Here is a 144,179-nt window from a genome sequence, read left to right as displayed (position 1 = left end):
AAACTGACCCAGGTAAATGGTAAATGGGAGAGAGAGGTGAACAGCCAGGTTCTCAGACCCTTCAGCCTAGTCCTCCTAAATTGGGGGTGGGGCTGGGTCACAGCACTGCCACCACTAACAGTGAGAGACGAGTGTTTGCAACTTCTATACTCAAGGGTGCCTCTTGAGAACCGCTCTTCAACTGGTCTTCCAAAAAAGAACCGTTACTCTGTCTCCAAGGAAGACAGTCCAATTTTACATTTTCTCCAAGGAATTTCCTAACCCTTGTCCACACACAGAAAGCACCAGAGCCTTTCTATTGGAACTATATTTGGGCCAAATCCTGTAGGAGGAGATTAAAAACAAACAAACAAAGCGTTTCCACTAGCAGATGTGAGAAGTGGCCCTTTTTTTGAAGGTAAGCATTTCCAAGTGACAGGAAATCTGTGAAGGAGCCAGAACCGTGACAGGTGGTGAGGGCAAGTAGGAGACAGTCACACTTCTACTTATGAAAAATGACTCCAAAGAAAGTCACTTTACGCCTGGGCCTAGTGGGTGATGCTGTGATAGCACCATTTAAACCAGCTAGAGTCGCCTACAGCTGGCAAATGAGGGAGATTTGCCTCCAAAATTTACATATTTATTCAGTGCTGTTAACTCTTGGGCACCCAAGAAAGGATCCTAAGTACGCTGGACTGGAAATCAGGATTCTGGATTCAAGAACCAGCTCTGCTGGTAAGAAGCTGGAGCTTACCCTCACCTTTATATACAAGAAGGAAGGACTGTAGACTGTCTGAGGGCCCTTTCAAGTTTAATTCAGTGTAATTGAATCCAACTGAACAAACATTTATTCCACACCCACACTGTGCCAGGCATTATCCTGGCTTGGAGGTGTAAAGTCTTGACCTCTGCCCTAGAGAAACTCAAAGTCTGCCAGGAGGGGAGTGTGTATAAACAAATAATCCAGGTAGTCTGTGATACGGGTGCTGCAAAAAGCAGCACAGGACAGGCAGGAGCCGTCCTTTTATTTGTCTTATCTGCATGTAGCTGCTTTACAAGGTTGTGTTAGTTTCCACTGTACAGTGAAGTGAATCAGCTATACATATACATATATTCCCTCCCCCTTGGACCTCCCTGCCATCCCACTCCCCCGCCACGCCCCCACCCTCCCAACCCCCCACCCCCATCTAGGTCATCACAGAGCACCGAGCTGAGCTCCTGTGCTGTACAGCAGGTTCCCCCTATCTATTTTACACAGGGGAGTGTATATATGTCAGTCCTAATCTCCCAATTCGTCCCACCCTCCCCGTCCCCCCCGCATCCACACGTCCGTCCTCTACGTCTGCGTCTCTATTCCTGCCCTGCACGTAGGTTCATCTGTACCATTTTTCTAGATTCCACATATATGCGTTAATTGGGGGCCTAGGAAGGTTCATGAAGTTACTGACGTCTAAGCTGGGTTTCAAGGGATTAAGAGGCTCTTATTGAATGGGGGGAGAAGGCGAGGTGTCTGGTCATCGGCTCCTAGATACCTTCTAACCTGGAGTAAAGTGGAGGTCAGATTTCTGTAAGCTCCGGGGAGCAATTGGTTGGTTCATCGGGTGATGCGGTGCTCAGCCTCAGGAGAGTCCAAGATGATGCCGCTGGGAGTCGCCCTAAGCTCACTGGGCCAAGTGGGTATCTTCTAGGGCAGGGCTGTTCCAACAGTCTTCCTTAGAGCCTTGGGGTTCAGAGGTGGGGGGGGCGTGACAAGAGGAGTGAGCAGGGCCTCAAGCCCAGCCTCCACCTTTCCAGGGGTCACCTATGTAAGATTTCACTTTCGGGGGTTCTGCTGCTTAAATGTTTTTGGAAACCAGCGCTCTCAGGCCTGAGTGGCTGTCCGTCCACAGTGATTTCCTTGTAGAAAGCCTTGAACACCAGAACCATCACAAGGTCCACTCTGGGTCTCTCCCCGTCTCTGGCAGCTTCTTCTTAGTTGTCTTGGCAGATCCCCGACTCCTCCTTTTCTAAAAGACCATGAGATAGTGGAATTCCTCTGGGCTCAGCTTCGGTTTGAGCTTCCTCTGGGAGGAGGGACTCACCACCCCACAAGGGAATTTCATGGAACACCACAAATTTGTCTACTGTTGGCCGAGGATGCCCACTTCTCCAGCTCACCCAGGCTCCAAAGCCACCAATCCCAATGCCCTTCTCAACATCACCATTCAATGCCTCAGACTAAATACGGCTAAGACTTGCGTTATAATTGCCCCATCTGCAGCCCCGGTTCTACTCGCTCCCCCCAACTCCTAATCTCAGTAAATAGCCCCACTATAAATGCACTGCTCAAGCATACCTTTAGGAATCATTCTTGACTACCCCTTCTTCTTCACTCCCAACGTTCAATTAACCAGCAATTCTTGTTCATTCCATCTTCTAAAGGTCTCTCAAGTGTACTCACCTCTCACATCCCCACTGTCAGCATCCTAGTTCAGGCCACCACTGACTTTCATTTGGACCACTGTAGAAACCCCGATGATACCCCCGCTTCCCATCTGGACTCCTTATGTTCAGTTCCCCACACAGCTGCTGGGATATTTCAAGAATACAATCTGATCATAAGAATCCCCTGCTAAAAGCCTTTTAATGTCTTCCTTCCAGTCCCAAATCCTTCGTGTGACTTAAAAAGCTGTGAATGACTGGGCACTGCTCCAGCCCCAACTCATGAAATCCTTCCTTTCCTCTCTCTGCTCCAACATGCAGGACTTTTCTTAGGTCCTAGGATGAAACCTGCTCTCTCTCCCTGTCTCCCTCCCACTTCCCGTGTGCTATTCCTGCAATAGGCACTCTGTTCTGGCCCCTCTGCCCAGCCCTCTCCTACCTGACCTTTGCATCTCAGCTTAAACTTCCTTCCTCAGTGAAGTCTGCAGTGTCCATATAGGGCTTGCCTAGAGTGCTAAGAATCTATCTTTTGCAGCACTTTACACACTATATTTACAATCATTTGTTTATCGTCTGTCTTCCAAAGAGTCATGTTTCCTTCAGTGCTCTATAACCTGTACTCACCATGGTGCCTGGCACATGGTAGGTGCTCAATATATATATATTTTTTTTTTAATTTTTTTGCGGTACGCGGGCCTCTCACCGCTGTGGCCCCTCCCGCTGCGGAGCACAGGCTCCGGACGCGCAGGCTCAGTGGCCATGGCTCACGGGCCCAGCCACTCCGCAGCATGCGGGATCCTCCCGGACCAGGGCACGAACCCACGTCCCCTGCATCAGCAGGCGGACTCTCAACCACTGCGCCACCAGGGAAGCCCTCAATATATATTTTTAAAAAATATTTTGTGAAACCACTTGTATTGATATATCTCCTCCTTCTTCAGTGTAAGCACACCGTGCCCTCAGAGCCCCACTCCCCATCCTCTAGCTGTCCCCTCTCCCTTAACTCATGGTCTGCTTCCCATCATCAGGCCCTTCTGTCCTATTTGCAAACCTGGCTTCACAGGATCCCTCACACATTGTGTGAGATGACTGCAACCTGGAAACCAACTTTATTGTCTACTGAGTCATGTCTACTATGTCAGAGTTCACCCACTACTGTTATTTCTACCAAAAATCATCATCAAAACTCTAGAGAACTCTGTCTGGAGTCCAGTATCCAGGTTAGTAGAAAAAAAAAAAGAAATATTTGTTTAAAACAGTCCTCTGCTTTCAATTCTGTTACTTTTTCAGGTATATATATACTATGGGGGATGTGCTGGTTACATGATGATTCAGCTTAGCTGGGACTTACAGTGCTTATCTCAGAAGGTTGGTGGTCAGCGGTGGGGATAGTTAGGCAGAGCAAGCCCCTTAGAAGTGTAAGGTTTATAAAGTTTCAAGCACAGAGAAAGGGGAAACCTCCCTTTCCAAAGTCCAAAGCTTCCCTCCCGCTGCAGTGCAACCTCTTACTGGCACAGGCAACGTGACCAGGAGCCAAGCGGCAATGACAGAGGCTGATTGGTTCAGCAAAACCTGTTTCAAAGCAATTAAAAAGATAATGTCATCTCCTGGAGAGGCTACAAACCAAAGGCCAGGGCTGCTTTCTCCTTTTTTAATTGATCTGGGCTGTCAACTACTTCATTAGCAACCCGATCAGGTTCTAATTAGCACCCTCATTAAGTGCTTTTAAATTGGGACCTGGGAGGGTGTGAGCAGGGAAGGGAAGGGAAGGGCCAGTTGGATAGAACCACCTGCAAGAAATGGACATGGGTTTCTGGACCTGAGGCAGTGACACAAACTTTATTCTTGCAGGTGGATTTCCACAGGGGGGAGTCCTGTGAACATTTTATTTCTGAAGAGAGTGGGTCAACCCCTTTTTTAGAAAGTCTAGGCGGTAAAGCAGGAAGACCTACTTGCTTAAGAACAACATGGAAAAATAATTGGGAAATGTTTCACGGGCAGGAATAAAGGGAGAAAGCAAAATTGATGCTTTGGACTCCTGGTCTGTGCTCATATGTTCTCTAAGATGGCTTTTTTTTTATTTTTTATTTTTTATTTTTTTGCGGTACGTGGGCCTCTCACTGCTGTGGCCTCTCCCGTTGTGGAGCACAGGCTCCGGACGCGCAGGCCCAGCGGCCATGGCTCACGGGCCCAGCCGCTCCGCGGCATGTGGGATCTTCCCAGACCAGGGCACGAACCCGTGTCCCCTGCATCGGCAGATGGACTCTCAACCACTGAGCCGCCAGGGAAGCCCAGATGGCTTTCTTTGACCTTAGGAATCCCTTGGACTCTAGGCAACCAAGAAGAATCTTGGAAAGACCTCTCAAACCTAAGATTCATGGAAACCCAGCATCATTCCTTGCAACACTGCAATGAGGCAGGCATAGATTCTAAAACACACACTCCACTTTAAAAGTACTTAACTTTTGAGATGTTTGTTGTGAGACGGTGGCGGTTGTTTATCAGCTAATATGTTCCTTTCAACTGCCAATGTCAAGAGTTCTTCTGGCCATGCTCAGCCTAACAGACTGTGGGACAGCAGCCAGGTCAGGGGCCCACAAAAGACCAACATAAAGGCTTGGGAATTTTATTCTTCAAAACCACAAATATCAAATTTCAACTGCTTAAAAAAACTTCTTTAAATCAAGCACAGTTGAAAGGAAACATCTTTCTTTCTTTCCTAAACTCTCTTCTTCAAAATAATTTCTCCTTTTTTTCCTGTCTTTGCAGCAATCGTAACAGGGCATCAAATAAGAAATCGTTTGGTGTGGCTCCTCATCTAAGCAAGAATTTTTCACACACGTGTGATGAAAGGATTTCACTGGTTGGCCAATGCAACGCCTTATCTTAGGACCCAGATGTTATAAAGCCACCACCTCCGGAATTTCCTAAGTTCAGAAAGTAGATTGAAAGCAGGTTTGGCTCCAGTGGATTGAACCATAGATAGTATGAGAATGAACAGAACTGAGGCTCTCCCAAAGGCTCTTCTGACCTAAGAGAGGCGTGTGCATGGTGTGTGTGTGTGTGTGTGTGTATGAAGGGAATGGGCGCTGGACTAGAGAGAGATGGGATAAGAACTCATCATAAGACTCTCATTGGTTTAGTTTGTGCTATAAACAAATCAAGGTCACTACTGAAGAATATCTCGTTTAGCCATAACCACATAGCACTGTCCCTACATTTCACATGGTGATGACAGAAACCGAAGTTGACTAAAAACCTTAAAATCATGACATCAGGCTTCCTTACTCCTAAACCAGTTAGCCTTTGGTGGTGGTGGAGGGGGTCTGTTAGGGTCAGACCATCCCGAGTGTGGCCTGAGGAAAGGGCTTTGTCTGAGCCCCTGTTTCCTTCTCTGGAAAATGGGGTAAGACTCTCTCCTTACAGAATTTTTCTGGATACTGAATGAGAGAACACTTCTGGTGCTGAGTACAGGGTAATGACTAAGAAATGTTCGTTTCCACCTCCCCTCTCTCCTCGCCTTTTCCAGTGGTATATCTCCTCTCCCAGTGCCCCCTTCCTCTTTCATCCTCTCCTCATAGAACCACACTTTTTAACTCTAACCTTTGAAGTCAAAATGTTTTCATTGATTTAGCTGTAGATGAAGTGAATCCAAACACAGGCCATCAGTAGGATTCCTTGCATGTAATTTTCATGGGTTTATGCTTTCCTAGAAGTCTTGTAATTCATATGTAAACAATTGAGGTTTAAAGCACTCATCAAAACAGTCTAAAACTGAAGCCCTGAGAACAATGGCTCATTGTCCTTATTATTTCAGGACTTTCGCAGAATCCCTTTACCCTTCTCTTGTCATACAACTTCAAATGGCAGTTACTCTTCTCTCCACCTCCACTTGCCTGCTCTGTACTATCAGCCTTGACAAATAGCACCTATAAAAAACAGGCGGGTGCCCTTACTCAAGGGCATACATTGAAACCCAAATCACTAATGTAATTCACCAGCTTTGACAGACTGAATTTTGGAGCAGCCCAAATGGGAAATGCTCTGGTTACTCATGCAAATGACAGGTCTGCCCATCCTCCTTAAAAACTGCATCACTTCAAAACTACACGCAGCCCACTTCAAGGGCTATTCACTGCACTGGAGGGCTTGCAGGCCACTTTCTGGCAGAGTAGAGGAGACTGGAGGGAGAGAACATGGAAAAAGAAGGGAAGAGGGAGTGGGGAAGGGACAGACCCTAAACAGCCAGATGAAGAGGCAGGAGGAGGAAGAGAAGCCAGAAAAGCAAACAGAGGACAAATGTTAAGAAAAGTAGGTGAGCAAGGACGGTGTGATTTCAAGGAAGCCAAGGGAGTGGGGGAAATGAAGGAGTTTTCAGCAGTGTCTGCTACTGAAACCGAGCAGGACCCTGTGGGGCCCTCCCAGATACAAATGTTACCAAACCAAACTTGGGTCCACTTGCCCACGTGGTAAAGCCAATCTACGGACACTGGGTTGTGGTGAAGGAAACTACAGCATTTATTATAAGGCGCTGATACAAGAAGAACAGGTGGCTTGTGCTCAAAACTCCCCAACTCCCTGAAGGGTTTCAGCAAAGCATTTTTAAAGTCCAGGTGAGGGAACAGGTGGCAGGGTATGTGACCAGCTTGTGCTCAATTCTCTGACTGGTTGATAGTGAGGTAACAGGGCAGTGTCACAGGGATTGACATTATCAATTCTTAGGCTCCAGGAGGCCTGGGGGCTACATGCTCATGGTCATCAAGTAGTTAACATCTTTCATTTGGTGGGGGGTTTTCACTTCTGTAAACCAACTCAGGAAATGTGCATCAGATACTATTATCTAGGTACTTCAGAGAGGAGCTAAAGCAGAGGATACGGGGGAGGGGTCTGTCCTAGGAAGGCCCCATAGGGTCCTACTCAGTTACACAAATCCTTTCCATGTCCCCTGTTTCTTGTTTCTAGGAAAAGGTTTCAGCCTCCTAGACCTTCCCTGAGTACCAAAGGGCAAATTCAAATAGTTGCTAATCAGGGAAAGGAGGGAATGCAGAAACAAAGGAGGAGCACTCAAGAAACAATAGTGCAGAGATTAAATCAGGGGCCTGGTTCCTCCTCAAGGGATATACATAACAATATCTTTGAGGTCTTCTGTGGGAACGAAGGGTCCCATCCAGGTGGAGAATGGTAACTTCAGGCTGAGCACCAGATTCCTGGAATACCACCCTGTTACCTCACCACCAACCAATCAGAAGAAAGTCACACACCCTGCAGCCCTCACCCCAAATTTTGCCTGTAAAAACTTCTCCCTGAAAACCACCGGGGAATTCAGTGTTTCTGAGCACGAGCCACCCGTTCTCCTTGCTTGGACCTGCAGTAAACCTTTCTCTCTCCAAACGCTTATGTTTCCGTTTGTTTGGCCTCACTGTGTGTCAGGCATACAAATTTGCGTCCAGGGACACTACTACTGATGCCCAAAATTTACTAGCCTCTATTCTAAATACAAGGCCTGTTATCTCAATTGCCGCAGTGGATGACATAGATATACCATTATTATGCTTGGATTACAAATAACGAAACTGAGGTTCTGAGAAAGTTAATCAATCTACAAGATCACACCTCTGTAAATGAGACAGGAGGGAAGGGGGCAGGGCACAACCTTTAAAAGAATGACGTCAAGGATAAGACAAATACCGGTTAGAACCTACTAGGCACAAGGTGGCAGAAGATTTGACTTCCAGTAGACCTTGAGCCTCATTATACTCCTACTGTCATACATGAGCATATGCTGAATGTCACACCCACCAGAGCCATGACAGTTTCTTCCCAGGCCAACCATGAAAGGCTAAAAAGTGGGTGGTGGCCCAATTCCTGGAAATCCCCACCCCTTCCCCAAAGTAGTTGGAATAATCCTCTCACTTATTAGCCTATAAAATTACCCAGCCCATGAAAACTAACCACTCCCACACCAGCTCTCACCTTTTAAGATGGGCTGCATTCTGACTATGGAAGGTGTATCTCTCTAAATAAACCTGCTTTCACTTTACTACAGCTCACTCTTAAATTCTTTCCTGTGCAAAGCCAAGGACACTCACTTGGAGGCCCATCCCAAGGGCTCACCTGAGACCTGGCACATGGCCGTCCTCTCACGCCCCATTTTCCTGCAGCATAAGTGCTGGAGTGTAAGAGTCTAACCCAGGCCACATGGCTCACAAGCCATTCTTGTCTCCTGTTAGCAGGATGCAGGTTTACACTTTCAAGGCTGGGGCTCTAGAATCTGGACATTTCCACTGAATGTACTCCCACTGAAGGCTAGATTCCCTGATAAATAGACCCTGAGACAGAGATTTATACAAGAAAGTTTCCTGGAGAGTGTGTTCCAGATCACACCTTCAGAAGAGTAAAGGCCACAGGAGTGGGCAGAAGGAGAAACAGAACCACAGTGCAGTTGCCACTAAAGCCTCAGCGGATCCCACTGGGAACCTGGAGCTGGGGTGGCCCTGCAGAGCTGTGCTGCCCTGAGGCAAGTGGGCGGTGGAGGGGATCAGCCAGCAACACTGCCAGCAGCTGGAGGAATGAGTGCTTCAGTCCTGGAAGGGACTGGGGGTCCTGGGCCATTCACCACAGGATCTAAAAGGAAGGGGTGGCTCCCTAACAGGGCAGTTGCTAGGGGCTTGGTCACATGCTGGGGTTTGCCTCCCGGCTGAGTCCTTTGTTGGATGTATAATCTTTGTAATTTGCTGAACGTCTCTGCATCTCCACGTCTTTGGCTATAAAATAAAGATAGGCAAGCCTATTTTAGAGGATTGTTGAAGAAGTACACGAGATAGTCCCTGTGGCTAAATCCACGTATTCTCCCCAGTTTTGTAGGGGAGAAGGAACACAGGGAAGGAAAGCAGAGCTCGAAAAGGGCTGCTACAAATTCACATTGGGGCTTCCCTGGTGGCGCAGTGGTTGAGAGTCCGCCTGCCGATGCAGGGGACGCGGGTTCGTGCCCCGGTCCGGGAGGATCCCACATGCTGCGGAGCGGCTGGGCCCGTGAGCCATGGCCGCTGAGCCTGCGCGTCCGGAGCCTGTGCTCCGCAACGGGAGAGGCCACAGCAGTGAGAGGCCCGCGTACCGGAATAAATAAATAAATAAATAAAAATAGAAGTTTAAAAAGAAATGCACATTGGACAGACTCATGATAGGCAACTGAGGGAGACACCAGGTTTCGGCCGTACCACCATATCCTTTTGAGGATGGTGTCATAAAAAATAACTGCTTCCTCTCTGTTGGAATCCCTTCCTGCACCGGCAGGCAGAACACAGAAGGGTGGGGGTGACTCTGGCAGTTCCTAGAGTCAACCTACTCTGACATTCCAAAGTCCGGGAAAGCTGGCCTGACAAACACGGCCAGAAAGAGACAGAACGCCATACAGGACAGAACGGTGGTCTCGGCAAGTATCCGACGCCATGACGTTTTCTCTTGTTGGAATGACAATGGGCAGAAAGCCCTCACCCCGTTTTTTTTGTTTTGTTTTGTTTTTTCACCATGCCATGAGGCTTGTGGGATCTTAGTTCCCCGACCAGGGATTGAACCCAGGGCCTCGGCAGTGAAAGCACCAAGTCCTAACCTCTGGACAGCCAGGGAATTCGCGCCAAAGGTTTCTTAAAGAAAAAAGCAGAACAACCCTCACCAGGCTACGATCCACAATTGTTGGAGAATATGAGCACCTACCAATGGTCAAGGCACTCCTAACACGTGAAAGATACGATATTTCCATCACCACACCCAAACGAATACTGGTCTCAATCTATGTCCTCAAGATGATATCAGTTTAGGGAGGGTGGGGCTGGGAGGGGAAGGAGGATTTAAGGTAGCACATATGCGCCACATTGGAGAGGAAGAGGGAAAGGAAAAAAACATCATTTAGTGAGCAGCCAGGAGCTGCTAGATATTCAAACTTCAGTTCATTCCATCTTAGCAACAGCCCTACAAGGGGGTACTGGCATCATCCTTATTTCTCAGGTTAGAAAACCGAGGTGCGGAAAGATTAAGTATTTCCCCAAGCTTACCGTGCTAAGTGATTTAATGGGGTAATTGGGGTTTGCACTCAAGGCCCTCCTCTGCCTCCACTCCCTCCATCTCCCGTGGAGATGCTCTACGGGAGGGCAGAATGCCACTCCGGTCGATGGCCGCGGCTGCCTAGGACAGCCGCAGGTCCTGACACCTTCTTACCGCCCCCATGTCCCCCAACAGGCCAGCCAGGAGTGCTTCCTGCAGGGAGGCACGCACTGCCACAGCTCAACATCACACGGGGGACTGCAGCGGGACCATGGCCACCAACTTCAAGGATGCCCTCTGGCCCAGTTCCGGGCAGCTGGACCACCCTCCTCCCCAAGGGGGTCGGGGTTTCTCAGGCTGCTGAGGAGCTCAGCAACTCCATGAGATGGATGGCCAGGAATTGAAACTGTAAACTCAAGCAAGCACTCTGCTGCTCCTGGGCGTGCCGGGTCATCAAGCCTATTGAAGTGTGACACATTTCTCTCATGTTTTCTCAAGAAAGACCTGGGTTCTAACCCTACATTTTACCACTTGTTAGCTGTCTGACCTTCGGTAAATGATGGGAGCTCTTTGAGCCTCAGTCGTCATCTGTAAAATGGGGTGATGACCATTCCCTGCGAGCTTGTCACATGGCAGTGCTTCCCTCCGCAGGAAGTGGGGACACTGAGATTATTAGGTGGTATGTTGACAGGGCATTAAAGAACAGGGAATCACAAGTGAGAATGTTATTCTGTTCCCAGTTCTTTCTGAGTTGTTCCAGTTATGGCCAGAAGAAATACCTGTTCGGATCTAGTTTGTCTTAAAGGCCTCTTAACACTTGCTAATCTCCCCTTTTAACAGAGAACAGGCCTCAGGTCCAGAGGATTATCCAGCTGGAACTGGACAACAGGGCTTTGTTTTAATTGTATCTATCTTCCTGATCATCCTCTATTCATTGGAAATGATACTGGCTATTTACAGGAGTGACAAATTTTCTTTTGAAATACACTTATTTAAGAAATAATGTGAGTCAATTTTAAAGAAAATTAAGTAATATAATGGTATAGGTGGTATACAGAAATGGCAAAAATTGTGAAGATAGGACACAAATGACTAAATTTTGGAGAACGCTGTTAAAAAGACTACAGAATGCATGCCAATTGCCTTGCACGCTCCTACCATACACTGGGTACTCAATAGATATTAGCTGTCGTATTATAATTTTTTATTATTAGCCTTGGAGTTTAATTGCATAGTACACTGCCAAAATACCCAGGAGCTCCTTTTTTTTTTTTTCACAGTGCTCTGGCATGAACATAGCATCCTTTCTAATAAAGGAGGAGAGGAAGAAAGGGAAATAGATTCAAATGATTTGAATTCATGGCTCAGTTCCACCATGAACCAGGTGTATAATCTTGGATAAGTCAAGTAACCTGTCCAAGTTCAACCTCTCCATGATAATAGCTAGCCTTTTTTAAGCACTATTACAAGCCAAGCCATTGCGTTAAGGGCTTTACATCAACAATCCTGCTTAAGCCTCACAATAACCCTATGGAGGGGGGATTATTGTCTTCATTCTACAAATGGGGAAATAAAACTCAGAGACGTCATTTGAGTTACTTCAGGACACACAGCTGGTGACTGGCTGCACCAGCATTCAAACCCGGGTCTTTCTGACTCCATCCCTGCCTCCCAGAATTGATAAGAGGATTAAAAGACTTAGCAAAGAGCCATGGTAATGCCTTCTGCATCACAGAAGGCATTTGATAAATGGCTCTGCCTCAACAGATTTACAACATTCCTGGCCAAGGCACCAAAGGAATGTTCTTTTCTCAAACTGGGTTCAAGAGATGCGCAGGAGGAAAGAAGGAACCAGCTGCTGCTTAGGAAGAGTTAAGTCAGTGAACATCCGGCTTCTTAGCACTTGCGCTGCCCTGGTGCTCTGCCTTGAAGGAAGACAGCTAATGAGGATGAGCAGGGCTGGGTGTACAGCAGCACATCTACTCCTGCCAACAACGTTTTCACTTCAGATGCTCAGGGCTGACAAAGAGCGCACTGTGGGGAAGAATTACCCACCTCCAACCCAGCACAAGGACGAACTTGCTAAGGGCTGTGTGCAGTGCTGGGAGGCTGGAAGAGGCTGGGAGGCACAGCAGAGGCCAGGAGAGAGCTTCAGTCAGAGCCCCACTTCCCCGAAGAGCAAAGACAAATGGAAACGCGGTGCGATTAGGAGGGAGAGTGAGAGTGGTGCAATTCACGGTGGTCTACACCCACCAAGGCATCCACAGAAGTAGAGAACTTCCCTGATTTAAAGGAAAAGTAAGGTTTTGTGTACTTGTACTGAATAATTGATTACATCATTATTTATGAGGTTAAATGTGTATTTTTTAAAAATCATCGTAAAAAAGAGTGCCTTAAAACTACCATATGATGGTGATGATTTTTCAATTTTCCTGAAAACTAAGCTCTGAAAGGGAGGAAGGACATAGTTCATTGGAGGGAGCACCCAACTGAAGTGAACGGGCTGTTGAAATGGGTGAGGGAGGGCAAGGATGGGAGGCAGCAGGCCCAGGGTTTTGGTAGGGAAGGTGAGAGCAGCTTGGTGGGGACAGGAGGAGAGAGAGAACTGGCTGCCTGGAGGCTCTGTGTCAGAGAGACAGGAAAACGTCCCCTCCACAGAAGCATTTAGGAAATGGCCCCATTAATTTTTGACAGGCATGAGCTGATAAACGTTGATTGTACTGGCTTGTGTGTGTATTATGCAAATGAACCCAAAGGGGACAGATAATGCTTCAGGGTCACCATCTGTCCTATTCTAGTACCTGACATTTTGAAAAGGGTTAAGAAATGGCTGACTTAGTCTTTCAAATACCTGAGTGGGAGTCAGAGGTTTTGAACGCCACTGCTTCAGATCTGACTCACTGTGGGTAACATTGCATTAATTTCCTATTTACAGAAACCACTTTCCAACACATGATAGATCCTATTCATTCAATTTACCACCTACATATCTGTCAGATGGTACTGATGTCCAGAGGCTTAGCAAATACTAGTCTTCCACACACATTTGGAAAAGCTATGCCCTTTCAGTTATGGTCTGAAAACGGTAGCATTGAATGGTCTCGATCACATTAAATTAATAGATGGGTCATTAATTGTTAAAAAACCAAAAACTTCAAAATGCTGGAGGAAAAAAATCCTGTATCAAAGTAGGTCAATCCATCAGATGACAATCTGACCACGAGGTAGTCCCATACCAGCTCTTTTGGTGTTCTGAGATCAATGCCAATGTGGGGAGGGGTGTTCCCCATACCAATGAGAAATTTGTAGATACCAGCAGGGTGTTGGAGAATTCAACTCAATTCTGACACTACCCAGAAAAAGCATCAGATCCCACGGGTTCAGGACTCAGTCCTATAAGACTGTCACCCCACCCCCAACTTCAGACGCCAGTTGCAAGCCCAGAATATTACCCGTGCTTCTGACCAACTGGCTACAGATTGGAGGTTCCAACCACCTCTTCCTTGGACTTCAATTAGTTTGCTAGAGTGGCTCGAAAAACAGAGAAACATCTTACTTATTAGATCACTGGTTTATTATCAAAGACTATAACTCAGGAACAGCTAGATGGAAGAGATGCATAGGGCAAAGTGTGGAGAAAGGGCACAGAGTTTCCATGCCCTCTCCAGGCGCGCCACTCTCCCCAGATCTCAAGCGTTCGGCTCTCCAGTGTTCTCCAAAGAACACTGTCCTTTGGGGTTTTTGTGGCGCTTTCATTGAGTCATGATTGATTGAATCAATGGCCACTGGTAATTGATTCATCTTTCAGCCCCTCTCCCCTCCTGGAGTGCAGTGGATGGGATTGAAAATTCCAACCCTCTAATCATATATTTGGGTCTTCTGGGAATCAGCCTCCCAACATTAGGTGGGGGTCAAAGGTCCCTTCATTAACATAACAAAAGACACCTCTAAGCTCTCATCACTTAGGAAATTCCAAAAGTTTTAGTTGCTCTATGCCAGAAAGACCAAATATATATTCTCATTATAAACCACAACATCACACCAGCCCTCTCAGCCAAGGTCACAACAAAAAGACTCATCACCCTTGTTCTCAAATACATATGTAATGCTCTCTTGGTTCTGTGGGGTTTTCAGAAAGTTGAAAACTCAGTGACCCAGCCATCTCTCAAGGGATTACACCAGAAGACAGAAGATGGTTTAGAAGCTGCATTTCCTTCGCCTAAGAGACTACACAGTAGAAGAAATGACTACGCAAAAGCTAAATAAACAGATTCCTTCTCTAGTTCCACTTTCCTCAAGCTCTGCCATCTTAAATTGAATGAATACAGACTATAGTTTTTCTTATCTAGCCAATACTTATTGAAAAAATTCAACAGAGCTTTGCTGCACTTTGTACTAACATGCCTCTAGTCCTATAACAGAATGAAGCTTTTTTAATATATATACATTTATTTATTTATTTTTGGCTGCACGCAGGCTTTCTCTATTTTCAGCGAGCAGGAGCTACTCTTGGTTACAGTGCTCAGGCTTCTCATTGCGGTGGCTTCTCTTGTTGCAGACCATGGGCTCTAGGCTCACGGGCTTCAGTAGTTGTGGCTCACAGGCTCAGTAGTTGCAGCGCACGGGCTTAGTTGCTCCGCAGCATGTAGGATCTTCCAGGACCAGGGATCAAACCCGTGTCCCCTGCATTGGCAGGTGAATTCTTAACCACTGCTACACCAGGGAAGCCCTTTCTTTTTTTTTTTTTTTGACAAGCCAACATTTAGAGGATACAAGATACATTGAAGACAATATTTACACATCTGCCAAGGGTTGTCTGTCTCTTTAAAAAGGCATTTACAGTAGTACTATTTTCCTCCTTTTTTCCTTCATTTATTGTTGTTGTGATATTACTTGTGCAATAGATAAAAATCAGAAGAAAACCAAAAAAGAATCCAGTCTTTTTTTAACGCATTTTTTTTATAACAACAAATTCAGGAAGAATTACATCACCATTAACCTAGCTAGATTAACGATCCTGCCAAGTTAGCAGCCTTCCCTCCCAAACACACCAATGCAACAGCTAACAAGGTGAAAAAAGAAGGGTCTTCTTAAATGGTAGAATGTGACCGATTTACGGACAATGAGATGAGTGTATGACCTCCTACACACCTTTTATCCATCATAAATCCTTCTTCCCCTTCTGATTTACTCCTACAGAGACAATTCAGTTGCTCTATGGGGACCTTCGGCAAGCAGAGCATTGTAAGAGGTGCAGTGATGGTTGCAAAGAACTGAATGGCAAAGTTCAATGTTCTCAGGCCACTGCAGGAAACAGAATGATGAACAACCCCCAGCAGTGGTCTCTCTCTGCTCCACTCTAGTCTCTACATTGCCAGGCTGACCTTCCCTCCTGTTATGGACATTTATTGACGTGGGGTGCAGCCTGCGAGTATCCCGCTTCCAGCAACTGTCCTGTTTTCGTTTGGAAATTTGCTCCTCCCCTGTTCTCATTCAATGTGGTGCTGGGGAGGGAACTTCCCTTTACCCTTCTAGGTTCTTCTGGCTGGTCCGAGAATTAAACTGACGTGAGACAGACTAATGGGAGAAAATCAAACAAAAGTTTAATAATATGTATACATGGGAGAGACCCAGGAGAACTGAGTAACTCACCAAAATGGCTGAAACCCTCACCTCAAAACCATCTTCAGCTAAAGACAAAAGAGGATGTTGGAGGTGGTAGTTTGGGACCTCAAAGGGGAAGGAAATGGACACGGAGTGGAAAAGCACGTGTTTGGTAAATAAATGTTTGCTGGGCCATGCAGAGACAATGGGACACAGAGAGGGGATTATAACAGACTTTGCTAGGTTCTTCCCTGTCTCCACACCTCGTTCATACTTCAGTGATCTATGGTGATGCTCCCTTCCTGGAACAGGTCCTCTATCTACATCCTTTAGGCAGTTAGGGAAAGGTCAGAGTTTCTTCTTGGGTCTTTTGGACACTGATTGCTTTCCGCTCAAAATAATCTGCATGCCAAAGAGACATTTTGGGTGGCAGATTTTGCTGATTTCACCATGAGCTAGAAAAGGAGGGCTGTGAATTTGAACTAGGCCTAAGCCACTTGGCACACTGCATTCCTCTAGTAACAAATATTGGTCCTGAGAGGTGCACAGGAAATAAACCAGTCTATCCCAGCTATGTAGCTGCAATCCCAGGATTGTTATTAGAGCCACAGGAAATCTAGAAAAGCTCATCATCTCTTTTTCGTAGATTTCAGCGGTGAAAGACATGATCCTGGAGCTGCTGCATCCATCCTATCACCGTGAGGGAAAGTCTGGCAGAGAAAGGAGACGCTCTCCATCCCAAAGGATGCAGAGCAGCGAGATTCAGGAAGAAACCAGTTACATCATTTGAGCTGTTGGATCAAGCTCTGCCTGTTTGGGATGGGTTTCTCTTGCTGGCAACTAAGAGTACACAAAGATACATTTCCCATGCCACAGATTTGAAAATGTTACCACTCAGGCTCAAAAACTATCAATGGCTTCCTATTGTCTATAGAGTAGAGTTTAAATTCCTTAGCCTGGCATGCAGATCTGTCTACAAGATGGCCTCAATTTACTTCTCCACCTTTATTTCAAATTGCTACCTTATACAAAACTCTTCTTCTGTCAAACTGGTACACAATTTGTCTCCTGAATATTCAGAACTCATAGAAAAGAGTCTTCTGTTTTTCTTTAAGAAATAACTCATCTCACCCACCCCAGGTTCCAGTGATTTTTTTTTTTTCAGACTTTCATCACACTCATCGTCTTAAGCTTTTCTTTGGTACCTGACATAAGCTATCTTACTGCTTGCATTTTCTCAGCCGTTATTCATTAGGCATCTGTGTACGCTAGGCACAGTGTTAGGTGTTGAGGCAATGTGGCGTCTGTCCTCAAGGAGCTTGCAGACTAATGGGCAAATCAATAACCAAATACTCATGCAAATTAGTACTATATAATTACAATTAAGGTAAGTAGAACCAAAAAAAAAGTCATGGTTTTATAAGGAGACATAATAAGAGAACCTCACCTAAATAGTGGGGGGCAGGGAAGGCTTCCCTAAAAAAGTGACCATCAATGCACAAGGAGAAGGTTGGTATGGCTGGAAGGAGGCAACTGGGTGGTCAGTGGTAGGAGCTGGGGTTACAGAATCAGCAGAGGCAAAGTCTGTGGCCTGTCAGAGGGCTTGGGAATGACTTGAAACCTCAGTCTGTCAGCAAACGTATTGGGGGATTTTAGGCAGAGAAATGGTCCAACCAGCTCTGTACTTAAAAATGTCACTCTTGGGGCTTCCCTTGTGGCGCAGTGGTTGAGAGTCCGCCTGCCGATGCAGGGGACACGGGTTCGTGCCCCGGTCCGGGAAGATCCCACATGCCGCGGAGCGGCTGGGCCCGTGAGCCATGGCCGCTGAGCCTGCGCATCCGGAGCCTGTGCTCCACAACGGGAGGGGCCACAGCGGTGAGAGGCCCGCGTACCACAAAAAAAAAAAAAAAAAAAAAAACGATCACTCTTGTCACATGGAAAATGGATTAGAGGGAGGAGTTGAGAGACAGCCGTTACAACTCCTTCCCTCTAACCCATTTTCCACGTGACAAGAGTGGGCAGATGACAGTGGCTTGAACTTTGGTGTTAGTCAGCAGAGATAGAATTGGGGGGATTCCAATTATATTTTGAAGGTAGAATGTGTATGATTTAGTGATTTATTGGATGTGGGCAGGGATATATGAGAGACAAGATATCCCAAGGATGATTCCTGGGTCCCTGGCTTTGGTCACTCAATGAAGATGGGGAACACTGGAAGGAGAGCAGGTCTGGAGGAGAAGGAGGCCTGTTACAGATAAATTTCACTTGAAGTAGTTGTGGAATAAGTACATTAGTTAAGTAGACAGTTGGATATATGGGTTTGAAGTTTAAAAGAAAAGTCTAGACTCTAGGTATAAATTTAGAAGTCTCTGGCACATAGCAGGTATTTAAAGCCATGGAGGTGAATGAGTTCACCCAAGGAGCATACAAAGTGAAAAGATGACCTGGACCATACCCTAGAGAACTCCAATTTTCAGAAGCTGTGTTGTTGGGATAGAGGTGAGACAGATAAGAAATAAATATCCCTAGTTCCCAGAATGACTGAAACTCCTTGAGAACGGGAACCCTGCCTCATCTCCTATTTCTTTGAAGAGACAGTGCTTTGAACTTAATAGGTGTTAAAGAAATACTCATTGTGGATTAGACCAAATAGTGGGCAGAACATTGGGCTGAGAATCTCAAGACGTGTATCCTAAAATTTTATGATTCTAGGTGAAAGAAGAAAACTTTAGTCCACACTCATAATTTAACTGGATGTGACAGACCCCCATTCATTTAACTAGTATTAAGTAGAACCTATAGATACAAACATTGTACAGGGCTTAAGGAGAGAAGGGTACTTCCCATCTTAATAATTATCTTATTTAATTCTCACTACATGCCTATGAGTAACAGTCCTGCAGAAGACAGCTTTTATGCGTGATAGCTGAAGAAATCGAGGTTCCCAAGTTTTCAGTCACATAGCCAATAAGCAGCGGGACCAGAATTCAAACTCAAGTCTGTTCATCTCCAAATCTATGCTTTTTCATCTGCTGTACATTGTCCCGGAATCCCTGCTCAATAGCTCACAATTTACAGTGAAAGTTAATAACAATGCAAAGTGTTAGTAAATGTCAAGATCAGACCAGAGGACTATGAATGCTACAGTTTGAAGAAAGGGAACATCAATGTGATACAGATGGTTAGGTACAGGTGTGATAGCTGTACCTTGAAATAAAAATAAGAGAGCTTAAGAGTCAGGAATGCACATTCATGGGACAGGGCAGCAAATCCCCAAGCCACAGCACTAACACGAGAAGCAAAATTAAGCTTCAGAAATTCTCCTTTTATGTGCCTCACACAGATCCTTTGAGAATATGTTCCCAGGATCAGGGGTGTGTCTGTGATGAGGGATATTGGACCAGGAGCAGATAAAGCACTTAAATTCTGTTTCACGATAACTAAGGGCCTGGGAAAGCATGTAACTTTGGCTCTAAACAGCGTTCATGGAAAGATATGCCAACCACAAGTGAAGTAGACACAACACTGGCTTTAATAAAATAATGGAGGTTGTCTGTGAAACCCCCATTTAGTCGTAATTTAACTCTACTTGTATGAGATCCCCCACTACATTCTTCCCCGTCAATCCTACAAGTTCCTTGAGAGCAGGGCACATTTCAAAACCATTTTCTCATGTCTTGAGGGCTTGGCACAATGCCTTGCTTGTCTAAGCTAGTTGTTGTATCAGCATGTTTTAAACTAGTAGAAAATAAATATTATACTACATACAAATGGAACACTGAGTCATGTGAATGAAAAAAGGAAGCAAAGAGGATGCCAAGGGTGTCTCTCCTACTTGTGAGTTTTTATCAACCAAGAGGGGAAAGGCAATCGGCAACCAAAAGTTTCAACATCAACAATTTTCAACATCAACAATTTTCAACCTCCCAAATCAATTAGGAGATTGAAATATATTCTGAGCATGCCAGAGAATTATACTTAGAGCAGTTACAAATTACCAACTCACTTTAATCCCTTTGAAGTAGTAAAGATACATTGCATAAGAAGGGCAAAATCACAGTCATCTGTTTGCGGGGAGCCAACCCTCTTCTCGACTCTTGCAGTGACTTAATTGGATCCGTTTGCAAGAAATCTGGCCAGGGAAAGTGGGGTGACCTGAGGCCAGGAAGCAGCAAAGCTTGACTTCTTTCTTCATAAAAACGAACAACAAACATAAATGCGAGTTCCTAAGAGCTCACATTTATATCATGCTTAAAAGCATGCCAACTGCTTTCACTTTCATCATCTCATTTGATTTCCCCACAATAATCTTGTTATTAAGTAGCACTTAGCACAGTGCCTTGTAAAAGCGTAATCAGTATTCACTGAAAGATGGCCGGGTGGGAACTGTTCATCCCATTTCAGCGATGAGGAACCCAGATTTAGAGAAGAAAAAGTAAGCTAAGCTCTCCCCGGGGCTCTCAGAGGGGATAGGGCTCAGCTTGCCTATCTGTTAAAGGTGCGCATGCGCTGGGATGATTCCCTCTCTAAGGGCCGGTCCATTGCACGTCTGAGAAGTTCTACTCGGGCACCTGCGGGTCGCAGGGCGTTGGCCCTTCCAGTACCAGGGCCCTCGCGGGTTTCGCGCTTTCCAGGCCAGCTCTGGGTCCCTCCGCTCCCCCCTCCTCCCCACCCAAGCCCTGCGGAACCTCGCGGCCACCAACTCCCCTTGCCCAGCCGGAAGGCCTTGTCCGCGGGTGGGGGGATGACGACCGCTCCCACAGCCGTCGGGACTCGCCCCGGCTGCCCTAAGCTGCTGCTGACCCCGGCTGAGTTCTGACTACACCGCAGCGCCTGCGTAAGAGGAACCTCTATTCCAGCCCGGATGGGAATCCAAGCCCCGGACTTCTGTTCCGGAGCCAAACTCTCCCGGCCGCCCTCTATATCGAGGAAGAGCAACCTCCATATCGGAGAGACCTTTAGATTACTATTCCATACCGCTAGTTAGAAAAAGGAAGTTAAACTCTCAGCAAAATGGTAGCTCCTGGGAAGGCAGGTTAAGAGACAGACTGCCTGTTCAAATCGCGACTCCACCACTTACTACCTAGGTGACCTTGGTCCTCAGTTTCCTCATCAGTAAACTCAATGGGTTGATCGATGTTAATCACCTACACTAGAACAGTGTCTGGCACGTAGCATGCCTTATATAAATGTAAAGTTTTGCTAGCCCAAATATTTTGCTGGACAAACAGGTTATCAATACTACCCTTGAAGTAGCCTTTTTGATATTGTTAACATACGATTAGGAGATTTGCGCCCCCTTCTCTTGATTGCCAAGAAGTCTTCTCTCCTTTACCTGAATATTTCAACATCCCTCCTAATCTGCTAATCCAAGGCATTTTTCCAAAGGAAGAGTGTCTTAAGTTGTATATAAAAGAAAGCCTGTAATGTATTGAGACACTTAAGTGGAGTTGTCACTTCACATTTGGCTAATTATGGCTCTCCCTATATTTCCTTCCTTTGTACAGATTTTTCAATAAGCAAAAAAGCCTGACTTTGACTTCCGAGTTCGTGGTCTTCCTTTCCTTACCTGTAGTAGGTTGCAAAGATCCTCCCATCCCTGTGTGCATTCTCCTTTGCAATACGTGTTTGCTGCATTTCCCATCAAGATATGGGGTCCACTTCTCTACCCCCTTGAATCTGGGCTGACTTTGGGACATGTTTTGGCTAATAGAACGCAACAGAAGTCTCACTGTGGAAGTTCTGAGCCTAGTTGTCACTTCGACTCCTTTCTTGCTGTTAGGGTGACCAACCATCCTGATTTTCCCAGGCCTCAGGAGTTTCTTGGGATATGGGATTTTCATTGCTAAAAACATGATAGTCCCAGGCGAAGCAGAATGGCTGGCCACCCCACTTGCTTCCCTGAGACTGTCATCATCCTTGAGCATGAAAACTCCCGAGGAGAGAGTGGCCCAGTCAACATCCAGCACCACCAGGATCTGGCTCTTCCAGCCCTAGTCCAGCTGCCAGGTAGTCGCAGCTCCATGCGTTAAATCAGATGATACCAGCAGGACCACCCAGCTGAACCTATCCCAAGTTGCTGTCCTACAGCGCTGTGAGCAAATGCAATCGTTGTTGTTTTCAGCCATCTAAAGTTGAAGTGACTTGTTTTGCAGCAACAGATAGATGATCAATACCATAACCACTTAACTGTAGGGCATTATGCTAAAAAGCTAAGGAATAGACTCCAACTCTGAGGAGTGGCCCTCTCCCACCGCATGTCCATTCCTTTAGCCACTCAGAGCCTATTGACTGAATGCTTCCTATGTACCAGGAACTGTAACATGTGCTTGTGTCGGGTAATGAACAAAACAGATAGGTACCCTGCCCTCAATCATCTCGACCGGTTTGGGATACAGATACTAAATGAATAAGTATAAATTACAGGGTGCTTTGAAAAGGACCTAATTGGAGCGGAGGAGTATAAAAAAGCAAGGCCCCTTTAAAAAGAAGGGGCATTTATACTCAGTTCCGAAGAGTTATCCAGGTCAAATTGTGTTGAAATGTGTTCAGGGCAGAGGGGGCAGCCAGTGAAAAGGCTCTGGATCAGGAAGGCCCTTGACAAGGTAGGGAAAGTAGCTGGGGTTCAGGAGCCAGGGAGGAAGAGGAAGGAAATGAAACTGGAGATGCAGGCAGAAGTCCAGTCCTGCGGAGCTTTATAGGCACAGCGAAATTAAAGCACACCCACCTGCGTCCAGATCTTCAAAACATGTCCAGCCCCACCTGCCTTCCCTTGAAGACATCTCATAAGGCAACCATGCTATATGGAAAGACTGATAAACTAGAAGACAGAATGGTAAATTCATTTCAGCAAATAATTAAATCTCACCAAACCATCTGTAAAAGGAAATAATAATTCATATCCACTACTATGTCTATTTTAGAGATGAGAGGAGAATTAACTGGGTTAGTAAGTGAAGGGGCTTTATAAAATGAAAAGTGTTTTATAAATATAAGGGCTATGATATTGAGGTGCTGGTACACCTAAGTCTCATGTTTTTGGTCACCTAATTGTGTTTGTCCCCCCCATTCCAGTAAAAATCATAGATGACTTAACCACCCTTTTTTTCTGCCCATGGATTCTCCCCATCCTATGAAAGAAAGCTTTGTCCCACTTTCTTACTGAACCAACAGATACATAACACGCTAACTTCTGGGTTGTACTTTTTTGAGGGTTCTTCAGCATTAACTCTTTCAGCACCTGATCATACATTTGTTCAACAAATATTTTGTATGCCTCTACACCTGTGTCAGGCAGAATCCTACGCACTGAGGATACAGTCATGCCCAAGACAAAATCCCTGCCCTCTATTGGAAGAGACACATACCAAAACAAAATAGTTCTGTAACTATAAAGTCAGCTAGTGATAAATGCCACAAGGGAACAAAAAGCTCAGTGTGGAAATACAGAGTGATGGGTGAAGGAAGGGACCTCCCATTTCAAACAGCACTATTGTAAGTGAGCTAATTGCCAAGGAAGAAAAATTGTCGTCATCGTCCAAAGTTCAGGAGATGCCAGGGAGCTGTTCTTTCAGCACCTCTCTCATTAGCTGAACGTTATTCCCCTCCGACACTGGACATTGACTGTGGGGTATTGCTCTGGCAGAGTGAGAGGAGACAAAGATAAATAAATCATGGTCCCTTTCCCCAGGGAGATTTTATCTGGGAACATCATAAAAACGCACAATACTACAGCACATTAATTTTACTTAGTGCCATGTGAGAGCAAGAAGGTGTGTAGTATATGTTTCCTCACTAGGGCTCTTCTACTGCACCTGGTCACCTTTATCTCTCTATAAGGTTACCTTAGGCCTCTGCACCCCAGAAACTCTATTTATTTCAGTGTCTCAAGTATTCATGTCCTTCCTGCCTCAGGACCTTTGCTCATACCTCAGCCTGGAATGAGCTTCCTCCTTCACCCACTTAGCTTTCACTGAGATGTCATTTCTCATCCTGCCATAGCCTGCTCAGAATAAGTCAGTGTACCAGTTAGCTATAAACAACAATGCTGCTTCACAAATACCCACAAAAATTTTACAGTGATAAATATTTCTTGAACTCACACATGTGTAGGTTAGCTAGAGGTCAGCCGACCTTGGTTGGGATTGGCTGGGTAATTCTGCTGATCTCAGCTGGGCTCTCTCACTCATCTTCAGGACTCAGGGGTCAGTAATCTAGGCTCCACTTAGCTAGGGCAGCTCAGCTGGGGTGGCTCTGCTCCATGTGTCTCTCAGCCTCCTCATGGGACCAGCAGGCTAGCTGAGGCCTCTTCTCAAAGTGATGGCAGGGGCACAAGAGGGCAAGTGGGAACACACCAAGACCTGTCAAGATCTATACTTGCAATTAGCTCACTGTCACCTCCACTGTATCCTACTGGCCAAAGCAAGTCAGATGGCCAAGCCAAAGTCAGTGGGGGCATGGAAATATACTCTGCTGTTATGGAAGAAACCACAAGGTTGAAAACAAATAGAGAGGTAAAACACTTGAGCCCATGATGCAATTTGCCATAATCAGGTTCCCCTTCACATCCTCTCCAGGTACCCTCAACTTCTTCATGGAACTTGCCACACAAATAAAGACATATATTGTAACATGTAAAATCGTGTTACAATATATGCATTTATGTGTTTGATGCTTTATTCTCCTACTAGAAAATAAAGTCCACAAGGGCACAGAACAAGTAAGGACTGTTCATTTCTCTATCTAACACCATGCCTAATACAGTAGGTGCTCAATGAGTATTTGCTGACTGAATGCATGAGAGTGGCAGAAACATTAGTGGGACGTGTTCACAAGGAGGAGAAACCATTTCTAAGTGTATTGAGTATGGGGAAAAGACAGTCTCTTCAGCAAGTGATGCTGGGAAAGTTGGACAGCTGCATGGAAATCAATGAAGTTAGACACACCCTCATACCATACACAAAAATAAACTCAAAATGGCTTAAAAACTTAAACATAAGACATGAAATCATAAAAGTCCTAGAAGAGATCATAGGCAAAACATTCTCTGACATAAATCATACCAATGTTTTCTTAGGTCAGTCTCCCAAGGCAATAGAAATAAAAACAAAAATAAACAAATGGGATCTAATCAAACTTACAAGCTTTTGCACAGCAAAGGAAATCATAAACAAAACAAAAAGACAACCTACAGAATGGGAAAAAATATTTGCAAATAATGTGACCAACAAGGGCTTAATTTCCAAAATATACAAACAACTCAATAACAACAACAACAACAAAAAACCCGATTCCCTGGTGGAGCAGTGGTTAAGAATCCGCCTGCCAATGCAGGGGGCACGGGTTTGAGCCCTGGTCCGGGAAGATCCCACATTCCACAGAGCAACTAAGCCCGTACGCCACAACTACTGAGCCCACATGCCACAACTACTGAAGTCCGCAAGCCTAGAGCCCGTGCTTCACAACAAGAGAAGCCACCGCAATGAGAAGCCCGCGCACCACAACGAAGAGTAGCCCCCGGTCACCTCAACTAGAGAAAGCCCGCGCACAGCAATGAAGACAAATGCAGCCAAAAATAAACAAAAAAACAATCGAAAAATGGGCAGGAGACCTAAATAGACATTCTTCCAAATAAGACATACAGATGGCCAATAGGCACATGAAAATATGCTCAACATCGCTAATTATTAGAGAAATGCAAATCAAAACTACAATGAGGTTACCACTTCACACTGGTCAGAATGGCCATCATTAAAAAGTCTACAAATAACAAATACTGGAGAGAATTTGGAGAAAAGGGAACCCTCCTACACTGTTAGTAGGAATACAAGTCAGTGCAGTCACTATAGAGAACAGTATGGAGGTTCTTCAGAAAACTAAAAATAGAATTACCATATGATCCAGCAATCCCACTCCTGGGCATATATCCAGACAAAACTATAATTTGAAAAGATACATGCACCCCTGTATTCATAGAAGCACTATTCACAATATCCAAAATGTGGAAACAGCTTAAATGTCCATCAACAGATGAGTGGATAAAGAAGATGTGGTACATGTATACAAATGAATACTACTCAGCCATAAAAAAGAACGAAATAATGACATTTGCAGCAACATGGATGCAACTAAAGGTGATCATACTAAGTGAAGTAAGTCAGAAAGAGAAAGACAACTATTGATACCATATGATATCACTTCTATGTGGAATCTAAAAAAATGACACAAATGAACCTATCTACGAAACAGAAACGACTCATAGATATAGAGAATAGACTTGTGTTTGCCAAGGGGGAAGCAGGTGGGGGAGGGATGGACTAGAAGTTTGGTGTCAGCAGATGCAAACTATTACATATAGAATGGATAAACAACAAGGTCCTACTGTATAGGACAGGAAACTATATTCAATATCCTGAGATATACCATAATGGAAAAGAATATAAAAGAGAATATATATGTATGTATAACTGAATCACTTTGTTGTACAGCAGAAATTAATACAAGATTGTAAATCAACTATACTTCAATAAAACAAACAAAAATTAAGTGTATTGAGAAAGGCAAGCTTCTTGGAGGAAGTCTTAACTATGAGTTAAGAAATAAATTACTCTCTGGCCCACTTCTGCTCCCTCTGACTGGTTTTGAAAAAAAGACTGGACTTTAAATATATTCACTCCAAACAGCAGAAAGCTTGTTACTTCCCCACTGCACTCCCTCTCTGGGTGGTGGCGAGGCCTTTGGGAGGTTTCAGATGTAGAGCTGAGAATGCCTGGACTGAAGCCATGAAACCTCTGGGTTCCAGCACTAGGCTTCCCATTCACACACTCTCCATTTGCCTCTTTGCTGTTAACGTCCCAATCCTGCAATCCTTCCATGTGGTGAGCAAATTGATTTTGTCACATACACACAAAAAAAGTCCATTGGAGGACTTTCAGTACCCAAATTCCTCCAACAGCTTCCCATTTTCCTTAGGACAATGTCTGAAGCCCAGGCTTGGCCAACAGCATCCTCAGATGACAACTTTGCCTCCCTCTTCAGCCCCATCTCTTGGTCTGTGCCCTGTCTTTCACTACTTAAGCTCCAGCAGTATTGTTACCCTCAATTTCTAGAAAACACCAATCCATTTTCTGCCTAGGACTTTGTGCACATAGCCTCCTCTGCCTAGAACATCCTGGTCCATACTCCCCGACACCCCTGCACAGCAATCGCCCCACAACTGGGCACACCCCGTTTTGTCTTCCATTTATTACATCTTCTGGAGAGTCTTGCCTGACACGTCTATAAAACTGGTCTCTCCCTCCTTCGTTTCTGCCTCTCAGACTTCTTTTGTAGCACATGAAATACTGTTTGAGAGTATTTGTTTATGCCATGGTGGTTAAGATTGTGCATTTCAAATCCCAGCTGTGCTACTTGCTTGTATTAAGTAACAGCCCCTCCGTCACAAGGTGTGAATTAAATAGGTTAAAAGCACTTGCAACATTGCTGGCACAGAATCAAGTGATCTTTCGGTGTTGACAATTGTTTTCTTTTCTCTTCTTCCTCCCTTCTCAAAATGCTTTCTTTCTTGCCTTGGATGCTAGGAAGCTCTGAGAAAACGATAGTGATAGTTCAAATATCTATAATTTCTTCCTTTAGAGTGCTTTTTGTCCAGTTAGGAGGACAGACATTAAATCAATAATTTCACAGCTAAGCAGAGAACTACAACGTTGATGGGCACTGTGAATAAGGAGTGTAGGTGCTATGAAGGCATATATCTTGGAGAAATTAAACTACCTGAGGGCTGGTATGGGGCGTGGTAGGCAGAACAATGGGGTTTCAAAGATGTCCATGTCCTAATCTCCGGAACCTGCGAATACGTTACCATACGTGGCAAAAGGGGCTTTACAGATGTGACTAAGTTAGAAATCTTGAGATGGGGAGATTGTTCTGGATTATCCAGATGGGCCCCGTGGAATCCCAAGGGTTCTTATAGGTGAAGAAGGGAGGTAGGAGTCCGAGTCAGAGTGATGCAGCATGAGAAAGACTGGATTGTCCGTTGCTGGCTTTGAAGATGGAAGAAGGAGCCACGAGCTAAGGAATGGTGGTGGCCTCTAGAAGCTGGAAAAGGCAAAGAAGTGGATTCCCTCCTAGAGCCTCCAGAAGGAATGCAGTTCAGCCGACACCTTGATTTTAGCCAGTGAGACCTATTGTGGACTTCTGACCTCCAGAACTGTAAGGTAATAAATTTATATTGTTTTAAGCCACTGAGTTTGTAGTCATTTGTCATAGAAGCCATAGGAAACTAATACAGGTGGTCAGCTTAACACATTTTTGGAAGAAAGGGAAGAAGGGAGAGAGGGAGGAGAGAAGGGAAAAGGTTAAACTGAGGGAGATTGAACCAGTTAAAGGAGATGGTCTCTAGGGTCTATTACAGCTTAACAGCCTCCAATGCTGTTGGTGGGAAGAAAAGCATTAGAAGTCGATATTTACTAAGGGGTCATCTCAGCCACTTTGCTATTACTTACACTGCTTTATTACAAATCATCTTTAGCCTTCATTTTAAAACACTCAAAATCAAACACACTGCTGGCCGCAGAGCTCTTGCAAACACATGCAATGGAGATCCCCAGACACACAATGGAAACATTTTAAATGTAGATTAATATTTTAATATGAGCCTGACTCCAGCAGATTAATCCCCCATGCTGTGGAGCAGACGGTGGGGGAAACTGGGATTGCTTTGGTGGGACAGTGCAGTCATCTCTGTACGCAGAGGCGGTACAGGGTCCTGCCTGCCTGACGGTGGTTAAAACAGGATGGAGCCAGGAGGAACTTTGTTCCTGGGCAGGCCGGTGAAGGAGGGGATAAAGCCCAAATACAGAGATGGCTGCAGTGTGACAGAATGTCCTGGAAAATGGCCCACCCTTATGAGGCTTGTTCCATCTAATTTGAAAAATTCCTCTCCAGTAATCTGTATGAATAAAAAAAACCACATGGCTTCTAGTTTTATCTCCTCAGCCAGTTATTAATGAATCTTTTTAAAAGTTCAACACTAAATGGATACCAAAAACCCTAGTTTCATTCATTTTGCTCTGAAAGACATGTAATAATTTTAAAGTTTTCTAACATGACACATTTTCCTTACACTTTTGTTTAAATGTTATTTGATTTTAGGTTCTCTTATTAAATACGCTTAGTACACCCCTTAAAAATAAAATGAAACTTCACTTCAATGCAAACATGTCCCTCCAGTTCTCTCTCTCTCTGCATTAGCAGAAGTTGTTCTCTGGTTGAAAACACCCCATTGCTTACAGTTTTTCACATTTGCTCTGCCAGGAATGTTCCACCCCATGCAGGGGAATCAGATGGCAACTACTCTGCCTCCTTTCAGGTATCAGCTTTCAAGTCTCCTCCTCTGAGAAGCCGTCCTGGACCCGTCTGACCTGGCCCAGTCATTCTGTCACGTACTGTGTCTGTCTTTCCAGCATCTGTCGCTGTTGGAATAATTCTGTTTACTGATTTATATGTGATCTATCTCTCTCTTGCTTCCTTTCCCACCACCCCACCAGAATGTCAGCCCCTTGAAAGCAGGGACCTCATCCCGTCCTCACTGCCTTCAACAAGTCTCATTCCTGCCCAATAATTACATTCTCATGTCTCAACCACCAAGATATGAGATGAACTGTGTCCCCCCAGAAAACTCATATGTTGAAGCCCTACCCCCCCATACTTCAGAATGTAACCGTATTTGGAGATAGGGTCTTAAAGGGGTGATTAAATTAAAATGAGGTCATTAGAGTGGGCCCTAATCAGTATGACTGATGTCCTTATAAGAAGAGGAGATTTGGACACAGGTACACACAGAGGGAAGACCACGCAGGACACAGGGAGAAGACAGCCATCCAGAAGCCAGGGAGAGAGGCCTGCAGATCCTTCCCTCTCGGCCGTCGGAAGGGCCCTGCCAGTACCCAGATCTCACCCTGATCTTCTAGCCTCCAGAATTGTGAGAAAATAAATTTCGATCGTTGAGTCACCCAGTCTGTGCTACTTTGTTACAGTGGCCATAGGACACTAATCCACAGCACACAGAAAGAGAACCAGGAACTTGCGAGAAAACACTGGTTGGAGTGTCTGTGACAAGTTCCTCTTTACCAGTTAAGGTGTCATCAGGAAATACACAGCACACGCCCACTGAGTTATCAGAGGTGAATTTAAGAAAAGGACTCTTTGTAGAGATGTGGGCGGGTTGGAGGGAACAGCATAAGGGAGAGTGTGGTATGCTGGGGCCAGAACCTGTAGGCTGCCAGGGAGAAGGCAGGGAGCAGTTAGCTGGAACCCAAAGAGAGAGAACGTTCTATGGAGACAGTTGCCTGAATCAAACCTGTGGCCTTTGGAGACCAGCCAGCTAGCTGTGAAACTGCCTGGAGAGGACAGGAAAAAATATCTCTACTTTACCGTCTTCCCTCCCTAACCAGCCCAGGCTCAAAAATGACAGAACTCACAGATGCAGTCCATGTGGTCTAGGCTTCCGGGGCAGAAAGCAAGGTGGAGGGCGGGTCTGCAGGGCCAAAAGGAAGATTCCAGCACCCTCTTTCCCCTCTTGTTGCTGAAACCTTCCTCTTCTACATGTTAACTCCTGCAGAGAAATGAAGCAAAGCCACTTTTATCTTCACCTCCTGCAGGCTAGGAATGTCATTTCTTTCTTTCTTTTAATTTTATTTTACTGAAGTGTAGTTAATGTACAATGTTGTGTTAACATCTGCTGTACAGCAAAGTGATTCAGTTATACAAGGAATGTCATTTCTAAACAAGGTTTTCAATATTGGATTCCATGGCAGACCCCCAAATGAGTCCATACATTGAGTTTTCCCCCCTGCTTTCTTGAGAACTTGTTCTGAGATAGGCAGCACAGTCTCAGTCCCTGCATCACACGGAGTTGAGCCCCTAAATATTTATGCTACAGACTTCTTGGTTCCCCCACTATGAAGATTGTCCTCCCCAATCTTTCTCAGGCAAGATTCCTCTTCTACAAGTTTGGTGTAAGATGCTTCAAAAATACTCATTTATCGGGGCTTCCCTGGTGGCGCGGTGGTTGGGAGTCTGCCTGCCGATGCAGGGGACGTGGGTTCATGCCCTGGTCTGGGAGGATCCCACGTGCCGCGGAGTGGCTGGGCCCGTGAGCCAGGGCCCGTGAGCCATGGCCTCTGAGCCTGCATGTCCGGAGCCTGTGCTCCGCAACGGGAGAGGCCACAACAGTGAGAGGCCCGTGTACTGCAAAAAAAAAAAAATTCATTTATCAATGCCCAGGAAGACTCAGAAATAGGAAGAGTGGGTGGCTAGCATTTGCTGAACACTAGCTTAATCCTTGCAAGAATTATGAAGTGGTATTATTGTCCCTGCTTTACAGGTGAAGAAAATAGACTCATAGGAGTAACTCATGCAAGGTCATCCAGCCAGCAAGTCAGCAGAGCTGGGATCAGAATTCTAGGATGTGTCAACCTAGGTTCTGTGTCCTTCCTACTATACCAGATGCTTTCCAATCAAATGAAATGGCTCCAAAAAGGAGCTAAGAGGTGAGATAAGAAGCTCAGAATAACAATAATGCCAGACACATATTGAGTATTTCCCATCTGCCCCCAGTGCTCTAATTCATGTGAATTATCCCATTAAATCCTCAAAACCACCCTAACAAGGTTTGTGCTGTTGTCTCCATGTTGAAGATGGACCTTTGAGGAGCTGAATGACTTGTCCCAGGTGAGTCATGGTTCACCATCCAAACCCCAGGAGACCCAATTCTGGAGGCCAAGCCCTTCATGAAAATTATGACTACAAAGAATGGAATTAGATGCACAAGAATTTAGGAGATGGTTGGAGAAAGGAGGACCCCCCTGTGCATGGAAAATGCAGCCTGCACAGGGAATCTTGCTGCTTTGCACAGAGTCAAGAGTGGGAGGGGAAAGTGCGGCAACAACTGCTCGGGGAACCACCCAGAAAGAATCTGTTTTCTCAGTTTTCAGGAAGACTAAAGGAGATTAACTCAGGTTACTCACCCTCAGCACTACTGACACTTGGGGCAGGATAATTTTTTGTTGTCAGGGTGTGTCTTGTGCTCTGTAGGATGTTGAGAAGCACCCCTGGTCTCTCCCCTCTAGATGCCAGGAGCAATGCACCTGCCCAGCTTTTGCAACCAAAAATGTCTCCAGGCTTTTCAGATTCTGTCTGGGGAGTAAAATCACACAGAGCCCAGTTGAGAACCATTATTATAGCTCAGAATGAGGGTGAAGAGTTGGAGGGAAACTCAAGGTAGAAACTCTGTCTGGAACACCCAAAAGTAAAACCTGTAAGTGGAAGGGCTGACCACCAGAAACAAGGCAGAACCCGGGACAAGGAAAGCCACCAAGAAGGGTTATAGTTTGATGGAAGGGGTATGGGCTTTGGCATTGGATGGGCAGGATTCAAGTCCCGGTGTGTCATTTATTACTCATTACAATAAAAAACAAATTACTTCACCTCGCAGAGTTCCAGTCTCCCGGGCTGTCACAGGTACATAAAAATATCTACCACACGGGGTCATCTCAGGGATCAGATGATGTGTTCCCTTATGTGATTGGGGTTCAAAAAGTGTTAGTTTCCCCTTTTCCCTCATTCCTAAAACCAGCAAAGCCAAATTCGGCATGTGGGCGGTGTGACGGCTATACTTCCTGAATACATCTCACTGCCATGAAGTCCTTTCTTGCCCTCTAAACAGCTGGTCAAGCATGTGTCACCAGCACAGGAGAGCCTATCTCAGAGGCTAAAGGTGGAGGGGCTTTCCAGGAAGAAAAAATAACACTTGCACAGAGGGAAGGGCAAAGAGAAGTAACGGACTATGGAATAAGTGAGCATGGCAAGTTGTCTGGTGGGGGAGGGGTGCGCTCTAAAGCCTGCAGAGTATAGTAATCCCAAGAGCTGAGGCTGAAAGACAGATTGGAATCCAATTTTGAATGGCCAGGCTCTCACTGTTTAACTGTTAAACTCCTACTCATCCTTCAAGACCCATCCCAAAGAATGAAAAATAGAGCTAGTTATATGTGGGTCTGAAGCATTCAGAATGGAGTCATCCCAAGAGCTGGGGCTAACAGGGAGTTTGAGACCAGCTTTTGAAAGTCAGGTGCTCATGTTATTTCAGTGACAAACTATCATCCCACTGTCATCTCTCCCAAATGGCAAAATGTCATCTTCTTTGTGATACTTACTGCAGCTTTCCCAGGTAATCTACTTATTCTCTCTTGTCTATGCTCCCACCACTCTTCAAAAATCTATACATTGTACTGTAAAGGGTTGTATTTGTGCCTGGTTCCTCTACCGGGAGATATGGCCCATGGTGGGAGGGGGCCGTGTTGTTCATCTTGATATTCTGTGTGCCTAACACAGAGCCTATGCGACAGATATTGCCAGGGACCTACTCAATATCCATTCTTCCCATCTTTCTTTCTAACAGAATCCTGACTGGGCAACATGCTTATTTAAAAACATTCACCTCCCCAGGCTTTTTTGAAGCTCAGGTGCCACGTGACCTGGTTTGAACAAATGAGATCCAAGTTGAATTCTATAGGGTGGGTTTCTGGAAAAGCCATTGCTTTCCTGATAATGGGTCCCAGATGGCCCTTGGCCTTTGGCCCTTCATTTTCCACCACCCTCACCCCATCTTACCACCTGGAAACTTGGACTCCACACCTCGAGGTGGAGCAACCATCTTGTGACCAGGAGGATGAAAAAGAAAATCACACTGGGGATAGCTTAACAAGAGTCCGGAAGAATCTTGAGTCATCAAGGACTTCCTTGAACAGCTGTGAGAGCCTGGGACCTCCCTCTTCTGGACTGATTGTCGGATATAAAAACCAAAGCCCAGTTTGGTTAATCTACTGGATAGGATTCTGCTACATGCAGCTAAATGCAATCCTAAAGGCTACATCCTGGCACAGGCTTAGTGAATTCTGATGGTCCAACTGAATGGCCAGCTCTGTCCCTACTCCACTGGACCAATAATGATGCATGAGGGGTGCACAACTGTGATGGAATCCTTTTTTGTCTTGCGTTCAAAATTCTCAAAGATCCCCAATATCTTCATATGGCGAGGATCCCAGGCCTTTCTCCTCTGGAGCACCCTCCTTTCTTAGAAGAGGCTAATTTTGGAGAACATCCCCAACTAGTTGATGTAAACTTAGGGGAAATCTGTCAGACTGTGGTGTGCGTATAAACATTGACTTTGGGACTGGACCATTTTTTTTTTCTTTCTTTCAACACTTATTGAGCAACTGGTCTGCCACTGTGGGAGGTACTATGCTGAGAACTGGGGATCTGGGGGAGATTGAGCAAAACAACCCCCCTTCAAGGAGCTTACAGTCTAGCGGGAGAGACAGAGCCTCATCAAATAACAGCACTGGTGAATACTTAATTATTAAGGGAGATAAGTAGCATTAGAGAATGCTGGTGCATAGTAAAAAGATCTGTTCTATCCTGTCTTGGTGTTCACGGAAGACTTCCTGGAAGAGGTGACATTTAGGCTAACATCACAGGTGACCTGGATTCAAATTCCATTCTACCATTTACTAGTTAACATATCTTGGGCAAATCATTAAACACTTCTAGGCTTCTGTTTCCACAATGAAAACACAGGATTCATAATATTTCCCACTTATATTTGGTAGGCTTAAATGAAATAATGTTCATAGTGCCTGGCTCATAGGATGCACTTCTCAGGAAGTTGCTGTTGTAATTTTGTTTTAGTCCAAGCCCCCGGGCTGTTCCTGTCTGGGTCCAGGGTGCTCAGCACCAGTGCTCATGGTAGATCAGATGCTGTTGATCTCCGCCAGTTCAAACCTGTGAGGATTCAATTCAGGAAATCATGTGCTGGGGGGAGGATGAGAACAAGGCTCAGGCCAAGGTGAAGGATAATTAAGTCCCCGGGGCCAACCCCAGCAAGGTCTCCATCTCCAGTCTCCTTTCCTTAGCCCCTTCCTTGGGGTCCCCAGTTACCGCAAGGCTTGATGCCAATCTGGGCAGAGGAATGGGGGCGGGATAGTAAAGACCACCCCCGGTGGAACCCAGGGGAGATTCAGACATACTGGGCTATGAGGAGGCCACGAAGAGGAAGATCACCTCCTCAAGCTTCAGCGTCACTTCCTCGGTACTCCTACCTGAGGGCTGTGGGGCAGGGCCACACATGCCGGAGAAACTCAGGTAAATCCACCTTCCTACTTTGAGCCTCAGTTGCCTCATCTACAAAATAGGTAATTAGGTGAAATTAGTGGTTCTCAAATTTTGCCACTTGTCAGAATCATCCGGGAGAGATTTAAAAAACCCAGATACCCAGCTGCACCCCAAACCAGCTCAACTGGAACCTTTGGGTGGGACTCAGCATTTTTCAAGCTCCCCGGGGATTCTCAGATGGAGGCAGGTCGAGACACAGGGGGCTAGATAGGTTCTTCCAGCTCTGAAGGTGGGACGCTCCTTCCAGCTGTGTAACAGAGAAGTGACTCAAAAGTCTTGTGCCTTGGGCTTCCCTGGTGACGCAGCGGTTGGGAGTCCGCCTGCCGATGCAGGGGACACAGGTTCGTGCCCCGGCCTGGGAAGATCCCACATGCTGCGGAGCAGCTGGGCCTGTGAGCCATGGCCACTGAGCCTGCACGTCTGGAGCCTGTACTCCGCAACGGGAGAGGCCACAACAGTGAGAGGCCCGCGTACAACCAAAAAAAAAAAAAAAAAGTCTTGTGCCTTCATCTCTTCATCAGTAAAGGGTAATAACAGCATATCCTTCGTGGAGGTGTTATGAGGACTAAAAGGATTAATTTCTATAAAGCGCTGACAGTGGTGATTGGGCACCTTGTAAAGCCTCCAGTAGCGGGAGCTGGTGGTCGTGGTGGCCACTCTTGTTCTTGACCCTGCTGTGATCATGATGGAGGAAGAGGGAAGGGGGAGGAAGAAGGGACTCTGTGTCTGTCCCCTCTCCCCACCGTGCCCATGACACAGCAACAGAGGGAAAACACATTCAACTCTCACATCCTGAGGGACCCAGGAGGCAGGAGGCATTGGCATTTGAGGTTGCCCCATGAGTAGGACAAAGGATGGTTGAACACAGAGAGCCACTCAGCTGGGGCCTTGGTGTTGCCCTGCTCGGCATTTTTGGAGGACTTCTAGAAGGGATCTTAGACATCATCTAGTCCAAACTTCTCATTTAATCAATAAAGACTCTGAGGCACAGAGAGGTTAAGTAATTCACCCAAGGTCACACACAGCCTTGGGCCTAGCCAGGCCTCAAATCCAAGTGTTTTGTTTTTTTTCATTTTTCCATTCATGTCCTGAGTGGGACCCTTGCTGGTACAGAAAACAACACCAATGATGGCTAGCGTTTACGGGGTGCTGACCACATGTGTGGGCTTCTTCCAAGAGTGTCACGTGCTTTCACTTATTTAACCCTCCGTGTATAGTAGGTGCTCTCTGGCCTTATTCTTGAATGAATGCTAGTTATCTTTGGCCAGTGAACTTCAGGCATGGGTCCAGGTGAAAGAAACAGAGCAGGAAATCAAACAGAAGCTCCTGTGATGGTATCTGACCTTTCTGACCACGCCATGGAAACTGCTGTTGCAGAGGCCTGGTGCCTCGGTCAGTGACAGCCTCTTGTTGGGGTTTATTTTTCCTCCCCAAGCTCTTTGAGTGCTGGAACTGTTTCCTAAGCTGCTGGGTCCTCCAAACACCCAGCACAGGCCGAGAGCCTGGCAGCAGATGCTCCATGAGCTCCTGTGGACTGATTCATTGGCTGATACTGTGTGGCTGAACGAGTAGATGCTTTCAGAGCAGCTGCTGCCAGGGGAAAATTCCAAGTGCAAAATATTATTATTAATTATCACGATTGCTCATTCGGCTGCAGGCACTGTGTCTGCTTAGAAGAAAGAGATAAGGCATCCCTGCCAAAGTAAAAAGACTGATTAATGCTGGTGGATTTTGTCCTCAGAGAGGAGGCTATAGAGGGTTATGATTTTCTTCTTCATTTTGCTGGTCACTCAGCCTCATCTGGAAAGGGGGATAATAATTGTTCCTACCTCGTAGGGGTGTTGTGAGAACTAAATGAGGTAATACACATAAAGCACGCAGCATAGCGTCAGGCACAATTATGCCAATAAATATTGGCTCTTATTACTGTCCACTGACTGCTAGCTCCTTGAGATCAGAGGTCATGACTACTGAACTCTGGACCTCACTATCAAATATGGTGTCTGCACATACCGTGTAAGAATCACTGTATAAGACAATATTCCTATTTTCCCCCACAGGAACCTGAGACTCCCAGAAGTTATTTGAGCTACCCAAGGCCACAGAGTTCTTAAGAACCAGAGCCAGTCTTTGGTCTGACTCCAAAGCTGCATCTTCTGCATCCACGTTCTAAATTTTAGCGAGCATCAGTGTTACCTGGAGGGCTAGCTGTAACATCCCCCAAGTTTCTGACTAAGCAGATGTGGGATGGGGCACAAGAATGTGTATTTCTAACAAGTGTCCAGTGATGGTCAGGGGACCACTCTTGGAGAACCACCGGTCTGCACTCTTGGCCTCCTTACCAGTGTTCTTCTCCTCTGTGACCGCCTCTGACTTCAATCTCCCACGAACAGTCTGCACAATCCAGTTCCAATCTGCCTTTTTTTTTTTTTTTGCGGTACGCGGGCCTCTCACTGTTGTGACCTCTCCCGTTGCGGAGCACAGGCTCCGGACGCGCAGGCTCAGCGGCCATGGCTCACGGGCCCAGCCGCTCCGCGGCATGTGGGATCCTCCCGGACCGGGGCACGAACCCGTGTCCCCTGCATCGGCAGGCGGACTCTCAACCACTGCGCCACCAGGGAAGCCCCCAGTTCCAATCTGAACCCATCACACTATCTCATATTCCGATGGGATCCAGAAGGTTGTCTGAGCTTCCCCATAGGACTGGAAGCTCCTAGTGGGCAAGAACCTTGAATCTCATTGCCACCATCCCCTTAAACACCCTTTATCATCTTTCCCTCCCTCCTCCACCCTCACCCCTTCGGGCAACTTTGCTGTATACGCTTCCATGCCTGTCTGTGCTCAGACAAACATATACAACACACATGTAGTTTTTTTTTCCATTTTTTTAAACAAAAATGAGTTCATAATACATTATTATGTATTGTTAACACATAATAATTCCTCTGCTTTCTTGTCTTCTCTCTTATTCTTTCTTTCTTTTAATTTTATCTTTCTGAATAAAATGACCTCCCCACTGTTGATGAGTCCTCCAGAGGGAGCACTACCTAAACTCTCTGATGGCTCTCCCCGCCCCCTCACAAGCCCTCCCCACTGAGTGACCTGGCCCATAGTGAGTCTGGGATAAGGAACTTGGCAAGAAGAGCCCAGCACCTTCCTTCCTCCCCACTCCCTCTTGGGAATGAGCTGCCCATCGGGAGCCAAGTTCTGCTTGGTTCTTCCAGTCCCCGCCATGGCCCAAAGCTGCCTACAGCCAGGTGGGCGAGTCTGCTTATTCTGGGTGCAACAGAAGGCAGCCCACTTCACTGCAGATAGAGCCATGTTCTCCAATAGCAGCTTTATCTTTAGTAAGGTGATGTTTGGGGACTCCATCTGCCTTTCTCTTGTCCTTCATTCTCACTTGGATTAGAATGTGGGTGGGGACACAAGGGCACCGTTTATTAGCTCCTCTTGGCACACAGCACTGGTGATACATCTTAGACCTCAAGATCTGGCCCATTTTACATGGCTGATTCTGTTAGGATGCTTTTGGTGGCAAACAACAGACGTTCCAACTAAAAGTAGCTTGAACAATAAGGGGGCTGTTCTCTCACATGGGAAGAATTCTGCAGGCAGATCTCTTTGCCAACCTCCAACCTTGGATTCATTCCCTTCCTCAAATGGTGGTCTGGTTCTGGGGCACCTTTCCCATCATGATGTGTTCCCCTATGGTGGAAAGGATGTGAGAAGTTAGACCACTGAGTTGCAATGTCTTTCATGCTGTTTTTCCTTCTATGAGTCCTCAGGCAAGTGACCTAAACTCTCGGACCCTCAGTCTCGTCTTCTGTGAAATGAGGGTAACAAGATCTTCCTTCTAAGAGTCCAGTAGGGATGAAATTAAAGCATGGAGAGTGCCCAGCACAGTCTTGGACACATAGCAGGACTCAATACCTGGTAGTTCTTGTCCCATTTCCTCCCCTACAACCTTCTCAGGTAAGGAGAGAAACCTGAATCAGTTCTTAGAAATACTTCAATTTCTGCCTTAGCGCTGTGTGTATGTTGCTCTCTATAAGCGGGAATATGCTTCATTTACATCTGCTTTCACCCAGGTCCCAGGCAAGGACCGGAGTTCCTCTTGAGCCAGTTAGCCATTCTCTTACCTATTTCCCCTCTAACAAGAGATCTTCTTGGGGCTAAAAGTGCTGTTCCCAGGCACCAAAGAGTGTTTTTCTCCCTCGAGGCCACCTGCCAACAAACACATAACAGGCACCCAACAGATACCCTATTAGGGCTTCCGTAACAAAGTACCACATCCGGAGTGGTTTAAACAACAGAAATTTATTGTCTCACAGTTCTGGAGGTGAGAAGTCCAAGACTAAGTGTCAGCGGGGCCGCCCCCCCCACCTTGGAAGACACTAGGGAAGGGTCTGTCCCAAGCATCTCTCCAAGCGTCTGGTAGCTCCTTAGCTTGTGGAAGTAGAATGCCCAGCTTCGCATGGAGTCCTCCCCACTAAGTGTCTTTGTGTCTAAATCTCCCCTTTGTGTAAGGACGCTGGTCCTATGGGATTAAAGGCCCACTCTATTCTGATATGACTGCATCTTAACCATCTTAACCAATCTGCAACGACCCTATTTCCACACCAGATCACGTTCTGAAGAACCAGGGGTTAGGACTTCAACATATGAATTTGGGGGGATATAATTCAGTCCATAACATACCCTTTGCTTCAGCAATCGTACCCCCCAAACACATTCCATTCTTTTCCTTCTCCGTGGTCTTGTTCATGCGTTCCCTGAACCTGAGACGCCCCTTCTCTTCCACCTCTGTGGCCCTACTCAGACCGCCTCCTCCAGGCAGCATTTCTTCATCCCTCCGATTAGAAATAGTCCTTTCCTCCTATGTCCTCTCATACATTCTCTTTTTACTCTCATTATGGCACTTTTCAAAGTGGGTCCCACACTTGATTTAGCTGTGTGATAGTGCATCTTCAGATCCCAGATGGGCCACTCTTCAGCTGGGCGATCTGGGATCTCCCACATCCAGAGTGGTCCCTGGACCAGCTGCACCAGCATCACCTGGGGCCTGTTAGAAATGCAGAATCTCAGCCCCACCTCAGGCCTTCTGGATCAGAATAATCCAGAGTTGAACAGGATCATAGCTGTTTTATATGCACACTAATGCATGAAAAGCACTGTTCTAGCACTAGGAATTTATTGGAGCCTCAGTTCTCTCACCTGTAAAATGGGCAGAGTAATAGTATCTGCCTCATAGGGCTTCTGGGGAATAATTGAGTAAATGTGTAGACAACACTTAACCCAGTGGCTGGACCAGGGTAAGTACTAAATAATTGTAGTGGTAACCATTACTAACATTAACATAAGAGTATAAACTCTTAAAGAGCAAAGATCAAGATTAAATAAAGGGACACACATAAAGATCTTAGAATAACCATGCTGTATGATCCAGCAATTCCACTCCTGGGACAAAACTATCATTCGAAAAGATACATGCACCCCTATGTTTATAGCAGCACTATTCACAATAGCCAAGACATGGAAACAACCTAAATGTCCATTGACAGTTGAATGGATAAAGAAGATGTGGCATATATATACAGTGGAATACTACTCAGCCATAAAAAGAAATGAAATAATGCCATTTGCAGCAACATGGGTGCAACTAGAGATTATCATAGCAAGTGAAGTAAGTCAGAAAGAGAAAGATAAATACCATATGATATCACTTATATGTGGAATCTAAAATATGATACAAATGAATTTATCTATGAAACAGAAACAGACTCATAGACATAGAGAACAGACTTGTGGTTGCCAAGAGGGAGTGGGGTGGGGGAGGGATGGAGTGGGAGTTCGGTATTAGCAGATGCAAACTATTGTATATAGAATGGATAAACGACAAGATCCTACTGTATAGCACAGGGAACTATATTCAATACCCTGTGATAAACCATAATGGAAAAGAATATGAAAAAGAATGTATATGTATGTATAACTGAGTCACTTGGCTGTACAGAAGAAATTAACACATTGTAAATCAACTATACTTCAATAAAAATAAAATAGAAATAAAAGAATAACCATGCTAAGCACTCAGTAAGTGATGGCTATTGTCATTGCTGTTGTCGCTAATCTTTATGGCCCACCCCTACTGTTCCTACTCACCCACCTTGGGCCAGTGCCCTGCTCAAATGCTGCTCAACAGTGTTTATTAAGAGGAATCCAGTGGCCGAGTTAACAGGCCTGTATGGAGAGGGAACCCTGAGCCTTATCAGTCCTAATTGCGTTCACTTGCCGGTGCCAAAGCCCTCCCCCCAGGCTGCTGTCACTCAGCCAGCTGCCCCTTGCCCCAGTTCCACTCCCAGCCAAGAGCCCTGGACACATATACACAGTAGTTTCCTGTCCTCAGTCACCTTGTGCAGGATCCACAGCAGAGAGAGACAGACAGAGAGGGGAGGGAAAGGAGCTGGAATTGTCATTGATGGGGGATTGAAGTCATGGAGTGGATTTTTGGAACATGAGACACTGAGTTCCTGCTGGGAGAGGAAGGGATGAGAGTGTCAGGGTCATCTGCCATGTTCTGGAAACACTCTTCGACCCTTTCACATTCCTAACCTTATTTACTCCTTATAAGAACCCATAAGAAGTCATTATTTTTATTCCCATTTTGTAGATGAGGAAACAGAGGCCCAGAGAGATTGAAGGTCACCAGGCTGGTTAGTTACAGAATTGAGATTCCCATACAGGTCTCTCTGATTCCAAACCCGCTACCCTGAGACAGATGGGAGAGAAAGCAGAATGGGAAGACATATAAAACCCATCCTGCTTCCTAGTTTTTTTTGTTTTTTATTTTTCCAGAACAGAACAAATCTTGGCACTGAGAAGAGTGTATTTGAGCTGGGCAGAATCTTGGAGAGGATTCCATCCAGGCTTCCCCTGATCACTTCCTCCCACAGGTAAACACACTGAGGTCTGAGGATTAGTGGGGCTTTGTATAGACAGGTAAAGACCCGTGTATTTATAGAGCCCTGTGCTAGGTGCCCTTGCAGGGCATCCTGTCTCTCCTCTCAGCAGCTGCATGAGTTACCAGGCCATTACAATCCCTATCTGTTGCCATTCCAAATCTTTTGGGAAATTAGATGGGGAACACATTTTTCCAAAATATTTTATCACTCCTATTTTACAGATAAGGAAATTGAGGCTCAGAGCGGGAGGAATTACCTAAAGTCTCAAAGCCAGTGAATGGCAGAGCCAGGATTTAAACCCAGCCCTGTCTGATCCCCAACTCATGGTTCCTGCCAATGCCTGACTTGAGAGAGGAAATTTAGCAAGGAATCAGCTCCGAGGCAGAAGAAGAAGAGACGGAGGCCACCCTCCTTTGTCCCTGTGGCCACAGCACAGCTCGTCTCCGGGAGGTGGGGGACAAGAGTTCATGTTCCCAAGGCATAGCAGGCACCACACTTATGGCATCAGGAGGCAGACAGAGATCCAGTCCTCAAAGCCCTGCTTAAAGGGAGCTTCAGACACCTCCTCACCATTGCCCGAGGCAGAATATTCTACAGGGATTTCTTTTTTTTTTTTAACATCTTTATTGGACTATAACTGCTTTACAATGGTGTGTTAGTTGCAGCTGTATAGCAAAGTGATCAGCTATATGGATACATATATCCCCATATCCCCTCCCTCTTGCGTCTCCCTCCCACCCTCCCTATCCCACCCCTCTAGGTGGACACAAAGCACCGAGCTGATCTCCCTGTGCTATGCAGCTACTTCCCACTAGCTATCTATTTTACATTTGGTAGTATATATATGTCAATACTACTCTCTCACTTAGTCCCAGCTTACCCTTCCCCCTCCCCATGTCCTCAGGTCCATTCTCTACATCTGTGTCTTTATTCCTCTCCTGCTCCTAGGTTCTTCAGAACCTTTTTTTTTTTTTTTTAGATTCCATATATGTGTTAGCATACGGTATTTGATTTTCTCTTTCTGACTTACTTCACTCTGTATGACAGTCTCTAGGTCCACCCACCTCACTGCAAATAACTCAATTTCATTCCTTTTTATGGCTGAGTAATATTCCATTGTATATATGTGCCACATCTTCTTTATCCATTCATCTGTCGATGGACACTTTGGTTGCTTCCATGTCCTGGCTGTTGTAAATAGAGCTGCAATGAACATTGTGGTATATGATTCTTTTTGACTTATGCTTTTCTCGGGGTATATGCCCAGTAGTGGGATTGCTGGGTTGTATGGTAGTTCTACTTTTAGTTTTTAAGGAACCTCCATACTGGTCTCCATAGTGGCTGTATTAACAGTGCAAGAGGGTTCCCTTTTCTCCACACCCTCTCCAGCATTTGTTGTTTGTAGATTTTCTGATGAAGCCTATTCTGACCAGTGTGAGGTGATATCTCACTGTAGTTTTGATTTGCATTTCTCTAGTGATTAGTGATGTTGAGCATCCTTTCATGTGTTCGTTGGCGATCTGTATATCTTCTTTGGAGAAATGTCTGTTTAGGTCTTCTGCCCATTTTTGGACTGGGTTGTTTGTTTTTTTGATATTGAGCTGCATGAGCTGCTTGTATATTTTGGAGATTAATCCTTTGTCCATTGATTCATTTGCAAATATTTTCTCCCATTCTGAGAGTTGTCTTTTCATCTTGTTTATGGTTTCCTTTGCTGTGCAAAAGCTTTTAAGTTTCATTAGGTTCCATTTGTTTATTTTTGGTTTTATTTCCATTTCTCTAGGAGGTGGGTCAAAAAGGATCTTGCTGTGATTTATGTCATAGAGTGTTCTGCCTATGTTTTCCTCTAAGAGTTTGATAGTGTCTGGCCTTACATTTAGGTCTTTAATCCATTTTGAGTTTATTTTTGTGTGTGGTGTTAGGGAGTGTTCTAATTTCATTTTTTTACATGTAGCTGTCCAGTTTTCCCAGCACCACTTATTGAAGAGGCTGTCTTTTCTCCATTGTATAATCTTGCCTCCTTTATCAAAGACAAGGTGGCCATAGGTGCATGGGCTTATCTCTGGGCTTTCTATCCTGTTCCATTGATCTATATTTCTGTTTTTGTTCCAGTGCCATACTGTCTTGATTACTGTAGCTTTGTAGTATAGTCTAAAGTCAGGAGCCTGATTCCTCCAGTTGCGTTTTTCTTTCTCAAGATTGCTTTAGCTATTCGGGGTCTTTTGTGTTTCCATACAAATTGTGAAATTTTTTGTTCTAGTTCTGTGGAAAATGCCATTGGTAGTTTGATAGGGATGGCATTGAATCTGTAGATTGCTTTAGGTAGTAGAGTCATTTTCACAATGTTGCTTCTTCCAATCCAAGAACATGGTATATCTCTCCATCTGTTTGTATCATCTTTAATTTCTTTCATCAGTGTCTTATAGTTTTCTGCATACGGGTCTTTTGTCTCCTTAGGTAGGTTTACTCCTAGGTATTTTATTCTTTTTGTTGCAGTGGTAAATGGGAGTGTTTCCTTAATTTCTCTTTCAGAGTTTTCATCATTAGTGTATAGGAATGCAAGAGATTTCTGTGCATTAATTTTGTATCCTGCTACTTTACCAAATTCATTGGTTAGCTCTAGTAGTTTTCTGGTAGCATCTTTAGGATTCTCTGTGTATAGCATCATGTCATCTGCAAACAGTGACAGTTTTACTTCTTCTCTTCCAGTTTGGATTCCTTTTATTTCTTTTTCTTCTCTGATTGCTGTGGCTAAAACTTCCAAAACTATGTTGAATAATAGTGGTGAGAGTGGGCAACCTTGTTCCTGATCTTAGTGGAATGGTTTCAGTTTTTCACCATTGAGAATGATGCTGGCTCTGGGTTTGTCACATACGGCCTTTATTATGTTGAGGTAAATTCCCTCTATGCCTACTTTCTGGAGGGTTTTTAATCAGAAATGGGTGTTGAATTTTGTCCAAAGCTTTTTCTGCATCTATTGAGATGATCATATGGTTTTTATCCTTCAGTTTGTTAATATGGTGTATCACACTGATTGATTAGCATATATTGAAGAATCCTTGCATTCCTGGGATAAACCCCACTTGATCATGGTGTATGATCCCTTTAATGTGCTGTTGGATTCTCTACAGGGATTTCTGACTGTCCTGGGCCCAGATCCAGCCCAGCACGGCCTTGCTTCCCACTGCCCTGCCAACCTCACCAGCCACATGCATCTTCCTGATGCCTCCTTTGTAAGCACCGTGTCCAAAGCTGCGTTTGTTTGATGATTGCCACATCCTTTTACCATCTGTCCTACTATTTACTTAATATTTTTTTAAGTGACTAATTTTTAATTTGGTCTCATCCTAAAGAATAATAGCCACAAAATTGCAGCCATAGGGTGCTCACTATTCATGTTGATGTCCATAGAAATACACAACTATTAAAAATAAAATTTGCTTATTTGTGTACCATTTGAAACTGTCTAGTGTTCCAGCAGTGACATGTGTACCAAATTCCAGAAAACCCTGACCCATCTGTACTTAATTCATTCTCTCAACAACCTTTAAGTGGTAGGGTTATCATTTCTCTCCATTTGACAAATAAGGAAACTGAGTATCAGAGCCACTCACCCAAGGTCACACAGCCAGCGAGTTGGGGAATCCAGGTCCCCTGGTTACTGATACCCACCTCTCCCCACTTCCCTGAAAAACACAGTTGCCCAGTTTCTTCTTCATCAATGCTTCCCTGAGTCTCCAGCAGTGACTTTGGGCCTATGCTCTGCTGGGGGCTGCCATCAGGAGGGTTGCCAGTGGCCTTCCATTTTTTCCTGTGCTTGAAGATCTATTTCTTTGCAGGGTTTGATGCTGTCATACAGAGTCCAGGAATCTTCCCCTATAACAGTGGCCTCTGAGTCAACCTAGAAGGGACAAAGACAAGAGATCCAGAGCAAGCTGGGAAATTCGCTTAACCCTTTTGTGATCAAGACACAGCAAGGGAGAAAGCCGCACAGTGCCTGCAAGTTGTCTTAATGGAGCGCATTCTAACTGCCCTTCCCCAAAGGACAGCTGGAGGAGAGGCTTTTCCTGAGTCAAAGGTTCTTGACGCCACCATGGCAAACTGCGCCATGTCAGATTTCAGCTTCCAAGACTGATGTTGGGGATCTTTGATTGCGTGGAACAGAGATCCACGGGCTCACTTAAGCAGTGAAGTTCATTGGAGAGATGTGGGGAAGCTTCCAGATCAAAGGAAAAACTGAAACACACAAACCACATCTCAGAAAGAACAGGAAACCAAGAATCCAGGGGACAGGAAACCCAAGCATAATCCCTGCCAGACCCCTGTGGGTGAGTCGTGCTCTCCCTGCCACTGTCTTCACATGACTCCTCTTTAGACTCAAATTCTGGGAGCAATCCTGGGTCCTGGGTCCACCTCTTGGCTGGGTGATGGGCAGGACACCTTGATTGACAGTCCAACCAATCCTGCCCACGGTAGAGGAGACGGAGCTCACAAAATGAGCTTCAGAGCTTACTTATAATAAAAAGGAAGGATGGTGCTGAAGGGCAAAACACAGGCATCCCATGTCATCAGCCACATAGTCTTTAGAAGATGTTGAGGGGTCCATCATTTTCACACTCAAAACAATTCTAAGTCCCTATGAGGGCTGTAAAATGAAGTAGTTCCAGTAGTTCCAGAATGGATGTCCTCAAATAACTAGCTGGACTGAAAAAGGGGTGAAAAGGAACTTTCCTGGGGATGTCTTGGCCTTCAAATGGTTCTGCCTCCAGATAAGTGTCACGTCGTTTGGTGAGGACCAGAGGACTGGGGAGAATTCTGAAGTTTCCTACTCACTCATCCTCAAAGCCTCTGTGATGCTCGCTTCCAAATATGGACACATGATCCCTCCTATCTGCATACCCTTTTGCAGATGTGGCTTTGCCACTCCTCCTACTGAGACATGAAATCTATTTCTCCCTCCCCCTAGAATCTGAACTGGCCATGTGACTTGGTTTGACTAATAAATAAAATGCAGTGGATGTGATGTTGGGTGACCTCCCCATCTAAATCTTAAGAGGCGTTGCAGTTTTTGCTTTTGTACCCAGTACCTGGTACCTCTTATGGATTGAATTGTATCCCGTCAAAATTGGTATGTTGAAGCCCTAACCCCCACTGTCCAGCCCAGGACTTAAATGCCACCTCTATGCTGACAGCTACAAAACGCATCTTGAACCTGCCCACTTCTCTCCAGCCCCATTGCCATCACCTTAATTCAAGTCAACCCCATCTCTTGCTTAGTGTATTTGTTAGCTATTTGTATGATAATACTACATAACAAACACCCCCCCACCCAAAGTCTCAGTGGCTTGCCACGACATTTCTTTTTCTTGCTAGTAGGTTTATGGGTCATTTAGGGTAGTACTTCTTTAGGCTATAGGTCAGGATCTAATCTTTCTCTCTAGGTATCCTTATTCTTCATGGACCAGTAGCTACCCAGGGCATCTTCCTCTCATGGTGAGGAAGAAACCCTGCTTGTGTTACATCAGCTAACATTCTATTAGTTAAAGCAAGTCATATAGTTAAAGCCAAAGACAATGGGGCAGAAAATTATGTTCCTCCCACAGAAGAGAAGCCATGGCAAGGACCAGGAAGGGAGGAAGAATTGGAGGCAAATAATACAGTCTACCACACCTAAGCCACTCATAGTATGCACTCTATAATGGACATCCTCCCCAAACCATTGGAAGAACCATCTTTCAAAAGAACATGCTGATCAAGTTTCTCTTCTGCTTACAATCCATTGGTGGCTTCCCATTGCTCATACAGAATGGGAAAGGTGGGCCCCAATCCAAAATGATTGGTATCCTTATTAGAACAGAAAATTTAGAGGGAAAAAACATGTAAAGACACAGGGAGAAGACAGCCATCTACAAGCCAAAGAGAGGTCACAGAAGAAACCAACCCTGCCGTCACTTTGATCTTGGATTTCTAGCCTCCAGAATTGTGAGAAAATTAATTACTGCTCTTTAAGCCACCCAACCTATGGTATTTTGTTATGGCAGCCTGAATAAACTAATATGTTCACGGTACTTTCCTTCATAGCACAAATCACAATGGTAGTGACATATTATGTTATAATTTCTTTTTGTTTTTTCTTTTCCTTTATGGTTTATTACAGGATATTGAATATGGTTCCCTGTGTTATACAGCAGGACCTTGTTGTTTATCTATTCTATGTATAATATTTTGCATCTGCTAGTCCCAAACTCCCAATCCATCCCTCCCCCACCCCTCTCCCCCTTAGCAAACATAAGTTTGTTTTCTATGTCTGTGAGTCTGTTTCTGTTTCATAGATAAGCTCATTTGTGTCATATTTTAGATTCCACATATAAATGATAACATATGGTATTTGTCTTTCTCTTTCTGACTTACTTCACTTAGTATGATAATCTCTAGGTCCATCTGTGTAACTGCAAATGGCATTATTTCATTCTTTTTATGGTTGAGTAATATTCCATTGTATATATGTACCATATCTTCTTTCTCCATTCATCTGTCGATGGACATTTAGGTTGTTTCCATGTCTTGGCTATTGTAAATAGTGCTGCTGTGAACATTGGGGTTCATGTTTCTTTTTGAGTTATAGTTTTGTCCGGATATATGCTCGATCATATGGCAACTTTATTTTTAGTTTTCTGAGGAGCTTCCATACTGTTCTCATAGTGGCTGCACCAATTTACATTCCCACCAACAGTGTAGGTGGGTTCCCTTCTCCACGTTATGGTGTAATTTCTGATGTGCCTGTCCCTCCCACTAGACTATAAACCATACAGCCATACAGGGACCACACCCTCTTATCTGTAGCTCCACCCCAGCACCTAGCATGGTGTTTGGTATATAGTAAGCACTCAAAAAATGATGTGCATGAATGAATGAACCAACGAGGCTCATCTCAGGTGACAAAGCAAGGAGAGAGGTGGGAGACGGACACAGTGCAGATCCCCTGACTTCCCTTGCCACATCAACTCCTTCCTCCTTCCTTACAACCCTCCAGATGTAGAGCTGTTCCACTGTGAGACTTGCATCTGATTTACTCCCGAGTGACCATCACATAGCCATCACCATGGCAACACCCAGCGATGCCTGTCTGCCAGACAAAGTCTCTTCCACCAGGAAAGGGCAAACGGACACCCAGGATGGGAAGGAGTCACTTGGGAGGTACAAGCATCAGCTCTCACAGCCCTGCATTACCCTACAGCAGGGTAGCTGCCCCTAGGGAGGGCAGACAGGACCGCCTTCCCTGCCACTGAAGAACTCTTTATCTTTGAGACAGGCCAGCCAGCCGGAAAAAAAATTATGTAGGTGGAGGCCAAGTTTAGCGCAGGCCTGTCTGGATGGTTTACCTGCAGAATCTGCCCTTCATCTCAAAAACACCTACACAATGACCGAAGTTATTGCTCTCCTGTCTGTCCATCACTCCTTCCCTTCCTGATTCTTACTTTCCCTCCTACCCACCATCCTCCCTATACCCCACTTTCTGTCTTTTTTTTTTTTTTTTGTCAGTTTGGTCTGAGAACCTCTGTGTGTTAGTTCCTGTCTTAGACAGATGTGGCCTGTTCACTGGTGTCCAGAGGGGTCTTTCCTTTATAGATAAAGGAATTAAGCCCCATCCTTGCCCTTTTGGAGGAGCTCTGAAGCTGTGGCTTGGGAGTGGGGGCATTGAAGAAGAGAGACACATTGCTGGTATCATGAGTGAGATCTTGGGATGTGATTCTTGCAGCAACAGGGTTATAAGTGACAGCTGGGTATAGTTGAAATATTACTAGTAATCCTCCAAGTATTTAAGGGTCAAATGGGATTTTGTGGGTCAGACTGGAAATCCAACCACCATCTTACCTAAACAAATGGATTCCAAATTCTCAACTTTTAGATACTATCTTCATGTAAGCTGAGAGCTTTATCTAGTGGACTCTCATTTCTCCTATCTGTCATGCTCAGACCTTAATCCCCCAAAGCAAAGGGATCATAAACTTAGAACACATCACAACATTGTACAGTGCTTACCCTTCAGGCAGGGCTACCTGACCGTGAAACAATATAGTCAATACAGTCATGTATCAGAGGGACCTGGGCTCCTGGCCCAGCAGTCCACTGCCTGGCTGTCTGATCTTGGGCCAAGTGCCCTCCCTCAATGAGCCTCAATGTTTTCGTCTTTAACATGGGGACAATACCCGCTACATTCCAGGATCATTGTGGGGAGTGGTAACCTCGCCTACAAAGAGACTGGCATACAGAAGGCACAGAATAATGCCAGCTGTTATAGGAGCTTCTGCGGGAAGGCAGAGCTTGCCTTACAGCCACTCCACTGGCAGAAATGTCAACAGGAAGGGCAAGCTGTTGAGAGATGCCTCCTAAGCTGATGCTGACAGAGAAGCTGTGAGAATCTGCCTCTAGAAAAGTCTCAGCAAGCTGCCCGAGCAGGGGAAATCCAACTATGACAACGTTGCCCGGACTCTGCAAGATGTTTCCTCATTGTCGACGTTCCTGAGGGAGAAGCCACAGCTGAGGTGATTCCTTTCTCATTGATTTGCAGCATCTTCCCCAGACTTTAGTGGAGGTGGAAAAAGTAAGGATTTTCTGGGCGGGACTTCAGGCTGCCAACCTTTGACAGTCACTGGGTCCTTCCAGAAATCAGATTTTCTAACTGGTCTCTGCATTGTTACTGATAGCTTTGGTGGGCAGGAAACAGCACTAGCCTGTGGGTTCCTGCAGGGCCAGGCCTTTTTGATCTGCACAGTCCCAGCACACACTAGGGCATGGCACATAGTAGGTGCTAATAAATGTTTGTTGGTTGGATGGGTGGATGGATGGTTGGACGGATGCTTATATGAAGTACAGTGAACTGAAGTAAAAATTGCCTCCTTCCCACCACGGCATTCCAGAAGCACGTGAAGATCCTGGGCTGGGAGAACAGTGGGGTTCAGGCTATGGGAAAAGCTAGGAGGACCACAAAAGTGGTTAAGCCCTTAATGACCTTGAGACCCAGGTAAATCACTCCTTGTAGATGTGCAAGGCGTAGTCCAGCCTCTCTTCTTGTAGATGAGCGTGTGGGCCTCAGTTTTCTCTCCACGGGAGGGCATAACCATAGCACCTCACTTTCAGGGTTCTTAGAAAGTTTTTGCTGAGATAATGCTAGCTAAGCTGTTTGCATAGAGCCAGACACATATGCACGTGCACTAAATGTGTTCATGTCATTTACAACATAAACATTTATAACCATAAATGTTTGTAACATATAAATGTTTATAACATACAAACACAAGTATTAATATCATTGTCTGAGACAAAGGGACCTCAAGCAAGGAGCAGATACAGAAGGAGCAGGAGATTTACGTCGTTTCGTTGTATCATTTCCTCATTCCTTCCCTTTCCAGGTGCAATGAACCCCCAGAGGCCAAATGATGCCTCCCCTGCCCCTCCATCCCAGGCCGTGGTGTAAAGAGAGCGGATTTTCAGAGCAAACAGACCCCAACTCTGGCCCTTATTTGCAGTATAACTGTGGGCGAGTTCTTTCCCTTCTTTGAGACTTAGTTTTCTCATCTTTAAAATGTAAATAGCAATATTTTCTTTACATGGCAATTGTCACCAGGATTAAATGAATTTATGTACTTTTGAAAGCCTGATCTGGGTGATGCCCCAAAAGATATCCATCCTCTCCTTTACCTAAAGAGGCAGCATAAAAATAAATCAGGATTTGGCCCAAGACATGGGAAAGATATCGGGCCAGGGCCATCAAGGAAGACTCTACCGGGTTCTCCTGAAGGACGAGGCAGAGTTGCCAAGAACTGGAAGGAGGAAATGGCATTCCAGGCAGAGAGTCTGCCTGGGGATGAAAGTCACCCTAATGTTCCAGAAGCTGAGGGGAGACTTGGGAGGGGAGGGAATATTCCTGCAATGAGAGAGCCCCACGTTTCAGGCTGAGGGAAGGAAGACACAGAGAACCACCATGGAATCAATGGAGGGCATGATCGGGCTGGGAGTTCTGAATGGGAATTTTGCCAGCCATTGCGAGGTGGATAACAGATGGGAAAGAGCAGAGGCCAAGGGTCCAATTAGGGGCTGGTTAGAGCTGTGTGAAAGAGATGAAGATGCCTGAGCCAAGGTGGTGGCAGTGGGGGGGAGACGGGGAACAGGTTTGAAAAATAGCTTCAAAATATTTATTGAGCACTTTTTTCACCACCTCTGATCTCTCCATGTCCGCTTCACTCGGCAGCTGTGGGAGCATTTCAAAATGCATCTGATCACATCACCCCCTGCTTTAAAGCTTTCTGATGGCTTATTGCCCTTGAGGTTAAAACCAGATTCCTTAGCAGTGTCTGCAAGGCCCTGCGGGGTCTGGTCCTCATCCTGTCCCATAAGTCACCCCCACGGAGCCTTGGCATGTACTGTGCCTTCTGCCTCTCCTCCCCCTCCTCCCCTCCTCCCCCTCCTCCCCCCCCTCCTGCCTGTCCTCCCCCCTCCCCCTCCCCCTCCTCCCCCTCCTCCTCCCCCTCTTCAAGGTAACACCTGTTTACTCAGATCTCAACTCAAGTAGACTTCCTGACCTCCCTGATTAGGTCAAATTCCCCTATGTCAGGCAAGCACCATGTCACTCTCTTGGTGGCATGTGTCAAAATTGTCCTTTTACACTCATGAGTAGCTCCCTCTTCCACTAAAATGTAAGCCCCGCGAGGGTCAGCCCTGTGTTTGTTTTCACTCCCTCCTTGCATCTCCAGGGCTTGTAGCAGAGTGTGCTCAATAAACATGGGTTGAACAAATAAGCGAACGAATGAGCCTGCGCTGTATGCCAGGCACCATACTGGGCTCTTACGGAGACACCCACAGGCAGGAACTTTTCAGGAGCAGAGGACCAGCCCCTAGGAGGGAGATGTCCTTCTGAATCCCTGTCCCTGCTTCCTGCTCCCTCCTCTCCAGTGTTCACAGCACCAGAGCATCTCAGAGGTCGGCATCCCCTTGGCAACGTGGTCACCAGCCTGGCATGATCTAATGCTTAGCTGGACCTCTCCAGCCGGGCCCAGCCTCAGAGAGGCTAAGGCGGACACCATGGCAACAGCCTAGCTCCCAGGAGACCCAGGACTGCTCCTGGAGATGCCAAATCAGGCTTCTCTGCTCTCTGGGGACTAAGCCCAGGGTCCAGCCTCAAAGGGACAAAGTCTTCGAGGGCAAAAAACCACCTTCAAACTTGCCAGGAGTGCGTCATTGCAATCAATTGCCTCTGAGAGCCCAGTGGAGCCGGGGATCAATTAGTCCGATCTATAGGCCTGACCACATGTCTACAGTGACTGTCCCCGAGGTCAAGCCTCCTCCGTGGGGAAGGGGAGTCACAGTTAAAGCAGGTTATGGAACATTCTCGTGCAGGTGGGGGAGAGGCAGCATGGTGCCGAGGAGAAAGGCCGGTATCCTGGGTTCAAATCTCGGCTCTGCCTCCTAATTCCCTTCACTCCTCTTGAGGCCCTGTGTCCTCACTTACAAAACGGGGATCATAATAAAGGCTTATCTTGCACGGCTGTTGTGAGGACCAGATCTGCTGATAGATGAAAATTCCCTGGAACACAGAGAGTGCACACTTAAATCATAGCTGTTTTCATTCTCATCACTGTGGGTAATGTAAACAGGGCGCTGTTAAGACGTGTGATGTGTTCTCAGGTGGATACTTAGTAAATTGGATTGGCAGCCTGTTGAGAGTGAACTGCCAAGGTCCTGGTTCTGCTATCGGAGCTGAGACCAAGCTGGGGGCGGGGACAGCTGGGCCCGCGCCAGGCACCGCGGGGAGCCCTTGGTCTACCTGATCTCATCTGTCTTCACAACCACCTGTGGGGCAGGTGTCATTGCTGTCACTTTCAGAAGAGGATTTCTGGGTCCAGAGAGCTATGGAATTTGTCCAAGTTCCATCAGGGAATGAGTTTGTAGATTCTCACAAATGACGCTGAGAAGTTACAGCAGCAGCCGCTAGCACAGGTGCCACAGAAAAGCACCGTGGGCATCTCTGCTTGCAAGGCGCAAGCCCAGCCTCTCCCCGCCGCCCTTCCCATCCCAAACAGAAATGCCCCTGGAGAAAAGGGAAGCCTCCCGCACTGTTGGTGGGAATGTAAGCTGGTGCAGCCACTGTGGAGAACAGTATGGAAGGTCGTCAAAAAACTAAAAATAGAACTACCGTATGATCCAGCAATCCCACTCCTGGGCATATATCCCGACAAAGCTATCATTCGAAAAGATACATGCACCCCAATGTTCATAGCAACACCATTCACAGTAGCCAGGACCTAGAAACAGCTTAAATGTCCATCAACAGATGAATGGATTAAGCGGGTTTGGTATATATAAACAACGGAATGTTAGTCATAAAAAAAGAACGAAATCATGCCATTTGCAGCTACGTGGATGGGCCTAGAGATTATCATACTACATGAAGGAAGTCAGAAAGAGAAAGACAAATACCATATGAGATCACGTATATGTGAAACCTAAAATATGACACAAATGAACTTATCTACGAAACAGAAACAGACTCGCAGACATAGAGAGCAGACTTGTGGTTGCCAAGAGGGAGGGAGGCGTGGGGGAGGGATGGACTGGGAGTTTGAGATGGGCAGATGCAAACTATTTTATGTAGAATGAATAACAACAAGGCCTACTGTATAGCACAGGGAACTATATTCGATATCCTGAGATAAACTATAATGGAAAGGAATATGAAAAAGAATATATATATATACGTATTGATACATGCATAACTGAATCACTTGGCTGTATGGCAGAAATTAACACAACATTGTAAATCAACTATACTCCAATAAAATTAATTAAAAAGAAAAAGAAATGCTCCTTGATGAGGAGGCAGATTTGAAATAGTATTTATCTGGACCAAGTTCCTGGCCAGACCCTGGGTGCCTCTGCCACCGTGGGCTCTTCCCTCTGATTCCGTGGCAGGGATTTAGGCACTGGAGTGGGCAAGCACTCACCTTGGGGGTGTCTGGGGCATCCAGGAGTTAAGTGAAGGGGCATGCCTTGGTTCTGAAGCATCATGGCCTCCTTTTTCACCTTGAAAAGCAGGTTCAGCACAGGCCAGAAACTTCCTGCAGAAGCCGGTTTGAGGTCATGCTTTTTGCTTATGTTACGCTGACCATTTAATACCCGAGAAAGGGAGGAACAAGGCGCAAGCTGTGAGAGATGATTCTGTTCATGGCTTTTCCCCAGAACTAAGTCATATTGTTTCACGAAGGCCCTCAGCCTCTATCAGAGCCTCCTTTCAAAGGGCGTGCTCAGCCTGACTCCCTGCTGGAGGATGCAACCCTGGCAGGAATGCAGATGCACTTAATAAATCCAGATGCAACTGAATTGATCGCTGACAGCGAGGAGCCATCAGGAAGGTGAGCAACCAACAAGCGGCACTAACAGAAATATACGAAACCCACAGGCATGGGGCTCCACCCACTAGGTAGGACCTCAGAACCCCACACAGTCCCTTCCTTTAAGTGTTTCTGAAAGTCTTGGGGGAAAGAGTAGTCCTGTACACTCCATGCTAGGCAATTTGTGGTCACCTGCTGAGGGCTCGGTGCAGTTCTTGTGGGTGCTCTAATTACCACATCCTCTAGGGCACTACGGTCCAGTGCTCTCCACGCTGAAGCCTCAAGATGCCAAAATATCCCTCTTTCCCCCTCTGTCCTCACTGTGTCAGAGCCATGCTGGGGTCCACGCCAAATGGGGAGAATTTGTTCATGCAAGGGCCATTTATTGAGCATCTGCTATGTGCCAGGAGAGTCACTGGGGAATAAATGTGACATGACAGTTGTTCTTTGTGGAGTTTGTGGTCTAGTAGCTGATGATAAACAAACACATGAACAATTGTGAGGAGAGCTACTAAGGAAATCAACAGGATGCTGTTCAATTATATAAACTCATAGGACATTGTACTTGGGGTCAAGCAGTCAGGGAGGAGTTCTCTGAAGAGGTGACATTTATACTGAGATCTAAGAGTCATCCTGCCCAAAGTGAGGGACACAGCATTCCAGGCGGAGGGAGCAGTATAGGGCGAGACCCTGAGGAACTGAGAAGGGGGGAACTGGCTGGAACACTGGCTGGAGAGAGGGGTCAGGGGTGAGATTAGAGAGAGAGGCTGGGCCAGTTCATTCAAGACCAAAGTGAGAAGTTTAGATTTTATTTTGAGCAGGATGTAATCCCCAGAGTGTTTTAAGTGAGGCAGGGATGTAAGTTAATTTATATTTTTTAAAGGTCATTCTGTTGGGCAAAGCAAGAGGGGAAGCAGAGACAGCAGTGAGGAGACTGCAGCAGAGTTGGGGTAGGGGGGGAGGTGGGGGAGGGGGTTGGGGGAGGGTCTGGGAGGGGGCTGATGAGAGGTGGATAGATTTGAGAGATATTTTGGAGGGAGAATCAACCAGCTTGCTGATGGGCTGACCATGGATATCTTGATTATTTTTTACTATAAAAATACAAACGCTTCGTTTCAGTACTTTTCTCCACCAGGCACTTTACCAATTTTTTCCACCTCTGGCCCAGGGCATTGACCCCCCAAAGCTTCCTGCAGAGTCTTCCTTCCCCAAGCAGAGGTTGCAACTACCTAAATGCCCTGCATTAGCTTCAGCTCAGCCAGGAGCCCCTCGCCACCCTAATGAACATGTAGAAATTCATCCACAGTACAAACAGCAAGAAACCAGGCATTGCAGACCCTTTCTAGACTGTTTAGAGGAAACCAAGGCCCAGAGAGGCTCAGAGACTTACTCCAGATCACACAGCTAACATGTAGTGAGTTTTAAAACCCCAAATGTAATTCTATTGCCATTGGATCATATATAGTAATTCCAAGAAGCATTACCTAAGACAGACCCTTAAAGAATTTGCTTCAGTAAATAGCCCAGAATTAATTTATTCAATAAACCCACTGAGCTTCTATTATCTATTATGAGCATTGGTTGTCTGTCATCTATCACATGGCCAGCACCCAGCCAGCCTCTGAAGTTATGAAGATTAATCAGATAAAGCCCTCTACCCTTGCAACGCTTTTGGTTTTGTGGACAGAGCGGGTGTTTGGTGGGAGGATGGTAAGGGTATCTCCAAAGTAAAGGCCGGCAATGCAATGAGACAACTGCAGGAGCAAAGACACATACATGCTACAGGAAAGCAAAAACAAATGGAGTGTAAACCCACCAAGCATATAGCAGATGCTTCTAAAGGGCTTGTTCTCCAGCTCTTTAAATGTTTTCCACCAAGTGTACTTAGCTTATTAATTTGGACCACCCACCAGGGCGGGCTCTGTGAGGCTAAGGTAAATGTCAACCCTGCTCATCTGACTGGCCCTAGATTCCAAACTGGTCCTGCAGCTCTGCGTTCTGTGCACTCAAGGCTGTGTTTGCTTCTGAATGGTCTCCCGTAACAAAAGCTCGCTCCTTGAAGAAAGAGATCACGTCTCGGGCTTTCTCTGCATTTTCTCCTTTCAGTCTTCAATAATGACGTAGCAGGGCTTCCCTGGTGGCGCAGTGGTTGAGAGTCCGTCTGCCGATGCAGGGGACGCGGGTTCGTGCCCCGGTCCGGGAAGATCCCACATGCCACGGATCGGCTGGGTCCGTGAGCCACGGCTGCTGAGCCTGCGTGTCCGGAGCCTGTGCTCCGCAATGGGAGAGGCCACAACAGTGAGAGGCCCGCGTACTGCAAAAAAAAAAAAAAAATGACGTAGCAAATGCTTAATTTGTGCTAGATTGTAGGTGGAGGGGGGCAGAGAGCAATGACAATGACAGGCATGCTCCCTGCTGTCATGGAACTTGCAACTGGCCATCAACCATCTCTCAGCCCACAGAGGGTCCTGTTGGGTTGTACTAAGTGCTACCTATAGCTTTATGACTCCTAAATCTTGCCTTCAGCTGAGTGTTATCTGAGCTCCAAACTCATATATTCAACTATAAACTCTACCTGGATACACAATTTGCCCTAAAACCATTATATCCAAAACAGAATCTGGATTCCCACCAATGCCACCTCCAACCTGGTCCTCCCCGCACCTTTCCTACCTCTGTGAACGGCACATCACCCATCTGGTTGCACAAACCCATAACCTGGGAAGCACCCTTGATTCTTCCCTTTCCCTTGGCCGCTACACCCAGTCCATCCACTGTTCTCCATCACCACCGTCACCACCACCGCTGCCATCTTTGACTGCTGTTACCACCATAGTTTCCCACTGACCTCCTCCCAGCTTCGAATCCATTCGCTACACAGTGGCCAGGTTGATCTCATAAAATGTAAACAGAAGCATATCTCTCCCCTTCTTTTAGCCTTGAAAGGATGGTCCATTGGTCTCAGAGTAAAATTCCAACTCTACAGTGACCTGCACTGGTCCTTGTCACCTCCCACCTACCCTCTCCTCTGCATAGGTCCCTCTAACTTTGATCCAGCCCATCTTCTCTCTTCCTTGGGTCCACAACACCCCTTCCCAACCTCTGTGCTTGCTGCTCTATCTCTGACTACTTCTCCCTGACCCCATTCTTTCAATACCTGGATCCCCCCCTCATCCTTCAGGCTTCAGCTCAGATATCACCTCCTCAGAGAAGCCTCCCCTGACTTCCCAATCCAACACACCAGCCCCCACCCTAGTGACTCTGTATTGCATCACTCAAATCCTCCCCTTTATAGCACCAAATTTTTTGTGGCCTCATGGATGTAGAATGTGGGATTCATGATGGTAGGGCTGTTGTCCGTCTTCAGTAGGCAGACCCCGTGTCTAGCAGAGGAGACACTCAAATATTTGTTGAATCCAAATAGAACAACAACAAAAAGCTTCCCAGGGCTGTTCTGAGGATTATGTGAAACTGTGTGAAAGCCCCTGGCACAGAGCCAGGTTCACTGCAGGCGTCCACGTGCTCACCCAGCAGTCCCAGGCTAGCCTGCAGATTTCAGGGATGAAAAATACATTATCCTCCTCCCCCGGGGAGAAAAAAGGCGTGAGAGGCGAGAGGGCAAGAAACATAGGCAAGTGCTCCTGACTATACTTGAAAGAATTTATTTTCTTAGTTTGCCTCCTTTCCCTCTTTGCAATGTGTCTATTTTTAAAGAGCTGGAAGAGTGCTACAAGATGATCGCTTCTGAGATTCAGCCCTTCTTTGTCGCCTGAGCAGCCCTCTTTCACCTCTTTCCAATGGCTCTCAAGAAGCCACCTGTTCTTAGCCGCCTGCATCTGCCCTGCCCCCGCCTCTTCTTGCCGCACTGAACTGTACGGGGTGGGGGGGGGGGGCCCTGGCTAGACCGGCTGTGTTCCTGCCCCCAGGCTGGCTTTGAAGCCAGCATCTGTCCCTGCTGTTTGTTTGTACCAAGGCACCACGTATGGTAACAGATCATGAATAAGAAAGAGGCCCCTGATGGCAGAGCAGCCATCTCCCACCAGCACTGACCCCTCCAGCAGCCATCTGCAAGCTCCAGGCGGCCCCTCTCCCAGAGGGACAGCAGGGCGCAGGCGACATGCACCAGAGACGGAGGCAGAACCCACTTGAGCTCAGCAAGCAGGGATCAAGCCCCTCCCTGTGTCAGGAAAGATGTCTGGGTTCCAGCCCTGGCTCTGCTGCTATCCCAGGAGAAGTGAGCAAGTCCCTTCACTTTTCTGACCACCCATTTCCTCATCTGTAAAGTGGGTATAGTAACAACCGAAATGGGTATCTAGGATTCATATTCTTGATAAAAGGCTTACCCATTAATGGTTTCATTTTATTTCACTTGTTTGGTGAAACAAATATTTACTGGGTACCCACTCTGTGCCAGGCACCATGCTAGGCATGGCAAAAATACTTGCCCAAAGAGATAAGATATCAACCTTCCTCAGGCTTGCATGGTAGGGGAGGAGGACATTCACCCAGTGATCCCACAACAAAATGTTAAGTTACAGTCATGACAGGTTCTATAAAGTACACAAAAGACAGGTACTTGGGGCATGAGAGCCTGTAATTGGGGAGCGTGACCTTGAGGGTCCCATTGGAAGTAATGCTTGAACTGACATCTGAAGAAGTAGAGGTGTTGACTAGGAGAGGAGGGAAGAGTGTTCTGGGGAAAGGGAACAGCTTAGACAAAACGTGGGTCAGGAGGTAGCCCAGAGATCGTGAGGGCCTGCAAGGAATCCAGTGTTTCTGGGGGTGCAGAGTGGAAATGAAATGGGAAAAGTCAGCAGGGACCAGACCTGGTGCTCCCTGTTGTCGGAGGTACAGAGGAATTGTGTCTTCATCCTGAGAGCAGTGGGAAACTTTTGCCGGTTTCATCAGGGTGTCATGAGATGGAGTTTGATGCTTTGCAAGGTTCACTGCTGCATGGGGAACAGATTGCAGGGGCCTGAGGGGAAGCAGGGGCCTGGAGGCCGTCGCAGGCGTCCCGGAGGAAGAGGAGGGTGTTTTGGTAATGATGGTGGCAGCAGAGCTGACGAGAACGTCCTGGTAGCTGGCTGCACAGGTAGGGTCGGGTAGGGAGGGGTGGGGGTGAAGATGGATAGGGCTGCAATTCACAGGGAGAGACAGGAATTACCATCTCCACTCTAGAGATGAGATAATGAAGCCTCAGAAAGGGGAAGGGGACCACTTCCACTTCCAAGCTCACAGCCAGTCTTCCAATTCAGAGGTTCTATCCCCAGGGGAACAGTGTCAGTTATCATTATTTAGGCAAGTACCAAGTGGCTGAGTGAAGACTAGTCCCCAAGGCCAGGGTTGGCCTCTTTCCCAAGGTTCTTGCTCCCAAAGGTGAGGCGGGCAGCCTCCGGGCTGACCCAGTCCTGCCCTCAGCAAATGCCGGATCTTCAGCCAAACCCAAGGAGGTCAGCAGGGGTGGGAAGGAGACCAAGCTCGAGGGCCAGCTGGAGACAGGACCCAGGTCAGGTGGATATGATGAGCTCTGGAGGCCTGCAGACCTGGGTGCAAGTCCCGTCCTTGCTGCCTTCTAGCTATGCGCCCCCTGACGCTGCCAAAGTCTTCCCGACATCTGACCCGAACTAAGAAGTATTCCACCAAGGCTGTGAGCCCTTGTAACCCAGGCTGGGCTCACCGGAGACACAGCTGCCCTGTCTCTCCAAGGACGTCCTCTGATGGGGCAGATTCTTGTGGGCATCAGGGACAGAAGGAGGGCAGGACATCAGGCAGAGGCAGACGGAGGGGTCTGCTGAGTGGGGAGGACTTTTTGATCAAGACATTGTTTGAACTTCCCAATGCATGGTGATAATAAAACACAAACTGATTTTAATCCATTTTATTATTTTTAAACTCTCTACAGACAATGTAACTCTTCTTGCCTGAACTCAGAGGAGATGGTTCCCCACCACCCCTGCCCCTGTGATGCCAGATGCCAAGGCCCCCTCTCCTACCTCCACCTTCTCTGGAGAGCAGAGGAGAAGCTTACCTTGACTCCTTGGGACACAGACATGATAGGGCCATTTATTCACTTATTCAACAAATATTTATGAAGCCCTGCTACCTGTCAGGATCAGCGTTAGATGATGGAAATACAGGTATCTGTTAGACATGATACTGCCCTTGAGAGAGGCTTATTCGTTCATTTCCCCATTCACTCGTTCATCCAGTATGATATTAATTGAACACCTACTGTGCCCAGCATGGGAACTGTGGCCCATCAGTCAGGTTATCTAACTGGGATGGTTAGACTTTCTCAAGGAGATGCCTTCAAGGTGCTTCGGCTCTCCTTTGCAGGACAAGTGGAAGATAGCTAGATCAAGAAGGGGAAAGGCATCTTCCAGATGGAGGATCAACCCTGGTAAAACCCCAGAGCTATGAAACAACTTGAGGTCCAGGGAGCCATGAATACTTCTACATGGCTGGAAGAAGCGTCCACCTGCGGCGCCAGGCAGGAACAGGGCCAGAGAAAGGGCAGAGGCAGATCATAAAGGGCCTTGAATGCTAAGTCAAGACGGGGAACTTTTTACTAAAAGCCATGAGAGAGTCACTGAAGTGTCTTAGGCTGGGTAGAGAAAGGGGGTAACAGGTAGGGACAACCGTCATCGGATATCACAGAGATGTGGCTGCAGTGGGGGCACGGAGGGGAACACAGGGCGCTCAAGACAGGGCGCTCAAGACAGGGCGCTCAAGACAGGGCGCTCAAGACAGGGCGCTCAAGACAGGGAGCCCAGGTAGGAAGCTGTTCGGAGGCCCGCACGGAGGATGCAGGGGGATGGAGAGGAGGGGCGTGTCCAAAGACATCAGGAAGGTGAAATCTGTGAGACGTGGCTTGTCAATTAGTTATTGTCAGAAAATGCTGCGGACCCAACCACTCCAGATAATGTCTTAAAGCAACATGGGTCCCAGATCAGCTAAGAGTTGACTGATCCAGCCCAGGCTCGGCCTGGCTTGGCTGGACTTGAGCGTGTATCTGTTGTTGGCTGATATCAGCTGGGCCTGCTCAGGGCAGTTTGGTCCTGCTCCGTGAGTCCCTCCTCTTTCTCCTGGCACCAGTGGGCGTGCTCTTCTCATGGCAAGGAGGGCAGAGGCACAAGAGCACAAGGCTAACCAGCCAGGAACTTTACAAGCCTTTAGTTAGGTGATACCCATCAACATTCCATCGGGTAAGTCACAGGGTGGAGCCCGAGGTGACGCGGTGGGAGCTATATTCCACCTTTCTGGAGGAAGAACTGCCGAGTCACATGGCACAGGGCATGGACTCAGGGAGGGGTGAAGAGCTGGGGTGTCATTCAAGCTATTTCTTGCACCACATCAGGGCTGGGAGGAGAGGAAGGGAGTTCATGAGTTTCTTGCCAAGAATGGGGTACATATCAACCCAACTACCTCCAAAGTTTGGATCTGTTCCACTCTGGACCCCAAAGCCCAATCAGGAATTAAGCCAGGGACAGGGGTCGTCTCAGATGCAATGTCTATGCAGCCCGCCCACTCTGCACTGAATGTTCTAGGGAAAGAACCGAACCCTCAGCACCATACCCCACCCAGACCTTCCCGGATCTTTCTGCCAGCGCTGGCCTGGGCTCCCCAGCTTGCCTCCTGGAAGACTAGCTTCCCTTCTCACTCAGACTGTGTTGATTACACATTCTGGAGTCTTGTTTTCCTCCGTGTGGGCAGAAACAGTTGCACAACTGCTTCAATCCTGCTAACAGAGGTGTGGGTGGGAAAAGAGATGTGTGTGTTGGGGGCAGATGGAATCTACTGCTTCCATTCTTGGTCTCACTGAGATCTCCTCTCCCCCTCTGCACACACGTCCTCCTCTCTGGCTGACCCTCTAGACCATCTACCTGATTTCTCCAACTGCACAACAAATGAGAAGAAGATTTAATCTCCCCCAGGGGTAACCCTGAAGGAAGGAAGCAGAAGTGGCCTGTACCTGGCTGGCCCGAGTGGGTGACCTGGGGGATGTCATTTCCCTTTTCTGGATCTTAGTTTTCACACCTATAAAACAGTAACATTGGTCTAGTGGACACTTAATGTTGAACAAACACTCATACAATGCTTACTAAGTGCCCTGCTATCTTAAGTGCTTTGCAAGTATTTACTCATTTAATTATCATAACAACACTTCAAGTCACCTCTATCTTATGGCGGGGAGACTGAGGCACAGAGAGGTTAAGTAATTTCCCCAAGGGCACACAGCCAGGGAATGACAATGTCAGGGCTTCAAGCCAGGCAATCCAGCCCCAGAGTCCACATTTAACCACCATATTACACTGCCACTTGCTTTACTCTCCTCTCCAAATTTCTGGAAGTCCAGAAAACTTGCCTCTTGGAGTCATGCCTGTCCCACGTCCCTCTTTATTTCCTTTTAAATAGGTTTTATGGGCTGCATTGTGTCCCGCCCCCCACCAACCAAAATATAATTCAACTCCTAACTCCTTGTATGTGGACATGACCTTTTTGGAATAGAGTCTTTGCAAATAAAATCAAGTTTAGATGAGGTCATACTGGATTAGAGTGGGCCCTAATCAGTGACTGGTGTTTTTACAGGAGAAAGGAGGGGGAGATTTGGAGACAGACACATCGAGACACAGAGATACCCAGCTGTGTGGAAACGGAGTTAGAGATTGGAGAGATGCAACTACAAACATAGGAACGCCGAGGATCATAGCCACCCCCAGAATCTGGAAGGGGCGGGAAGGATTCTCCCCTAGAGCCTTCAGAGGGATCATGGCCCTGTGGAGACCTTGACTTCAGACTTCTTGCCTCCAGAATTGTGAGAGAATAGATGTCTTTTCTTTTAAGTCACCCAGTTTGTGGTCGTTTGTTACAGCAAGCCCTGGGAAACCAATACAATGGGTAAGGAAGTCTTGAAGGTTCCAAGCAGAGACAGCTCCGGAGAGTAACTCCAAGCTGGAAGGCTTCTCTACCTTCCCAGGTCGTGTCCCAGATCCTCTGTCTCCTGCCACCTCTTATGTAGCCACTCAACCTGGCTGACCTTGATTCCTGGAGAACTTTGGTCCTGAAATGCAAGTCCAGGCTGGGGAAGGCTGAGGAGAAAGGGTAACCAGTGGATATGGAAACTGAATGGTGCGGGGACAGAGATTCTGTACTTCGTGGAGGCTGAGAATTGGGTTTTGGGAACCTTGGGGGTGCGGAGGCTTGGAATTCTCAGTGGCCCTGCCCCTTAAGCCCAAGTCCCTTACCTCCAGGAAACTGGTACTCTCTGAGCTGAAAAGTGGCTCAAAGCCACTACAGGCGCCAGTGACGTCACCTCTCCACCTCAGTCTCCCAGCTGGTCTAGAGCAAGGCTGATTCTGCCCACTGCACCGGTGATGGTGAGGATGAAATAAGACAGTGCTTGTGGAAAGGCTTTAGAGGACGGTTGAGTGGGACAAAAGCTGCTTGGGAACCCTTGTGCCTCTTCCCACCTGACCAAGTTCCTGGACCCTTGAGTCTCATCATTCCCTTCTTTAAGCCCTGGACCCAAAGCCTAGCTCTTCGTGGGTGATCATAGTTTCAGACTGAAGTGAATGATGCCTTGTACCTTGGTTAGTCTCCATTTTGACGAAGGCAGCATTCCATCCCCCGTCATCACTTCTACTGGTGACTGACCTCACACCCCAGCAGGCATTCAGAGGTGATCCAGGCAAAGTGACCAACTCGGAGAAGTTCGTTTGCCCACAAGCTAGCTCCCCTTCCTCTCCACCCCTCTTGCATTCCCTCTGCCCAGCAGTACCCCACCCCCCCTCCCACACACACACACAATCCCTCCCTCCAGACGGTTCTCCAAAATTCTCTTGCTGGGATTTCCCTCTCAGCTGTCTGACGCCTGCAGTGATGTCTACCGGGGTTTCAGGCAGACATTTAATGAAGGTCTGGTGGGACTTAAAGCCCTCAAGGATCCTAAGATATGACTCCCTAATGGTGGAATCATTGATTCTCAGACTCCTGGCTGAGATCACGTGTCATCTGTTACCCTGGCAGGGAGCTCCTGCACCCAACACGGTGTCTCTGCTCCCTTCACAACTTTCTATCTCACGGCATCCACCCACCGCCCCCATCCCACTCTCAGATGCCACCCTACTTAGGCAGTGAGTCCAGAAAAAGGATGGGTCATCTGCCCTGGATGTAACCTGATGTGTGGTGAAAGAGGCAGGGTGGAAAGGTGGAGTCAGAGAGACCTGGCCTCGAATTTTGACTCTTCTACTTGCTATGTGGTCTTGGGCAAATTACTTCACCCCTCTGAGCTCATTTTTTTTAGTTTTTATTTTATATTGGAGTGTAGTTGATTTACAATGTTGTGTTAGTTTCAGGTGTACAGCAGAGTGATTCAGTTATACATATGGGTATATCTATTCGTTTTCAAATTCTTTTCCCATTTAGATTATTTTAGAATATTGAGCAAAGGTCCCTGTGCCATACAGTAGGTTCTCGTTGGCTATCTATTTTAAGTATAGTAGTGTGTATATGTCAATCATTTTGAAATGAGGAGCATAGCAACTTCCTCCCAGAGTTTGGTGTAGAATAAGAGCTGCACCTCTTCCGGGCCTTGCTTGCAAGTGTCCGGCACACAGGGATAGCTACAAAAGGCCAGTGGGGTGTGATGGAAAGTTCCCAGGCATTGGCATCTGACAGGCAGGCATTTGAATCCCTACTCTGTCATCTCCTAACTGTGTGGCCTTGGGTAAATCACTCCACCTCTCTGATTGCAGTTTCTCTATAAAACTGGAATTAAGCCCCTGTTCCTGGGTGTGGCCCTGTTCTCAGGCAGAAGGGCCCAGGACCCAAGCGGGCCCTGTCCAGTGCTGACTCTCCTGGTGGCAGCCCTGTTCCCCAGGGAGGGGCTGCCACAGGCATGTCTGTCATCGCTGGCCAGGCCCTTTCCATCAGCCCCAGTAGGAATTAGCAGAGGCTGCTAAGTGGCCTCCTGCTTTCCCCTGTGCTCTGGAGAATGGGGGGAGGGAAAGGGTGAGGGGGGAGCAGCGCCAGCCGTGTGTGCGTCGGGTGATTGTCATGGTTACGCTCTGACAAAACAAATGGCTCTGCTTCCTGCAGGCCATCTAAACAGCCATTGCAATGTGGGCATCACCCAGCCGGCTGCTGGGGCCTCGGACGCTGGGCTTGGCACTGGAGCCCTGCCCTGGGCGCCCCCTCCAGCAGCTCTGGGCACAGGGAGGCAGCTGCTGGGGCTGTGGACAGAGGGAGCGTTTGCCCAGACAGTGTCCTTTCTGGGGCAAGGTAAGGGCTGGTCCAGCTTGTGTGAGGGTGCGGACCCGGCAGCTGGGATGTCCCGAGTGTGTGTGTGAGTGTGTGTGTATGAGCATGTGCATACATCTGCATGTGTACGTTGTGTGTTTGCACTAGTGGGATGGGGGATCCGCCAGACACAGGGTTCAGGATGCTCCAGCAACATAAGTGAGAGATCACACGACCACATGTTGCTGCCCAGATTTCCCCTTTCCCCTCTCTCTCTGTCTCTCTGTCTCTGTCTCTGTCTCTCTCTCTCTCTCTTTCTCCCCCCCCTTTCTCCCCACCTCCCAACTCCTTCCCCTCTCTCTCCCTCTTTCTAGAGCTCTCTCTCTCTCTGTGTCTTTTTTCTGTGTGTGAATCTCTCTGTATCTTCGGCTCCCTGTGTGTCTCTGCCCCCTCCCCCCTTCCCTGACACCTGTTTCACCATCTCCCTGTCCCCCATAGTCTCCTGTCTGTCCTCCGGGGCCCCGGGGCCATCAGGAGCTCTTCGGGCCGTCCTCCCCTGGCTGCCGGGCTCGTGCCCGCTGCCCTCCGGGTGCCGGGCGTGTGACTGTCCCCAAAGCCAGCCGCTAGCTGATCGTGCGCCCTTCTCAGGGCCCCACACCCCCGGCTCCTGCCAGGTAAGCGGAGCTGCAGGAGGGAGAAGGGGTCGGGGGCGGGTGAGAGGCGGGCAGGCTGGGGATGCGGGTGGGGGGACTGGCACCCGCGCGCAGCGGTGGCGTCTGCAAACACGTCAAGCCCGGGCTGGAAGTCCCGTCATAACATCTCCCGCAGCAGCGCCAACAGTCCCAGCCGGGGGCACCCTCCGCAACGCCCGCCCAGCAGAGGCGCAGACCGGGGCTTGGCGGGGCCTGGGGGGAGTGGACGAATCTCCCCCTTCCCCACCTCCCCTCCTAGAGCCGCAGGCACCTTCCTGTCTCTGTTCCTACCGCCCGGTCTTCCTTTCTTCTTTGAAGAAGACTTAAGAGCAGGCAGAGCGCCCTTCCTCTCCTCCTCTGCTGGCATAGAAACCTGTTCCCTGCGTTCGCCTGACCTGGGATCTGGGCAGAGGCTCGGAGGGCCCTGGATGAATCCCACCTTCCTGCTCAGGGGTGGAGGGCAGAGGGCACAAAAGCTCCCTCCGTTAGCTGGAATTGGGGGGGGGCTTGGGGGCAGGGGACCTGAGCGCCGGGGGGTGTGGTGACCGTGGGATGTGTGCTCCAGAAGATACCAGCACTGTGTGTCCCTGGAGGGTGTGAAGGGTAGGGAGTGAGCCTCAGGCGTTGGTAAGTGCATGGGTAAATGTGCTGACGTGTGTAGGGGTACATGGATGGGGTGTCCTGTGTCTGCTGGTGTGCCAAGATCAAAGAGCGTGGGCCATGCGTGTGTGTGCACGCCCACACATGTACACATGCCGGCAGCTGTGGATGGAACTTGACCCAGAGGTTGGCGGCCAGGATCCCCGAGGCCTGACATGTTGGCCGCGTGCAGTACCTGTCACCCAGCCTTGGTTAGCTTCCCTCCCCAGGGACGGTGGTCCTGCCGTTTCCAGTCCAGCTCCCCACCCCAGGTGATGATCCAGGGCCCCAGGGAGGTGGGCACTGTGTCCTGATGGGTGGCCTGCAGACCCCACTGCTTTTCTGACATGAGACGGGCCAAGGGTCCTGGGCTGGGAGGGGGGACTGGGGTGCAGAGCATCCTCTCCAGCCTTAGGTAACTTAGGGTCGTAGGAGACCAGCCCCAAATCCGGGCTAGTTAAAGCTCTAAGAGACTCCAGTCACTGGCCATTCGTTTGCTACCTGGTGAATGCGCTGCTAGTAAAGTGGTCCTGGGCCCAGAGGGAAGCACAGCTTTTCCCTCGCTGAGCTGGGCTTGTTCGCTGGCTGCCTCTCTCTACCACACATATGATGCTGATTGCGGTTCTGGGGGAGGCCGCTCCACGGGGAAAATGGACACTCCTGGGGGAATGGGGACAGCGGAAGAGGCACCCGGGTGCTCCAGGTCAGCTCTCCTTCAGGACCCTCGCCTTGGGCCCGTGCTCAGATTCAAATTGTCCTCTCTGCTGGGTGAGTGGGTCTCTCTTAGCACGCCCTGGCCCATTCCCTCCAACTACATAACCAGTGGCCAAGCTGACAGGTTTCTTGTGGTCTCATACATGTTCCCAGTCCAGCCAGACTGGGAAGGGGGCTTGGGTCATGCCAAGCAGAGTGTCACCATAAACAAGAAGTCAACAGACTTCCCTTGAGGCATGGGGAACAGTCCAGTGGGATCAGTGGACAGAATGTGGCCCCAGGTCAGCAGGAGTGCACAAATCTTTTCATGCGTGTGTGCCCATCGGGCACTGCCTGGTGAAAATCCAGCTGGAACCCTTCCCTAACCTGTGCTGTCTGGGGTTACTCACCCAGTAGAACGGCTGACCCATGAAACCCTCTGGAAGAGGGGTCTTGGGCTAGGGGTGTTCAGTGTGGAGCTGAGAAGGCTTCCTGGAGGAAGTGATGTTACAGTGGGGACCCGGAAGAAGCGGTGGAGGGATGTGGACACATGGATGGATAAAAGGAGCAGAGGAGCTTTCATACTTGGCCAGAGGTGTGAGTACAGGCAGGGTCGGGAGGGGCAGGAGGTCTTGGTCAGCTGGTATCAAGTAAGTCGGTTGGCATGAACTAAACAACCTAAGGTGGAAAGAGGGAAAGGAATAAAAATCACTCATCACTGGGTGCCCACCTTATGCCAGGCTCTGTGCTGGGCATTGCGGTCTCAAGTGGGGAGAGCAAGATTAATCAATTGCCCAAGATGATATAAAAGAGCTCCCATGACAAGAGCTCTTTGATTTGAGGTCTCTTCAAGCAGCCACGAGGAGAATGCCTAGGGGCCTTACAAGAACCCGAAGCCCAGAGGTGAGGGCCAGGCGGACAGAGGCAGCTGGGAGACATCCACTCACACACTGGAGCAGGGCAGGGGTCAACTACTTTGGGAGGGAACAGAGAGCAGAGGAGAAGCCCTGAGATTGGACCTTGAGGAATTTTTGCCTCCAATGGCCAGTCACTTGCCTCACTTTAGCCCTGGCCCTAAGGGATGAGTCTCCAAAAGAAACAGAGAAGAGGCAGCTGGAGGGAGGGGACCAGTACTGAGCGTCCTCCCTGCCTTGTGAAGTCCCCTTACGAGGCACCTTCCCTATGGTATTTTATTTCATCTCCACTTTACAGATGATGAAACTGAGTCTTGGAGAGCTCAAAGAGCTCAGTTGAAGGTCACATAGCAAATGACAGAGTCATTTCACCAGAAATGAAGTGAGAGATGTGGGCAGGTCCAGCAGACAGTTTCTGAGTTATGTGCTACGTCCTGGGTGCCCTGAGAGGAAGTGACATGAGAAGGGCCTCGTGCCATCCTTTAGAAGAGATGTTAGGACCACCCCACAGATGGTGATCATCATAGCAGGATGTGACTGAGTGAGGCTGTGTCCTAGGGGACTCAGAGGAGGAAGCAGTCACACCCAGATAAAGGGATGAGGAAAGGCTTCAGGGAAGAGGTGGGACTTGACAGGACCAGGAGGATAAGTAGGTTTAGAAACACATAGATGGCAAAAAGGTGCTCTGGGTTGAGAGGAGAGCATAGCCAGGGCATGGAATAGGGGAAGGGAGAGCAAATATTCTGTTTTTTCAGGAGCATAGGGTGAGAGTGGAGGAGTGATATGGGACCAGGTTTCAGAGGTGGCTTGCGGGTGACCATCAGGGAGGCTGGATTTGATATGCGGTTGGCCTTCAGTTAAGGCTGTGGACAGTGTGGAGCAGAGAGCACAGGGATCAGGTTTGAACCTCAGGGGGACAAATGGACAAACCCGAGGAGCTGAAATCTCACTGCCCAAATCCTCACCAGGATCCAGGGGGATCCCAGTCCCTAGTTTGAAAACCCTTTGCTGGATTCTTCTCCCTTTTCCTACAACCACACTAGGGATCTAACTGTTGGACCCAGGACACTGGGTAAGTGGTTCTTTCAGTGAGTGCCACTCTGGAGATAGTGAAAGACACAGGGTCAGCACGGGCAGCAGGAGGGCATGCTCCCAGCACGGCCGCGAAGGGGGCCGTGGGTGAGGGATCGGTCTACCTGCTTTGCTTGTACGGACCTCATGCAGGAATCTGAGTAATCACTATCTGAGACCCCACAGATGTGAGGCTGTAAGTTAAAAAAAGAGTCACCATGTTAGACGAACCTTAATGAACTGACCACTTAAAAAGTAGTCCCGGGGCTTCCCTGGTGGCGCAGTGGTTGAGAGTCCGCCTGCCGATGCAGGGGACACGGGTTCGTGCCCCGGTCCGGGAAGATCCCATATGCCGCGGAGCGGCTGGGTCTGTGAGCCATGGACGCTGAACCTGCGCGTCGGAGCTTGTGCTCCACAGCGGGAGAGGCCACAACAGTGAGGGTACAGTAAAAAAATAAAAAATAGTCCCTATATGAACAGCTCTCCTTGCTCAATGCCAGCACCAATCCCTGCCCATCACTTAACATCCATGTCCATCAGGTCCTCTTTGGTAGCTGGGTGGGGTCAGCAGTTGACCATACGATGCCGATGGACTGCACGGTGAAATTGCAATCCTGTTAAAGTTGTGGATTTTGATGACACCAATCAAAGGGGACAATGGAGGACTCTTCTAATCCCACACAAAGTCATCGACAAACAAGAACCTGGCAGAGGTAGGCCAGTTAATAACACAAGGAGAGAAAACTGGCCACAATGAGTTCATGATAGGAAACTTAATCATTATGCCGTGACAGTGAAATATGAAATGAAAAAACGTCATGTCATGCTAGCATATAATGTTCAAAAATATTACCAACCCCAGCCCAATCAATACTTGCTTTGTTCTTTGTTCATTGAAAATTTGCGCATGTGGTTGTACTTACAATCTTACTTTGATAGTGTTAGTTTTTATTTTCATATTTTTAGTTTCATTTCTTACAATAAAATCCCAGCTGAAAACTTTTCTCCACTCACCATTTCCTATGAAATTTTCTACTCTGTCTTTTTTTTTTTTTTTTGTGATACGCGGGCCTCTCACTGTTGTGGCCTCTCCCGTTATGGAGCACAGGCTCCGGACGCGCAGGCTCAGCGGCCATGGCTCACGGGCCCAGCCGCTCCGCGGCATGTGGGATCTTCCCGGACCGGGGCATGAACCCGTGTCCCCTGCATTGGCAGGCGGACTCTCAACCACTGCGCCACCAGGGAAACCCTCTACCCTGTGTTAAGTGGATTCACTTGGCCCCTTTCTGCTCCAATTGTTGTGGAAATATGGAGACCTTATGTGGTCAGTGTTTAATATTTGTAAAGTTTATGAATGAATGAACGAATGAATGAACGAGTGAGTGAATGCCATGCACTTAGCTTTTCAAGTCTCTTGCTTCTGCATTGCCCGCCTCACCTTAGGTCATTCCTTCATTTACTCAGCATTTAATTAGCTCCTGTTGATTGCCAGGCACTAGGCATACAACTGTCTACAAAATAGACAAAAATCTCTGCCTTCATGGAGCTTCTGTTCTAGTGGACTCACTGGCAAATCTCCCCTTCCCCCACCTCCTACTCCCTTCCCAATAGTGCGGCTACTGTCCCTGGGACCATATTTGCTCAGAGACCCATGTATGGATCGACTCGGTAAGTTAGATGAGGTGATGCTATAGTAACAAGCAGCAGTGTTTTCATTCTTGGTTGTGCCGCACATCCGGGAGTCAGGCACGTTGTCACAGAACTCAGTCACTTTTCGGTCCAGGATAACAGAGGCTCCTCGTGGACACGTGTCTCCATGATCACCCTGGCAGGGAACAAGACATGGCCAATTGCACACTGGCTTTTACATCTTCTACCTGGAAGTGACCCACTTCACTTCCACTCAGTTCATTGGCGGAAGCAAGACACACAGCCACACCTTCAGAAGGGCAGGGAAGTTCAGCCTGCCGAGTGCCCAGAGGAGGAGAACCAGAAAGGTCTGCCCAACTGCGTGAAGATCACACTCTGGCTTCTCCAAGAGAGGGGCGGCGTGGCCTTTAGGAGGACGTTAACGGGAAATTGGGGGAAGAGGAAAGGTTATCTTGGGTTGGATCCCTTTGAGCATTTTAGCTCCCGGTCCTGGCCGCTAGCTCTGAGCAGCAGATACGAATACCTTGTGGCCAGCAGAGCTTGCTTTTGTCACTCTCAAGCCCCAGTTTAGCAAAGCAGTAGGTTGGTTTTCACAGGGTCTTAGCTTGTGCTGCTGTAACAAAAATACCGTAGACTGAGTGGCTTAAACAATTTACTTCTCATAGTTCTGGAGGCTGCTTGTCCGAGATCAGGATGCCAGCAAGGGCAAGTTCTTGGGGAAGGACTTCTTCCTGCTTTACAGACAGCTGGGCACTTTCTTGCTGTGTGCTAACAGGGTGGAGAAAGAGAGCTCTGGTTTATTCCTCTTCTTGTATAATCCCATCATGAGGGATCCACCCTCATGACCTCATCTAAATCTGATTATGGAAGGCCCCACCTCCAAACACCATCACACTGGGGATCAGGGCCTCAGAATATGAACTTAAAGGGGACACATTCAGTCCACAGTGTAGAGGAAGCTCTGCTACAGGAGCTCCAATTCCGTTCAGTTACTGCCCCTCTGGGCCTCAGTTGCCTGATCCTTCAAATGGGGATAATAATCTTTATTTTGTCCCGACTTAGAGAACTCCAATTAATTCATGGATGTGAACGTGCTTTGATTATAAATCGCTTCATACGAGGCATGAATGCTCTTTCTTATTACTTTTAAGGCTTGGTGGTGGATTTGAGAGGGTAAGCTGGTCAGGGATCAGAGCCCCTTCACTACTTTTAATTCTATCATTTCAATTCTTTGAACCTTGAAGCGTTTTCGAAGATATCCCCTTTCTAAGAGATTCCTCCGGCCTTGACCAACTTTGTCCCTCATCCCGTCTTCCCCAACACAGGGCAAAGCTGCCCACTCGCCTTTAACAGTAAGCCCCGTTTCGTTCACACAGCTTTAGCTTGGCCCCTGAGCCCCTAGCTGAGTCAGACGCACTGTCCAGACTCGAGAAGCCCTTACTCCAGGCCAGGCACTGTGCTTGGCACGTCACACACATGGCTTCGTTTTGTCATAATGACGCCAGGATGTAGGCCTCTAATGTGTCCATTTTACAAATCAGAAAACTGAGGCTCAGAGAGGTGAAGTCACTTGTCCATGTTACTTAGAGATGCAAGTTAGAGGCTGGCTTCAAACCTAACTCTGCTGGGACTCCAGAGGCTGAGCTCTTGACCCTCAGGCTGGGGGACTCCTGCTTCCTTGCCTCTGGCTGGTTTCATCTCTGTTGCTGACGATCCCACTTTGTACCTTGGATGGGCTTTTCTCTGGTTTCTGTGGATTTGGCCAAGGCAGCACAGTAAATGCAGAGACACCAGAACAAGACTGCCGCGGTTCAAGTCCCAGACCCACCACTTACTAGCTTTGTGACTTTGGGCAAGTTTCTTAACCTCTCTTAGGATCACCCAGATCATCTGTTAAAAAAAAAAAACGTTTAGGAGGAATCAGGGTGATAATCGACATAAATTACTCAGCACAGTGCCTGACTCAGTGACAGCTTGTTACAAGTGTCAGGAGCCTCTAAATTCTCTCTCCTTAAATCTGGGTGGCAGTGGGGAGCTCTGTATCCCAGACCCATCTTCGTCAGCTGTCTCCCTGCTCCCTGTTAACTGTCAGCTGGCTCTTTACCACCAACAAAAAAAGAGACACTGCAGACCTCTTCCGAGGTTCTCCTGCAGTAAGTTGCCCCTTGAGATCCATTTGGAGGCCTCTGTGTGCATCCACTATGGTCCATTTGCCTCTTGGTTCAGAGATTTCCGGTGGGAGTCACCTCAATTGTGTTGACTCTGCAGGAGAAGAGCCATGGGGCGGATCCATCGTCTGTGCTCAAAGCATGGGGAAGGATGTGCTCCATCCCCACTCCCATACCCGCCCTCCACTCCTGGAAGGAACATCAGAAGAGCAAGGAGCCAGTGGGATGTGGAACCTGGGAGTTTTTCCCCAATCCATACAGAGGGAACACAGACCCTGCGTAAGAGCAAGCAAGTTCCCAGCGGCACTGACTGGGCCTTGGCACATGGACCTGGCTAGCAGGCAGCAGGGGGACTCCATTAACAATCCAGGTTTTGGAACCAGACTGCTTGGGTTCAAATCCTGACTGTACTATGACTTGCTGTGTGACCTTGAGATTTACTTAACCTCTCTGAGCTTTGGTTTCCTCTGCTGTAAAGTGAAGATGATCTGCTTCGTAAGGTCTTTATGGGGATTAAATGAGATAATCCTCCCAGGCACTCCAGAAACACTGGAGTGCTGCCTCTGGGCATGGACTCAACAGTCAGACATGTGGCCTCCTTCAAATGAGGAACCAATGACCAGCTTCAGTCGCCTTAGAACAGCCACGAGTACTTGATTCCTTCCGGAAGGGACTCTGGACTGTCAATTTGGGAAAGGGGGACAGGATTAAATCTCTAGCCCCACTTCTTCATGCTGTTAGATGAAGACCCCAAGACCCAGGTGGAGTTGAGAGGTGACTTCTTATTTCATTCTGCAAAAAAGTATTGAGGGGGTGATAAAGCCTTATGGTTAAGACATCAATCTCTGAAGCTAGAGTCCAAATCCCAGCTCTACCACTTATGAGTATATCACCTTGGGCAAGGGATATAACCACTCTGGCCTCAGTTTCCTCATCTGAAAAATGGGGATGATAATCATGCCTACTTCACAGGGTTGTCCCGAGGGTTACTTGAGCGAATAATGAAAAGCATTTAGAATAACACCTGGTAGGTGTTCCTTGTTCAATATATGTTAGTTGTTATTCTTTTTAAAGAACTGTTTCAGCCACTGCTCTGTGTGCTGGGAAATATAACAAGGAACCAGATGGCTTTGGTCCCTACCCCCAGGGCATCCACCCTCAGGGTGTTGGACAAAGACAGACGCTAAGCCAGCAGCCACCAGTCTTTCCGTCCCACCGGCTGAGAGGTGGGCACAGGCTGTATGTGTGACAGCAGGGTCCAGTCTGGGGCCCACGTGGAGTGGGTGGCAGAGCTGACACTCAGGCCTGGGGGCCTTGACCTCCTGTCCAGTGGCCTCAGCCTACATAGCGTCTCTGTGCCATCTGAGGGGACAGCGTGTGTGTGGGTGCAGCCTTGCAGCTCGGCATAAACCGACCTGGGACCTCAGAGGGAGGCTAAGGCGATGAGGCAATTCTTCAGCCAATGCCTAGGCTGGGCACCCTGGGAAAGGGGGTCCCTGGGGTGGCTGGATGGCAGATCTGGGGGCTATGGGTGGCCGTGGCCACCATGGGGAAATGCCAAAAAACACAGGTGCCCAGACGCAGTCTACGTTGGTGGGAAAGTAAGACTAGGAGGAAATTCCAAAGAGAAAAGGAGATACACTGGGACAAGCACTGTATGTGTAATATCTCACCTGTAATCCTCACAATAACCCTGGGGAATAAACTACCATTTTACAAGCCCATTATACAGAGGGTGAAACTGAGTTTCAAAGACGTTACCAGTGAGAAAGTGTTGGATCCAGAGGAGGAAAGGCAGGTTCCGGGAGCAGGAATTAGCTTCCCTGTCATTTCACCACTTACAGGTGTTTGGGCAGGGCACACCACAAGGATGCCGAGGTACAGTTCCCTACGGCAAGGGAGCAGCTCCAGAAGGGAGAGGTTTACAGGGCGGGTTCTAAAATAGCCTTCCCTCCACGCCATCATCCCATGAGCTCCTCAGCAGACGGGGAACGATGGCCTGGAGATACATGGATGAGGCCGAAGCCACGTGGAGAATCCATTTAGTGCCTTTCAAGGGGGCCGCAAGGATGCTGGCAGGTGAGCCAGGGGCGCTCATCTTGCAAATGTGCCCCCGGAAGGATGGGTATAAACTGAATTTATGGAAATGGAGTCTAGTTTTCCCAGCGGTGTGGGAGCTCATTTCTGAGTGACCCCCGCCTCAGCGGGTAGAGACTCCAATGCTGGAAGCTTGCTGGACCCCCAGAGCACAGGCATCCGCCCACCTGCCGACCAGCACCACGCATGTGTACTTAAAGCATCCTCTCCCGAATGTCATACAACAAAGACTCTTATCAGTAACTCTACTGACAGCCCTCATGGACCTGGAGTTTTTGAATCCCCACGTGCCTCTTTCTCTCTCCTTCAGCAGGTCCAGAAGCAGCCTCTTAGCTGGAAGCCTCAGAAGCGTGGGCGGCTTCCGCCTCAGCCACGTGCCGGACTGACTGTCCTGGACGCCCGGACTGGCTGCGCTCCAGGTCCCCCGGGCATCACAGGCACGCTGGGCGCTGAAAGGCCTGCTCCTGTTCTGTCCTGATTGTCCCCCCAGATCCCCACCCGAAAGGAGACTGCAGCTGTCTCTGGGATGGAATCCTCCAGGCTTTGGGTTGAAACAGGGGGATTTCCTCTACTATTCGATTCTTTAAATGAACCCATTGCCAGGGCCTCTTCCCATTCCTGACGCATCCATCCTGGTCATTCATTCACCCACTCATTCATTTATTCCACAAACGGAGCGCATGCCGTCATTCACTGAGTTCATCGCTGAGCGCCCACTAGGTGCCAGACGCTGGGGAGAGAGAGTTCTTGCTTTGAGTTCTAGGAGCTGACAGCCTCCCAGCTGGGGTGGGTGGAATCCCTTCCTCGGGGCAGAGTCCTTGTCTGCCTGTTCACCTGTGTGGCTCAGTGTCTGACATGCGTACATTTGTTGAAAGGACACACAACACGCGGGTGACGAGATGGCTAAGGTGACAGGTGCTGATTGTGCTGCAGGGTGGGTGTGGAGCAGTCCTATTCGGCATAGGACCCCCGAGAAGTCTTCATGCAGGTGGTGGCATTTGAGCTGCGCCTTAAAGAATGAGTCAGATCTCCTCTGGAGGAGGGGATGGCGTTCCCGCCAGCACCAGCAGCATCAGAAGAGATGTGGAAGCAGGAAACATCAGGCCTGATTGGAGGAATTCAAGTGATCTTACCTGGTTGGAGCATGGGGTGAATGAGGGGAGGGAGGGGGTGTCACGAGCGTGGGTTTGTTTACCCACAAAGTGGGGAGGTTTAGAGGAAGGACACCAGAATTTGAGAGCCCCGGAATTCTAGAAGCTTAGAACAATCAGCTGGGATCCAGAGAGCCCATTGACTCGGCCCCCACTTGATGGGAGCGTCAGTGTTGGTCTGCGGGTGGGGTGGTCCTTGGAGGACAGGCTCCCAGCGAGGGCATGAAAGCATGGACTTCCTAGAAGTGGCAGTGACAGGCAAGAGAATGAGGACCCCCCAGCCCGAGGTGAGTGGGAGGGGGGCAAGGCCAGAACTGCTTGGCCGGCTCACCGTCCGCATCTTGACCAGGCCTGGCTGAGCCCACTCGGCTGGGGGTCTCCAACCCTGTGGATACAATCTGGGGGAGATCTGACCAGGGTGAGGGCGAGAGGCCACCTGGAGGTCTCGCTTGTCCCTGCCATGCTGCCTCTGGGACAAAAATGACCTGGGAATGAAAGGAGATGGGGAACTTCAGCTCCAAGGGCAGAATCCGAGGACTTACTGAGACGGACACTTGGGCAGAGACCCAAGCACCTTCCCAGCTGGGCGGTCTGCACAGGGGTCAGCACAACCCCGGAAGTGGCCCTCACAGGGACGGCCAGTGGAGGAGGGCAGAGAGGAGAAGACCCCAGCCCCATCAGGACTCGTCCGCTTCCCGCCCAGTTTCCTAGGAGGCAGGTGCCGTCACGGTCCCATTTTACAGATGTGGAAGCTAAGGCACAAAGAAGTTAATAACTTGCTCAAGGTTACACAGTATGTACGTGGCAGAGCACAGCCGAGTAATTGGCCCAAGGCCACCAGGAAGTGGCTGTCCAGAGAATCTATCCTCAGGCAGTACTCTAGATCCTGGGACCTAGCTGCTACCCCACAAGCAAGTTTCTCCCTTTCTAAATCCCTTTCTGAAAAGCAAATATCCCCTGGCAAGGGAGGCATGAGGTCCTTGACCCCAGGACCTCAGTGCAGGAGTTCTATGCTGCTGCCAAGAAGACCGAAGCCGGGCAGGGCCCAGCACCCTTTTCCTTGCTCTATCTCTGCACATCCTTCCCTCATTGCATCTAAATCAGGTCACACTGCGCCTGCTGCAGGCACCTGTCACCCAGCCTCTGTGCTCAGCCTGGAACACTGCACCCCAGGCTGTTCCAGGACAAACTGGGGCCTGAGCCACAGGCTTCCCCAGAGGCATCTCTGGAGCCTGGAGGATGGACAGGGGCTGGCAGGGTTCATGGTGCAATTGGGATCACAGCCCCACCTTGAGGGGCATCAGAGCAGGGGAAGCCCAGGGTCCCTAAGGCTCACAGCCCTAGTTCACCAGGGTCCTGGTCCTCCCTCCCCCTCCCCCTCCCCCTCCCCCTCCATCCCTCCCTCCCTTCTTTCCCTTGCTCCTGTGCTCAGCACGGACCAGGAAGCAGCTGGGGAAGGGAAAGTACAGGCTTTGGAGGAAGGCTGCTTCCTATCCCAGCCAGCCTGACCACTCACCAGTTATGTGATCCTGGCTTCCAGATGTCCCCCTCAGTTTCCCTACCTGTAACATGAGGGAGTGTGAGCATTAGCAATGACTGCAAAACACTAGACACTGGTAGGTGTCTCCACTTCGAATCCCTCCTGTGAACTGAGCCCTGGCAGGGAGCTGGGGCACAGGCAAAGGAGGAGGGGCACCCTCTGTCCTTACCTCGCTCACAGCCCTGCGGAGGAGACAAGCCATCACAGATGGGCAGTTACGGAGCTTTGTGATGTGTGATGTGGCAGACAAGAGGCTGTGGAGGTCCCGAGGAGGGCGTGTCTGATGGGCTGGGGTATCAGGGAAGGCTTCATGGAGGAGGTGACAGTGGAACTGGGTCTTAAGTGGTGAATAGGACTTTGAAAGGCAGAGAAGAAGTCCACAATCATTACAGGAAAAGGCTCCAGTGTGGGAAAGGCATAGTGAGGTCAATGTGTTTGGAGCAAAGTGAACATGTAAGACATGGCAGGAAGTGACACGGAACAGTGATAGGGAACTGATGGGGAAGAACCTTGAATGCCATGCTAGGAGTTTAACCTGCCCTGTTGGACAAAAACACTGGGAACCATTAAGCTCAGGGGAAAGGGAGGCTGCTGTGTGTGTGTCTGTGTGTGTGTCTGTGCACGCATGTGCCTACACATGGGGTGACAGAGGGGACGGGAAGGGAAACAGCCTGGAGGTTTGAAGGACCAGGTACGAGCTGGTAGAGATGGCCCAGGAGAGAGCAAAGCAGCAGCCCCAACGGGGATGGAGAGCAGAGGAGGATTTCGGGAGAGCGTATGGGCAGAAATGTCAAGGCTTGGGGAGAAGCTTAATGCAGGAAGCAATGTAGCCTCATGGTTAAGGACATGGGCTCTGTGGTCCTCTTGCTTGAGTTAACTCCCAGCCCCATCACCTACTGGCTGGGTGGCCTTGGATAAGTTACCTCACCTCTCTGAGCTTTGGTGTTTTCATCTGTAGTACATGGATAATAAAAGTACCTACCTCTGAGGGGTGCTACCCAATTTTATATGTAAAGCACTTGGAATGATGTTTCATCTATTTGACAAGTATTTATTGAGCATCTACTATACCCCAGTATTATTCTGTGGGTGGCAGATATAGCCGAGAAACAAACTAAAAATTCTTGCCTTCACAGGGGATTATACTCTATCTAGAGAGTTGGGGAGACACATCAAACAAGATACATAAGCAGAATATACAGTCTATCAGATGGTGGTAACTGCTAAGGAAAAAACAGGAAAATAGAGCTAGGAAGTGTTGAGAGGTTGCAATTTTAAGAGCGACCTAAGTGCCTGAGTGACTCAGGTTTTGGAGATGGAGCAATCAGAAATGGCATCTCAAGTTCAAGGAATGAGTGGAAATTGGAGGCTGAGCTGGAGGGTAGCAGAGGTTACTGAGATGCGGGGGTTTGGGGATAGCAGCTCAGTGAGTTGGGTGCACCCTTCCCACGGATGCTAAAGTCACCCCAGCTGATGGCAGGGCTTGGGGAGCAGGGAAGCCAGGAGTCAGGTGCCAAGTGTTTGCTAAGAGGAGGGTGTGGTTGGGACCTTGAAGATGGCAAGCAGCAAAGCGGGGGTGGGGTGTAGCTAAAAGACATCAGCCTCCCAACCTGAGGGGTGCAAGGAATAGCAGCCCCTCCTGGAAGAAGGGGAAGAAGGTCCTCAGGCAAGGACACAGAGAGCCTCTCAGGGAGCCTGCTGGCTGCTGAGTGGTGGTTGCAGAAGGCATAGTGGGATGTTAGCAGAGGAGGAAGTGGGCCAGGGGCTGGCTCAGGGGCGCAGAACCACAGAGCACCCCCTATGGATGGATGGTCTGTTCGAAGACGAGTGGGCCCTCCGTGCTGGCGGGGAGGGTGTATCTGGGCTGCTGACTGATAAATACTGGGATGAAAACCTAAATGATGGATTTAACTCCGACATCTTCCCTGGGGAGCTGTCCTCAGCTAGAAAAATGGGAAACCCAGAAATGGCCAGCTTTGCACTGTGATTATATGTATTGATCCATTCATTCATTCAACAATATTTATTCACCACCTGCTAATAATGCAAGCGCTCCTCAAGGCACTTGGGATATATCTTGAGAAAAACAGGTCCCAAATCCTTGCCCTTGTGGAGGGGAGACAGGTGATAAGCGATAAACATAATAAATGCTTTATATAGAGTATGTTAGTCATATGTGCTCTGGGAAAAATAAAAGAGCAGGATGAGGGATTGGAAGTGAAGCTGGGGGAAACAGGTTGCAAGTTGAAATGCAGTATTAAGGATAGGCCGCCCTGAGAAGGTGTCATTGGAGCAAAGACTTGAAGGAGTGAGGGTGAGAGCCACGTGGATAGTGAGGGGAAAACATTCCAGGAAGTGGGAGCAGCTAGTGCAAAAGCTCTATGGCATAAGAGCCAGGGCAGAGACACCAATCGGGAGATGAGAAAGGAAAGGGCGTGGGGCCCAGATCAGGGGGTCTTGAGGGGCGAGGGGAGCTGGCAAGCGTTTGAACTCTAGAACCACATGACTGGATCCATGTCTTCAAAGGATCACCCTGGCTACTCCATTGGGGATAAACTGTAGGGGGACAAGAGGGTAGCAGCAGTGGAGGTGACAGGAAGGGGTCAGGTTTTGAATCTGTTGGCTTTTGCAGCTTCATGTGATATCTGTCACCTCCATTAGTTTTTATGTCACTTCTGCCTTGTTCGCCTGTCTCCCAGCGCCTAGGTGACCGCTAAAGGTTAGTGTCCCTGGGAGGCTGCCGGCATTCATTCATTCATTCATTTCACGTTACAAATATTTATTGAGCTCCTACTCTGTGCCAGGCACTGTGCCAGGTACTTTGTACGCATTATTCAATTTAATCTTCACAGTGCTGATGAGATGGGAGCTATTGGCCCCTCCACTCACCTGGTTTTATAAAGGAGGGGACGAATACCCAGGGATTACAGTGGCTCGCTCACTTCTTAGAAATCCTCTTTCCTGCCCGCCCCCTCACTCTCCCCTTGGCTGCTCTAAGGTCTAGTGGCCCCTTCCATCCCTTCTCCCAGCGCATTCACTCCCCTTTCTCTTGTCTCTCACTTCACCAGCCCAGATTCTGCATCCCAAAAGTCAAGGACCTGGGAAAAGACAGGTGGTCTGGCCAATCAGGAAGGAGGTGAGGCGGGTAAACGCCTAGTGAAATATTGACCCTGACACACTAAGATCAGCCCCTGTCACCACCTCAGCCCCGCTCACACCACACCGTTCCTGAGGCCGAGCCTGGCTTCTCACACTGTCTTGGGCTTCCACTGTCTGGTGGCTTCCTCCCTGTTAGGTCTCTCGTAGGAGTTTCCTGTGGCCTGACGCCCACTGGAGGCCCAGCTTGGGATGGTTGGAGGGAGGGTGCTCAGCATTCCTTGCTCTGGTCCCCATCATCTCTTGCAGGGACGCCCCTGGGCTCCTCCAGGAGAAAGTCCCACACACGCACCCTGGGTACCAGTATGTCCTTGGGGCGGCCCAAACTCATGCACGAAACCAAACGCGTCTGAGACCTCGATGTCATCACCTGCAAAACAATACACTTTATAAGGTTGTGAGAATTAAATGAGATGATATGTGTGCCTGGCACAGTTTCAGTTTTCAACAAATTCCACCTGCTGTTACCATTATCTTCCCCCACTCCCCAGCTCCTCTGCCTCTGGATTGTAAGTTCCTTAAGGATGGAGTTGTATCTTATCTTTGTGTGCCTAGTGGCTAATTCAGGGCCTGGAACGCAGTAGGTGCTTATCGGTGCTGGATGAATCGATGGAGACTGCATGAAGTAGGCCCTGCAGAATTTCAAGTTTACTCTTCCCAAGAGGGCTGACATTGTTAAAGGGTCAGTGCGGGGTGAGTTTGCCTGTGTTATCAACATCGCTCACCCAAGCCCTACTCTCTGGGTGAGAGTCACCCCAGGAAGCTGGGGTGGGCACAGGGCCAGTATAGGATGAGTGGGCCGGCTGAGACGCCCTGGGCAAAACTCTCCCTCGAGTTGAACTGAAGCTTAAGTTCAAGTCCACCACACGTCTGGGTGCTGGTTCCCAGTCAGCATTCTGGACAGGAGGGAACCAGGAGAAGGAGGGTGGGGGTGTGGATGGCAGGGAGTGAGGCTCTGTCAGGAGATGACCTCCGCCGTCTTGTTCTGGGTTTGGCCAGGCCCCTGAGACCGAGAACTCCTGAAAGAAGGCAGCTGGGGATACAGCCGCTCCCTCCCAGCTCCTTACCTTCCTCCTACTGTCAGTCAGCCCACTGCAGATACACCAGGGCCGAGAGCTGTCTGGGCCGGAGCCGCAGAGAGAACATAATTAAAAAGACACTGCTGGCCTACCTGAGGATCCTTGCTTGGGGACACAAGGAGGACATAGAAGCAAAGAGTTCCCTTCTCGGAGCAAAGGCAGAGTAAACGGCACTCACTGAACAGCCTTTTGCAAATAAATGGCAACAGGCTACCAGCCCGCTGCAGCTTTGCCTGGCACGTACATCACCGAGAGAAAGATCCAGAAAGAATCTCAAATTCGTATTCCACACCCTCTGTTTGACTTTGCTTCCCATTCCCACCCCACCTCATGAAGGCAGGTGATTGCCTGGGAGGGTCTCAGGAACCTCATAGAGAATCGATACCCTGCCCTGAGAAGCGCTCCGAAGTCTTTGGTGTTGGAATAATGACAGTCATACATTCTTTTATGTATTCAATCAGCACTGAGGATGCCATGGGCAGCAAAAATAGACCTGGCCTCCAGGGGCGTGCACTCCAAACGGGATGACGGACGTGAATCAAGTAATCTCACGGGAACAAGATGCATCCTTACAAACTAATGGAAGTGCTCAGAGGGAGAGAAGCTCGGCTCTGTAACAGGCAGAGAAAGGATGCTGGGCCTGCGTGGACTGGCTTCCCGGCAAAGGGGGGCCCTGAGTTGACACTGAAGGACAATAGGAAGTTACTAGTTTACAGTGGGTCATGGGGTGAGCCTCCCAGGTAGAGTGCGGCAAGTGCAAAGGTGGAGAGAGCACAGGACACATCTGAGGGAAGGCATGGAAGCTGGGAGACACACAAAGTGTGGTTGGGAACATGATGACAGATCAGCTAGAGAGGCAGGCAGGGCCAGATCACACAGGGCTCTAGGCCAAAACTTTAAAAGAGTTTGGTCTCTATTCTAGGAGAAATAGGAAACCATTGGTGGGTGAGAGAGGGTGGCGGGGGTGATGGAAATCTGTCCAACTTGTGTGTTGGTCCGTTCATTCTGGCCACTGGGTAGAGAATGGATTCTGGGATTCGGGGGGGGGGAGGAGTATATTCAAGAGGCCAGGTAGGAGCTGCGGCCCAGGTGGAGATGGTGATGGCTGGGGCAGGGATGCTGGTGGCAGAGGAGCAAAGGCGTGGATGGATGCCAGGGTCTTCCCAGAGATAAATCATGATCTTTGGCAATAGCTTAGGTGTGGGGGTGGGAAAAAGAGGTGGCAAGAACGGCCCCCAGGCTTTTGGTCTGCACACCTGGAGGGACGGTGGCTCTTTTCACTTTAGTATCTTTGGAGGGGTGGGGGTGGGTGTTTCTCACTTCCCTTACGCCCCAAGTGTTGACTGTAGTGGGTAGCTTCACTGAAGTCAGCGAAGGAGGGGCTTGTGAGCTATTCCAATTGTCTCATTCTGCAGAGGAACCATCTGAGGCTCAGAGATCACAGGACTGACAAAGGGACGGGATCAGAGCCCCTGGACTCCCATCCGGAGCTAGGAGAGCACTGCCATGGAGGAGCTCAGGTTGGACACGAGGCTGCCTGGGCTCTAACCCTGCCTGTGCTCCCACCCACTGAGTGAATCCGGGCAGGTCACGTGTCTTTAGGCCTCAGTCTCTCTACTGTGAAATGGAAAGAAATGGAATGACCACGCCTTCTCTTCTGAGGGGTGGTCAAGAGTCACTGTGGGTCCCTGAGTGGGAAGTAGTCGGGGGAAGTGACGAGAACAATGCTTTGACTTCCTGTGGGGGCTGAAATGGGAGAACTGAGTTGGGGAGGGATGGGGGATCTCTCCCCACTTCCTGCCTCCCTGTCTCTTGCAGGCCCTGAAGGCTGAGTAGCCATCAAGATGCCTGGTCTGCTGAACCAGATCACAGGGGCAGCCCTGCCCCTCACTGCATCCGACGTCACCTCCTTTGTCAGTGGTTACGCCCTGGGTCTCACCGCCTCCCTCACCTATGGCAACCTGGAAGCCCAGCCCTTCCAGGGTAAGGATCCCTGTTGGCGCTTCCCCAGGACCACCTGCTCCTCCAAGCAGAATCCCCATCCTGACATGTATTAGCTGATTGACACCGGACAAGTCACGTCACCTCTCTGAGTCTCAAGTTTCCTCATCTGCGAAATAGGAATACCACTTCTGCCCTGCAGGTCTTAAAGCTGGTAGCAAGTCAGCTCAGGATTCGAACCCAGGTTGGGGCTTGGCCCCAGCCCTATTTATGTTCACGAGACATGCCCACCTGTGTCAGATAGTCAGTCCTCCACTTTCCCCAGTGAGCCTCACAGTAGGAGAGGCGTCCAGACTCAGTGGAAGCCAGGAGCTCCCGGTCGTAGGTGTGGCTCTCGTTCCCATGACCTTGGGGAAGCCACTGTCCTTCTCAACATCAGGGTGCTCCTGCACCTGTTTGGACGCCAGGGTTTGCAGGAGGAACAGATGAGGTAATACATGAGGAAGGACAGCGTGGAATGGAAAACAGTCTGCAAATCAGTCATCAGTGCAAGGCAGTCAGGAGTGTGGACCGTCGCTCCCCTGCAAGAGATGTTTGTAAATTACAGTCCTCTCCTTGCACTTACGGAAGGGAGTTATGGGAAGGCTGGCCAGGAGGGTTCTGCGTAAAGGCTTGTTATGGTTAGCATTCCTTCTCATCCACAGCGATGGGGGCCTCCTAACCCCCAAACTTCATGTCTTGGGGCACCACCCTCCAGCCTGACCTGAGCTTCTGAAACTCTTTCAATTCCCAAAAGAAACCTGCAAGGGAAAGTCTCCTCCCCGCGGAAATCTCCTGGCAGAGCAAACGACACTTTTCCTCTGTTTAAGGAAACCTATAGAGGGTGGTTTAAAGTGAGACCCGCGAGGAACCCAAGGACTAAATTACTGAACAGCTCTGGGACAGTCCTTTGGCTTTCCATGTGCAGAAAGGACAGTCCCCCCATTTTATAGATGCGGAAACTGAGGGATGGGAAGCTGGGATTTGTGGAGAGTTCACCATGGGCCCAGCACTGTGCTGCCCTCACGTTAGTGGGCAGATAAAATGAGATACGACCTTGATCCTCTGAGTGTGGTACCCCAGCCATCGGCATCACCCAGAGATGGTTAGAAATGCAGAATCTCAGGCCCTGTCCCAGGACCACTAAGTCAGAATCTGCATTTTAACCAGACCCCCAGGTGATTCACGTGCTCTTGAAGTTCGAGAAGCACTGAGATATAAAGGTGTAGGGCACGCACTATGGGGGATATAGTTTAATAAGTGGTGGCTGGTTTTTCCATTTTCATAACGACCCTGAGTTTGGCTCTATTATCCCCATTTTACAGATGGGGCTGTGAGGTGTAGAGATGCTAACTGTTTTTATCCAAGGTCACCAGACTGGGGAAGGGGGCAGGGCCCGGATTAGAACCCTAGCCCTATTCCTCCAAAGCCCCAGCTCCTGGGTACCACGCACGGGACCACCACACAGAGGTGTCTTATTAGTCCCACACATCAGGTCACATAAAAATCCAGATCTCCACTCTCTCTTGAAAAATCAGAAGCCCTGGTCACACCGGCCTCACAGGCCAGCAGAGTCGGAGTTGGCTGGGACAGGGGAGCAGCCGTCCCTTTCCAGCTGCCCTGCAGCGGACACAGAGCCTGCTGCTGTGCCTCTCCTGCCCAGCCCCCAGAACCAGGAGGCCCCAGCCCGAGTTCTCTCTGGAGTCCTCCAAGTGGCAGACCAAAGGCTCCAGTTCCTCCTCCGGGGTGGGGCATGCAGAGCGGGTCTGGGGCACCCCGCGACGCTGGGCCCTGCTCTGGCAGGTCTCTTTGTATACCCACTGGATGAGTACACCACGGTGATCGGCTTTGAGGCAGTCATTGCCAACCGAGTCGTGACAGTACAGATCAAGGACAAAGCCAAGATGGAGGGTGGCCGCTTAGATGCCACTGGCCTCCGAGCTGCAACTGTCACAGGTAAGAAGGCCAGAAAGGCTGTGGCAGGGCCTGGGCTTGGCTGGAGTCTCAGACAGACTGAAAGGGCAGCAATGGGATAGGGTAAAGAGAGCACTACACTAAGAGTCAGGAATCCTGTGTGACCTCAGGCCCATAATGAACCTCTCTGAACCTCACCTTACTATTTGGAAAATAGAGGTGATTGTTTCTGTTCTCACCTGTAAAGAGTGATAAGGCTCAAAGGAGGCAACAGAAGGATGGTTGAGATATCTCTAAAAAACAGAAGAGCATGTCATTTAAGCTCAGAGGTTGTAGAATGAGTCACACCAGGATTTGACTGCCTATCCTGTTGCTTGCAAGCTCAGATAAGAAATTAAGCCTCATTTGTAAACTGTAACTAATAATCCTATGCATCCAAATCTAAACAAAGAGCATGCAGAACACTCATCACAGTCCCTGGTGCAGAGTAGGTACTCACAGCACGGCTACTGATGCCTGCTATTGAGGATACTGCGTCTCAGAGAGGGTGAGTGACTGGCCCAAGGTCACACAGCATGTTAGTGGCAGAGCCAAGGCTTGAGTCCAGACCAAGGATCATATGATATGAGATTCTTACCATTGGATTTATGATGGAGGTGAAGTGTGTTCACCTGATCATTGAGATGTTCAAGAATCTTTTAATGAACACTCACAATGTGAGATGCAAAGTTTCCCCCAAGATTTTAGGACTTCTCCCAGCCTGGAAGAATAGCTAGGACATGCCTGGTAGGGACCACGACAGGAAGTTGACAGTGGCTATGCCAAAAGCGGTCCGGATAATGTCAGAGGAGGGAAGGAGCAGTCCAGGTGGGACCAGGGAGGTTTTCGTGGAGGGGTTGGATGGATGGGTAGGATGGGCTAAGAAGGAATGAGGGATGGGTCTTTCAGATGAAAGGAGAGAGCATGGATCCTGGGGGAGGGGGGAATGCTCCAACGTGATTCTTGGGGGGACATAGAGTCTGCGGATAGAGATGTGACCCTCTGTTGGGGATTCGTGGGTCCCAGTCTCCCAATCCCCGCAGGATGCAGTGGAAAGTACACAGGCCTGGCATCAGACCCATGTAGGTTCCGATCCTGGTTCAACAAATTAGTTATTTGTTGAGTAATTTGAGCAAGTTGCCCCCACACGCTGAGCCTCAGTTTTCCTGTCAGCAGAACAGGCTGCTCTAACCTAACACACAGCAAGCTTAGAGGGGATGGGAGAGAATGTGTGCACAGTGCCTGACGCCAGGCCTGGCACTGAGGAAACATTCTGCATCACCCCTCCTTCCTGCGCACCAGGAAAGGTGGCTTTGGACGAGGATTTGGAGCGGATCCTCTTTGTGGTCAACCTGGGGACAATCGCCCCCATGGAGAACGTCACCATCTTTGTCAGCACCTCCTCGGAGCTCCCGACGCTGCCCAGCGGGGCTGTGAGAGTCCTGCTACCTGCTGTCTGCGCCCCAACCGTGCCTCAGTTCTGCACCGAGAGCACTGGCCCCTCCAACCAACAGACCCACGGGTGAGGAGCCCCTGCCCAAACAGGGCCAGAGTCCCGGGTGCAGCAGGGAGATGGGCCGGTGGGAAGGATGGGAGGTGAGGCTGAGCTCTGTAGCTGCCCCCGTCTCAGTAACTGTCCCTCCCCTGCTCGCATTTCGAGCACTTAAGAATCTCCCTGAAATGCTCTGTGTTGGTATGGGTCAGAAGTGTTAGGATTTGGACAGCTTGGTATCAGAATTTCCAGGCTTTTTTCTTTAACGCACTCAAGAGGTATTTCCAGAGCACCTAGGTGCTAGACACTGGGGAGGGGGTGTTAGGGACCCAGAGGACACGAAACCCACATGGTCCCTTGCCTTTTTGGAACTTGGTGGGAGAGATCATTATCCAACAGATAACACAACAAATGTGAACTGTTTATGAACTTACATGCATAATTAATTATGTGAAAAGTGCAGTAAAGGAGAGGTGCATTGGCTAAGAGTATAAAAGAGGGACCCAACCGGGGAGTGGGGGGTCTGGGGGCCTGGTCAGGCTTCTCTGAGGAGTGGTATTTCAGCTGAGGGCTGAGCCAGGAGGGAGGTGGATATAGGCACAGAGAGAAGCTCCTATAGGTGAGAACAGCAGGGGCAAAGGCCCTGAGGCAGCAAGGACAGGGCCACAGAGGGGGACTGAAGGACGGGTGACATGAGATGAGGCTGCAGAGATACAGGACACCCGGTGGCCCTGGCAGACTTTGGATTTCTCCCCGAAGCAACAAGGAGTCTTTTTTTTTTTTTTTTTTGGTAATATAATGTAGCTTCTTGATTTTTTTTTTTTTTTTTTTACATCTTTATTGGAGTATAATTGCTTTACAATGGTGTGCTAGTTTTCTGCTTTGCAGGGCCGGGAGGGTACACTCCAGGACAGTTTCTCTGTACTCCCCCCGTGGAGGAGGAGGGAAAAGGGGGTGGGTCACAGCCTGAGGCACCTGCAGCTGAGATTGGGGCTCCTCCCATTTTTTCCACCTATAAGCCCAGGGGGACTAGCGTTTCCTCTGCAGGGAGAGAGGATGCCAGTTTTAAAGTAGCCTGATGCATACAGGAGATGTCTTTTGAAGTCGTGTATCTTATCATTCAACTCGTGTCATTAAAAAAAAATCTGTTCCACAATATATTAGCACCACTGTGGTAGAAAAACAACACTTGAATTAATTACCAGTTAAACTACTTAACTCCCCCTCCCCAGCTTTGAGCCTGAATCTTTGAGCCAAGTTGAAATCTGGGAAGATGTACCATATGTATCTAGGAGTTTCATACATACCCTGGTTGGGCTATGGGGACAGCTGGGAGCACGTGCCCACTGGGACACAGAGGACAGTGATAGCAAACCCCTGGACACCACCAGTTACAGTGCTGACCTCAAGGTGACCTGACGGGGAGGGGTTATTTTAGCCTCCCACATTGCGCCAGCCCAGAGGGCACTCCTCAACCGCACCACAAATAGTAATTAAACACCTACCATGGGGCAGGTACTGTTTTGGGTGCTGGGAATACAGCAGTAAACTAGACAGACAAGGTCCCTGCCCTCATGGGGCTAGCATTCTAAGGGGGGAGACAGACAATAAAGTAATAAGCCCACAAACATGTCATTTGTTGGGTGATGAGCTCTATGGAGATAGATGCTACAGAGGCTACAGGGGGACAGGATGGGGTGGGTGCTAGTTTCGCTAGAATAGACAGGGCTTAGGCAACACTTGAGGCCTGATCTGAATGAAGGGGGCTGGCCATGGAAGTATAGTGGAAGAAGAAAACTCGGGGCAGGGGGCAGAGCGGGCAGTAAGTGCAAAGGCCCTGAGGCAGCAACAGACTGGATATGTTGGAAGAGCAGCTGCAAGGCTAGTAAGACTCTAGCAAAGTGGGAGAGTCAGCCTGTGTAGGGCCTCGAAATCTAGAGTGAGGACACTTGTTGGTACAACAGAGAAGCTGGTGGCACCAGCCAGTCTCAGGCCAGGGAACACCAGCTCGTGTGTCATCTATATAAACGCTGCCAGAGGCGCCAAGCCAGGTGCTTGGGAGAGGCAGGACCTAGCAGACCTGGGGACATTCAAGACCTCCGTGGATCAGGGAACAAGAGGCCAAGCAGTCCCCTGTGCCCCTGAGGTGGCCCTGATAAGCTAATTCCTGCCTGTTCCAGCAGGCAGAGTTAACAGAGATGCTCTTGGGAGACGCCTGCATCCAATTCTGATGAACCTCAAAGTTGCTTAGATAGAGGGACATGGGAAAAAATAAGAAAAATAGATAATACCAAGTGTTGGTGAGGATGAGAGAAGGAAAGTCTCGTTCATTGCTTGTGGAAGTGGAAACTGGCCCAGCCACTCTGGAAAGCAATCTGGGGCAATACTCGGTGTGTGCCCTTTGACCCAGGGATCCCAGAGAAATCCTTTTATACATCCAAACATAACACACGGATGAAGATGTTCATGGTGCTGGCGTCTGTGAACACAGGGAGGTGAAGGCAGGAAGGAATACGTACGATATAACAGATGGCCCCAAGCCACAGCACATCAGCAGGAAAGACTTCGCTTTGCAGACAGCCACCTGGACAGAGCTTACAGACACAGTGTTGGGTGAAAGAAAGGGGAGCAATCGAATGAGATTCCTAATACAGTGCTTTCTTTTCAACCAAAAGTCACGGTGTGTTTTACAAAAATATGTGCACATTCAGAACGTGTATCAAAGACCTCAGAAGGCAGGACCGTAGAGGGGAGGGAAATAGAGCAGAATCAGAGACAGGGTGAGCGATGACAAAGATAGAGACGTGAGCGTTCAGCAGTGACACTTTGCTAAGCACTTGCTCAAGACAGCTGTGCCATTATTATCCCCATTCAATGATGAGAAAACCAAGACTCAGAGAAGTGGCTTTATGCAAGGGTTCCCAGCTTGCAGAGACAGAGCAGGTATTCCAAAAGTGATGTGACGTATGTAAAATGTTTCACGGCCGAGCCACAGAGACCCGGGTGAGGATGCACACTCTGCCGCGTGCCAGTGGTGTCAACTTAGGCTAGTGACCTCATGTAGCTGAGCCTCGGTTTCCCCACGTGGGGGGTGGGGGGAGATGAGGGCTCTGAGGCCTTCCTCTGGGGGCGTGGTGAGAACAGCGTGAGCCCCCATGCCTGGTGCCTGGCCCATCCATCGTAGGTAGTGGTACCTTAGGTCTGAATCCAGGCTCTCCCTGCAGGCAGGCTGAGTGAGACTGTCAGCATCTGGGGTGGAAGGAAGCCCCTCAGCCCCTTTCTGGGTGGGGCTGCAGGGGTGCCAGGGCTGCCTGGGACTTGCCGTTTTCTCCATGTCTTCTCTTGCTGGCCCCCTGCCTCAGCCCTGACTGGCCGCCTCCTCCGCCTCTCGGCCCCCTTCCCAGCAAAGACAAGCATTGCTTCGGCCCCCGGGCCCTGGACTCCTGGAACAAATTGAGCCTGGCGACTCTCCTGGACACCGATGTGTCCAACCCCATGGAATACGAGTTCAACTTCCAGCTGGAGATCCGTGGGCCCTGCCTGCTCGCAGGTGAGAGGGAGCTGCCTAGACCCGGATGGGGCTGGAAAGAAGATTCGAGGCCACGGCGGGGTGGGGAAGGGAAGGGGAGGGAGGGAAAGCTGGCCAGCCCAGATGGAAGACAGCCTGAAGCTCATGCCCCTCGCCCCCGTTTCCTGCTCCCCAGCATGCGGCCCAAGATGAGTCTTTCCCAAGGACAGGTTTCAAGGCTGTCCCCACCCGCACCTCAATGGCTTCCCCAGGGAAATGTCCACGAGGGCATGGCCGTCCGAAGTCCGCGGTCCTCGGTCTTCTTCTGGAGCCATAGCCACAAAGCTGCTTCCTGCTCTTCCCCTTGCATGGCAGAATCAGCTGGGGAACTTTCCAAATCCCACCACCTAGACCCCACCCCAGAGCTTCTGATGACATTGGTTTGGGGTGAGTCCTGGGCATTGGAACATTTAAAAGTTCCCAGGCAGGGCTTCCCTGGTGGCGCAGTGGTTGAGAGTCCGCCTGCCGATGCAGGGGACATGGGTTCGTGCCCCGGTCCGGGAAGATCCCACATGCCGTGGAGCGGCTGGGCCCGTGAGCCATGGCCGCTGAGCCTGCGTGGCCGGAGCCTGTGCTCCGCAACGGGAGAGGCCACAGCAGTGAGAGGGCCGCATACCGCAAAAAAAAAAAAAAAAAAAAAAACAGTTCCCAGGCGATTTCCCCCGCAGAGCTTCTGATGATATTGGTCTGGGGTGAGTCCTGGACATTGGAACATTTAAAAGTTCCCAGGTGATTCTAACAAGCAGCCAGGGGCGGGTACCATTGTTCTGATGGTTCCCCTCCCCCACCCAGTCAGGGTTTTAACGAGACACTAGGATGTGGTTTCTTGTCAACAAGGGTTCTCCCAGAGCAACAGGACATCCCAACACAAGAGACATTTATGGAGTGCCCACCGATGGAGCATGGAGCTCTTTCTGTCTTTCTGTGCCCTGTGAGGAAGCCATTCCTTTGACCCCCACTGGATCCTGAGGTCAGGGCAGGAAAGGCCATTAGACCCCATCTAGCTAAACCCCCCTTTTGCAGACGGGGAAATTGAGGAGGCCTGTCCACGGTTTTACACAGCAGGTCAGGAGCCCCTGAGGGGGCTGGAGTGCCAGTCATCTCTGGCCTGAGTCTCAGGGTCCCCCACCAAGCTCCTCTCTCTCCGGGGACTCCTGAGCCTATCCCACTTTTCTGTGCCACTCAGGGGTGGAGAGTCCCACCCACGAGATCCGAGCTGACGCCTCCCCGTCCGCACGCTCCGCCGAGAGTATCATTATCACCCTGGTCAACAGGCACACCTTCGACCGACCCGTGGAGATCCTCATCCACCCCAGCGGTACTGTGCTCCAGGCGGGGCCCCCAGGATGCCTGTGGGAGGGAGGAGGTGCTGACCCCATGGGGCACAGACACGTGGCCCCACACCCAGTGGCCAGTGAGAGGGTAGGGGCGCGTGACAGAGGAGGAGACCAACTACTTGCCTCCTGGGAAACTTAGTGCTAACTGGCAGAATTGAGTGTCTCCTGCCCCATTCTAGCTCCTGAGACCCCAGGGTCTCATCCACCCAGTGGTGCACTTTGCCCCCAGGCCAGCTAAGCAGAGATCTTTGAAACCCTAAGCTCCATGAGACCCTGGCAGCTCTGAACTCTCAGGGAGCAACTCTTTTGGCTCTTTAAGAATTCATCGAATGTTTAGATGCAAAAAGATCAGAGCCCAGAATCACCCCCATTTTACAGATGGGTAAACTGAGGCCCAGGGAGGGGCAGTGAATCACCCACAGCCACTAGGCTCTCCTGCCTCCCAGCTAAGGAGTCTTCTCAGGGTCCCACACTGCCTCAAGCAGCCAGGAATCCCATCCCCCTCTTCCAACTGGGAGTCCTCCGCACTGTGAAGATCTGCCACTCCACCAAGGCCCCCAGCATCACCCTCACCCTCGGACAAGTGCCAAGAGTTGATCTCATCTCTGCAGAGCCCTACATGCCACATGTCCTGATGGAGAAAGGGGACATGACCCTGGGAGAGTTTGACCAGCACTTGAAGGGAAGAACAGATTTCATTAAAGGGATGAAGAAGGACAGCAGTGCAGAGCGAAAGGTGAGGGTGACTGAAGCAACATCAGTGGTGGCAGAACTGGGGTGGCACTGGGGACTTGGTCTTTGCTGGACCAATGAGGAGCCTGAACCTGAGGTTGGGGGTGGGTGTGACTTGCCCGAGGTCACACAGCAAGCTGGTGGCAGAGGGAAAGTGGACGTCCCGATGCAGCAGTCATCCTGGCACTGCCCTCCTGCTTCCTGCCAGGTCACCTGCTCCTAGTGCCACCAAGGTGCCTAAGCCAGCCAAATTCTAGGCTGGTGGCGGAAACAACCTTGGTCTCCTCCAGGCTAATCCACCCCCAAGAGGCACCAAAGACCCTACGGCTGGGTGCCCTCCCGGCTCCACCTCTACTCCTGGGCCTCCCTTTTCCCACCTGCTGAATGGGTCTCTTGCTCTTCCTGCCTCTGGTATCCCTGCTTGCTATTAGGTAAAGAATAAAGGCAGAGCAGGGAAAGCCTGAGAAAGATCCTTTCCCTCTGCCCGCCCCTCCCCCACGAAGTGAAAGGATAAGGGCTCCATCAGCAAGGGGGTGGGGGTGGGGAAGGGGGGGAGGAGGATGCGGAGCCACAGCCACAGGCCACCACCACAGTCTCCCTCCTGCTCGTGACCCTGCACGTCGAGCCGGGTCCTGAGTGCCAAGGTAGGCTTAAGAATCGCGGGATACTTCTTTTTATTGTCTCCCCTTTTGAGATGAGAAAACTGAGGTTTAGCACCCGAAATAACTGCTGAGCTGGGAAAAGGGAGTTGGCTTTGGTGACAAAGAGGCTAAGGACTTTGCCTTGCTCACGTGGGGCAATTGTGCTGGATGTAAGGGCCCCCCGTTCCTGCTGGCCTGATTGGCAGAGGAACAGACAAGAACGCGGAGATAACTTACAGCTGATGACATCATTCCCTTTGGTAGAGATCCCACTGGAAGCCCCTGCTTGGTGGGGGGTAGGGGAGATGGCGAAGGGAAGGTGTAGGTGGCTCAATGCCCATCCCCACGTTAGAGACCCCACTGGAAACACCTATCCTCCCAGAGGTGCCCCCTCACCCAGATGAGTCAGTTGGGAGAAGAGGCTGGAGACAGGCTCCCATAGTGGTGGTGGGAATGGCGGGGGTGCCACTCAGCTCTGAGAACTGCTGCACGTGGGCAAGGGGTGTTGGCAGTGAGCCTCCCAGGCGTGCCTGCCAAGCCTTAAATCAATTAGCTCTGGGACCACTGAGGCAAATGAGAATTAATTTGCCACCTTGGGTTGGTTATGCAAATACCCTGTATCCTCATGAGCTCCAGGGATGACAGCCATCAACCCACAGCTGCTAAGAAGTGATGAGTTTATTGTAACTGGATAATGGGAGCTCAAGACATCAGAGGATCCTGAGCCCGGACCCCCACCCCATGCGTCAGAGAGGCAAAAATCGGGCTCCTGTCACTACCAGATGTGGCTGTTGCTGCCTTGGGCTCTGTCGTCAAAAGGGCCAGGCTGGGCAGTGGCTTTTGGCAAAGGAGCTCCCAGTAGGAGGGAGGAGGGCATCCAGAGGCATCAATCAGGAAGAGTGAGTGGGGCGAGCTGTCAAAAACTGCGACTTAGCAAAGAGGGGGCAAATGACACAGGGGGAGACATTATGTATGAGAGATGGAGATGCAGAGAGAAGCAGAGACAAACAGAGACAGAAAGACAAAAAAACTGATGCACATAGGTCAGTAGCAGACAAAAAGACCCACACAGATTCATCCTCTCATTTATTCATTCAACAAACACTAAGTGCCCAATAGGTTCTAGGCACTAGGATGAAAGCACTGAAAATGACACATCCTTTCCTCATGGCGCTTATATTCTAGCATAGGGAAACAGACAGGAAGCAAACGCATGAGAAAGATCTGTTTAGGTGAGGGCCGGGGACTGTGAAACACAAAGCAGGACGATATGATAATGAGTGATGAGTACCGGGTGCTGTTCAGCCAGGTGTGTAGAGAAAGCCTGTTTGAATAGGAGACCCGGTGGATTGTGAAGCATTGGAAGAACACACAAAGAGCTGGAAGCAGAATAATGGCGATGCGTCTGGAAAACAGAAAGATGCCCAGAATGGCTGAAATGTAGGGCAAACATGAGGCGGACAGGTAGGCAGGGGTCAGTCCTTAGGGGGGCTTCATGAGCCCTGGTACAAGGTGTGAGGGGAAACTATTGCTTAAGCAAGAGAGTAACAAGAAAGATCACACTGCCTTCTCTCTATAGAAGGGACCACGGGGAAATAAAAGTAGAGGAATCAGGCCAGGAGGAAGCTATTGCAAAGATCCAGGCAAGAGATGGTACTGTCCTGCGCTTGGGTGATTGCAGCGGAGACAGAGAGAAGAGGACAAGTTCAGAATGTATCTTAGCTGCAGAACAGGCAGCCCTCTGCTGAAGGAGTGGATGCGTGGGGTGAGGAAAAGAGACAAATCGAGGGCAACTCTTAGGTCTTTGGTTTGAACACCTGAGCAGGTGATGATGTCATCTACTGAATTGAGAAAGGGACCCAAATAGACAGAAATTGAGAAATAGACAAAGAGAGATATGTACACGCAGAGACAGTCAGATACAGAGACAGAGAAAGTAGAGGTGGAGAGAGAGGGCAGCAGAGTGAGGAGAGAGGAAGTGAGATTCGGTGCAAAGTGACCGGAGAGTCGAGGACAGTTCAGTAGTGGTGTGACAAGGCCAACTAAGAGGACACATGAAAAGATACAGAACTCTGGTGCTGTCCTTCCTTTAATGTTTACTGAGCCCATCTCTGCACCAAGCTCTATGTTAAGTCCTGGCGATGCAAGAGACTCGAGCATGACCTGCCTTCAAGTAGCCCCCGAGCTAGAGGGGAGACAGAGAGATGAGCAAAAACTCACAGTGTGAGACATGCCTGGGTCCCCATGACAAATACCAACGGCGGCAGCAAGAGCGTAGATGGTTGCTGTGCAGACAATCTCTCTGCTGGGAAGCCGTCTCACAGGCATTGCATTTAGTCCATACAACTCAGTGAGGTATGTGCTCTCGTCCTCATTTCATGGATGAGGAAACTAAGTCCACCAGGAAGATGGGGGCAGGTTTTCCAAAGAGGTAAAAGTTGAAGCGTGAGTAGGAAGTTATCAGTGGGAGAGAATCAATAAACCAGAGAATCAAGTTCACAGCCAGAACGAGCCAGAGAGTGGCTTATCCTCCGGGTGTGAGAGGGCAAGAAACCACTATTCAGCTGAGGACCTGCATGTGTGCCACGACCTCCCCATTTGCATGCCAGCTCGGTTCATCCTCAGAACCACCCTGAGAAATGGACATTGTTTGCTCCGTTTTGCAAAGAAGAGTCAGACCCAGAGGAGGGTCTTGCCCAGTATCACACAGCTGGATGGTGACAGAGCTGGGATTCAAACCTAGGCCTTTCTGTTGTTGCAACCTGTGACTGTCTAGCAGAAGAGCCAGGTAGGGTCAACCTGGAAGTCTTTCACACAGAGGGTGAGTGGGATCCTGACAAGACTTGGAGAGTAATGGGGGACCAGCAAGACCCCCAGGAGTAGCTCTGGACCCCGTGAACGCCCAAGTGAGAGAGTTTCCCTTTCTCCTCCAGACAGAAATCATCCGGAAACGCCTCCACAAGGACATTCCCCACCATTCCGTCATCATGCTCAACTTCTGTCCTGACCTCCAGTCAGTCCAGCCGAACCTAAGAAAGACCCATGGCGAGTTTATCTTCCTCATCGACAGGAGTGGCAGCATGAATGGGACCAACATGCACCGAGTCAAGGTACCTCTAAGAGGATCCCTACCCCCAGGATCTAGGGTCCCAGGGTGCCCAGCTTCTCAGCACTTTCTGCCCCAAGCATCCCTCCTTCCACACCTGAACCCGTTCCTTAAATGACTATCCATGGCTAAGAGAAATGACAACTTTTGTGTATGTCAGTTTAAACAGAAACCCCACCCAAACTCAACTCGCTCCCAAAATAAACCCCTGAAGTGATCTGAGCAGAGTTTAACTGCTGTCCATTTACAAGGGATGAAGTGATCAGTAGCTTCCCTCGGCATTCTACACGCCTTTGTTGTGTCCCTGCTCTGGCTAAAACACCTCACTAGGTACTAAGTGGAGAGGGATACCCACGTGACATTGGAGATTCATTGGACATGGCCCCTGCCATCAAGGGATGTGTAGAATCCAGTAGAAATGACGTGGTTCATCCTTTTTTTGTTTTTTTTTTTCAAATGCCTCATATGTGCAAAGCCCTGTGCTTGGCCACCTGGAAAGACGGTAGTTTGTAAACATAGTTCCTGCCCTCAAGGAGCTCAGTCAAGTGAGGGGCATAGCCCTGTTAGCCAAGCCTGCCTGCGAGCATGGACTTGGTGCTTTGGAAGGAGTTCTGAAGGAGTTCAGGGGAAAGAGTGATAAAACCCTCCCCCCACATCCAGAAGCATTCCATCTCCATGAGGAGATTATTCACCACAATTATGGCATTATCCAACACTTCCTTGTATTTTTAGTTGTGCAGATGTCTGTCTCCTCCTCTGGAACTATGCACTCATTAAGGAAAAGGACCAGCTCTTTCTCATCTGTCTCTCCCCATGGGGTCCAGCTCCGTGTTTATGTGTAAAAAGCCCTTGGTTGCTGTTTATTGAACTCAGTAAAGGATCATAGTTCAAGAGAGCAAGGGATGAGAGAACAAGGAGAGGGCTCTGCTGTCACCTGAAATTTTGTCCTTCTCCCAACCTTGTCTCTCTTATTTCCAGAGCAACAGAATGAGCCAGGAGGGATGGGCTTAAGTGGGATCAGTGACGACAGCTATCTCCTAAGCCTTGCTATGACTGGGTCTGGTCTTGAAGTATGACAGAGCAGTCATAGATGAGATCCAAGTTCTTGTTTGAGCCTCTTGACACTGGGATGCAGGACTGCTTGGTACCTTTCCCCCACCCCGCCCACCATCAAAGGCAGGCATTGAAGTCAGGAGCTGTCCACAGTGCTGGAGTGCTGAAGCATGCTCCAGGACTGTGTGGCCGTGTGTATTCCATTCCACAGCTGTACCAATTTGCACGACATCTCTTCAGGTACTCCAACGTATCATAGGATCACAGACCTAAAACATCTCTCAGAGAGCATTTAATCCATTTTCCCTGCCATTTTCCAGGTAAGGAAACTCAGTCCCCAGGACGCTAATTGTTCTTCCCAACATCACAGAGCTGGTGCGGGAACCTGAACCTTCTGTATTCAGTGCTCATTTTCCTTACATTGCCAATAGGGAATTATACAGACTTTTCCACTGAGACAACCTCTCTTCTCTGATTGTCATTCCTGCTACATGGTTCTGAGAAAAACAATGCCTGGGTTCCAGAGTCAATTCTACCACTGACTTGCTATGTGGTTTTGGACAAGTTGATTCTCAACTCTGGCTTCATTTATTCTTTCTGTAAAATAAGAAAGAAGGATTCATTCAAGGAGGGCAAACATACGTCACACATTCCTCTGTTCCCCTCATCCAAGCCCAGACAGACATCAGTAATTGACCATGACACTTTTTTTCAGTGCTGAGCCTGGATTCAGTCTCTACCTCCTTCTCATCTTGGTGTTCCAGGCAGTTACCACCAGTGAAATGAAGCTGGTTTATGAGTAGAAATCCAGTTCCTGAACTAGAGACCTATTGTCAGGATTCTCTGACAATAACTTGGTTCACGTCTCGGTCCCTTTCCCCTTGGAGTCGCTCTTGCTTTCTCTTCCAGTTCAGCTCAGTGAGCTCGAAGTCATCCTTTCACAAATGGCTTTGCATTGGCACGATCCATTCTGCTAAACGCGTCCCTTTTAGAAAAAGTCGCAGAAATTACTCAGGCCACACATCCCTTTCCCCACTGACAATGAGGCCATTGAGGGGTTGCTTGAGTCATCACGTGGCTCATTGGGTTGAAGGTGGAGGAAAAACTAGGCTTAGGGAGGTAGGAGAGAATAGAAATCCAAACAGCCATGCCAAAGGGGAAAGTTCGGCCAATTTAATTTCCTGCAGCTGGTCTCACTCTTCAGCTGCCAGAAACATGGCTTTAAAATTCTAATAGGTGCGAGCAGAGACAATCCGTATGGACCAGCAGGGTCTCCTCCTAGCAGCAACACACGTCAGGAGCTAATGAAAAATAAACAGATATTGACTTCTTTTGCAGAAAAACAAAACATATTGACACAAGCAACAAAAGGAGATGGACAGAACATTAATGTCAATATTCACAGAGGGGAATGGAAGAGGGGCTGCAGGGCTGCAGAACCTGGAAGGCCACACGGTGTAAAAGTTGCCAGGATCTACTTGCTGCTGTTTCCTTCAAGATTTTGGAGTGTAACAGTTTGTTTCTCTGAAGCTATGCTGAGATCCCTGGGGTGCTATCGATAAACTCTATAGGGATGAGGGAAAGCCACTCATCCCTGAGTTCTGTGCCAAGGCAGGGCCAACATAAATAAAGATCTCGGAGCTGTGCTTCGAAAGCCTCAGTCCTATTCTCAGGTTTTACGATCCAGTGCAATTCCTTAACCCTCTGAGCCTCAGTTTCCTTATCTGTAAAACAGAGGCATTGATACTAATATGTATCTCATGGGGTTGGCAATAATAACCATTCAGTTGGTACTGAATGTTTACTGTGTGCCACACTGAGGTTCAAAGGAATGATATAACTAGCCCAAGGTCAAGTTAGTAAAAGCAAAGGTGAGATTGAAGCCCAGATATGTTTAACTTCAAAGTGTATGGTGAGATTGAAGCCCAGATACGTTTAACTTCAAAGTGTATCGCCTTAACCACTATGCTATCATACATGTTACAGAGGTTAAATGAGATAATGAATACAAAGTACTTAGCATGTAGTAATTGCTTGACATTTATCGTTGCATTGTATCATCATTATCATCAATATAATCATTCTCCCTCTTGTCATATCCTCCACCTTCTCTCTTTGTCATTATTTTTTAGAATATACGTTGATCAAAGTCTCCTGGTGTTGCATAGTTAGATAGGTTAAGACTCTTTAATGCTCACGACCTTGAAACAGAGGGCTGCTTCATCACCCGTGGGACCTGGACCAGGCCACGTGCCTCCCTTAGACATCAATTTTGTTTTGGTGGAAGGGGGTGGGCGCTCCCTGCTCTCCTTACCGCTCAGGGTCAGTAGGAGGTGAAACGAAACTGGAAAACTGTAATAGAATGGCTTTGAGAAATCAGACCTGCTACACAGATGAGGACTTTTATGATGATGCCTTTGGCTCAGCCTCTGGTCAACACCAGCGAATTTCTTTATCTGGGGGAGAAAGTGGTGTTGGGTGCAGACAGAGGGTGAAAGGTGCACTTGGAGGCTGCTTCCGTGCTGCTATGAGAACAACGCTGCGTGGTGGCCAAGGTAAGAACTCCTTCCCGAATCCTAAAAATTCCTTTCTCGCCTGTCAGGATGCCATGCTGGTGGCTCTTAAGAGCCTCATGCCGGCCTGCCTCTTCAATGTCATTGGGTTTGGATCCACGTTTAAGACCCTCTTCCCTTCCAGTCAGACCTACAATGAGGTAAGGAGGGGGCATGGCTGGGACCAGAAGGGGTCAGGTGGTGAGAAACAGAGGCAAGGAAGGAAGAGGAAAGAGGAGGTACCCCCGAGGCCTGCCCTCATAGAACCTGTTCACACATATAGAACCTAGATGATGCCAGGACCAGAGAACCAAAGGGAGGCTATCTCCATGTAGGCAGTCTTCTGGCCTCCCCCCTCCTTAAAATAAAGATCATGTGGGGCAAAGTATGGATGTACGCTGGGAGGGGGTAGAGGGAAGGGATAGGGAGAGGATATATCTCAGGCCTCCCACTCACTGAAGCCTCCATCTCATTAGAATGATAGACTCATGCAAGGTTGAGCTAAAGGAATGAATAACAAGGGATAGAGGAGTGAATAGGTGAGTGAGTGGACTAAGAATGACGCTCGCATGGCTCAAGGTAACAGTTTGTAACTAGAGGACCCTTGGCCCCAATAGGATGTTCAAAATGGGAGCATCCTAGGGAGTTCCCTGGTGGCCTAGTGGTTAGGATTCCGGGCTTTCACTGTTGTGGCCCAGGTTCAATCCCTGATCGGGGAACTGAGATCCTACAAGCCATGAAGCACAGCGAAAATAAAGGTGGGAGGGTGGCGGACATCTTACCCAGGTCTAGGAACAGGAAGGAAGGAAGGAAGGGAGGGAAGGATGGAAGGGAGGGAGAGAGAGACGGCGGGTGGGAAGGGAGGAAAGAAGGGCATAGGAGCCACTTTTCAATTAAAAATAACTTACTTGTCAGTTTTTTAAATACAGAAATAATATATAGTGATTGTCCCACAATTTTTAAATCGAGATAATCAAAATGAAAAATTTGAAAATCTCCCGTGATCAGTCAGAAGAAAAGAAAAACCACTGTTAAGAGCTTAAGGTAAATCCCTTCTTGCTCTAAGCATTTACATACATTTTCAATAAAGGTAGGATTAGACCTCCCATACTTTCTGTAACCTATTTTTCTAACAAGACAGCCTATCATGAGCATATGTCCATGCTAGTAAGTATTCATCTGCAACATAATTTTCAGTAGCTGCCTACTATTTCACTACACAGATAGGCTGCGACTTATTTAACTAAACCGCTACAGGTGGGCATTTAAGTTGTCTCCATTTTTTTCTATTTAGTTATCTTTGCAGCAAATATTTTGCATACATCCTTAATGATTCGCTTGGAATAAATGCCTAGTCTTGCTGGTTCCAAAGGTACATACACAGTTTTTTAAGACTTTTGTTATATTCCATTACTCCAAGTGTGGATGTTGGAGGAGCATCTTCCTGAGTCAGGAGCAGGAAAACATCTGATATCCAGTGAGAATCTGTCCTTGCTACAGGGACATCCATCCAGTGGCAGGAATCCTTGGCCAGTTGGGTCTCACAGTGTCGGTCCAGGAGGGAGGAAATCTGAAACCCAGATTGGGGAAATGGTTTCCTCAGAGTATCATAGGGATTTAGTGCCACAGTCAGGCCAGGACACAAGTCTTAAGATTTCTAGTCTTGTGGTCTTTCCACCATACCTCCTGCCTCACTCACCAGAAAAGGAAACCTCATTTGTACTGGGCAGTTAGGGCTTGACGCGCTACCTTTTCCAGGGGTGTTTATATTTTGAAAGAGGAACAAAGAAAGGACAACAGTAGGTTAGTACATCGTGAATGGTGGCATTTGGGGCATTGGTAGGTGGTGTTATTGGGCAGACTCACACCGAAAAGTGGCCACCTATTCTTCCTGCGCGTGGGGCAGAGATGAAACTGGGGACATGAGTCAGCTCCAGTGAGGCTGAACTAAGATCCTGGGAAACAAAGGATTCATCCTCCAAGGGGCTTAGAGTCTCCACACCGTATAATGACCCTGGGGACGATCTCCCTGCCCATGACCCTTCTCTGCAGGAGAGTTTGTCCAAGGCCTGTGACAACATCCAGAGAATGCAAGCTGACATGGGTGGCACCAACATTCTCTCCCCGCTCAAGTGGGTCATCCGGCAGCCAGTGCCCCGAGGCCACCCCAGGCTGCTCTTCGTCATCACAGATGGTGCCGTCAGCAACACCGGGAAGGTGCTGGAGCTGCTGCGAAACCATGCTTTCTCCACCAGGTGGGCACAGGGCTGAAGGTTTAGGGCTCGGTTACTCTGGGCTGCCCTGGGCTGGGGATGTCAGAACTGGGGCAACGTGGAAAGTGCCAGGAGGAGAAGAGGGGACCCACAATTCCTACAGAGCTTTGCTTCCAGGATGGTGTGGCCAACTTCAAAGTTTGCCTTTTCCCCACAGTGGTTCAGGAGGGATGAGATGCCCACACCTCTGCATCCAGGTCTCAAAGAGCAGTCTAGGCAGAGGAAGTCCTACCGGCTTCGACTCTGCGCTGGGGTGGGAGGGGATGGGCTGTCCATGTGTGAATGTGAATGCCCACTGATGGCCCTCTTTCTTCTCCCTCACCCTCTACCTGAAGCTGGGGCCAGCTCTGAGATAGTTCTGCTGGATCATGATCTGCCCCTGTCCCCATCAGGGGACAAAGATGGCAGAGAGGATGGGAAGTAGCAGCCTCTCTTGTCCCCCTCCTTCAGGTGCTATAGCTTTGGAATTGGACCCAACGTCTGCCACAGACTGGTGAAAGGGCTGGCAACTGTGTCCAAGGGCAGTGCTGAGTTCCTGGTGGAGGGGGAGCGGCTGCAACCCAAGGTAGGCAGAAGGGCCTCCATCTCTTCTGGTGCTGGGACCTCAGAGGCCCACAGTGGTCACACAGCAACTCAGTGGTGGAGCTGGGATTTCACCCCAAGTCTGAGCACTCCACTGCACCCCAGTGAAAATCAGAGTTGGAGGCCACAGAGTGGACATTTCCTGGAGCTAGTACAGGACACTAGATGCCCTGGTCTCCAGCCAGTGGCTGATATGCTCCATCCACTGGCTGGGCAGGATTGGGGTTCCCAAAGGAGTCACTGCCTCTATGGATAGGAGTTGCACTTGGGGTCATTTCTGGCCATGTTCCTGATGATGACAAATGATGGCTCAGAAGAATCTAGAGGACCCAGAAATCAAGGCAATTATAGTCTTCTCTCCATGTCTTGCATAATTGGCACAAATAATCCAACACTTAGAAAATCCCTGTGTCAGTCCAGATCTTCCAAGAACAAGAAACAGAGCTGAAGTTAAGAGTGCAAGAGGTTTCTTGAGGGATAAAATCTGTAGAAGGGAAAAGAGGAGGAAACAGGAGGGAAAACTTTTAGTCCACGTGCAGATGCAACACTTGTGAAAGGGAAGGAGGGAAGCAGGATTGGTCAGGGAGAGCCTCAGACTGCAGTGCAGGTCTGACAGGGTCTCATCCAACCCACCAGGGGTCTCTGGAGCAAGAATTGCCCATTAGGTTGTCTCTGTTGGGTGGAAAGACCAGGCACTAATATCTCTGCCATGCTCATTTGTTGCCTGGGGGCTTCCAGGGAGAGGTGTGAACTTGGTTTGAAAGCTGAGGCATTGCACATGGAGACTGTCATCTAACTGCATTCCTTGCAGCAAAAGAACACAGTCTTGTCACATCTTACCCTTCCCCCTCCCCATATCCTCAAGTCCATTCTCTAGTAGGTCTGTGTCTCCTGGAGGGGTGGGAGGGAGGGAGACGCAAGAGGGAAGAGATATGGAAACATATGTATAACTGATTCACTTTGTTATAAAGCAGAAACTAACACACCATTGTAAAGCCATTATACTCCGATAAAGATGTAAAAAAAAAAAAAAAAAAAGAATAAAGCAGAGGGAGGTTTGACTTCAGATAAAGAGAAGACAGTGTGACATCAGAAGCCAAGATTGGAGTGGTGCAGCTGCAAGCTAGGGAATGCCACTGGCCACCAGAAGCTGGAAGAGGCAAGGAAGGGATTCTCTCCTAGAGCCTCCAGGGGAAAGCAGCACTGCCAAAGGCTTGGGTTTAGCCCCATAGACTCATTTCAGACTACTGGCCTCGAGAGCTTGTAAAAAAAATACACTGCTGTTGTTTTAAGTCAAAAAAAAAAAAAAAGAACACAGTCTTTCTCAAAGGGAAATTTGAGAGTGCTCCTCTATGGCTGCCACAATCCTCAAATCATTTTTCCCCAGCTTTGCAGTCCATTGAGGAAATCATCCTTGGGGACGTTAAACCACTGTCTAAGCGCTAAACCAGCTGACATTCATTGAATGCCTATCATGTGAAGATACTTCAAATGCAGTATCTTCCCAACTACACTGAAAGTTGAGAATTACTAACTCCCTTTAACAGAAGGGGACACGGTGGCCCAGGGAGGTAAATTGAGTTGCTCAAAGTCACTATTCAGTCCATGTTTTGAGACAAACTTTCTGTGTGTCCCAGGTTCATCACAGCCCTACTCTGAGTCTTGGGTTTTTCTCATTTATAAAATGCTAAGCTTAGAGAAGGTGAAAGCAAAGATCTGCTCCAACTCTGATGTTCTAGGAGTCTAAGAAACGCAGAGGCATGTTTGCTGCTGGGCAAGCCGCCCAAAGTCTACTGTCACTTCTTCCCTGCTACCTCTTCTCATGCTCCCACCCACATAGTCTTCAGGCTCCTCATTTGTGCACACCCCCGTTCACACATCCCCCCAACCTGTGTTCTGACCCTGTCCAACAGATGGTCAAATCCCTGAAGAAGGCCATGGCCCCAGTCCTGAGTGATGTGACTGTGGAGTGGGTCTTCCCTGAGACTACCGAGGTCCTGATCTCACCTGTCAGCGCCAGCTCCCTCTTCCCTGGAGAACGGCTGGTGGGGTATGGCGTTGTATGTGATGCCTCCTTATACATCTCCAATCCCAGAACAGTAAGTACTTTAGAAATTCCAGGGGTCAGTGGGGGTCCAGAACCCTTCCCACAAAGCCATCCCTGGCTGGAAAGACAATTTATTTGTGGCAGCTAGGAGCCAATTGGATCTGGGTTTACTCTTGTGGGGTATAGTTGTCAGGCCGTGGACATTCAGTCATGGTGACACTGCTTGGGTAAATGCTACCATCTCAATATGTGGTTCTCAAGATCCCCTGCAAGAGGAGAACTTGGGGAACATGTTTAAAATGCAGAACCCTAGCTCCAACCCAGGTCCCCTGAATAAAAATCTCTGAAGATAAGGCCCAGGAACCTGCATTTTGCATAGTCTACTCCAAGTGATTTTGGTGAGTAGTTCAATTCAGAACAATGGCACTCAGATTTCTTTCCCTGAACACTCTAGACAGATCATATCTCCTTAGATGAATTTGTGTTTTTTCATTTACATGGATAATTCTCTTGTATGTGGTGGCAGAAGTGGAATAACAGTGAGGAACTTCTCAAAGCGAGGTGGAATCCATGCTAAAATGTAGAAGATTGCCTGAGATGCTATTTTCTCATCTAGCTTCCCTCGTTAGTAAGTCTCTCCACTTCCCTTTAAAGGATTTGTCATCTTGTTTTGTTTTTAAGCAGGAGTCACACAAACCCAATGCCTAGGGGGATTGGGCAGGTATAAAATGAACGAAATGGGCTTGTTGTAAAAATTAAAGGGACAAATGTCATGAGAGATAGCAGACATTCCCCATAAGAGGAAATAAGGGGTAGTGAGGAATACAGCAAACTGGAGAGCACACCCTCTGTCTAAATGCTCAGCCCCTACTCGGCCCTGACAAACAGTTACCATGCAAGAATGTGGACCCTATGTTAAATGTGTTTCCAATCTTTCAAGAGAAGTTAGAAGTTTATTTGAAATTTCCAGATTTTAAAATGTTATGGAATCTCTTAAGAACCATGGTCAGTAATGGTAAAAGTGTTTTGGAGAGTAGAGTGTTCAACTGCAGGGAGAACGTGCTAAACAAAATGCTGGTCAAGACTTTGCACAATCCAGGCCTTTCTTGGAGGTCTGAGAGGTAGCAGATCATCCAGAGACCTTACTACTAGCAGGGACTGTCAAATCTATTCTCCTTTCCTTACCCGTGAGACTGGCAATGCTTTCTCCTACTACTAGAAGAGTTGTTGGGTAAGGGTATAATTGTGACTTACCCTCCCAGAAGGTGATCTAGAAATAACTAATAAAATTAGAAATATATACCTTTTCAACCCAGAAAAACCTCCTAAGAATCAAACACATAGAAATAAAAGTGATGTAATAGATTCATGGTCAAGGATTTATTGTAGCATTTTTTACGGTGGCAAAAAATAAATGGCCACAAAGCGAATGCTTAATAAAAAGGGGTGGTAGAATATCATACAGCCAAATGTTTAAAAGAATAGTTGACGTGAAAGATTTCCAAAATGTTTTAAGTGCAAAGTTCAAGCTACTGATAAATGTAAGTAATATGGTCCAGCTTTTGTAACACAAGATGACCCCAATAAGCCCTTATACTTTTATATATGTTTATATCATGGAGAATGAAACAAAAGGAACAGATGGTTCATGCTGTTATTTTTGGTTATCTATTTGGAGACAGCAGTAGCATTTAGAATTACACTTTTTTTAACATTTAATAAAGAATATAATGAAAAATATAAACAGCACAAGTGATATGAAAAACCACCTCCATTCACCATCCCTTAAATTTAGGCAGGAGTCTGCCTAAATTCCCCAAGCAAGCAAAAAATTTTCTTATTATTTCAGTTCTTCAAAGGTAGAACCTCCACCATCTCCTCTCACACCCCTTGCTGCCCTTTGGATGTCCTTCCTGACATCCAGCCTCACTCTAAGCCCTCTTTTCTCTCCCTCCCTCCAGGACAAGAGAAGACGATACAGCATGCTACACTCTCAGGAGTCCGGCAGCTCTGTCTTCTACCACTCACAGGATGAGGGACCTAGCCCAGACAGTGGAGACTGTGCCAAGAGCTTGGGGACACCCTTCAACCTGAGGCAGGCCAAAGATGCCCAGCCATCCAGAGGAGACTCCGCCACCAGTCCTGGTCAGTCAGTTGTTCTTTGAGCTTTACTCCCTTCTCCAGGGAGGCCATGATTGCTACATTTTTACTGAACACTTATTATGTGTTAAGCACTTTTTACAATCTCATCAAACGGTTAGCAGCTGTGGAGGTAGGTACTATAATACCAACTTTACAGATGAGGGAACTGAAACTTGGAGAATTTTAGCCACGTGACTAAGCTCATGGAACTTGAAAGAGGTAGAGTACAGATAAAGAGTTTAGACCTGTCTTCCTCCAAAACCTCTTTATGGTTTTAGTTTCCATTCAGAGGGTAATTACTGATGACCTACTAAGGCTAGGTGCTGAGCGCAGTGTGGGAAGCAAAGATGACTCAAACGTGGCACTTGTCCCTCAGAAGTTCTCCATCTAGTGAGAGAGATACAACTGGCCTTAACTCTCTTAGAAAGCAGAATGACATGGACTGGCCTTAACTCTCTTAGAAAGCAGAATGACACGGACCACAAGAAAGTTTAACAGACTGTAAGGATCCCAGGGAAAGGAACATCTGGTAGAGGATATTAACAAAGACATAACGAGGGCACTGGTTCTTAGAAGTGGGAAGGGAGAGGAGATTCCAGGCAGCAGAAACTGCCTGAGCAAAGATGTGGAGGTGTCACACCTAGAAAACGTATACACAACTGGTATATTTGGAGGACATAATACCTTGAAAAATGAGCAGAAGGGAGAGTAGCTGGGTGGATAGATTAGAGCTAGGTTAGGCAAGGCTTTGAATGCCAGGTGAGGTGAGGCATCTGCACATATTTCAGTAGGTAAGCAGTGGAAAACTCAGGAAGTTTCCAAGCAAGAAAGGGGTATGCAAGCTCCTCTCTCTTTCCCCACTGTCCTCCACCCTGATGGCTTCCCTGTCACCACTCCTGCCCAGGTCTAGACTTCTCCCAGCGACGGCGGGCATACAGCACCAACCAGATCACCACCCACAAGCCCTCTCCAAGGGCCCTTACGGCCAGCGACCCCACAACAGCTGCCAGGAGATACCCCCTGAGGAAAGCCAAGCTGCAGGACCTCACCAAGCAGACCAGCCTGGATGCTCCGCGGTGGCAGAGTGATTTGCAGGTACCCAAGCAGGGCATATTGGAGTTGGGGGTGGCCATAGATGGGGAAGAGCTCTGTCTCCTGCTTCAGCCATAAGGATGGAGCTTGACCACAATTTACAGTGAAGTGAGTCACTTCTTCCTCCTTTTTCTGGATCTTCACTTGCCTGACCTCCAATGACAACTTCCTAATAATGATACCCATTGGTCAATGACATCACCCATTCTCTGCTCATAGAACTTCCCAGTTGGCAAGGAGCACCCCCATCTACACTCTCATTTGATTTTACAGCACCCCTTGGAAAGGAGGGAATGTGGGGGCCGGCCACCCCCACTCTGTACAGATGTGGAAATTGAGGGTCAGAGAGGTAAAGTGACTTACCCATCATCACACAGCCAGTCAGGGGATTGCAGCGAAGGACCTTCTTCCTGAAAAGCCCTTCTTTCCCCCTCTCTGTCACCTTCTGCACCTTCTGAAAATCCCAAGGCTGTACATTCACCCAGGGCAGAGATCATCTCAGAGTTAGAAGCACAACAGGACCAGTCATCCAGTGTCCGGCCAGACCAGGGTTTCTCAGCTCCCACACTATCGACAAGGGAATTCTTTTCTGTGGAGGCTGTCCTGTGCACTGTGGAATGTTGGGCAGCCTCCCTGGCCTCTACCCACTGGATTCCAGGTACAATACCATCCCCAGTCAGGACAGCCAAAAATGTCTGCAGATCCTGCCAAACGTCCCCGGGGAGGGGGACAACATCACCAGGTTGAGAATCACTGTCCTAAACCAGATTGGTATTTGCTATTATCTGTACGCCTTATCCCGTTTTCTTAAGAATGGGCTTTATGTAGCTTTGTCATTGTGAGTCTGTGGTTCCATAAAAGTAGGCTTTCGCTCTCCCATTCCCACCCATAACCCCCATCTCTCCCCACCTCCAAATACACATAAGCCCTCTATGCTCCCCAACAGCGGGGACACTGCCACCTTGCCCCTGAAGGCTCTCCTCTGTGCTTAGCCAGGAGCCACTCGATGCACTTGGAAGATACTGATCTTGGAGTCAGGCAGACTCTGCCCCTCAAGCATGTTGCTTAGCCTCTCTGAGCCCCCAATTTCTTCATCTATGACATGATGAGAATAGCTTGTCGGATGATTGAGCTAACAGTCATCAACAGATGTTTACTGGGAGCCAACTGCAGGTGGAGGACTCTTGCAGCACTGGCTGATAAAAGATGAAGTGTCTAGTGCAGCACCTGGCGCACAGTAGGTGTCCTTTAAATGCAACTCTACTTGGTGGGAGCTCTGGGCAGCTGGGCAGCTCTCCTCCTCACTTCTGGCCCATCTTTGTTCATCTCTCCCCATTCCCTGCTTGGCTTCTTCCACAATCTATCTCCAAAACACTTGTGTGAATGTATATGCATGCACACACACACACACACACACACACACACACACACACACACACATATACACTCCCTGCAGCCTATGGCTGGGTGAAGGGGGCTGAATCTTAGACTAACTTGTTGCTATGGAAACTGTAGCAGCTTCTGTTTCTCAGTGTGCTGGTGATGGTGGGGCAGGGGTAGGGGGAATCCCAGTCTCTGCTGTGGTAAAGAAGTTAGGGATGCCCTGGGACCCAGCAGCCTTGGCTGGGTACCAGTTCCCACTGAGGCCGTCCTAAGACGGAGCAGTCCCTTTCATCTCCCACACCCTTGTACCATCCCCAGGACCTCAGGCCCAGAGGAAACAGGAAGGATGAATCTAGCCCCTGCCCCAAGGAGACCCCATCTAATGGGGACGCACAGGCCTCATTCCAGTAAATATTTGATAGAGATGAAAAAGACCCCATGGTTAACTGTTAGCCTAAAAACTAAGAGGCACTTTTTCTCTCTGTTACACCTAAAAGTGTCTTTGTCCCCCCCATCCCCTCCTCCTTCCAGGCAGATATATGTGTTCCCAGAGGCGCAAAATTCATTTTTAACTAATTTAATATTCTTTCATTACAAAAGTAATACGTACTCAGAGTTTTCAATAAAAAAACCTCTCGAACAGCTCAGTTGAATATAAAGTAAAAATAAAAGTCCCCCTCCCCTGTGCCCTGACTCACTTGGTTTTGGGTGTTCCCTTCCAGAAATACTACACACACTAAAAAACACACATATGCGACACACATATATGTTTTGAACAATCACATATACAAACTGCTCTCCAATTTACTTTTTAAATGTCTTTTTAATTCACTTTTTATATGCAGTAACATTATTCTTTTCAGTGAACAGCTCTATGAGTTCTGACAAATGCATGTAGTCATGTAACTCTCCCCACAATCAAAATATAGAACAGTTGCAATTTACTTTTTTGAAATGAACTCTATCTTGAACATCTTGCCATATTGGTTTGGAAAAAATCTGCCTCTTTCATTTCACCGTTGTATGGTGTTCCACTGTGTGGATGTACCATAACGTATTTACCAACCCCTAGCGATGGACATTTAGACAGTTTCCAGATTTTCACTTTTACAAACAGTACCGTAATAAATATACAATATGGGCACACGGATATTTGCATCCTTGTGTATTACCACAGAATTAAATTCCTAAAAGTGGAATCGTTGGGTCAAAGGAGACTGTGCATCTTGTTGAGAGATAGCACACAGCTAAATCATTCTTTTACAAGTGTGCTTCGGTGCAGAGTCCCACCAACAGTCCATGAGAAACTGTCTCCTTGTTGACAACTATGGGTGTCATCAAACATTTAAATATTTGCTAATCCAGAAGATTAAAAAAAAATCATAACTTATTTCAATTTAGAGCAATGCTCATGAGACTGAGCATTTTTTCATGGGCTTATAGAATCCTCTTCCTATGAACTGCCTGCAGATGCCCTTAACCCATTATTCTACTGAGTTTATCTCCCTTCTCCTCCACCCCAGTGATTTAAAGAGCATTTCTTGAAAACGATCTTTGTCATGCGTGTTGCAAATATATTTCCCAGTTTACTCCTTGCCTTTTGAAGTGTTTTGTACTAGCATTAAACAGATTAAATCCACAAAACAGAACAGAAAGTCCAGAAATAAAACCAAATATACATGACAGCTTTGTCAGGATAGAGGTAGAGAACTGATAAGCCGTAGGGACTCAATGAATGAACTGTATTCAGTAAATGGTGATGACGTTTGTACTCCTCATAAAATCAAAGAAAGGGCTGTTTTTTATTTCCTTACATCAAAATAAATTTTTTTTGTGAATCAAAGATTTAAACAAACAAAAATAGAATCACAAAAATTCTAGAATTTTTTTTTAGTAGGAAAGACTTTTTAAGCATGACAAATGAGAAGACATAAGGGAAAAGGCTGGTAATTATAACTACAAACACACACAGAGTTTTAAACTTTATGGCCAAAACCAAAAAAGGTGGGTTTAGAATATTATCCATGGTATGTGATTTTCCATGGTTTTCCTGGTTTGGACTTTATCCATGGTTTGGGATTATTTGTGTTGATGTTTCTCATGGGTAATGGAGAGCAGGTCATGTGTCCTTGGGTACTACAGGGGCAGTCCCCCAGGAGGAGCTGGGGCAGCCAGGGAAAAAGCTGTGGCTGGGAGTGGAGGGAAGGGGGCCAGCCACCAGGAGCTCAGTCTCCTCCCCTTCCTCTCACATTCTTAGCCCTTGCTGAACAGTGGCCCGGACCTGAGCCAGGGCCCCAGACTCTGGGGTCCAGTGGCCCGCAGGCCCTCTCTGCTGCCCCAAGGCTGCCAGCCCTTCCTGCCCTCCGGCCAGGAGACCCAGGCTCGGAGCCCCATCAACGAGCTGGATCTTGGGTCTGTTCTGAAGCCTGCCTCAGACAGCTGCAGCCCTGGGGACCTGGGTAAGTGCCTACAGGGTCCAAGACCTGACTGGGGACAGGGAGGAATCCTAGGCTGTAGCCCAGCCTGGGAGGGGGGCATCTGCTGTGGCCCATCCCTCCCAGACGACCTCACCAATCCCTCTCTCCCAATCAACCTGGCCCTTGGGCTGGCTGTGAGGCTCCCAGATGTCCTACCTGTGGAGTGACCCGCCACCCTATCTGGCCCCCTCAGGTACTGGCTTCCTGAGAGGTGGGTCTGCCCTACTCTTGGGGACAAGCCAGTGCCACCCCTGCTCTCCTAAGGAAAGAGTTGTGTGTTCCCTGGGGGCGGGAGGGGGGAGGGGGACTGTCCTTGCTTAGCGCTGTCTGCATCCCGGGGAGGGATGATGTCGCCTGGGAATGGAACCCCTGTCCTGCAGCTCAGATCACAGTCCGCTTGTCCCTCCGCCCCCAGAGCTGTCCCATCACCCCTCCGCCTTCGAGACCGAGACGTCCTCGGACTGGGAGCCCCTAGCCGAGTCCGAGGAGCAGGCCAGTCCCCGCAGGCCCGCCAGCCCCGGACCCGTGCTGGGCAAGGCCGTGGTCAAAGGCCTGCGCGACAGCCAGCCTTTGCAGTGGGAGGTGAGCTTTGAGCTGGGGCCTCCCGGCCCCAAGAGGGGCGGCGCGTGCGAGCCCGACCTGTGGGGCGAGACCTTCCACCACCTGGCGGCCCGCGCCATCATCCGCGACTTCGAGCAGCTGGCGGAGCGCGAGCGAGAGATCGAGCAAGGTGAGGGCCGCGGGCCCGCCCCCTCCTCGCAGCCCCGCCCCATGCCCCGCCCCTACCTCTCCCCCAGGGACTGCCCTCCTCCCCCCCCTGGCTCCACCCCCTTCCTTCTCCCCACTGCCCTGCCACCGCCCAATGCTCCGCCTCCCCTCCCCATCTCTGCCCCCAGGTGCCTCCCTTGACCCCCCCAGTCCCCCTCCACACACACACACACACACACACACACACACACACACACACACACACACACACACACACACACACACACACACACACACACACACACACACACACACACACACACACACACACACACACACAGCGGCCCAGGGCTCCACCCCCTGCTTGATCTGCCCCCTCCCAGCCCCATGCTCCTCCACACCTCCCACACCCACCCGGTAACCAGTACTCTCCTCCCTCCTTTTCCTCTGCTACACGCCCCTCACTCCTCCTCACTTCCCAGGGCATCTCCCTGCAGCGCCCCTGTAGGGCTCCCGAGACAGAACCGTGGGGATCGCCCTATTCCACCTGCCTTGCTCCTCTGGGACCACACCTATCTTCCCACAGAACCCCTAGATCTAATCGGTCCACCCAGTAACCAATCAAGGCCATTTATTGAGTATGGATCAGCTGGGGGCCAGGCTCAGGGCTGAGCAGTGCAGTGACCACCACCATCCCCGTCCTTACTTATGAGTGCTTGACACAGATTAGCAGGGAAGCCAGCCGACATTAATCAAATAAACACAATTAATTGAGTGCATTTGTCCTAATGCTATTAAGAAGAAACACAGGGATCCAAGAAATTGTATAACAGGGATGGTGGGGAGACTAATTTAGTTCAGGAATTGGGGCAAACTTTCAAGACAGTGATTTGTGGGATCTTGAGGGAACACACCTGGAGAACAGATAGAGATATAAATAGAGAATATTTCTATTATTTGTTATAGTTTATGCTTTATTTATATAACAATACTACATGGTTTATATTTTATATTATTTGTATTTTTATAAAATTTTTTTTTCTTCCAATGAGCACTTTACCTTACAGTTTACAGGACATTTGTCCACCCTTCACACCAAGGAGACTGCTAACCTGCTCAGTAGGAAGAGTCTGGGCTTTGGGGACCATCCTGAGTCCTGATCTCAGGTCCATTCCTAACTTGCTGTGTGACCCTATGCTCACCACTCTCCCTCTCTGGTTTGTCTCTGCAAGGTTGTCCCAATGAGCCAGACCAATGGTCCCCACACAGCCAGGGGACCTGTGAAATCCTGCAGCAAGATTCTCATCAGAGAGCTGCAAAATGAAAATAGAAGATACAACACAGAGATTTGTTTTTTTTTTAAATAACACTAAAGTTATTTAAGGAAAGTAACTGTCATTTTTTATTAGATGTCTTACTTCTTTTGCATTAAAATATCCTTATTTTATGAAGTGATGGTGGAGGTTTTAATAATCTTGAGGGTTTCTTTTAAATGACCTTAATGGCAAGTTGGTAACTCCTTAATTTTAAGGGCTTATTTAATTCCAAAGATGGGACCATGGATCTAGCCCTCCTTTTAGCTTCCAGAGCTTCCATGTCAGTGAGGACTTTCCCACTCCACACAGTGACCCCCCCCTTCTCCCTCTGCAGGGTCCAGCCGCCGCTACCAAGTGAACGCTGTGCACACCAGCAAGGCCTGCAACGTCATCAGCAAGTACACAGCCTTCGTGCCTGTGGACAGAAGCAAGAGCCGTTACCTGCCCACCGTCGTGGGATACCCCAACTCTGGTAAGGCAGGTGCGCGGCCAGGGCTCTTCTGAGGGCCAAGCAATTCCCAAGTGGGCCAGAGGAGGGGGACTGGGATACAAAGCAGCCTAGACTGGTGGGGAGGGGTTCAGGGAAGGGCCTTGAAGCTAAAAGGCCCCCCAGCAGATGGTTTGGCTGCCAGGGGGTAGGGGGCACATGAATCCCCATCCCACTGCTCTGCACAGGGCTGGGAAACCATCCCACTCCCCTTTTCCCACTAAATGAATATGACTTGATTGTATTTTTCCAGTTGGTATGTGCTCACTGTAGAAAATTCTAAAATATAGAAAGATGTGGATGGACCTCGAGATTATCATATGAAGTGAAATAAGCCAGAGAAAGACAAATATCATAGGATATCACTTACATGTAGAATCTAAAAAAAAAAAAAGATACAAATGAACTTATTTACAAAACAGAAATAGACCCACAGACATAGAAAACAAACTTATGGTTACCAAAGGGGAAAGGGGGAGAGAGATAAATTAGGAGTTTGGGATCAACATATACACACATATATAAAACAGGTAACCAAGAAGGACCTACTGTATAGCACAGGGAACTCTACTCAATATCTTATAATAACCTATAAGGGAAAAGAATCTGAAAAAGAATATATATGTGGGTGTGTGTGTATATATATATATATATATATATATATATATATATATATCTGAATCACTTTGCTGTATACCTGAAACTAACACACTATTGTAACTCAACTATACTTCAATTAAAAAATAAAATTTTAAATTAAATATAGAAAGACATAAAATAAACAAAAGTGACTGGGACTGCCAATCACCCAGAAATGAGTACTAATTAATCCCTTGGTGTGATCATCCTGCCAGACTTCTTTCTACAGGTGTCTACATGTAGAGAAATCAAAAGACAAATCATTTTGCATAAATTGGATCATACCAATATGTGCTATATCTTACAAACTCTGGGTGTGGGAAATATCTTTCCGTCTTTTCATTTTAATAGCAGCAGGTACCCCACTGCAGGGAGCGATCATCATCATAGCAGCCAATTAGACAGTGTTCCATAGCCCTTTATATACATTAAATCATTTAATCCTCAAAACAGCTCTGCAAAGAAGATACTGTTTCCCCCATTTTACAGGTGGGGAAGCAGAGGCAGAGGGGGTAAGTAACTTGCCCACAGTCACACAGCAGTGAAGGGCAGAGTCAGGCTTTGACTCCCAGTAGCCTGGTTTCAGAGTCTATGCTCCCTCCTACTCCTCTCCACTGCCTCTTTTTTTTTTAATGTTTAATTAATTTATTGATTGATTATTTTGGGCTGCATCAGGTCTCAGTTGCAGCACATGGGCTCTTTGTTGTGGCGTGCAGGCTTCTCTCTAGTTGTGGTGCACAGGCTCCAGAGCGCCTGGGCTCTGTAGTTTGCGGCAGGCAGGCTCTCTAGCCGAGGCATGTGGGCTCAGTAGTTGTGCCCCGCGGCATGTGGGATCTTAGTTCCCCAGCCAGGGATCGAACCCACATCCCCTGCATTGGAAGGAGGATTCTTTACCACTGGACCACCAGGGAAGTCCCTCCACCGCCTCTTAAGGTTTATCAGAATGTAGCCCCCTATTATTAGACCTTTTGTTTATTCCCTTTTTTTTTTTTTTTTTTTTCTCGGTACGCGAGCCTCTCACTGTTGTGGCCTCTCCCGTTGCGGAGCACAGGCTCAGGACGCGCAGGCTCAGCAGCCATGGCTCACGGGCCCAGCCGCTCCGCAGCATGTGGGATCTTCCGGGACCGGGGCACGAACCCGTGTCCCCTGCATCGGCAGGCGGACTCTCAACCACTGCGCCACCAGGGAAGCCCTGTTTATTCCCCTTTTGATTATTGTAAATTGTGCTGCAAAGAACATCCCTGTGCACCTGTCTGGTAATCTCCTCAGGGCTGACATTCAGAACTAAGATTGCATATCAAAGAGTTGGCCCATTTTAAATTATTGTGATGTATGTTACCAAACTGACCCTGCCCCCAAAGGTTATCATGAGGAAGGTTTTCTATCCTCACCACCACTGAAAATTGTTTATCTTTCTAAACCTACTAAACTGAGAGGGGAGAAAAGTACCTTCGGGGAATTTCTTTGTTGAAAACTTTCCGTATGTTTATGGACTATATGCACTTTTTCTTTCCTGAATTATCAATACATTTTCTGTTCTTTGCAGCAGCTTTTTCTTTTTTCTTTTTAAAGCAGACCTCCTGAAAGAATTGTGTTTGGAAACAAAATATGCCTTTTCTGATTCCTCTGCCCTCCCCCCACCCTGCTTTTTAAAAATTCGGTACCAAAATATTCAACGACCCACTCCCTCCCTCCCTCTCTGCCTCAGTTCCTCTGATTTCAGGTTCCGGCCAGCAGCCCAGGCTGTCACTCCACTGGGTCTTCTCACCCACTGGGCACTGTCACCCTGAATGACGTCACCCCCCTCCCACTCGTCTCTGACCATTTTTTTTTAGCCTCTGTAGCCACAGTCTGGGAGTTTTAAGGACCAGACACATATCTTAACCTAAGTCCACAGCCCCCTAAGATTTGGATCAGCACTGCCCAAAGTGTGTTCCAGGAAACTAGAACCCTGGTTCCGTATCTTGTTAATGGCCATTCAGCACAAAAATAGGAAATACCAGATTAGGAAAAAGCATTTCTGAATGACTGGATTAAATAAAACTTAAAAGCTTTCTTTACTGCAGGACCTCTCAGAGCCTTTAGGGTGTTAGTATACATCAAGAGGCTCAGAGAATGGACTACAGTATGAAGCTTCTTCAAGACTTATTTTCCCATGGAACTCTTCATTTTTTAAGGAACAACTTCAAAACTAGTGTTCTCTGAGAATGGAGTTTCCCAAAACACACTGTTGGGTGCTGTAGCTTCATCTTCATACCCTGATGGTGATGCTCTGGGACTCAGGGCCCTGCCCTGTGGGAGAGGAAACTGGGACCTCAGTTTCTGAGACAGCAAACTGAGAGAGAAGGGAAATGGGGTGTTTCTGAGAAAACGAGCCTTTTAACTAACTAGAAAACGTTGGTGCTTTCTGAACATTATCTCAGCAATAGAATTTACCTGGCAAGGTAAGTATTATTCTCCCCGTTTTCCAGGTAAAGAAACTGAAGCTCAGAGTGGTCAGTACCCCATCCAGCTAGTCAGAGATGGGGCTGGGGTTTAAACCCAGGTCATTCTGGCTCAGAGCTCATGGTCTCACCTTCTGCAATGCCTCCCTGCCTTTAGATAATTGACAGAGTGAAGCCAGAACCTTGACCTTGCTCTCCCAGCCCATCTTCCTTGGGGAAGAGGCAAAAGACTGGCACGGTTGTACCCATCTGACCCCTTCTCCTTGTCCTCATGAAGGTGCTGTGTTACGGATGGTCCGCTCTCGGGTGCTGACCCGACAGTCGAGGGGCACTTCTGCTGGTTTTGGGCGGTCCCAGACGATGCCTGGGGAAGACTCGGCTGCCAGAGATGGCAAACTTCAGAACCTAAGTTAGAGCCGCCTCCGGTATACCCTGAAGCCTGGGCCCCTGAGCCGCCGCACCCTCATGTCCGAGGCCCCGAAGGACTCTCTCTGAGTCTTCACTCTGGGCCTTATGGGGCGAGAGCAAGGCCAGCTTTCCTGGATCCTCTGAGGCCTGAGATGGGCAGCGGGGCTCAGCATGGCCCAGGCATGCGTCGTTTACACAGCTTTGCTGAGAGAGCCACCGGGAGCCAGAGAGCAGTCTGGCCTCCCTGCCCACGTGCCCACACCATTCCCCACCTCTCCCTTTTCAAGGTCCACCAACCCCAGTGGCTGTTTCCCGCCTCCAACCTCTGAGTCCTCCCAGGCACTGAATGCCAGGAAACCTAATAAAGGAAAAAGCAAAAAGGCGGTTCCATCCCACCTTCTGCTTCTTCCAGGATTCCCAGAAGCATCCTTTCCACCTTCACCTGATTTCATTATGCCTGCAGCTTGGGTCCTTGAAGATCCATGATTTGACCATTTGGTGACCTTGCACTAACTCACAGGATTGCCTTAATCCTCTGTGTCTTGGATGTCTGCGTGTCTTTTTGTCCCACTAAAGACAGCCTAACTGCTGCACTAGTCCTAACCCCTTCCTACGTGCCCTCAATGTACAATGAGCATCTCCTGCCTTCTTCTGTGCATGGGAAGGACGTCAGAGGTCCCACCTGGCCACTAGCCCCGACCCCCAGATCATAACAATGTTTTACGTGAGGGATTAGAAAGTGCTCACAGACTTTGATGGATTAAAAAAGGAACAGTTTGTAAGGAGGTGAACATCCCGAGGAGGATCTCTTCAGAATTAAGGAGTTCTGCCAGCTCCTTGGTCCCTCAGAGCCTCCAAAACCAAGGGGAACCTGCTCTACCCCTGAGCCAAGCTGGGTTACCAGTCTAGAGGAAACTTCTGGTCTACCCTTTCCTTTCTCTGTAGCTCAGCTACTGGTGGCCCATGGCTTCCATCAAAATCACAAATCCCTTCTTTTGAATTGTCCTCTGATTCACGCACAGTGTGTAGGACGTCTAAACTCTTAGTCTATCCCAAGCCCTTTCCCTCCCCAAGGATGACAATGGCTAACACTCACTGAGGGTTTTCTATGTGCTGGGCACTGCTTTAATTATCCATGACTCCTCACACCCATCTGAGAGTGTTTCTTTTATTTTCCACATTAAGAGATGAGGAAACCGAGGCTCAGAGAGATAAATTGACTTACACAAGGTCACACCGCAAATGCACGAGAGAACCAAGATTTGAACAAGCCGTGTCTGGCTCCAGAGTCCGTGAGGTTAATTAACCACCATGCTCTCTGCCTGCTGGTTGCCTCATTCATTCAGTCACTGGTTCACTCTTGTGCTGCCCCCCGAGCACCCAGTGATAATCAGAGCTTCTTGCCCTCACAAAGCTACTAACGGTCTCATAAGGGAGACAGAGGCTTTGCAGAACAAATCTGTGCATTTTTCCATAATTTGGATCATTCCTGTATAGTATATATGGCCGTCACTCTCCAGCCATTGAAATATTATAATAGTCATAAGAATAATCATCCTGATTATATATTTTGAACAAACGATGTGCAAGTATTATCCCCATTTTACAGATGGGGAAACTGAGGCTCAGAGCCCTCTGACATGTCAATGCCATGTTCTGATCCCTCCTGGAGAGCTGGCATGAACCCACCTTTCCGCCCACCTCCAAACACCATGCTCAGGCCTCTGACCTGCTCCTGCTTCCCTGCTGGGTCTGTAGCTCGTGGCTTTATTGAGCACTTACCATGGACCAGGCACTAAGCACTATCTGTGTATTATCTCATTTAATCTTTACAAAAACACAGATCAATACTATTATCCCCAATTTGCAATTGAAACTTATAAAGCAAGTAACTTTCCCTGGGGTTACACAGCTAATCATTGGGAGAGTTGGGATTTGAACCCAGGCATGTCCGACCCTTACAGTGGAGCGCAGGTGGTATCTTTGGGAGATGAAGGCCCATCCAGACAGGGATGGGAACCTTGACCTTGCTCTCCCAGCCCATCCCCAGGTACTGTGAATTCAGACCAGCACTCTCCTTGGGAGGATGGGAGGTAAGGGGGAGGGCTGGGAGCTCAGGCCTCACTGGCTTCCTCTATTGTAGATGTGGAGGAAAGCCCCACTGCGTCCTTCAGTGAGAACACATCCCCGGGCCGCGAGAAGTACGCTACTCCTGAAGGTGAGTGGGCAGTCTGCCAGCTCTCCCTTTAATTAAAATAGTGATAGATCTTTGGGCCAAGAGAGTGTCTTAACCCAACAAAGTCCTTGTTGGTTCTTTTATTCCTCAAAACAGTTCCATGTACGATAAATAGGAGTATCCACACTTTAAAGGAAGAAAACTGAGACCCAGAGAGGTGAAGTGACTTGCCCAAGGTCACACAGCAAGTTGGTGACAGAGCTAGGCCAGGAATCAGGCATCCCAATTCCCAGCGGAGGGACCATTATACCACCTCACTCTGCTGAGAATCTTCAAGCAATGTGCCCATTGAGGAAGCTCAATGTCCCTACTCGGGGCTGAAGGGGGTTGATGTGAAGTTGTCACTGTCCCCACAGGTAACCTTCCAGAAGATGCCAGGGGCCACCAGCCAAGGGAACTTGGAGGCCTGCTTCTTTACACACGGACCCACATATTTCTCCCCTCCCCATACCAACTGCATCAGAAACAGCCCTGCAGCCCGATCATTAGCTCAGATCCCTAGGGGTGTAGGCAAGGCCCTGGCCCTCTCTGGGCCTCTGTTTCCCCATCTGGGTAGTGAACAGCTGGACAGGGTCATCTGTCAAGCCCTAACTGTCATTCTGTGGCTCTCCAGGTCCCCTGCGCAGTCTGGCCACCAACACCCTTTCTTCCTTGAAGGCCTCAGAGGCTCTCTTTGGATCCAGGTACATGGGAGTTCCACTGGGGGTTCACTCTACCGCCACCCGTTTTCCCAGGACTGTCCCTAGCTTGGAAGGCCAAAGGCAGGCCGAGGCTGACATTTACACAGAAATGAACAATCTTAAGGATGCCAAGAAGGACCCCTGCCCAGAGATAGCACTGTCTTCAGGTATCACCCTGCTGAAATCACCTCCGCCCCAAGTTCACTTCCCACAGGTTCACGGTGTCTTTGCAAATGCAAGTCCCCCTGAGAGGGCTAGCATGAGACTCTCTGACCACTGGGCTGAACAAGAACATGCTATCAAAAGAGGGTCCTAAAAAGAACACTACCTTGCCCCTCGCAGCCCTGACTTTCAGAAGCTGTTGAGTGGGCTCTCGGGGGGGTGGGATGACCAGGGACACCACTGGGACAGCGGTGGTCACTCTTCCCCGGCTCCACCCACACAGGCTGAATCTCAACAAGTCCAGGCTGCTGACGCGAGCGGCCAAGGGCTTCCTGGGCAAGCCGCCGACCAAGGCTCCAGAGTCAGCCCCAGGGAGCCAGAGCTTGGACTACGTCCCGCTGGTGAGTGCCCCAGACCCCAGACCCCAGGCCCACACTCAGCAGAGGGGCTGCCCTGCTCCCCTTCCACCAAGGGAAGAAGACCTAGACCTTCCCGCCCATGTAGCAGCCGGGCAGAGGGAGTTTGCCTGAGTCCTCCATCTGGGGTTTAGGAGTGTTGCTAAAAGCCAGCGCCAGCACCGTGAAAATTCTTTGCAATCTGCCACCTTCGCTTTAAAAATTCATGGGAATCTTGCACTCCACTCCACCACCTCTGTGTGTCTGTTTTTCAATACATAAAAATAAGCCTTGAAATGATTCACATGCAAGTAAAATGAACACCCCAGGGACATGCAATGTGTTTAGCAAGTGGCTCTGCAGATGCCCCAGGTCGGGAGTGGGTGTCTCTGAATCGAGGAGAAAGGGAGCCTGGTCCTGCCACATCTGGGGCTCAGCAAGGTTGGGGAGCGAGAGGTGCTGAAAGGAGGGGCACGGTTTGAGCTTCACTGCCCCGCTGCAGCCCCTGCACACCCAAGTGCCTAGTGTCACTTGGAGTTTCCAAATACCCCGGGTAATAGAGCAGGAGGCATGTATTCACTCAGCAAGGATTTGTTGAGCCAGGCACAGCACTAGCCCCAGGGAGACAACCTTGAACTAGGTGAACATGGTTCCTGCGCTCACGGCACTGCCAAGGAAACCAGGCAATTCTGATGGTTAGGTGCTGTGAGGGAGCAGTTGGGTTTGGTGGGGGAGATGGGGAGGGAGGGAGAAACCTACTCCAGGCTTGAGGTCAGGGAGGAACGACGCATGGCTTCTGGAAGGATGTAATGCTTAAGCCCATAGTTTACATGCTGGAGTTACATGGTTAAGCCGACAGTTTACACACGAGAGAGCGAGCTTGGGGGCTGGAGAGTGGGTGGAGGGGAAGGAGTCAGGGACGAACCAGCGCTTTGGAAATCATAGCTTGGATTTATTCTAGGAGAAAATTGAAACTACTGAGCTGGTGGCCTCCAAGAAGTGACAAGGCCTCTGCCTTACAAAGACCCCTCAGGATGCAGGAAAGATGAAGTGAAGGTGGGGGGACAGGGGAGGGAAGTAGAGGCAGGGACAACATGAAGTGGCAGATGGTGGGCTGCAGAGCTGTTCAGAAAGTGGGACCCGTTGGGACTTGGTAACCGATTGACATGGAGGGAGGAAGAGGGTGGTTAGCTGCCCAGAGTCTGTTGGATGGCAGTGGATGGTCCCAGTGGCCGAGCTGGGTCCACCTGCCCAGGACAAGAAGCAGGTCTGGAGTGAGGATGTTGAGCTGGGCCTGGAAAGTCATCAGCGTGAAGTACCAGTGGGATAAAGCATGGCGGTGCTCGGCTGGGCTGGGTATCCCGCAAATCCCCTGGGTAGGTGGGGCGAGCTGGCGGGGGGAGGTGTGAACCAGCGGGCTGTGTGCACCCAGATTTGGGCATGGCCTGGGGCTCCGTGGGCTAAAAAGTTTGAGGCCGACTGAGGGGCTCCCACACACACAGGTGTCTCTGCAGCTGGCCTCCGGAGCCTTCCTTCTCAACCAAGCCTTCTGCGAGGCCACCCACATCCCCATGGAGAAGCTCAAGTGGACCTCACCCTTCACCTGCCACCGAGTGTCCCTCACCGCCCGCCAGCCCCCAAGTCCCCAGACGTGCACCAGCCCCTCACCTCGGCACCCCTCCTGTGACAGCTTCTCCCCGGAGCCTCTGGCCGAGGGCAAGCCGGGCTGGGAGCCCAGGGCTGCGGTAGAGCACACAGGGCAGCTGTGGGCCACCGTGGTGGCGCTGGCGTGGCTGGAGCACAGCTCCGCCTCCTACTTCGTTGAGTGGCAGCTGGTGGCCGCCAAGGCCAGCTCGTGGCTGGAGCAGCAGGAGGTGCCCGAGGGCCGCACGCGGGGCGCGCTCAAGGCTGCCGCCCGCCAGCTGTTCGTGCTCCTGCGGCACTGGGATGAGAGCCTAGGGTTCAGTATGCTCTGCTATAACCCGAATTATGTGTAGCGGGGGAGAAGGGGGCTGGGGCAGTGGCGGGGAGGGAGGAGACCACGTGGGCTTGGTAGGGCGACTCTTGAAACTGTAGCCAATACACTGGTTGCTAGAAAGAGCCCTGGATTGGCAATCAGGAGGCCTGAGTTCAGTGCCAACTTTGCTACCACCTAATTGTGCAACTTTAGGCCAGCTCCTCCCTCCCTCCCTTCTGGGCCTCGCTTTCGCCACCTGTAAAATAAGTGGGTGAGGTGAGGGAGCTGGACTAGAACCCCAGAACATTCAAAGGTTCCTTTCTGCCCGGACATCCGGAGAGCCGTGGAATTTACTGCCACTGGGGGGTAGGGGGAGAGAGAATACAGTTTAAGCCTGAGATCTCTCTGGAGGAGGGTCACATGGGCAATGGCCCCCTCAAATAAAGGGTGGATGAGCGGCCCCAAAGCCTGAAAGTAACCAGACCCGCAAGCCTGCATCCAGGCAGAGGGAGACCCCCTCTGCCAGCTGCGTTGTGGGATGAGCATTTGTCTCCATGGTGACAGACCCTAAATCCCACTTACAAACTGGCCGGAGAACCATCCTTCCCAGCACTTTAAAAGAGTCACCCGGGGAACTTTTATTTTGGCTTGGAAGCCCTTCATGTATTTTAGTGTTGGTTTGCAGACTATTTGTGACTTCCTATCTAAAAAGAGGAGATGGGCAGGACAAGGGGAGGCACCCTGCAAGCCAAGGTGTTAGCATTAAGCCGCAGCCTGTGCAAAACCAGTCCCCGAAGAATTCTGAGCCATGGTCACAGAAGCCAGTGGAGAAACCAGACGACACCTGAAGTCGTTTTACACACTTTCAGGGATTGCGTAATGCAAGCTCTATCCCCTTGTGTTGAGGGGCTAGAGAGCCGCCCTGTGTCGGCTGCGTTTTGGGATAGTGGCCACAGCGCGCTGTGAGACGGAGGCGCTTTGTCTGCAACAGAGAACCTTGCTTGGCTGCAGTGCACCTGCAGTGGAGCTTCCACTGGGAGCCGTGATTTATTCGATGAAATGAAAGACTCTTGAAGCTTCAAAGCAGAGAGCCCCTGGGGACGTCCCTCTCTCAGGCCCACCATGTGTACCATGTGGGGACAGGTGTGTCCCAGCCTCAGATTCCCTCGTGGCTGGGGCCACATCACCTCTGTCCTGCAGACTCCTTGGAAGTGGGTCTGGACCTCACCAAGGAAGTCCATCAGCTTGGGACTCCACACTGAATCCATGCCCTTGCCCAGCCCCCTCTCCAGGGCCTTAACCTTTCCTAACCAGGGAAAGGATTCCCTTCTGGCCCCAGGGCCCTGGCGAGAAGCACCCTCCTCCCAGAGGTCCCCCTTCAGGGATATGTGGAGGACCCCATGGATCAAACACCTTCATGAAGACTCATGAAGACTCAAGAAATGCCCAGTCTTGGGCTTCCCTGGTGGCGCAGCGGTTGAGAGTCCGCCTGCCGATGCAGGGAACACGGGTTCGTGCCCCGGTCCCGGAAGATCCCACATGCCGCGGAGCGGCTGGGCCCGTGAGCCATGGGCACTGAGCCTGTGCGTCCGGAGCCTGTGCTCTGCAACGGGAGAGGCCACAACAGTCAGAGGCCCATGTACTGCAATAAAAAAAAGAAAGAAAGATAAAAAAAGAAATGCCCAGTCTTCAGCAGCGGGTGAGAGAGAGGGGTGTTTCAGCAGAACACCCATCACGTATGGAGAAAAGGCAGCCCCACCAGGATGCGGTACCCTACCCCGCACGCCACCCACCCCCAATGCACAGCCCTGCCCAACCCTCCTGCTGTGCTGCAAAATCTCCCAGGAGGGGATTTCACCTCCCCAGCCCTTCTGAGGCTCTCCTCAGAAAGCCGGTGACCCATCCCACGTGGAGGGGAAGGGGCTGGAGATTTCAGATCAAGTCCCATCTGCTGCTTGGCTGACTGTTCTGCTTCAGACCCCCCCACACCCCCGCCCTGGGGAGGAAGCCAGCCGGGCAGCCGCCCACACAGAGGGATGAGGGCTCGAGGCTCTGGCTCCAGACCTTGTCATCTCCCTGCATGCGTCCTCCCCCACAAAATAACACTTGTGCAGCTATGCAGCCGGCAGCCCCAGCTTCAGGGGAGGAGGAAGGGGCGTGGCATCCCTTCTTGGCCCCCCAGGAATGGAAATATTGTTAGGCTGAGAGCTGAAATGCCTGGCACTGGTTTAGGGCAAGTGCCTATCCCTCTCTGGGTGCCCTGGAGCCGGGGTTGGCTGGGGGGTTCCCCCTGCTTTGATATTCCCAGATTCTCTGCCTCTGAGGTGTTTCCCTCTTAGTGACCATGGACTTGCTTGATTGTCTGTGTGACCTTGAACAAGTCCCATGTGCTTTCTGGGCCTCTTTCCCCCTTAAGGTGACCAGGTGGGACTGAGCTGGCCAGCCTCCTGCTTAACCTGCTTCTGGGTCTCCAAGCTCAGTGTGGACAATGACCAGAGCTCAGGTGGTCCAGTACCTGCCCAGTACCTTCCCAGTGTAAAACCAGTGCTGCAAGACCCCTGGAAGGAGGAACTGAGAAGCCCAGCAGAGCGATGGGCACACCACCCCCTTCTCCAGGGACCTGTCTCAGACCCTGCCCCAGTAGCAGTTGCTGGAGCCCTGGACGACTCTGATGCACAAGCAAGTTGCTGACTTGTGCACTCCCTGATTCCCCTGCTCCGCACCCAAAGGTGCAGAGGAACAAATGCTCCTTGATATCAGATAACCCAAGGGCTTTGGGGGACATCTGGATAAGAGACATTGTTTAAAAACTCCAATGGTGTTGAGAGGACATGGGTCTCAGGAATCTGCCCCAGGATTGCCAAGCAGAGGACCAAAGGGACTTGCTTTAAGGAAGAGAGAAGAACCTTAGGTAATTAGCACATATATTGAAGCTAAAGTGGTTCCAAGGGTTCTTGAGTAGGTGAACCGATGCCCCAGACATCGGGATGGATTTGGATTAATCTGGAGTCTTTGTTAACCTGGCCCTTGCTCTCTAGGTCATGCAGAAGGACCTTGATGCCCTGCCTGGCTGAAGAATCAGGAGGGTACAAATTCTTAATGGCGTTGTCCAAAAAAGCCCAGCCTTTAGTGGAAAGAACGTGGAGCTAAAAGCTGGGGAATTTACATGTTGGTCTAAACTCCGCCACTACTTTGCTGTGTGACTTCTGGCAAGTTGCTTGCTTTCTCTGGGCCCCATTTCATATTTTGTAGAAGGATGAGGTGACACTAGATCAGCATTTTCAGCACTACTTCTTGGTTGATATATGAATTAGCAATTCATGAGAAACTGTCTGGCGGGCAAATATGTTGGGAAAACACTAGGAAAACAGATTTCTTGAAGTCAGGACAACTCAGTCCCATGAATATGTAAATATGCATTGTCAGTCTCCAACGGGTGATTCAGGTCTCTCTCCCCGGGTTATTCAGTAGGGAAAATGCTGGTCTAGATCTCCCTTTGGGTTCTTCAGGCACTGACATTCAAAAATCCTTTATTGAGAGCCTACTGTATGCCAGGCACACTGGGGCAGCGTAGTGAACATATTAGGTGGTGTTCCTGTGCTTTTTGGAGCTTGGTGAGAAGCATTTGAACGATGTCTGCTCCATGAACTGTTTCCTCACTTCCTGGCCACCCAGGTGGGTGTGTCTTCACTGGCCACACCCCCACCCTGTGGTCCTGCCCTCTGTGGGTGTGGCCTCAGGCACCATTGGCACTGAAGACCGCCCTAAGCTTTCTGACACTCATTGGTGTGTGAATAAAACTGACCACTTCAGCCAGGGCTGAGGTAGCTGTGGGCCTCCGTGTCCAGGGAAGCGGGGCGGGGGCGGGGGGAGTCCCTGCCTCAAGGGTCCAACCTGCGGCTACACCCAGAGGCAAAGCCCTCGCTCTCAGACCCCTCAGCTGAGGAGACCAACTCCAGATCCCAGGAAAACTGGACCCCACACATAGGCAGACTTACACTGGACGTGGAAATAAGCAGCATAAGTTTCCAGCCGGCACTGTTGTTTTCTCAACCTGTCCCTTGCCTGTGGACCAAACCAATGGCATCTACTGTCCTCCACTGCTAGGGCTGATGAATGGAGTAGCTGGTCCCAAGACTAGTTGCTGGTGGGTTTTCACCTGCTCCTCAGACATTTGAGAAAGCAAGGGTTCCTCTTCTTCCCTTCCAGCTGTTCACGTGGAACAGCTGTCAGAAAAGACCTCTCAAGTTTCCTATTTGGAGGAGTCTCCTGAGATCTGTGTGCAGCCTACCCCAAGGGACTTGTCACCTCCTTCACCTGCCTGGCTGGAACCTGTGTGACACTGCAGCACCTGCCGTAGCAGCGTCCAAAGGCTGCCTCTCATTACTTTCATATTGGAATATAGGTGGTGCCCAGACACAAATGCATTCTGCATCCTTAGTGCCCTGGGAAAGGAAAGAGAAGGGCTCTGCTACCCCCAGGAAATAGGTTGTGTGTTCACTGCCATGGCATTTGGAAGATCTTTTATTCCCCACCAATCTAGCAAGGACTAGAGAAAACAACGAAAATGGGCACATTCCTCAGCTGTAGCACGCTCTGCAGCGCCAGTGTAAAAATAAACAGGGCAGGGGCGCGGGCGGCATTTTGCAGCTGGATAATCTGATCCGCAGAGATCCGTCCCAAGGTCAGGAGCTTGGCGGCATCTCCTGGCCAGGCCTCCAGTCCCCACTGTGGAGCTCCCTGACCCACGTGTTCACCCGGCCCCCAGCCTCTCGACAGCACTGCCTCCCAGGTAGCCTGACAACGTGGGATTTCTCCTGTTCATGCTGCAAATCTCCTTGGCTCAGAGCCAGCGACCTTGAGCTTACAGCCGCTTTCCGAGGCAAAGCGCCTCATCTCACTGTGGCCGAATGTGGGCACACCGTGGCATAGTTTCACTATTTGCCCAGATGGCTTTGGCTCAAGTGGCATGGCCGGTGCTTGTCCCCCTCAGAGCCTCAAGTGCCTACAACGGGCTACCCCATCCCCTTGCCTGCTCACCTGTAACGTCCCCATGGTGCCTGTGACACTTCTTGTTCTTGGAATACACATCGCCTTTCTGCCTGGTAGCCAGTTATGTAGACATTGTGGAATCCTGGACACCAGCGTCTAATGTTCACCAATAATTAGCAAAGCATACCCTGGGGCTGTATGCGTGTGCCTGTTCTCAAAGGAATGGCTTCTTTGTAAATGGTGGCTACTGTTCTCTTAAAGGCTTTTAGCTCATAAATACTGTTGAACCTGATGATATGACGAAATTATACTTGTGTCTGCTCTTTTGCTCTCGGAGCCAGTGCTTGGCTCTCAAAATAGTGGTTCAGTGATCCTCTTGCCTCACTTAGTATGATTACATCTGCCTTACGTCTGTCTCTCTCAGGTGACCAACTGTCCCCCAGTTTGCCTGGAACTTGGTGGGGGAGGGAGTCCCAGGACATGGGACTTTGAGTTTTAAAACTGGGACAATCCCAGGAAAATTGAGACAAGCTGGTCACAGTAGTTCCCCCAGAAGCAGAGCCTGAGATAAGGATTCAGTGCAAATAATGTATTTGCGTGATTCTAGGAAACACCCTAGGCGAGTGAGGAATTGAATAGCTGCAGGAAGGACACGCAGAAAGGGGATGTTACGAACCTGGTTACTACGATGGGTGTGGACCCTCATCCCCTGGGGAACTCTAGGAACAAGAGTAGATGCATCTCGAAGCTCACAGGGAAGGAATGGAGCGTATGTGCATTAGCTCCATTCAGCCACTGGTTGAGGGTCCCTCCCTCCCAAGGGCATTACTTGAGGCTGGCCACAGGTGCACCAGCCACGCTGACTTCCGCAGCTAGAGAAAGCCACTGGCAAAGGACAGGTGCCAGCAGGTGTTCAGCCCCTGTGCGCTGAGCTGAATGGAGCTGAGAGGATACAGCCAGACACCGAAAGCACCTGCTGCAGTATCTCTGCAGAGCTGTTTGCCCCGTTTCAGATTTTTCTCAGAAGCCATTAGTGGTCCCACGAAATATATTTCTTTGAAAATCGTCACCAGCCACCATTTCGTCTTGGAATCTACACAGACTGACCCCAAAACCAAACACAAGGTTCATCTGGAAATCCTCTAGCAGCCTGCCTTGTTTCCTCAAAATCATTCATCCCTTTGCAGCAGTCAGGGAAAACAGGGGCTAAAACAGGAATTCCCAACAGGCCAAAAGCATCACCACAACATGCTAACAGCCTCTAATAGAAAAAAATTCCAGGAGCCAACAAGCTGAGATTAAAGGGTCAACAGAAATACTGTTCGCGGGCAGCCTTCATTGGTGATTTTCGGCCAGGTAATGGCCTTCACTAAGACAGACAAGCCCTTTCTCTGATCCCCACCACAGCTCCAAGCTGCTGGGGGACCCAAGGTGCCTTTAGCACCTCACTGACTTCCATGAGCTGGGCACTACCTCCACCTTTCTAAGAAACTCCCAACTTGCTGCTTTGTCCTCTTCTCGCATTATGCATCCTGCAAAAGCTGGGGGTGGGGCGGGTGTGCGCGTGCGCATCCTGCTGGGATGGCAGTAAGGGTCTCCTAGTCTCTCACACCATGAAAAACGTGCACAGGAAAGCAGGGACTCAGGTTCTCCCCAGGAGCTCTGTAGAAGGAGAGAATGAAGTGAGCCCAGTGGGTCTCTGGGCCTCCTGGGTCCTCTGTCCTATGGCTGCCTGTCCACTCCAAGGCACTGCTGGCCCCCTGAGCTCCCTTAGACTCAATTCATCTTTATCCTGGTCTGAAAAAGGGAGAAAATACTAAGTTGAGTTCCAGCCTAGCTCTGCCAAGCTCTCTTCTTCTGCCATCCAGCACAGTGGCCCTCGTTGCCATCTGAGCATCACCTCGAGTCTCTCAACCATCAACCCCTCTTGGAAGCATCCGGACCACCCACCCCGATTCCAGCCACCCCAGATGCCAGGTTGGAGGAAGAAAGGGACACACATCCTCTAGGATATAATGAGACATCGGTAATCTGCTAGGAGGGGGTCCTCCCATGCGCTGGGGTGGAGGAGGGGTCCTGGTTACCCAGGGTGGTGGCCACCCCCAGCTCCTGAGCCCTTGATAAGGTCTGGGGGGCAAGTTAACTCTCATGGCTCCCTCAGTCACCACAAGCAGAACTAACCTTCCCCTACACTACTCTTAAGCTCCAAATCCTCCAGGTTGCAGATATGGACCCGGCCAGACACGGACTCAGGGCCTGTCTATCCTTCATTCCTGACTTCCGAATCTCTTTTCCCTGGCAGGAAACCCGGGGGCTGCCTGCCCAAATGCCTTGGCACTCAGCCTGTTCTGATGCCGTCCAGCAGGGGGCGCTGTGGGCATGCACTGCCTTCCAGATCCAGGGCCTGGGGAGACAACATTTGGGAAAACAGGAGCAGCAGGGATGAAGGGAGGCTTTAGAAGCTATTCCCGTCCCCTGTCAACAGTCTTTTTTCTCTCCTAAAAATGGGTGATTCGTGATGGCTAGGAAGCCCACTGAAAGGCTGTGCCAGTCACGTATTCACCCGTGTGTCCAGATACCAGGCTAGCTCACCTGGGACTGGAAAGGAGAGATAACTACTTAGTCCCTCCCTGCTCTGCCCACGCCTCCTCCCCCCACCATATAGAACCCCCCCCTTCCTTCCCCCAACTCCGTGCAAACCCACTTCTTTCAGGAAGTCTTTCTAGGCCTTCCAGGAGCAGCTTCTTATGGGATATTTTATTAGTGTACGTATGTGTGTATGTCTCCCCCATCAGACTGGAAGCTCCCAATCACGATTGGGAATCTCTCCCCGCAGGGCAGGGGCTGTGTCCCCACACCAGACTGGAGGTTCTCCAAGGGCACATATCTTACCTCCTCCAGCAGACCAGGGGTTTTCTCAAATAGGGCTCTGTCTCCTCCACAGACTGTACACTCTCGGCGGCAAGTCTTGTATGGCTCCTGTACACGTGTTTCGGGACTCTGTGCGCAGACGGTGATCTCGCGAGGACAGCTCTCTCCCCACGCCCCCAGGGGGGGATCTGAGTTGCCCCCAAGTCCCATGAGCTTTGCACACTGCGTAAGAGAAAGACGGGATTTGATCAGGCCAAAGATCACCACTTTGGGAAAGAAGAACAGAAAGTGGGTGGATGAGACTTGTAAGGGACTGAAGCCACCAGCCCCCCTTGTCTGCACCACACCTCTGCTCTGCTCCTGCAGCTCTGCTCTTCAACCTGCAGGGTCACCCAGGATCTGGTCCTCCTCGCTGCACATCACAACCAAGATTCATTCCCTCAAGAAACATGAATTGTGTTGCCTGCTAAACGCTGGCCCTATTCTAGACTGGGGATACAGCGATGAACAGAACAAAGTCTCGGCCTGTATCAGTTTGCTCAGGCTGCCATAGCAGAGTACCACAGACCAGGAGCTTAAAGAACAGAAATGTATTGTCTCACAGTTCTGGAGGCTAGAAGTCCGGCGTCAAGATGTCGGCAGCATTGACTCCTTCTGAGGGCTGAGCGAAGGACCTGTTCCAGTCCTCTCTCCCAGCATAATCCCCATCCTCACATGGCATGCTCCCTGTGTATGTGCCTGTCTCCAAATTTCCCCTTTTAATAAGGACACCAATCATATTGGATCAGGGCCCACCACAATGACCTCATTTTAACTTGATTACCTCTGTAAAGAGCCTGTCTCCAAATATGGCCACATCATGAGGTACTAGGGGTTAGGAATTCAACATACAAAGATGTTTTTGGCAGGGGGAGATTCAATTAAATCCATAATACTGCACGCATGGGGCTGATGCCCTAGTGGAAAGAGAAACAAGAAACACAAATGCAAATAAATATATATTGGGGTAAAAGGTAAAGCTGAAAAATGAAGCGGTTATAGGGGAAGGGGATAAAAGAGTAGGGAGGGGCTGCCCTGGTGGCGCAGTGGTTGAGAGTCCGCCTGCCGATGCAGGGGACACGGGCTCGTGCCCCGGTCCGGGAAGATCCCACATGCCGCAGAGCAGCTAGGCCCGTGAGCCATGGCTGCTGAGCCTGCGCGTCCTGAGCCTATGCTCCGCAGCGGGAGAGGCCACAACAGTGAGAGGTCCGCGTACCGCAAAAAAAAAAAAAAAGAGTAGGGAAGATGCTATGTATCCGAGAGCAGTTAGAGACTTCCTGAGAAAGTGACATAGGAGCAGAGACTGGATTCTGAGTGCTCCCCAAGCAAGCCGTTCATGTCGGCCATGTTTTCTCCACGTATGATAGGTGTTTACCAGGAACAAAGTCCTTCAGAGTTCAGTGTGGAACTCACCTCCTCCAGGAAGCCTTCCCTGACCTGCACCCCCACCCCAGGGCAGACTGGACCTCTCCCACAGCTATTATGAGAACTTCTCAGGGGTATTTCAAGGCGGTGTGGTCAGGTGTCTCCCCTCTCAGACTATAAGCAATCTGAGAGCAGAGACTGGGCTTCAATCACCTCTAGGCCCCCTGTGGCGCCTGGACCATTGTAGAGGCTCAGTAAACGCATGCTGAAGTGCAAGGTTAGAGGGTGACCCAGTCACTCTCTCTTTAGTGAAAATAATCAGAAGTTCTAATTTGGGGAGTCCTAAATGTCAGACACGATTCTAAGGCCTTCCCATTGATTCATCTCGTTTGCTCCTCACAACTCGAGGAAGTATCTTTTCGATGTTATAGATGAGGAAACCGAAGTTCAGAGACATGAAGTAATCTGCTTGAGGTCAGCCAGCCAGAAACTGGTGGGGCAGGATCCAAACCCAGGTCGGCCCAACTCTAGGGCCAGGCCTCTTTAATTCAAGACATTCACTCATTCATTCACTCCACCTGTGAATTCACCCCATGTCTACTGTGTGCCGGGTACTGCAAGGCTAGGCTAACCAGGCTAAGTAGGGAAGGGGAGTGTTTGTTACGGAGCGTTACATTTCTCCCGCATTAGACAAAGAACTGCCCTGCCATGCTCAGGTCCTGGGACTGCAGGCTCACTGCCCCTGTGCCCACCAAGTCCGCTCTGCCCCACACCATCCCCAGAAGGCAAATATAGCCCCCCTCTTCCTGTCCCTCCCCAGAAAGGCAGTCAGGGGCCAGGGGGCTTAAGACACAGGAGGAGAATGGGTGACAAATCCTCCTGCCTTTCTCTCTTCTTCAGATGCTGCTTACTGGGGCCCAGAGACCTTTGCCTTTTCTCCACTGTTTTTGCCCCATTACCCTCTCCTACTCCTGCCCCAAGGAGGGGAAGCAGCAGATGGGCCCTGGCCTGGGACCCAGGTCCCAGCTGCTCCTTCTGTGGGCAGTCCTGACATGTCAGAGCTGGAAAGGATGCTAGGAACCTCCAAATGTCCGCAGCACCCCCACTTTACAGACGGAGACACTGAGGCCCAGGAGGGACAGGGCCTGCACCAAGGTCACGCAGGTCCCCTAAAACCTGCCCTTGTTGGGTCTAAAGATCCCACACTACAGCTTCTCTAAGGCGATGTCATTAGAAGGCCCCTGGGAAAATATACGTGTGTAGGTAAGGACTAGAGATAGGTGACTTCGGAGGGGTAATACCTACAAGCTAGATACTTAGGCCGGGGAAGTCGGGTCCTAGGGCAGCAGAGAGCACTGGGTGAGGGGGAGCAAGGGCTGGAAAGAAGCCTGGCACACACAGAAAACAAATCTTGCCGCTCTCCCAATTCTGTAGTAAAATCCACACCCCCGATGCTGAAATAAGATGGGGGTCGGGGCCATCCACACCTCCCAGCAATCATTCAGTGAGGGCAGAGGTCATTTCAGGTGCACAGACTGTGTGCCCCTAGGTAAGTCCCTTCCTCTCTCTGGGCCTCAGTTTCCCCATTTGTTAAATGAATGTGGTGGACTGGATAAGTCTCAAGGTTCCCGCCACCTCTGAGGCTGGTGAGTTTAACATCCTGATTCCAGACTCCAGAACATTCCAGGATGAAAGGGTGGTGCCCCTATCCCACTCTCAGCCCCCATGAGGTTGTGTCAGCTCTCCTGGAGACGAGGACTCTTCCCCATGGGGCATAAGACTCCCAGCGTTCAGGCGGCAGCATCTAGCATGGCCACATCTGGTCCAGGGATGGAGAAATGAGCTCTGGGCATCTGGGGAACGTGCAGAGTACAGAGCAAGCCCGGAGCCTCAAGCAACCACCAACCAGGCAGATCGACCGGGTTCAGTTCCAGAAAGCTCTGTGGCCATCTCAACACCCCTTGGGGCCAGAAGCTTGATGAAATTATAGCCATCAGCAATCAGAGGTTTGGCCCTGGGTAGAGCTTCTGGGCTGGCCGCTCCTTCTAGCTTCTGCTTGTCACTAGCTATGGGAGTCACTTCACCTCTCAGAGACCCCGTTTGCCCATCTAGAAAATCACCATACCTACCTCAGCAGTGTTCACAGGGAGAAATGCACTTGGCCCAGTGCAGCTCAGAAGAGGGACCCAAAAGGCCCCTGCACAGCTGCTTTAAACCAGTCTTTATGGGGGGGAGGGGCACAGTACCCTGGGTTTTATTAAACTGCAACTCCAGTCCAGAGGACAATTTTTAGGGTGACACCAACAAGGCCTGGGAGTTGGCAGACACTGTACACACAGTACCAATAATAAAATTCAATGAATAAATGTGCCCAAGTTAGCCCCCTGTCCCCCCCAGTGAAGACTGCTGCCTGGGATGGGGCTGTGCTAATACAGGGAGGGGGTGGTCCCGGGCAAGAAGGGGGAGGGCCTCCACTTAGCAGAGGGCAGAAGCCAGGCTCGCAGCGCCCCTCTTCCAGCCGTCTCTCCAGAGTCCATCTTGCCTGTTTCTGCCCAGCTGTATTTTCTGTCCCTCTTCATCTGCTTCTCTCTCCCAATCTTGGGCCACCCCTATCTTGTCTCCTCTCTTCAGGGGCGCCTAGCCGGAGTCTCTCTCAGTCTGCTTTGCCCGCTCCGACCAGCACCCTCCTCCGCCCCCGCACGCCCAGCCTCCAAACCCAGCGAAGCCACATCTGTCCTTAACCCAAAATCCTGCCAATTAAACCGCTGCCTCCAGCTTCGGCTGCTGCTGCTGCTGCTGACGTCGGGAGAACCAGCCGAGGCGAGAGGCCACCGCCTACGTAGGTAGGGTGCGGGAAGGCTACGGCCCCCTCCCGGCCGCCCCCCTCCCCCCGCACCCTCCCAGCCCCGTCATCGGTCTGTCTGCCCACAGCCAGGCGAGCTGCGCAAGGTCCGAGTGCAGCCCGTCCGAACCTCAGTCCCATCCAGCCTCGCACGCAGAGTCCCCCACCTACTCCCAGACCCCCCAGCTGGGTCCCCTGCACCTCCACCCCACTCCAAGACTCCAAACTGCGACGCGGGCACGCCTCACATGCCCTGGCGCCGGGGTCCCCCTGCTGCGCTCTCCGCGTCCCCAGCTCTCCAACTGCGCGCTCCCTGAGCGCCCTCCGCGCCTCACCCGCGCACTTCCCGTGCCCCCGCGCCCCCACACCGCGCGGGCACCCGCACTCCCGGCACCCTCCGCGCTCTGGTCCTCTGTTTCCCCGCTCCTGCGGCGCTGACTCCACTGGCACAGAGGCGTCGCCGTGGGAACCGGGAGGGGGCACATTAAGAGCAATTAGTCTGCTCACGGTTGGCAGCGATACCTTAATAAATAATAGTCTGAAAGGCATGTAAATAAATATTAAAGCGCTTTACGCGGGCAGGAGGCGCGGCACGGGCCGCGAGCTGGTTCTGAGACCCCGGGAGATTGGCGCGTGCCGGCGGCTGCTGGGGGTTCCTGCGCCGCAGAGGCCTCCACCCTCGGCCAGGGACTGAGCAGGGAGGAGGGGAGGGAGAGGCCCAGCGAAGGAGCCCAGGACAGAGACAGACACTGAGAAAGACATCCAAAGCGACAGGGAAAGAGAAAAAGAGGGGGGAGGGGAGGAGGGAAAGGGAATAAATTGACGGAAAGGGGAGTGAGGACAGAAGTAGGGGAGCTCAAGAGGCAGAATCTAGTGCCCCAAGGATATAGAAGAAAGAGCTCCCTCTCTCCTACTCGAATCGCTTTTTTCCCTTGGATTCTTCTCCTACCTCTAATCGCTCCTTCTCAGCCCTTTGCTGGCTTCAACCCCTTAACCCTGGGGGGCCCGAGCCCTCAGACCCAGGGCCTCTTACCTGTCTTCATTTACTCACGTGTTAACTGTCATTCGTGTGTGGCCTCCCACGTTCACACTCCAGCCAGACCTGTCTCCTCTGAATCACTGACTAACCTACATCTCTTGGGTGTCCAGACCTTAACGTGCCTGGAACCTAACATCAGCCCTCCTTTCCGAAACCTGCTTTGCCCCCCAGTCTTCCCCAGTTGGATAAGTGGTAGCTCCCTCCTTCCGGATGTTGAGACCAAAAACCTTGGAGCCCTTCCGGCTGCCTCTCTCTCACACCTCATATCCGGCCCATCAGAGAATCCTGTCCTCTCTCCCTTGAAAATGTGTCTGGAACCCTTCCGTGCCTCCCAGCTCCCTGGCCGCCATATTGGCCCAAACTCCCATTATTTCTCACCCGATTGTTGTAACAGCTTCTCCTCATTGGGGTCCCCCATGCCCACAGTCTCTCTATGGACAGAATAGAGATTTAAAAAACAAAACAAAACAAAAAACAAGTCGGATTAAGCCACTCCCCTGCTCAGATGTTTCATTCGGAGGAAAAGTCAACAACCTTAAAATGACCCATGAGGACCTGCGCCATCTACCCTCCACCTCCTCCCCGACTTCTCTGCCCTCACTCTCTCTGCTCCAGCCATCCTGGCCTCTTCCCTGTGCCTTGAACACCCCAAGCCTGTTCCTACCTCAGGACCTTTGCACTAGCTGTTCCCTCTCCTGGAACATTCTTTCCCCGCATATCATCATAGTTTAGCCATCACCTTCAAGTCTTCAAGTCTTTAGCCTTCAAGTCTTTGCTCAAGTGTCCCATTCTCCATGAGGACAACCATGGCCATTCTACTGAAATTGTGACTTTCTCTCCCCTCAACAAAGAAAACCTCCTCCTCATCACTGTGCTTGATTCCTCCATAGCGCTCAACCCCTTCTAATATGCTATATAACTACCTACCTGTTCTTTGCCTCTCTCTCTTTCCCCAGTAGAAAGTAAGCTCCGTGAAAGCATGGATTTTGTCCTTAGCCCCCTCCCTCACTGGTATCTCCAGTACCTTGAACAGTGCCAGGTACCTAAAAGAGACTCAAAAATACTTGAAAGAAGGGGACTTCCCTGGTGATGCAGTGGTTAAGAATCCACCTGCCAATGCAGGGGACATGGGTTTGAGCCTTGGTCCAGGAAGATCCCACATGCCGTGGAGCAACTAAGCCCATGCACCACAACTACTGAAGCCCGCGTGCCTAGAGCCCGTGCTCCGCAACAAGAGAAGCCACCGCAATAAGAAGCCACGCACCGCAATGAAGAGTAGCCCCCGTTCGCCGCAACTAAAGAGAGCTTGTGCACAGCAGCGAAGACCCAATGCAGCCAAAAATAAATAAATTTATTTAAAAAAAAAATTTCAAGGAAGGGAAGAAGCGGGGGTAGTTGGTTGTAGGGGAGGGAAGGAAGGGGAATAAAAGAGGAGAGAAAGAGAGTCCCAGGAGGAGGGAGCAGCATGGGCAAAGGGACGTGGTCTGGGCAGGCACACAGGGTGGGGAGTACTTGGAAGGAAGGCCCTGGGGCTGGGGTGTTTGAGCAACTTCCTCACCAGCCTGGTACCCAGGCTGAAGGAGCACTGGTGGGGGATACGGCAGCCCCATCTCTGCCGAGCCCCCCAACCCCATGGCGGAGAGCGCCAGCTCCACCTCAGGCCCCAGCTGGGTGTTGGAACCCCAGGACTGCGGGTGGTACTGTATGGGTAGGTCCCAGTAACAGCCACAGAAATTACTGGTTGTGTGCGATTAGGGATAATTATGCTTAATAAGTCCAAAAGCAATTACCATGCAGGCAGCTTGCCGCTTAGAGACCCCCCCCCCCCGTGCCACTCAGTGAGCAGGGTCCAGGGACTTGAGAAGGGGGAGAGTGGGCTTCATGGAATGGCAGAGGCGCTGGTCCATTTCTCCAGCAGATGCCTGAATCCTCCCGGGGGCACCCACACCAGGGGCTTGCTCCCCTCCAGTCACGAGGAGCTCGCTATCACACAGGCAGCTCCTCCTGTCACTGGAGGTCTGCACATACCAGTTTGCATACAATTCTGTCTGTTCCCGGCTGTGCTGTGACCGCTTCACTTCCTCACTCAACATCTTAGCACGTGCAGAGACACGGAACTGGAGTATCATTGTCAAACCACCGAAGTACACATCGCTCCTGGCTGTCTTACTGACTCACTACGTCACTGAGGCAGCATCTCTCATTAGTCCCACAGCACGAGTGAAGAAACCCAGCCTCTTGGAGGCCAAGCCCCTAGCAGTGGTGAATAACAGAGTCAGAACTCATATTTCAGCCTGTTTGATGCCGAAAGGTCTGTTCCTAACACCTAAGCTTTACGGCTCCCCCCCCGCCCCCCGCCGGAGCCACACAGAACCAACCCAGTCCATCTTCCCAGAAACTAACCCACAGCACTTCAAGTCTTTTCTTTTTTGCTCTGGACAGAAGCAGTGGCTGGACTCCTTGCACTGTGCCCAGGAGGCCATGTGACACAATGAAAGGAAACTTGGTTCCTTCCATTGGTTCTGCTGCCAGCTAACTCTGTGGCCTGGAGGAAATCACCTGACCTGTAGGGGCCTCTGTTTTGTTTTTTCGTTTTTGTTTTTTTTACATCTTTATTGGAGTATAATCGCTTTACAATGGTGTGTTAGTTTCTGCTTTATAACAAAGTGAATCAGTTATACATATACATATGTTCCCATATCTCTTCCCTCTTGCATCTCCCTCCCTCCCACCCTCCCTATCCCACCCCTCCAGGTGGTCCGAGCTGATATCCCTGTGCTCTGTGGCTGCTTCCCACTAGCTATCTACCTTACGTTTGGTAGTGTATATATGTCCATGCCTCTCTCTCGCTTTGTCACAGCTTACCCGAATGGACTTGAGGATATGGGGAGCGGGGCCTCTGTTTTGCCATCCGCACAAAGTGGGGAGGGGCCCCCAATTCATGACCTTTGGTTCTGCTCGCTAAGGCCAACCCTAAGGCCTGAGCAGCTCCAGGCCCACACTAGCACAACGCTTCCACAGCTGGGGCCTGGGAAGACTTAGCAACCTTCTCCAACCCCTGGGACAGTTTCCTTTCTTCCTCTGTCTGGAACTGCCCTTTAGAGGCACCTCAAGAAGACGCCTTAGAAGGCACAGTGACCAACACTCTGCTCTGGACACACAACCCTGCCCTTCCGTGACCCCAAACATCTACCTCCAACTTCCTTTTTAGACCTTGATCTCCAGAGGAAGGGGAGAGAAGTGGAAGTTTGCAGGACACCAAGAATATCATAATAAAATGCAAATAAATGCCCTCCTTAAGTTTGCAGCCATCATGTGGGTAGAGATGCCTTTGTACGATAATAATAACTTATGGTGGCTTATAGGATGACACTCTGATGTCCATTTTCTCATGTGATCTCTGCATCAACCCTATCAAAGCACGAATGGAGCTGCCCACATTTCAAACGTTAGGAAACTGAGGCCCAGGAAGTAGGAGCAACTTGTCCAAGATGGCACAGCTGGCAAAAGGCAGAACCAGGATTTGAATCCAGATATGACACCAAAGCCTGTGCTTGCGATCACTATTCTGTACCTCCTCACAGCCTCAAAGCCAGCTGCTCTGGAATCTGGAAATCAAATAGGAGAGTGATGCAGTCTGCAAGGGCCCAATCCACCCACTCCCATAGCATTAGGGGGTTGTCAGAAGCTAGTGAAGCTCTCTGGCCCAATCCTGCTGGCATCTGTCTTGGTAGAATGTCCAGTGAGACTATTTCTCCACTGAGGATTTTCCTCAGGGTCTCAGGGGGAAAGAGAAGTATCTGAAAGAGTAAATACCACAATAAAGGCATCTCACTATGGCTGGAGCAGTTCAGTGTGGGGATGGAGAGCACATGAACATAACTGAAACCACTCCAGCACCCTATATCTCCAGGCCTGAAGGCAGAGGGAAAGAATGGAGTGGACTTCAGAGGACCTCAAATATTGGATCAGGAGGGAATATGCACCCTCAAGCTCCCAGAGTAGGAAAAAAATTGCTACTACTATAAAAAAAATCGAATTGCCAACCACCCGTAAAATCTGTTCCGTTAATATGAAGCATATAAAATGATCTGTTTTTCTGCCACAGTATGAAAATTACAAATTTATTAAGAAAAATCAGAAAATAGTATCACTGAAAAACAATGATCCATGGGAGAGGTGGGCTAGCATTGGGACACGCAAATATTCCCCAAAGGAGTGGGGTCCCAAACCACACCTTGAAAGATTCTCAAATGTACAGAAACTGGGCAGTGAGCCCAGGAGATTCCGATTCAACCCATGAGATGCAAGGCCTAGGAATCACCGTGATGATGGACTCTCCCCAGGAGATTCTGCAGCAGCCATTCCAGCCTGGTCAGGAGTTGGGGACCGCTGCCCAGGTACTAGCCGTATTTCAGCACCAGGGACAGGGACGCACACATTGGCTCTCTCAAAAGTGCCTGGTCACTCTGCCTATAGGGGCGGGGGCGGGGGGCGTGGAGTTTAGTTCTTTTATCTTTTTTGGTAGCGGGAGAAAAGTGGGAACGTCTCACCTCATCACTCTCCCTGGTGGAGAGGGAAGCACACCTTCTTTACGGCCACTGTGGCTCAAGCCTTGCAGGGCATGAAAAGCTAATGGAAGTGGGGTGGAGAGGAGCACGTCAGTCTCGGAGATGAGGGACACGTAGGACTTCTGGGGCTTCTAACGTGCTATTGTGTGTTGATTATTTCCAAGATGATGGGGGAGAAGTGCTCAGTGTTTCTCAGACTTTCTCTCATGGAGCATCTATAGGAATAGCTAAGTCATTCAGCACTTATTACACGCCAGGCACTGCTCTAAGATCTTTCCTTTTTTGTTTTTTTTTTTTTCTTTTTAACATCTTTATTGGAGTATAATTGCATTCCAGTGGTGTGTTAGTTTCTGCTTTATAACAAAGTGAATCAGTTACACATATACATATGTTCCCATATCTCTTCCTTCTTGCATCTCCCTCCCTCCCACCCCTCCAGGTGGTCACAAAGCACCGAGCTGATCTCCCTGTGCTATGTGGCTGCTTCCCACTAGCTAAGAGATCTTTCCATTTTAAGGCATTTTTTTCTTCACAACGACCTATGAAGCAGGTGTTATTATTGTTACCATTTTGCAGAAAGGGAAACTGAGGCACAGAGGGATCAAATACTTATCCAAGGTCACGTGGCTAGCATGCTGCTGAGCAGGGGTTTGTTAACCTAGTCAGACAGGCTCCAAAGTCTGTGCTTTCACCACGTCCCACCTTGAGGACCTGGAGTTCATAGGCCACAGTGTGGAAAATGCATGTCTATTTAGCTTTGGAAATTTTAGCAATAGATTTTCCTTTTCAATTTTGCTGGCTTTGAGCTGTGTTTCAATTCACTGAGCAAATAGTGGCAGGAGAAAGGAGAGGAGAGTGGCTGGAGGAAGGAGGGAAGGAGAAGAGAGGAGGTGAAAGAGAAAGAAA

At 49.3% G+C, this 144,179-nt stretch overlaps 1 protein-coding gene across 1 annotated transcript; it reads left to right on the top strand.

Annotated features, from left to right (window-relative positions):
• The first annotated feature begins 85,556 nt into the window (after positions 1–85,556).
• On the top strand, positions 85,557–125,594 carry VWA5B1 (von Willebrand factor A domain containing 5B1). The gene is made up of 21 exons (XM_060141964.1): positions 85,557–85,695; positions 87,496–87,648; positions 88,849–89,167; positions 92,542–92,687; positions 93,892–94,023; positions 94,654–94,778; positions 98,349–98,525; positions 102,177–102,287; positions 104,179–104,381; positions 104,850–104,964; positions 106,895–107,080; positions 108,990–109,173; positions 110,075–110,265; positions 113,903–114,104; positions 114,538–114,852; positions 116,481–116,618; positions 119,994–120,107; positions 122,268–122,342; positions 122,974–123,043; positions 123,486–123,603; positions 125,100–125,594. Exons 1-21 carry the CDS (start codon positions 85,557–85,559, stop codon positions 125,592–125,594), a joined length of 3,708 nt encoding a protein of 1,235 aa, XP_059997947.1.
• The last annotated feature ends 18,585 nt before the right edge of the window (positions 125,595–144,179 follow it).

This window comes from Lagenorhynchus albirostris, chromosome 2, assembly GCF_949774975.1.
Source record: "Lagenorhynchus albirostris chromosome 2, mLagAlb1.1, whole genome shotgun sequence".
In the NCBI taxonomy this organism is placed as follows: domain Eukaryota; kingdom Metazoa; phylum Chordata; class Mammalia; order Artiodactyla; family Delphinidae; genus Lagenorhynchus; species Lagenorhynchus albirostris.
The sequence above is the reverse complement of the archived record's forward strand: the minus strand, read 5'-3'. Positions and strand labels throughout refer to the sequence as shown.

Coding starts and splice junctions, on each gene's coding strand:
- VWA5B1 (XM_060141964.1), top strand. CDS start 85,557: ATGCCTGGTCTGCTGAACCAGATCACAGGGGCAGCCCTGCCCCTCACT. Junction 102,288..104,178: donor CCAGTCAGACCTACAATGAG/GTAAGGAGGGGG, acceptor CCTTCTCTGCAG/GAGAGTTTGTCCAAGGCCTG. Junction 114,853..116,480: donor CGAGCGAGAGATCGAGCAAG/GTGAGGGCCGCG, acceptor CTCCCTCTGCAG/GGTCCAGCCGCCGCTACCAA.